At 32.9% G+C, this 144,179-nt stretch overlaps 14 protein-coding genes across 14 annotated transcripts in view; 7 read left to right on the forward strand and 7 right to left on the reverse strand.

The window, feature by feature from the left end:
- Window positions 1-1,221, reverse strand: part of LOTGIDRAFT_122249 (hypothetical protein) — a gene marked incomplete at both ends in the record, with an annotated part of 4,881 nt that extends 3,660 nt beyond the window's left edge. The window contains 2 exons of the mRNA XM_009060087.1: window positions 224-378; window positions 1,110-1,221. Coding sequence (XP_009058335.1) covers window positions 224-378; window positions 1,110-1,221 — 267 coding nt within the window. The remainder of the gene's footprint in view (window positions 1-223; window positions 379-1,109) is intronic.
- Window positions 1,222-1,460: 239 nt separating this feature from the next.
- On the forward strand, window positions 1,461-4,267 carry LOTGIDRAFT_233544 (hypothetical protein). Its single transcript, XM_009060088.1, has 4 exons — window positions 1,461-1,539; window positions 2,379-2,494; window positions 2,708-2,848; window positions 3,072-4,267. The coding sequence occupies exons 2-4, from the start codon at window positions 2,407-2,409 to the stop codon at window positions 3,341-3,343; spliced, it is 501 nt and encodes a 166-aa protein (XP_009058336.1). The 5' UTR covers window positions 1,461-1,539; window positions 2,379-2,406; the 3' UTR covers window positions 3,344-4,267.
- Window positions 4,268-6,013: 1,746 nt separating this feature from the next.
- Window positions 6,014-11,361, reverse strand: LOTGIDRAFT_122446 (hypothetical protein; the record flags this gene model as incomplete). Its single annotated transcript, XM_009060089.1, has 12 exons — window positions 6,014-6,161; window positions 6,351-6,487; window positions 6,706-6,908; window positions 7,288-7,515; window positions 7,795-8,037; window positions 8,240-8,343; window positions 8,509-8,644; window positions 8,824-8,994; window positions 9,181-9,292; window positions 10,082-10,200; window positions 10,593-10,856; window positions 11,184-11,361. Coding segments are annotated over 12 exons (2,043 nt in total), but the record flags the coding sequence as incomplete, so codon positions are not given.
- Window positions 11,362-23,111: 11,750 nt separating this feature from the next.
- On the forward strand, window positions 23,112-25,662 carry LOTGIDRAFT_204139 (hypothetical protein). The gene is made up of 5 exons (XM_009060090.1): window positions 23,112-23,202; window positions 23,924-24,029; window positions 24,404-24,623; window positions 24,867-24,978; window positions 25,211-25,662. Exons 1-5 carry the CDS (start codon window positions 23,172-23,174, stop codon window positions 25,444-25,446), a joined length of 705 nt encoding a protein of 234 aa, XP_009058338.1. The 5' UTR covers window positions 23,112-23,171; the 3' UTR covers window positions 25,447-25,662.
- A 686-nt stretch (window positions 25,663-26,348) lies between these two features.
- Window positions 26,349-29,350, forward strand: LOTGIDRAFT_191561 (hypothetical protein). Its single transcript, XM_009060091.1, has 5 exons — window positions 26,349-26,469; window positions 27,051-27,156; window positions 27,914-28,133; window positions 28,469-28,580; window positions 28,946-29,350. Exons 1-5 carry the CDS (start codon window positions 26,439-26,441, stop codon window positions 29,176-29,178), a joined length of 702 nt encoding a protein of 233 aa, XP_009058339.1. The 5' UTR covers window positions 26,349-26,438; the 3' UTR covers window positions 29,179-29,350.
- A 5,279-nt stretch (window positions 29,351-34,629) lies between these two features.
- On the reverse strand, window positions 34,630-58,645 carry LOTGIDRAFT_163596 (hypothetical protein; the record flags this gene model as incomplete). Its single annotated transcript, XM_009060092.1, has 11 exons — window positions 34,630-34,776; window positions 35,031-35,098; window positions 35,509-35,639; window positions 36,236-36,415; window positions 36,698-36,771; window positions 37,697-37,751; window positions 47,247-47,344; window positions 49,096-49,215; window positions 58,033-58,087; window positions 58,308-58,380; window positions 58,519-58,645. The coding sequence occupies 11 exons, from the start codon at window positions 58,643-58,645 to the stop codon at window positions 34,630-34,632; spliced, it is 1,128 nt and encodes a 375-aa protein (XP_009058340.1).
- A 6,326-nt stretch (window positions 58,646-64,971) lies between these two features.
- LOTGIDRAFT_191563 (hypothetical protein) lies at window positions 64,972-68,854 on the reverse strand. Its single transcript, XM_009060093.1, has 9 exons — window positions 68,459-68,854; window positions 68,099-68,149; window positions 67,731-67,955; window positions 67,488-67,624; window positions 67,158-67,250; window positions 66,762-66,902; window positions 66,517-66,595; window positions 66,141-66,219; window positions 64,972-65,611 (listed from the first exon to the last, which is right to left on the reverse strand). Exons 1-9 carry the CDS (start codon window positions 68,567-68,569, stop codon window positions 65,448-65,450), a joined length of 1,080 nt encoding a protein of 359 aa, XP_009058341.1. The 5' UTR covers window positions 68,570-68,854; the 3' UTR covers window positions 64,972-65,447.
- Window positions 68,855-69,109: 255 nt separating this feature from the next.
- Window positions 69,110-70,657, forward strand: LOTGIDRAFT_217613 (hypothetical protein; the record flags this gene model as incomplete). The annotated part of the gene is made up of 3 exons (XM_009060094.1): window positions 69,110-69,448; window positions 69,602-70,283; window positions 70,539-70,657. Exons 2-3 carry the CDS (start codon window positions 69,641-69,643, stop codon window positions 70,652-70,654), a joined length of 759 nt encoding a protein of 252 aa, XP_009058342.1. The 5' UTR covers window positions 69,110-69,448; window positions 69,602-69,640.
- Window positions 70,658-72,871: 2,214 nt separating this feature from the next.
- Window positions 72,872-73,555, reverse strand: LOTGIDRAFT_122315 (hypothetical protein; the record flags this gene model as incomplete). Its single annotated transcript, XM_009060095.1, has 1 exon — window positions 72,872-73,555. The coding sequence occupies one exon, from the start codon at window positions 73,553-73,555 to the stop codon at window positions 72,872-72,874; it is 684 nt and encodes a 227-aa protein (XP_009058343.1).
- A 2,903-nt stretch (window positions 73,556-76,458) lies between these two features.
- On the forward strand, window positions 76,459-78,583 carry LOTGIDRAFT_191567 (hypothetical protein). The gene is made up of 5 exons (XM_009060096.1): window positions 76,459-76,712; window positions 77,062-77,141; window positions 77,369-77,480; window positions 77,618-77,806; window positions 77,950-78,583. The coding sequence occupies exons 1-5, from the start codon at window positions 76,629-76,631 to the stop codon at window positions 78,070-78,072; spliced, it is 588 nt and encodes a 195-aa protein (XP_009058344.1). The 5' UTR covers window positions 76,459-76,628; the 3' UTR covers window positions 78,073-78,583.
- A 1,585-nt stretch (window positions 78,584-80,168) lies between these two features.
- On the reverse strand, window positions 80,169-83,085 carry LOTGIDRAFT_191571 (hypothetical protein). The gene is made up of 7 exons (XM_009060097.1): window positions 83,034-83,085; window positions 82,554-82,756; window positions 81,988-82,080; window positions 81,679-81,776; window positions 81,347-81,427; window positions 81,023-81,114; window positions 80,169-80,818 (listed from the first exon to the last, which is right to left on the reverse strand). Exons 2-7 carry the CDS (start codon window positions 82,726-82,728, stop codon window positions 80,350-80,352), a joined length of 1,008 nt encoding a protein of 335 aa, XP_009058345.1. The 5' UTR covers window positions 82,729-82,756; window positions 83,034-83,085; the 3' UTR covers window positions 80,169-80,349.
- Window positions 83,086-91,317: 8,232 nt separating this feature from the next.
- On the reverse strand, window positions 91,318-91,815 carry LOTGIDRAFT_67883 (hypothetical protein; the record flags this gene model as incomplete). The annotated part of the gene is made up of 1 exon (XM_009059959.1): window positions 91,318-91,815. A coding segment is annotated over one exon (498 nt), but the record flags the coding sequence as incomplete, so codon positions are not given.
- A 3,779-nt stretch (window positions 91,816-95,594) lies between these two features.
- On the forward strand, window positions 95,595-96,862 carry LOTGIDRAFT_86781 (hypothetical protein; the record flags this gene model as incomplete). The annotated part of the gene is made up of 4 exons (XM_009059962.1): window positions 95,595-95,664; window positions 96,067-96,183; window positions 96,345-96,443; window positions 96,735-96,862. Coding segments are annotated over 4 exons (414 nt in total), but the record flags the coding sequence as incomplete, so codon positions are not given.
- Window positions 96,863-103,189: 6,327 nt separating this feature from the next.
- Window positions 103,190-105,097, forward strand: LOTGIDRAFT_163607 (hypothetical protein; the record flags this gene model as incomplete). The annotated part of the gene is made up of 1 exon (XM_009060098.1): window positions 103,190-105,097. One exon carries the CDS (start codon window positions 103,190-103,192, stop codon window positions 105,095-105,097), a length of 1,908 nt encoding a protein of 635 aa, XP_009058346.1.
- Window positions 105,098-144,179: the final 39,082 nt, after the last annotated feature.

Raw genomic sequence — 144,179 nt, forward strand, 5'->3', positions numbered from 1 at the left:
TAACATTTTTGAAATTTAAGGTGATATCTACATAAGTTTACTGTGCAGCTTAAACGCAACTGTTTAATATTTTGTAGCATGGACATGACACTATAATCATATTTAGTGATAGAGGTTAAAACTGATAGATTCACAGGTTTCAAAGGCACAACACCTTATCATCTATCAGACTTGACCTAAGCTTGGTTAACAATTCAATAGGTGATTGAACAAGAGAACTTACAGATTGAAGACAAACTTGGTGTATATTCCACAGACTATCAACATAATAAACTGTATTTAGATTCCAGGGGTCAGAAAATAAATGATTGTAGTTTCCATATAGTTTGGAATGTAGATAAGAAAACTGTTTTTCTGTCAACTTTGCAAAATCTACATCTAAAATAAAACAAAACACAAAATTAATTAATCAATGACTATGCATTGACACCTTTAAGAAAATTGTCATTTTTTTTCTTCAGAAATGATAACCACTAAAATCCACCATGTAACACAATAAATGAAAGAAGTCAAAGAGCTGCTCAGTTTCAAAATCTGTAATGAGGAACAGTAAAGTGATTGAAGTTACAAGCTCTGCAAAAAAGGTTTTATTTCACTCTTACCATCCACTTTTCCAATATGGTATTCGAACACTGGTAAAGTGTCTAATTCAATCCTATAACCAATGAAGTTGGGCGTTAACAAGTCAGTTCTTGGTTTCAGATAATGGAACATGTCTATTTGAGATATTTTCAACCACACAGCTCACAATTTCTTAATTTTCACATAAATATAAATAATACACAGACTTCAAACAGGGGTGAACCTTTTTTTAGTCAATCAGATGTTATTTTGTAGCCAGACCAACTTGCCGTGGCAGTTTGGACATCAAGAAGAGGGTGACAGTAATAAATTTTGTTGTAGGCCCATTATCATATACGTCAATTGTATTTTAATATATCCAAATCTAGTCAGAAATATAATGCATTAATTATAATCGTGGATTTGGACACGTGTCTCTTTCTTCGTCATATTTGTTTACAAAATAAAATTTGCCAACAAAGGAAAATCTACCTGTCATTTGGCCTAATAGTAGTAAAATCCTGAAAAACTAAACTCAAAAGCCCAACCTTTATCAAGACTTGTTGAATAAACTGGTAATGGATCGAGAGAAAGTTTGTAACCATCGAAGTCTGGATCTAGAAGCTCTCTATCAACTTTCAAGTCAACTTTGGCAGCCATGTCTGTTTTAGTGACTAAATACCATAAGTAACCTAGCACAAACAGATACAACCAAAAAAGATCAAGAAAGGGAAAACAAAATATAAAAAGACCTACTTCCAAGCCTATGATATTGGTGAAAGATTAATACGATCTCATAGTTCATAATCTATCTTGAAGTTGAAATATCAATGAGTTCATGACCTATTACATCTTACTTTACTGTTCGCGGCTATTAGTCGCACCTAAAGAAAACGGAGTGTCAATTGAATTACGTAGATATACATTCTGCCCCACTGTCAGTAATATTGTCAGTTACAACTGTTACAACTGCAAAAGGTAGGGAATACCTTTAAGAAATGTCATGTTCCCTCTAATATCAATCCAATTGTTCAGAAAAATAACCATACGTACCATAATTGTGTGGAATTGCGCGAAAACGTTAGAGGAAAATGAAAATTTCTTATGAAAGTCTTGGTCTTAAAATAGAAATTTTTCTTGGAAATCCCATGTTTTTTTTTACCAACTAATTTGACAACAACAATCAAATCAGAACCTTTAAGTCTTGAACAAAATTATTGGTCTGCTGAGTGAAAGATTTTCTGACTGGTTCTGCTTCTGTCTGGTCAGGAACTTGTTTTAAGGAAGGCCTCTAAGGAAAGCATAACCTACGTCCAACCTTTAATGTGATTCAGAAACTATAGGTACATTTCAGACATAGACTGAAACATCCTGTCTCTCAATTCTGTCGGTGTAGAGTCAGAAGTCCATCTATGAATACATGTATATCTGGAAATAGTGTAACCAAAGTTTATAAAGAAGGCTACATAGTTTGAGTAAAAACACCTGTCTGATGGACATTTATCTAATTTATACATAATGTCAAGTTGTTGTAAGATACATCTTATTCCATAATTATCTAATACCGTACTCTACAAAATTATCTGTTCAAAGGTCTAAATCAAGTAATAAAAAATTGCATAGTGGTCTGTCTCTAAGATACGTAGTTATTTAGAGTCAACTTACTTGTCTGTCTGGTTCAAATAGTAGCCGGGACACATTGTCACCTTGCTGGAACATCCAGTGGGGCAGAAAATGGCGAACCATGGCCTTTAATACAAGTTTAGTTGAACAGACCATGTCATATTTAGGTGAATTTATTTTTATTTCATTTTCAGTGTCAGTCTCAGGCTTAGCTAAGGCTGAATGGAGGAAGATTCTGTACCCCAAAAACCTGCACCTGAGGCAACAGGCCATTCAAAAAATACAAGTAGGCCAAATATTAAATTGATAAGTAAGTACTGCCCAATTGGTACTCATATATATATTATAAAGGTCTCTGTTACACGTCTCATGGACGAAGTGATTTAGATCTACATGAAATCTTTTTTCTGATAGAAGTAAGCTTATTTGAAGGCATTGAAGCTTGGAAAACGTGTTGAAAGCAGGAAGAACCCACCCTCAAAGGCACCAGAAATTGTTTCAAATTTTTTCTTACATTTTTCAGCACCAGATGGATCTCGGTTTGAAATTAGTTCTGAGTGTGGAAATCTGGGTACTAATGTAATGATAGGGGCTTGTAATGTTATGAATGTAGAACATTTTTCAGAAACAAGAAAACGACGGAAAGCAAAGCAACCGTTATCAGGTAAACACTAATATTATATGTGTTGTGCAAGCTGTTGAGATTTATATGCCTATATCAAGACCGAAATAACTTCCTTGTTTCTCATGAGTAGTTAAGAGACTACAGATCCCTTTGATCAGGAACTTAAACGTAAAACTCCATTCATTTCATTTCATTTTTATCAATTTTATCAACTGGGAAAGGAGATGTGCATGTCTCTTTAACTTAACATTGATATTTGTAGAAAACAAAGAAGAACCAGGTCGACATCTGTTACAGAAAATAGCAAGCAAAATTATAATGGAAGAAGCTATAATGCTTGGAAGGGTTTTAAATTTGTCAGATGCAAAAATTGATGAGATTAAAGTAGATAACAGTACTTCTGGTGCAGCAGAGATAAAATACCAGATTCTAGCTGAATGGTGTAAAAAAGATGAAAACCCAACAATTGCTACTTTAGCATTTGCCTTAAATAATATTGAACGTGGAGACATTTCAGACAGATTGCCAAGATAATATTGATAATTTGTATTAGGCTAAGAGTTCACATTAAATAACAGAACACTATATATGATATACTACTCCTCAGTTAGGATGGCAATGTTAATTGTTGAAATGTTATGTACAATTAAACTCAGGAGTAATATACTATATAATTCTGTTATTTGATAATTAAAATTTGACAAAATTTTCGTTCCATTTGTTTGATGACACCGCCAGCCAATCAAATTTATTTCCTCTCAAGCAATGGCAATATATGACTCCAACAAAGGGTGTAACAAAAGGTGTATTCTGGCAAGCATTAGACTAGTTAATCAAATCCATTGAGACTGATGGTGTCGAAAGACGCTTTTGGTTATTTTGAAATAGCCCAGTATAATTCTATTGGTTAAAGTAAAGGTCATCAGGTTATTTATACAAAGAAACCAGAGCAGAGTCTCAAGACCCTTACTGGAGTTGCTAATTAAAAATAAAGACTAACAAAACACCGGAACGAAAGTTTGGTTTTATTTTGATATTTTTTTAATATTTTTTTTATCTGAAACTTGTTGACTTTTAAGGTACAATCTCTTATAGGTGATTTAGGATAAAAAGCATAATTTAATATCATGTTCAGCAACTATAAAAAAGGGAGGTAATTTCAACCTTTACTGCCATAAATTTTGCAATCACAAAGATTGGTATTTTTGTATGTAACTTAGTAGAACCTACATGCAGTTGAATACAGTTGAAGAAATTGATCTGAAATTGAAGATATCCAAGATATCAATGTCAAGTTTTTCTGATAGTGCTGAAAATTAGATTGTATATTCTTTTTGTTTTGTTTTGGGTGGGGAGGGGTCAAATATGCCAAGCATATGACAGTTGAATTTAGAAAATTGACTTTTATTCCATGCATGTATTTTTAAAAAAAAATTAAAGTTATCTTGATGAAATTTTAAGACTGATAGTTGTTTCTGCAGAGATTGTGCATCTGGGCAGTATATCAGTTTAATATCGTCTATAGAGAGGACTTCGATAGTTGGTGATGCATACAGTGTGTTTAATTATTCAGATTTTTGAAGAGAACTAAAACGACAAGATTTTAGTTGATTGAAATGCTAATTATAAGCACTCTGATTTCATACTTTATTTATCCCTTGTTCACAGTATTGCATTTTACTTGCTTACCTCCGAAGTTCACTCAGACAGTGCTCATCTCCATTCAAAAGTTTTGCTCTATATGCAAGATGGAACACTAAAATGAAGAACACACTGTCAAGATCTCATAGGATGTTATTTCCATCTAAGAACCATACATAGATTAGTATGTCAAGATCTATCACAAAAATTTACACCAAGAAAGAACAAATTTAGAGGCGCTGTACACCGTGTAAAGCTTCAAAAAAATTGCACAGGTGCCACTGTACATCAAAGGGCCAATATATGTTGTTTATGATCATAAGTTTGGAGATGAAATAAAACATATTAGAAACGGTTTCAAATATTTATTTTAGCTGTGTATAAATTATGACAATATAAAACATAAAATAGAAAATTAAAATGATAAAAAACAGTAACTTATCAAAATCTAGGTTTTGGCACTTAGTTTTAGGATTAAGCTAAGTAAACATGCTGCAAAATGGAAGACATATTTCATTTGTCAAAGGATATATGAATGAATGAAAATATATATAATTTTCATTGTTTCTTTAAAGTCATACTACCTGTAAGAATGCACTTGAAATTTATATTCTCAAACCTGGCCAATACGAGTATATATTCATCAGTGGACATACCTGGTGTCAAAAATATACAACAGAATCCCTGTCAGATAAATCCATAACATAAGGTAGTTTTAATGATAATTACTTAGTGTTATGGGTTTATCAGATTAAAGAGGGATTCTGTTCTATATTTTTTTGCACTGGGAAGATGCAATGATGAATATACACTCTTATTGGCCAAATTTAAAAAGTCTAAATATCTTGTTTATTTTAAGAGGTAGTATGTCTTTAAAGAGGCTGTGTTCAATAAGAAAATAGCTATAACTTGTAGGTCTTTTAACAAATCTTTTGCCACAATTTAACTGTTAAGATATATGAAAAATTCTTGTGTGTTTGCTTCTACGCTTTTTTGAAATAGATTTGTACTCTTTAAAACAAAACAAAAATTTGTTATTGCTACTCTAGAGTAAAAGCTAGCTGAATAAAGATATAAATTTAATGGTCGGAACTATTTATTATTATGAGTTTTATCCAGATTTATTATGCAATAATGCATTATGTATATTAGAATTATTTGTGTGTTATTTCCCTTCTTTTATTAAATTTTGTATATATATTTACATATGAAATTTCCATGGAAATCTTTTGGTCAGTTACATATTTTCTGTCTGATATCCTGTAATTTCATAAAACAATAACATGACCAAGTGTCACAATTGCCATTCAAAATGCCATTCAAGGCAAAGAGTGTTTTTCTGGCAACACAGGAACCATAGACTGCTGAAGAGAATTGAGATTTTGCACATAATAGCCATAAACACATAAAGGCAAGCTAACCTATATCTCTGTATCTAATCTATTTAAATGGGGATCATCAGTGTTTATTATACTACAATTCATTATTCATTACTATACACATAACATATAGTGACAATGTACATCAGTTTGACAAAATGTAAATAATGCTGTACATTTGAGCTTATTTATTTACAATTTCTATTGAACCCACACCACAAACGTCTGTGATTTGTTTACAATGAAAATTTGCAATAATTTCGGCTCTTCCGACACGTTTTGATGATAACTTCACTGTTTCTCGATACTCTTCTCCAGGGCCAATACTTTTTCTGAAAAAAACAAAATTTTAGTATCGTTCACTGGTTACCATGAAAAGATCTATTAATTTTTCCTGCTACAAGCTGGTCGCAAACAATTATATTTATAATTATGAAGCCAACTTTTATTCTGGTGGGGCATGCCCCTATGTAAAAGCGTCACTGCCCTTCACCCATGAAAACAAAATACACATTACTTACTTGGTTTTAATATCAACCACTCGAGATAATCCAGGACCTTCTATATTGATGATACCATTAGTTAATGGTGCTGATAGGGTATTCACCAACACAACCACAGCTTCAAATGATTCTCCTAATTTAGCATTTCCTTCAGTCTGAAAAAGTAAGAAAAATATGACATACTTAATATGCCATTTAGAACCTGTGGCCCATAAGCAGCGAATTCAAGATTCAGAAATCATACATGCCTTAACAACGAATAAATTTTTAGTTCATACAAATAAGTTTTTCTTTACAAAGTCTTTTCAGAGACAAACCATCAAAAGACTAAACGTCTTTTACTTAAAAAAATGAGTTGCACAGTATTAATTACCTTAACTTCAACTGTTGGTTTTTCTAACCAGAATGAATCTCTAGCAGCAAATCTTTGCCCAGTTTCACGAACTTTAGCAGTAGCATATACATTCACATGAGCATCACCATCTTGACAATTGATGTATTCAGAACATTTTAAAACCATTGTTACATCACTTTCTGGAATAGACATAGTATTTGTTTTGGCCAAAACCATGTTTACTCAGTAGAGTCAATGATGATAGTTGTTCATTAACTGCTAATTATGTTTCGCCAATATGTTGTTTGGATTTCGTTTGCGGTTCAGATTGTTAGTACTTGGGTTATTCACATTGACTGAGATGCTTCACATCCAACAGAGTTCAATTAAATATAGGACTGGCTGTCCAAGTCAATATTGTGATTAAGGTCACCGCATCGTGTCCAAACCACACCCCATTAGTCATACTAACAAAGAGTCAAAACCCGTATTCGTGATACGATGAGGTCACCGAAGCATCTTGAAAAGGTTTTTGTATGAAATATGAAAAGTAATGGCCGATCATCTTACCAGCAGATGCTTCAGTTATAGATGTAGTTGTGGTTTCTTTAAGATCCATACAAGGTACTCCAGTGTAGAAACTCTGGACCATACAGATATAGACATCAGCTACCCGACCTTCACTACTATCATTCTTAATCTTCAATGTTACTTTTATATCGCCAGATTTCTGGCTTTCACCTTGAAATCGGAATTCAACATCTTCTTTACCAATAGGTGTAATTTTAGGATCACATCTAAATGTTGATTTAGAAGCTTTTTCTACTATTTTCTTTGAGTCGGATGAGCCTTAAAACATCAAAATCATCAAGAATTTGTTATGAAGCCATTTAATAAATTGCCAATATACAGATTTAACGTCAAACTTTTTCAACGAGTTTTATCATACAATGCATTTCGTATATTCCATCACCAAAAAAGCAAATTCGTAATTCAGTCATTAGTCAATATCTAATCCATTTCGACTATCGTTTTTAGGAATAACAGTTATTGGAAATTTCAACAGTATATCATTTAGCATAGTTTGTATGTCACCAATTATATTTAAAAATAAATTTTGGTTGTTACCATGTGGATATTTATATGTATTTGTAATGTCTTCTCTTTCATCAGATGATACAGATTTAGTACTGATATTAAGGCCACCAATCTGTTTATCCATTTGAAATGGTACCATATTGCCTTCATTGTCTACTTCCCAATTAATTCTATCAGCATTAACTTCAGCAAATATAAACTTGGATTCGAACCCTAGATACAGTTCACCTTCTTTAATTGCCTTGACGGATGCTGGTCCACAGGTAAACACACCTTGAAAATATAATTTATATGCTAAACCACATCCATGAATACAGTAAAGAGGATTGGTGACCTACAGATTAGTATTGCTGACACGATTTCTTCCGATTTTTTGTGAATATCTGAAAATGTGAATATTCTATTATGTATAGTAAGCCATGATTTCAACTCTGAGAATACTAATATTATACGAGTACAATTCAATAGTACTCACCTTCATTACATTCCTGGGGTGTAGGATCAAACGCTTGCCAACCACCATGGCCGTTTGGTAAATCTGGTCGAGTAAACCAAGCTTCATTCCAAACATGGTAATCCCTGAAATAATAACCCAGGTCAGCATCTTCTTTTTACATGAAAAGGTGTATCAAAAAAGCACGAAGAACTCTGAACAACGTCCATCATTTTGATGTAATTTGATGCATTAATGCTGGCATACACAATGCCAATATACCATGTTACTGAAATATTTTAATATCTTACCATAGGGCATCATCCAAGTTAATTTTAGGTTTATTTGAAGTTGACCAATGTGAGTCTAAGGCACTACTAAAATCACTGTCATGGGCTGCTTTATAACTTGTTACACATCTAGCTGGTATACCCATTGCTCTTAATACTGAAAATATTAATAAACCTATTAATAGCTTATAAAAAGACTACATGTTAGATGATCTACAATAAGAATTTAATGATCAACAATTTTCAAGTAGCTCACTCTTACTGAAATTTTTGTGCATGTTTAGCACATTTTGGCTAAATCGTCCAGAGCTTATGCAAAAGAAAATTGTTTCTTACACGTGGTAGCCACAGCAGCAAAATTCCAACATTGTCCAAATTTCACACCCTTTCGCTTCTTGAGATATTCTTCGAGAATAGCAGCACTACCGTTCCAGGTGAAGGGTGCTACACCATCATCGTATTTACCAGACCAGTTCCCTGTCATAACTCCGGCATCTTGTTCATTGGCTGTTATCTGAAAACCACGGATCATATATATGATCATAGGATGTAGGATAGTTACTTCCTTGTGCTTTAACTTGACGATATCGACAAGGGTATATATCCAGGTACTTTTGTGGAGAACACACGATGTAGGAACCGTAATGGTGTGGCTATCGATATTTTTACTTTGGTAATAACACAAATAAAAACTTACGCTTCTGCCAATAGCTCTAGTTATAAATATTGGATTACGTCTAGCTGCATCTCCTAACTCAGATTTATCTAACAATGCTAAAGCTGCTATAATACATACATCTTCAAACTGAAAATACCAGTAATTCATTCATAAATTAATAACAACATGGCAAATACAAATGGAAACTAAGACTATGTACATGCATTGCATGTTGACGGTTGACAAAAAATGCAAATCATATACTTAAACCAGAGCAATAACTATTGCCTACTGGAATAGATTGGAACTTGAAAGTACGTGAAAATAATTTACACAGTTGTCTGAAGATTTGCTTTACAGACCAACAGAGCCCAATTTCAGCTATCTGTGCAATTTTTCAAAATAAGACTTTGACGCCCGCTTTCGATTTAGAAAAATGTAACGAGAATTTTATCAGCTCATAAAATAAGTAGTAAATTAGTTACATGGGACATTGACTCTGATGTTAATTTGTTAATATTTTGATGGAACACCTGACACGTGTATCAATTTAAGTATAGTTATTCAATACCATTTATAGTTTATTTTCCTCTTTCTTTTTGTTGCGGTTGTATGTCGATTGACTGTTGTTCCTATTACATACAGATCGTTTGGGGGAGGTAAGGGGGGTGTGTGAAGGAATATCTTTAACCATGCGTTTGATTTGCCTACATTTCAAATGACAGTTCTTCAAAACGCAGTCGTATTTACCCTTAGCACCACAAATGAGGAGGGCTTCTAGAATCTCTGGACCAAATTGATAAAAGGACTGATAAATTAACATAGCGAAATATTATTAGATCATATGATTTCAAGAGATTCTATCTTAAAGTGTGGAAGAAACATCGCTAAATGTTAAAAAGTATGAGTCTAAGTGGGTATCTTGAAGATCTGTACCTGATCATAATTCCAAGGTCTGACACAGAATTTATTGGCAGAACCTAACCATATTCTACCAGTTTGATTTAAGACATATTCCTGTCTATTTTCCTCTTTATCAATAAACACCATATCATCTAAAACATAAATCATATTCCTAATTTCATATCTTATGTATAGTGCATTTGGAACTTCGCCCAACTAGAAATTCCTTGTTTATGGCTTACATTCTGGAATCAAAACTTTACCATAATACTGTATAGTCTGCATGCTCAAAATGGTATCAAATTATGGATGTGGGTACAAATCATTAACCATTTTCAAAATACTGTGAAGCTAGGAAGGAACCAACTTACTTAATTTCGCATGTCGGATTATAACAAGACTCTTTTTATAGATCCAACGAGTTGTAAGTAGATAGCGACTCTGTTGCATGCCCTGAAAGATTCACTATACAGGTATAACTATAAGAGATTGTAACCTCCAGTGTGTTCCCGATGAAGTTATTGTCGATTTGACGAATACTTACTCTCACACCAAGGATTAAATAAGAGATAGATATCATCAGGATGTTTATATCGGAACTTCTCTATTTCCTTAGAATTCTGTCCTTTATGAACAGTATCTATAAACAGCTGATATCGTCCGATGATAGCGTTGGCACCAGACTTTACTCGCAAAGTCACCTGCTTCCCAGCATCATCCATTACCTTGTACCACCAATCATTGGCGTCTTTACTCTCTTTATTATACACCGGTATAACTGTACTCTTACTTTGTTGTGGTCTGGACCCTACAAGAATTTGGGAAGAGTTACATCATTAAGAAAATTTATCAGTTGGTCCAAATGAAATAGAGTTTTACGTTGAATATCAATTCTGTTTCTGATGGTTAAGAGAACCACCACAGAGGTAAAATTTGGTAGAATGGCCATTTAAACTTGAAAACTGTTGAAAACCCCCAGAAATACATGTATTACTCAACAAACTACTATTAAAGTTTAGACAGATATCTATTGAGAAAAATGGTTAGAACAAAACGATGTTATGATCAGCCCGGCTTCCTTACAGGGTTTGGCGCAGTTGGTTCAAGACTTATTGGTTTCGAGTGTCTCACCTACCTGTTACAAATTTCAGTATAATTTCATCTTCTATTTTAATATAATTTCTTTCAAAGAGAATAATTATGTCAAATTCTTGGCCACGTCTAATTATCAAATTAGGAAGGTTGAAGGCTTTAGTATGATGACCCTCTCGATTTACTGTTCTTAATAAATCCACGGATTTGGGTTTCAGTTCTCCTTCTGTAAAATAAAAATATAAAGGAATCCGAGAGGGAGATTAGGAATGGAGAAAACATACTCGTAGCGTTGGATAGTTGGCACCTTCTCAATTGCATGTATGATTGTAGTGATAGATTTAAGCATTGTATGGAATCTTACATTGATGATGATGAATGAGTCTGATATAAGGGTTGTTTATTCAAATTGGTGATGATCATGATGGGGATATTGATACTGAAGACGTTTATGACGATATTATATATTATATTATTATGCTGATACTGGATTCAAAATGAAACATTACGCACGAAAATGCTCCCATTATCCTCCAAAACAGACGTTTAACTTGAAATCGCAAGTAGAATCTTGAAGTGACCCGATATGAAATAAAATGCCAGAACTGTCTTCTATGCATCTGTTTTACATAATTCCACAATATACCCTTTATATGAGAAGAGATAGAAATAAAATGCAATTAAAAGCATTACAAAATAACAATAAATATCTTGAATTTATTTATAATAGAAAACTAAATTGGCCATGAGCCATTTGAAATCATCTTGAATCCACAAATTTAAAACATTTAATTTCTTTTTTCAAAATTGATATATAAGTCTGGTTCTGTATCGTTTTTATAGCCTTTTAAATTCATTTCATATGTTGACATGTCTATAACAGATTGCTTTCAAGGAAATAACTAACATTTGTTCAAGGTTTTTTTTTTTGAATCATCAGAAATAGCCTATGTGATCCTGAAAACATCTTGAAATGATGCATTATTTGGAGGCTATCTTGTATAATTACAAAAACAGATGTTTCGTAGAAATAGATAAAGATTAAATTTCTTATATCAAAGCGTCATTACTTTCAGCAACACTAACAAAATTTCTCTTATCCTGTTATATACTCGTCGATGATTGAATAAAAGAAAATTGCATGGGTAATATAGGTGCTGATAGACATTGGTAATATGTACATGGGTGAATATTAACAACGACATGGATATCTTCTAATATTAAATTGTATATACACCAGGAATGGGAACTGTCACTGAATTATTGAAATTCCTACTGGTCTTTTGACCAAACACGTACCTTCTCTTTTTTCTTTAATAGCTACCAACTGAGCATCCTCTGTAAATATATTGTCTTCAGTAACAGCACCACCATGCTTTCTTCCTTTAAGATTGGACCCCAATAGAGCTGATCTTAAACTACCATAAGCCGACGAGAACCTCTCCGACATAGTCGGCCTTAAAAGATAATGAATGAAATAAGCTATTCCGAAAATGACAAAATTGAACGCAGATGATGTCTGTATTTCTGTATTATGTACATCCGTATTTTTAAAATAGCCATTATTTCAGCTGAGATGATTCCGATAATGATGTGGGGTTGATCAACCATGTCAGAAGTTCATGGAGGGCACTCATTATTTGCCTTGCACGATAGCAGCATCAACAGCAGTTACTACTACAGTGGAGAATGTATTCGTATTCGTACAAATAATAGAATATACGAATCTGTATATCAATGCATGTTATGTACGCAAATATCTAGAGACAGTTAGAAATCTGAAAACAGTTGTCCTGTTGTCCTGGCAAAATATCCAGCATTGAACTGTATGGCGTGACCTGTCCTAATTAGCTCAATCACGCCAGAAAAGTTGGACTTACAACTGCATTATGCATTAGAGAACGTAACGTATAGTAACAGCTGTCATTGTGATAATCTCTGTTGACAGTGACAACGTCTGTATCAGCCATACTGATATAATTGATATACTGTTGTGTATTCATTGTATTGTTCTTTTTTTTTCGATATAAATGAGCAGAGAAAGATAAACATTCGGGTATTTCTTATCATTCTTGTAAATGTAACCTTGTAAAACAATTGGCTCGCTGTGCTTCGTGAAATGTATCTTTATTTTTAATTGTTTATTTCATTGAGATAAGATAATACTAAACATTAAACTTTCTGCTTCAGAAAAAAATAACGACTGCACACTTTAAAGCCACTGCAGATCATTTTATTTTTAAAGGAAAAATTTTCGTTAGAAAATTGGTATGACCGAAAACAATGAAGGTTGGCCAAAAACATTTTGACCATCATCTGACTGTTGATGTGTATGTTTGTCTAACATACAACTAGTGTTTTCCAAAAGTCCTTAGCCTCCAAGAACACGATACTCTGGCAACGACATGGTCAGTAATGTAACATAGCAATTTGTTATTTAATAATTCAAATAAACCTTATATCTACTTAGATGCGATGGTATCGTATTCACCATAAATCCGTTTATCGTTTTCCAATAGTTGTTGTACCAAAACATGAAAGTGATAATAGATTTTGTGTAGATTACTAAAAAGATAATGCATTAAGATTTGCTATACAACATCATATTAAACATGAGAGTGTGGATTTAAACATCTCATATATTTGTTAGTGCAACAATCTTTTTTGAAACGTGGAATGCTCTAACGGTATTTGGTACATGCATATGCCAACACGAGTTGTTTGTATACGATTTGTTCATTTGATAAAATGAATAAAACAAATGTAAACAAACTCCATCTGCTGACTGTGCAAGATAATTTATCCACTTTCAAGCATTCTAAATCCTCTTTAACTTTACATATAGAGGGTATAGAACACAAATGTGATATGTCCAAAATTTCAAATTTCAGTTTTTTTTACCAATATGTGCCATTTTAAACACTCTATCTTGGGGCACAACTCTTATATCTCTAACCTGCTTTGTTTGAGTAGAAAAGTACATTTTTCATAGAGAATGGCTTTCGTCAAGGTCTTATGGTTCGGGGATATCCTTGAAGGCTGCTTGAGAGACAGATACAAAGGTTTACAATATTGTCTTATTACATTTCTGGGATGTACACACAACTTTATTACTTAGCCTGTACATATACTACGTATTACTGCGTTTAAATGACCTCAATTTTAAATATTTAAATCTTGTCAAAAGACAATGGATTAAGAAAACAACAAACTAAATATTTATGTTTAAAATATTTACACGTATAGTTCTTGTAGGTGTTAAATGTATGAAATATGTTTAACTTGTTTTTATAGCCTAGAGATGACGTGGTTTTGTCGACAAATGTTTTATATTATTTTAAATCCATTACACATTCCAACCTAAATAGACCTAAGTGTACTTAAAAATATATCATATTTATATCAAATTTACAAAATTGCCTTAGGCTTGTTGATATTGACAAAGATATCCGAAAATTTAACACAAATTCCCATTTATTTCAGTTATTTGTTGAATTAAGGAAATATTATTTGTGCAGCTCTTTTGGTTAGTTTAATGGCATGAAGTTCGTAATAGCCTGACATTGTGAAGATGGGGTTCAAGTTCCTCAGCTTTTGGCGAAAAAGTTCCTATTAATATTCCTGTCCAGTTCCCATCTATATATGTGGATGTCACTCACGTATATGCATGTGAATGTAGTAGTTGGAGGACGTATTTGCGACAGGAAATGGTTTTAAATATTATTGATATCCGCCATCTCAGTACTTTAGGACGTTATTCACAGTTGTACAGGAGGTGAGGGAGTTGTACAGGAGGTGAGGGAGTATTTGTCCGGATTACCCCCACCCCCCTTTAGATAACACCATCATACCCCCACCCATTGTACCCATGATTTATTTTATTTGAAAATATGAGTACCAAATGCACAAGATCAGTTCAATTTTTTGAAAAATGTTTTGGGAGAACCCTTTCAGATGTTCAATGAGAGGCTTGCGACTATGAAACCTTCACAAAGTTGTTGCATCCTGAAATCAGCATGGAGAGTTGTCAAACCAACCACCCTGCCCCCTCCTCCAATTGTGTCTGTCTGCTCCCTATCAGTACCCCAGACTGGAGCCGCCACTGGTTATTCAGGTTAATTAAAGCGAGATCGAATAAGGAAAGCGCATGTCTTTGAAGTCATTGTGTAAAATTTCCATAAGCGCAGTTGGCGTTCACGTGATCACTCCATCTCTCATTTCGCTTCATTATAGTCGATTTTTAACTGAAGTTTCATACTATGCATTGGTTTTTATTAACTGTTACTTAATATTCAATCCAAACTTTTAGTAATTTAGTAATGTTTATTTTTACTATCTATATGTTTGATGAGAAATCGACGGTAGGCGCAGATAAATATCAGTAACTTGTGAAGTTAACATTTTCTTCAGTGTATTATGCTCAGTTTAACTTGACTTTTATAGTACACTTCCTCGTTATATTAATGTTCTTGTTCATTTACCCAGTGGAATGAGTCAGTACATGCAATCCAAGTTAAAATTAGGCAAAGAGTCGTCGCGGATTGGTGGATCTGTACATACTTGATAAAGAGAGACACTTCTAACTATGGTTACCGTTTCTTAAGTGAGGTATTTGTTTAATTAGCCTCCATTACGCCACGGCCTTGCAATCAGCAATGTAGGTTTATGGTTCCGTTCCCTTAATAATGACTTTGTCTTTGGCTTGACTACTGGATTGTCCTGGCTAACCTGAAGGTGTATAGTTCAACCCTGGCAGAGGTAAAGCTATCACCTTCGATTGTAACTCGTCATCCCGAGTGATTTATGTAGGAGGCTCTAGGACTAGTTAAAGAGCCTCCAGGACCGAAGTTTTCGAATTTAACACCTTGATTCCGTCGCAATACATTTTACACTATGTAAAAGCAAATGAGCCACCAACAGTGTTGCAAAAAACTAGACTAGATGACACTGTCTTGATAAAACGCCACTTCACAGTGTTGCCCTCCTTTAATAAATAAAGAAGTTACAGAAAAGGTTGGGCGTTAAACTTCATCTTATCCCACCAGGGAATAAATAAACTTTAAGATAGAAGCCATCTTTAAGAAACATGTATAAATGTTCAAAATCGTTGTATCGTGTCCAAATATTTATATACATGATAAAGAAACATGTATTTGTGAATAACAAGTAACATACTAATAGGTTTGTAGAATAATAGACGTATTGTTGTTGTTAGATTCAATGTCTTAACCTTGGTAGGCTAAGTTTAAAGCAGCAAAAGGCTGATATCTGGAAGATGTCCAGACGTATCGTATTCAGTTGCATGGTTGATTTCTTTTGAATTTCAAAGCCGGTATCCGGCTAGGGATGTATTCTTAATATTGAATGATAAAAACTCTGTGCATTTGGATTTTAGCCTCAGCCATTAACATAACAATCATTAGGTGTTTATAATTACAGTAGTAAATAAGGTGGGTTTGACATTAAGTATTCAATCCAACTGTTATAATGAATAAATATCATAGAATATAACACTATATATACTGAATATATAGACAATGACTGACTGTATTCATAACAATAGTAGGTGGATCTATTATATCTGCCTGGGTGACAAAAATTAGATCATATAACTTAAGTCGTAATGAGCTAAAATTACAGGATAGGATTCAAAAGATTTCTTGCATTTAGTTGTTTTTCCGCATAGAAGATATATTTGAGAAGTCAAGGAACAAGGAAAATATTCTAGAAATTTTGAATTAGTCAGTTTTTAACTTGATTGATGACACTTTATCATAATGTGTCATTAATTGTAATAATGTCCGTAACTCCCAACTTTAGAATACAACCATGACCTTCCTGCTGATATGTTGCAAACAAAACTAACAAGAGCATAATAAAAGAGCATGAATAAGTTGTTTAACTGGTTTTTGCACTACTGTCTTGAATAACTTACCCCGGTTGTAATTTCAAAATGTAAATACTTTGCGTATCGTAGTAATAGTAAACCCTAATAAACCATTAATATTGTGTGACATTTTTTGAGACTTGCAGTTTGTTTATGTATCATACGTTGTTTTAATTTATTCCTGTAAGGTCCAGTTACCTTTTAGCCCTAAACCCACCTTTCTGCTCTAACTCTTTCCTTGACCTAACAGGACTCAGACATCCAAATACATGATTATAAGTTAAAAGTACGCGTCGCGTAAATAAACATCAATGATGGATCATTACAGGAACTTTCCAGAATACAAGAAGTCAAAAAGCAGTAAAGTTACTTACTTCGTCGATACATCGTATCCCGACATGTTTACTATCCTATATCAATAACACCTCTATCAAAGTAATAAATACACAATAATAATCCTATCTAAAATTCAAACCAAACTTTGCAACGGTTGAATAGGAAAGTGTGACACATTAAACTGTATGAAATAAACCGACACACAACTCTTTACCATATGACTCACGGTTTACTCGACGTTATTCACAAGGTTTCCTTTACCGTACAGTATTGACATATGGAAATGAATTGGAGGCCACAGAATGGGTGTGTTCGTAAAAATGTAATAGGTATATAGTCCATCCATTCAACGGAGGCACATTATTACTAATGTACCATTACTCGTAACTAAACGTGAGGTATGAATGAAACAAAATAAATTTAGAAAATCGTGATCTCATGATATCAAACATAGATCACGAAGACTTCCAGATGGAGACCACATGCTGTTTTTTTTTTATTTGTGGAAGCGGAACCTCATGAAGCCAGATTTGTTCCACCGAATCTCAAACGTTTAGGTTTGTTATCGGCCATTGATATATCAGTAAGACGAGGTTTATGCTTTATGATTGAAGTCTATGCTTCTTTTATTTGAAATGATAGTACTTTGTAGGTGATCATGTAAAGTTCAGAAAGCACCACCGACCAATGGATTGTCTTGGGATGTTTTTGTGTCATTTAGCTTCAATAATAATACCGGTTGAAATTTGTCAGTTGTTGTCTGTAGATTGAACAGTAACGTGAGTAACGATATGTTTGAGAATCTGTTTTGATATTTCTCTAGCGCTCTAAAATTGCTGTACACATATTGAGCACTTTTGAAAATGTTTTTTTTTTCAATCAGGAAAGGGAAAAAGATGAGTGAAAGTTAATTGAAAATGCCGGGATCACCTCTGGAATGGTATGTCAGTGTTCAGATAAATACAAGTGAGATTGTGAGTAGCATTATTGCTGCCCTTGGATTTATTGCAGAAAATGTGGCATGCACTACTTAATAGTCGAAAGGTTCAGCATGAGTAACAACTTAAGATAAGTATTATCGAGTAAGTACCATTGATTGATAGAGTTGCTGTTGAATTTTAAATATGTGTGCACATGTTTCTAGCTTTTCTTTTTCTGTATTTTTTTTTTTTTTTTTAGATTTCTAACATTTAACAACTAGGACTGTTTCAACCTTTTTTCCCTTGAATGCAACAAATGTTCGGTTTAGAATGAGTTTAAAGAAAAAAATTGGTGGTAAGTTGAACCAAATAAAATGCAGATGCTGTATTTGGAATGTTGGAGATACTTATTTCGGTAAATTGTTATTTTAAGCTGGTACTTTTTATAATTTGAAATTCCCGACATTATATGTAGTCAGGCACAGATTAAGGGAAATGTATATATTTAATCAAATTATTTCTCTTACATTGATCAGGTTATGCTGTAACCATGGGAACGGAAGTGGCTTCCTAAATTTGATACTTTATATTATCTCTATTAACTTTCTAAATATTTGATGAGATCTAGGTACGTTTGATTTGATGTTAGGTAGGCAGTACTGAAGGATTCACTTATTTCAATATAAAATTCAACTTCAGCACAATTTGCAATATTCGGAAATGCGAAAACCATGAACAAATATTTCTCCAATAATACCATTTACTGACTAGCACAGATATTTTTTTATCTAGTCGAATACAACGATGCAATGACAGAATCAAGATCAATTTCAGTCTTCAACAGTTAATCCTCAAATTGTACTGGGAAATACCCTTATTTCAAGTCGAACTGTAAGTATTTTAGATCGACCCATTGTCAATATTTCGGAAAAGGTCCAGCGCTCTCATAGTCATAGATATAGATGATTTGGCGAAAAGATCGAGAAATACAAGATTCCACTAAGTACAGAATATATGATTGATTGTTTTTGGTAATTTATCGGGCGTCTGGTAATTCGCTTTGATCACTTACATCCTGGCGAATCAGGTGAAAGGACACATCTTGTTGACTGCAACTCCGATATCGTCTTAAGCTAGAAGCAGACGTTAAATTATCCAACTTAACCAACCATCTATAATCATTAGGATTAAAGTAAGACGAGGGGAGTGTCACAGCTCATCCTTAACCACATCGATGAATTTGGGTTGTTAAAGGTAAAAAGGTGGAAAGGTGTTGTTGACTGCAAAAATAAACATCCATTTTTCTGCCAATTTTGAAGTAGTGTGTAGTATCTGTAATTCTTGACTATCACAGACTTGAAAATCACTTTTTAAGCAACTTTTAAAAAATGAAATATAGTTTTATTTCTGGTTTATGGTTATCATTATCTGTTTGAAATCTGTATACCATGTTTCACACAATGAAACTCTGGCAATGTGCTGTAGGCTAGCCTATTTACACTCAGTCGCCAGTTATAAGGCACTAAGGTTACTAGTACCTATACCTATACTTTACGGAAGTAAAATTACAGTAAAACATAATCACTGGCATTATGTTTCTATGAATGAAGGTTGCCGTTGAACGTCAAGTATAACTAATATATTTTTTTTTCTCAAGGGAGATAACTTGACTCAAAAAAAAAAAAATCTAAAGTAGGTCATATTATATGAGCAACACAGACAACATGATGCACTCACTGTTTCAGATATACCCGAAAAAAACTCTAATGTGGCTCACATTTTCATAATTACTTTCAGTACAAAGTCAGATATGCAGATAATTTGTAAAATATTGAATAGGCCTTTAGCACAGCATATTCTAATGAAAATGATAGTACATGCAGGAGTGCAAATTAGTCATGAGTTGATTGAGTTGGTTCTTTTCTACATAATACAAAACCATGACGATGAGATACAGTTTAAAATACACAAATAAAGGGGGAAATGGAAATAAACGCTATTATAAATGTTCGTTTCCAAGGTTTCCGAAAATTAAGAGGAAAATTAATGGTTCCAGTTCTTCGACTACCCTATACCCTACCCCAAATTATATTACATTGTATTGCTTTTTTGAAAGGAACAGGTTCGCCATCCATTGGACCAATCGTACCTTAATCTCAGAAACGTTTTTTCTTAAAGCCAAGCTGGATCAATAATAGTGTTCGCGGCTCACCGTCGAAATTTGTGCCTTCAAATCTATGTGTATCTAGAATTATCCGAGACAGTTAAAGAGATGACGTCTTTTTTTAGACTCTGCTATATATAGAAAAGACATAGAAATAGAAAGAGAAAATGGTGAACCTTTCCATATGTTTTGTTATTGTAACAGAACAAAGGCAGGTATGTATATGTGTAAAAATTACCTTGTTAAATATCTAGTAAAAACAGCTGGTACTTGAGTTATTGGAAGTATTTGTTTATCAAGCATTTGATGAGCTTCTGTAGCAGACTAGTGTAATATGATATATATACATGGTTGAACCTTTCTGAGATAGACCAACAATTTATAATGTTTATGTTTTAATAGAACGTATTGACAGACTCTTACCAGATTTATATTGCCACCTTGGCACCTTAACTTGTTTATAACTGCAGTTATCATTCCATCGTAAGAATATGATTTATCATTCGATGTGTTATGATAAAATATACATCGAAAGCATTTTATTGAAAGCATTTGTATTTGCCAAGACTTAAGGCGAGGTTAATAACAGTAAGGGGACGTCCCATGTAGTTATCCTAAACAATAAAAATGCCATCTTATGCATATCAAGCGCTATGTGAAGTTTTATGACAACATTAATTATTGCAAAGAGTTATGATCATTATATTAATGGTGTGAAGGGCAAGTTTTTTTTACCAACTATACCGTTAGCTCAAATTCCCAACCCACTGAAAATTTATTGCAAGGAACCTTTTCCTTCCGATATTTTAATTGTTTATATTAACATTAACTCATAATTTGACAGACTGAAATTGCATTGAGGCCTGTTTCCGTATGAATAGTTTTCCCTTCAACCTCACGCAAAATAAATACACTCCGTTCCGTTCCATTCTTTGTTATTCGATGTGTTTAAAAGTGTGAGAGATAGGTTAGCTAAGTCCTAAGGAAAGGATACCAGGCTACAGCCCTACATTAGACCAAGGCATAAAGCGCATGGCAAATCGTTCCAACCATAGCTTCACTACTGTCGAAAGTACTTCTCAAATACTGAAGGCTGATAACCCAGGAAATGCTCGATTAATATCTTAACTTTCAGACGTCTTTTAAACAGAGAATTTGTTAATGTTTCTCGTCAGATAGAGATAATAAAAAGTTTTAAACTTTTTAACTTCCACTGTATCATCGAGTTATCTTTACAATATCAATCTACACTCTGTTGTATCATATTTGAAACATTTTGTATACAGTTACATGATTAAGACATTTCATATCCTAAATCTAACCATTCTCATTATGGTGCCAAAACTTCTTCAAAGAAAGGAAACATTAAAACTTACTTTGGACTGGCGTCGGGCTGTACTTCATATTTATCACGATGCATTTTTCATAAGTTTCCTAATTCCTGCTAATTTATGTTCCGAACATCAAGACTAATGAAGCTTAATTTCTGTGTAAAAATACTCTCAACTTTATTTATACAGGCATTTAACAATAAACAACTCTCACTTTATTATTCCATAGTGCCTGCAAATTAATACCATTGCGCATGCTCCAAACAAAATTTGGCACCATGCTGTGAATTAAGAACGCAGAAAATCGTGGATTTATGAGAGGAGATTTCGAGGCCTGAATGTTTTCGACGCGTGGGAGACGGGTGCCTCTGTTGAAGAGAAAGACAGTAATGGTGGTGTGTTTGGTATACGTCAGGAGATATTATGGATGACAGGAATTATACACATCATTTAGAACCGTTTAACATCTATAAAGTAACTTCCTTTCTTAAGATATATTTAGAAGTTCTATTGAAAAGTTCGTTTATACTACTTTATCTGAAAACTAACAGAAAACTTTACATCGATTCCTTTGCAGTAGTAGTTCAAAACGTTCACTTCCAATCTAAAAGAAATCAGATAGCTGATAACAGTATCCTCTTTTCTAAAAATAAAAGAACGATTTTCTATCAAAATATTCCATATATATATTTCTCCTTTGTTTGATATCACTGCCAAATGCTGTAAATTTGGTAATTTGTTGACCAAAGACCTACTATGCTGAGTCCTTCATGCACTAAAAGATTTTATTTCTGACTTTTCTTTCATTATTTCTCACTTGTTCTTACATCAATATAATAATCAATGTAATGCGAGGAACATCTAAAAGCAATTAAATGCGGACGTGCTGGAAATCGGGTAGATCTTTAAACATATAGGCTTCTATTATGCTGCTTGCCAGGAATATCTTAACTAATGATACCTTAGCGATCTGGACACAAATAATTTCTTCAACTTAAGCATTATATACATTGAAAGGGAAGTAAGTCAGTAGTTCTAAGATACCTTTGTGATCTGTGTTAATTTTCTTTTAGTAAAGAGAAAGTAACTGATCTGTGGCATACCCCCATACTATGAACAGAACAGACAACAGTTTAATAAAAGCCGACAAAAAATGTTAAAGCTTTGATGGTTAAGATACCAACAGCCGATTAAATGTGAAATTATGTTGAATACAACTGGCTGAGTCATGCTGAACCGTTGGAATACATTTCTGAGATGACTATATTAATCTCGTCTATTGTTTCATCAAAATGTAACACTGGACAATCGCGTCGCATCCATTTACGGTTGGAAAAACATAATAATCAAAGCCAAACTGAACAACATTATTGTATAAGCAAATCGTTTCAAAATGGCTATGACTAAGAATGCCTTCGAATCGGGTAAGTTGCTGAATTTTGCCCTTAAATTTTCAGTTTACAATTTATAATGTCCGGTTACGAATAATATAGGTCAATATCAATGATATACCGGTGATAATGGCCTACTTTTGGTTTCTTTCACGTATAAAATCAAGCTTAATGATAACAAGCCATTTGAAACAAAGTTTTATTATTAAGCTTATGGATTTATGATGCTACATAATCTTGACATTGTATATTTGTTATCTGATTCGCGATATTTCACTTTCACGCTAAAGATCTGAGATATATAAATAGTACAATGGGTTATCCATTCTATCCTTGCGACCTAATTATATAACTACGCAAAAAAAAAATGCTGCATGCATTGGCATAGATCTTATCTTAAACCACGGGTGATGTCTTGCCTCCAAATATATCCTCTAGTCTAATAACATATAACTCCATTGGGTTAATTATTCAAAAGTGCAAATATGGCACTGTCGCTTATAGATTTGGCTACCATCAACAACTATCAGTTTGGTGAATTCCCACAAACAGATTTCAGAAACTCATTTCAGATGTACATGCCAAGACCAAATAACAATGAAAATTCTTTGAACGATGTTAATGCAAACACTATGATATACATCAACAGACCTGTAGTAGTCCCTTATACGATTATATCGTGTCCAGAATGCTTGAAGATTGGCACACTCACTGGCGTTATTATAATCATTAACACCAAAGTATTGTTTTGCAGGATCCACTTGTCCACCGCTAAAAGACGATATTTTAAGGATTTATAGTATGAGATATTGTCCGTTTGCTCATCGTACAAGACTTGTACTCCACCACAAAAACATACCGTAAGTTTGAATTAGATTTGGCTTCTATCAAATTTCTTGCAAAGGCAAGATTTTAATGCCCAGTATGTGCTTTTATAAACAACACTTATTCCATGTAATGGCTTACGCGGATTATGCTAACCACGGTTTTCAGAAGAATACTGGCACCAAATCAGGGGCACTTGACACACCTGTCAGGTCTGCCAATCATTGAAACATCATGAACACCGTCCTGGGCTAATACATCTTGGTACCCATATCCTTGTATTCGCTTCTTCTATTTTCCTCTGTTTCGATTACTCCGTAACTTGAATACCATTCGCGTACCCCAAAACTCCCAGATCATAGAACTCTGCGCCTATGTCAGTTCAATGATGATGACTTATTTTCTTCAGATTTGAAATCGTCAACATCCATCTTAAAAAGAAGCCCGATTGGTATTTAGAGAAGAATCCTTTCGGCACCGTACCAACTTTAGAGCAAGGAGATAAGATTGTATATGAAAGTAATATCTGTAATGTTTATCTAGATGAAGCTTACCCTGGTGAAAAACTCATTTCAACTGATCCTTATCAAAAAGCTCGTGATCAGATTCTTATAGACACGTTTGGAAGGGTAAGCTATATTGCTTTAGTCAGCCTGTGATCCACGACCAACCATAACTCTCGTCTGCATAGATCGATCAAAATGATCACATCCTTGAAGTTTTTATACTTTTCCATTGAAAGCTTCAGGTAATATTAATTTTTTGCCAATTTTTTTACAACCATCCTAGCCAGATGTGCCAAAATTGTCGACCAATACCAGGGCTTCGTGATGTCCAATCCAAAATAATCATAAAGGTCCTAAATATTACAGATAAGTGGTATATTTTTCAAAGTGGTTGCCTCGGGAGAAAATAAGGAGGACCTGTTTAAAGAATTGAAAAGATACGAACAAGCGTTAAAAGAAAGAGGAAATTATTTTGGAGGTAAAGTGACCTTTCCAGATATTCTAGAAGCAGTTACTTCCCTTGAAAAGTGAAAATTGTTCAAAGAAACTTGTAACTGACCAAACCTTGAGGTTGGAGTGGCAACTCTCTTCTAGCAAATCTCATCATAATCAACGTGACCGTCTGACTAGCAGATGTTAACACGATAGCATTCAACCACCATTTTTCTCGATTTTATTATTTATTTAATTTTTTTTTGTTATATTTGCAGGAAATAAACCAAATATGGTTGACTATACAATCTGGCCACTATTTGAAAGATTTGTTTTACTGGAAAACCGAGGACATAAACTAGACCCAAGTGAATTTCCCTGTCTGACAGCTTATATCAAAAGAATGAAAGAAGTACCAGCTGTTAAAGCTGCCATGATGGATGACCAATCTCATGAAGGATTTATGAAATCTTATTTATCCGATCCAGTACCTAATTATGATTATGGATTGTAAACTTATCTTTACTAACTTCTCAAAATAAATCTCATCTTTGAATTCGTTATCTAGAAGCATTTTTAAGAGTAATTTCACGGGATTTTATGATATGATGCCCAATGCCAATTAATGGAGACTTGCTTTTTATTTCTTACTGTGTTGAGATTAATGTCTAGATTGTTTCAGAATGACTGTTATAGTTGTTGTATCTAATAAATAAAATTCTATATTTCTCTTCTTGTTTACTGAATCAAAATATAGAAGAACTGTGCTTTCTTTATTCACTACATTTACACCAGTGGCTATTTAGGGGGTGGGTCATTGGGCTATGACTTTATCTGGGGCCTTCGAAGGATCTCATTTTGAAGTGATAATTAAGTACTGTAAATACTAAAAAAAATCGTCTCTAGTTTCTGGGGGCCTCGGCCCGAAGAGACACTTCTCCCCTTCCCCCTTTTGCATTTTCTAGATATGTCCCCGATTTACTATATAAAAGCCCTATCACTATGTCACGTAGGTTATATAGCTCTATCACTATGTCGTGTAGGCTATATAGCTCTATCACTATTTTACTTTCTTGCACCTGTACCTCCACAGACATCTCTCTATGTGGGAAAATTATGCCGTGTCGTTTCAATGGGATCCCTCACCTCTCGAAGGAAGCTGGCTTTGTTTCCCCAGTAGGGCCATTGGAAGTATTTCTCCTCTTCCTATCGAGGTTACCCACTGTTTAATTTTTGTTTTCAGTAAATTTATATTTCCTAAATAACATGCAATGTTGATTTTATGCTATATCATGATGACTTAAATATTTCTCTTAAAATTGAAAAAAAAGAAAAGAAATTCTAGAATATGTATGTACGTCTGGATATAATAGTCTATCAATATAAAACCACAACATAAAGACTCCATAATCGAGACACTATCAGTACAAAGATTGATAACAAATATATTTCATATAAAAAGCATCTAGCTTGTGAATTTAGATCAAGCTGGACAAGATTATTAAAATGGCTATGACACAGAAATCTTTTGCAACAGGTAAGATTATGTTGTGTTGTCATCGTATTTCTAGCAGTAGGCCTAATAAGCTACATCTAGGCTACTTGTGCAAAGTCGTATTCATAAAGTTATTATATACGTTACTCTTTGGTCGAAATAAAGTTATCATGACTAAACGAATTTTATACTGAGGAGATAATATCAAGTTGTATATGCTTTCTGTTTAGTCAGGCATGAATGATCTGGTTGTATCTCATGATTTTGACCATAGTAGTAGTGAGTGTCACGCTCGAAGCATCATGCTTACTCTTTTAGAAACACTTGATGGTACTTTCACTTATATAATGCAACAAGAGAATAGAGTTATAGGCGCAAGAAAAAATTCTTTATCAAATCTGTGTATCATTTTCACTTGATTATGGACCTCGTTTCACTATCATCAAAATCAGCGTTGGATTGATTAAACTTATGAACACGATAAATTTATAAATAAATGGTATCTGATATCTGAAATATATTTGTCTTTTTAGTTCAGGGCAAACCTCAGTGCAGATTTTATTTCAGATAACAGCATAATATATTCATAGAATTATTAGTATTTCTTTATCTTTGTACTTTAGGTTCGACTTACCCACCGCTGGCAGATGGAGTCCTCAGAGTATACAGTATGAGATTCTGTCCTTTTGCCCAGAGAACACGACTGGTGCTACAACACAAAAAAATCCCGTAAGTTGAGTTGAACAGAAATTGTGTTGTATGAAGTCAAATAGCATTTCAAGCCGTTAAATTTAAAGTTTGGTGTGATCTGCAGTCAAATGTAATCAGATCAGCAGATGTTACTTTCCATAATATTCTAAATTAAACACTTTCCATAATGTTCTATATCAAAAACTTTCCATAATGTTCTATATCAAACACTTTCCATAATGTTCTATATCAAACGCTTTCCATAATATTCTATATTAAACACTTTCCATAATATTCTATATTAAACACTGTCCATAATGTTCTATATCAAATACTTTCCATAATATTCTATATTAAACACTGTCCATAATGTTCTATATCAAAAACTTTCCATAATGTTCTATATCAAACGCTTTCCATAATATTCTATATTAAACACTGTCCATAATATTCTATATTAAACACTGTCCATAATGTTCTATATCAAATACTTTCCATAATATTCTATATTAAACACTGTCCATAATGTTCTATATCAAATACTTTCCATAATATTCTATATTAAACACTGTCCATAATGTTCTATATCAAATACTTTCCATAATATTCTATATTAAACACTGTCCATAATGTTCTATATCAAAAACTTTCCATAATGTTCTATATCAAACGCTTTCCATAATATTCTATATTAAACACTGTCCATAATATTCTATATTAAACACTGTCCATAATGTTCTATATCAAAAACTTTAAATACTCAAATTCTAAAGGTGGATGATTTTTTACTTTTCAGACATGAAACAGTCAATGTAGATTTAAAAAAGAAACCAGAATGGTTCTTGGAGAGGAATCCTTTTGGTCTGGTACCAACTTTAGAACAAGGAGATAAGATTGTATATGAAAGTAATATCTGTAATGTTTATCTAGATGAAGCTTACCCTGGTGAAAAACTCATTTCAACTGATCCTTATCAAAAAGCTCGTGACCAGATCCTTATTGATACCTTTGGAAAGGTAAATATGAGCTGCATGGCCAATACTCTGTTGATGAAGAACTTGATTTTGTAATGTTTAAAAGATCACCTGATGCGCTGTGTCATGGTTCTCAAATACAGGAGCAGTTTGATATCTGTCTGCTCTCAAAATTACCAAATGTATCATTCATGGTATAAGTACAAACGTTGGTCTCAAGGTATTGTGAACAGTCTCAATTCAGATAAGATAATATCTGATTCGGCAGACACATTGAAATAACATGAAACAATTTAGTCTTGCTTCTTTGCTGCAGATGAGCTACTGAGATGGGTAACGTTACGTTGTTCCAAGTTATTTGACAAATTGAATTGTAGGTAACAGCAGCCCATTTTAAACTCCTGAGGAATATTGATGGTCCAGATGAATTTGTTAAAGAGTTAAAGAGATATGAAGAAGCCTTGAAACAGAGAGGAAATTACTTTGGAGGTATGTAATGTGAAAGAGTAGATACCCCTCAAGCTATATCAACTCTAAGTCAAATGACTATTTCAATTTCAATACAACATGCACAAGTTGAAAGTACTTCTTCAGACATTAATTGATAATTCTTAATACTTTTTATGTGTCCTTTAGAGAGAGCTCTTAGTTGGTATGCGCAGAAACTTTGACTCAGTCTAATAGAAATATTGTGAAAGAATCCAATTGTACTTCTGGAGGAGAGTGCCATTGGTAACCCCTTCTGCCTACATCACCTTTCCATCTTGAAAGACTCAGGTACAATTTTCTCCTGCTGATCAAATAAACGTAAATTGGCTTTTGCTTCACCACCAAAGATAATTTGTATGTTTTAGGTAATAAACCAAATATGGTAGATTTTACTGTATGGCCGTGGTTTGAGAGATTTCAACTGTTAGAGATGGTGGATTTTAAACTTGACGCTGCCAACTTTCCTTTGATATTAGCCTATATCAACAGAATGTATGAACTACCAGCAGTTAAAGCTACCATGTTTGATAAAGAATCACATTTGACTTTTGTCAAATCTTATCAAGCAGGGGAACCTAACTATGACTTTGGCTTATGACTGAAGCATTCCAATCTTTGAGGATACACATCCAAGGAGGGGCCACATTTATTCTATGTTTTGCTAGAGGTCACTAAATGGAATGTTGACTTATCTAACTGGTGATAATTGTTATATTTCTGTATATAATTGTATAATTCAAACAAATTTCGATAATAAATGCTTTAGTTGTACTTTTTTATTTTTTTTATTTTTCCTATATTGTTTTTATCTGATACATAACTATAAGTACAAAAAAATACCTGTTGTATTTAACAGTCAATTACAACTTTGGTCCAAATTAACTTCCCATTCGATATATTTTAACCCAATTGATAGTGTTCTCAGTTGCCATAATGATATCTAATGAAATTGTGATGGAATAATTGAAAGAATGTCTTTGACAATCCAGAACTTTGCAAAGGAGATGAGCCCAATAGTTCAAGAAAAGAAGTTGACCTTAATACATCACAGCATCTGTATAAAATATATTGAAAGCCTCAATATAATTTAAATGGTAAAAAAGATGAGCCTATGAGACCCTTTTCAATTCCCACCAGTAATAAGAAATATAACAAATCTGTCCACATAGCGAAGATGAAAGATCAAATTGCAATCTGGAAATTACCTCCATATCAATCACTAGCTCATGCACCAACACTCCTTGACAATCCAGAACTTTGCAAAATGTAGGCTGAACAGTCCACTTCAGACGTCTGCCGTTATAGCCTCTTTTTAAGTATTGTGATATTATTCATTTACGAAGTGTGAATTATCTCCCTTCCATTGATTGAAGGAGGTAGTTTTCACACCAATCGGTTTTCAAAAGACAAATTCTAAAACGGAAGTGTACAAAAACTTCGCATAGATGCCATTTGCGAAACGTCCATCCAATGAACAGCATTCTGTCCAAGACTAATTGTAGGCCTACTGTATCATGACTTAAGCGGGGTCGTATTTACTTTAGTGTAGTAAAGACAAGAGGCTTCATATTTTAGGACAGCCAATACAAAGTCCAATTTCCTTAACATGTTTTCCAATCATTACCCTTGGACACCATTAAGGTGAACTGACTTCAAAGTCAAAGTTGGGACATCGATATTACATCACTACAAAATCTGTTAATAGTAATTTGGACATGGAAATAATTCTACCTCATAGGAAAGTCAGTCTAAACTATTCCTGAACTGAAGGTAGCCTGTGCAATGACTTTTAGCAAGCCTAGTTTCAGTTGCCACTCTTGGTTATGATGTGAAAAATATCTCTTATGCATTGGTTGTCTCAAAATTATCCCCAAATTATTTTTTCAAGCTCGATTGATGCTTCAATACACAAAAAAGCAATATTTAACAATGTCTTGGGCTTGGGGAATTTTGAAACAGCAGCAGTGCCAATGACAAATGAGTCAAATAAGGGACTCACTAGTCTTGAAATTAAAACAAATTCTGCATCATGATTTTATTAGGAAATTTTCTCTACCATTTCTGTTACAGTGAAGGAGATTTTGACTATAACACAGTAATATTGGTTACATTTTCAAAAAAATACTTAACAATTAACACAGGCAGAAAATAATTAAACATTTGATTGAAAAAAGAAAGATTTCAGTTCTGAAATAGGACTGTTGTATAGAATATTGTGGCTAGAAGTATGAGATTTTATGGTTGAAAGGAGGGACAAGTTTTGAAGAGTTTGATACAACTGTATAAGACACTTAGAAACCTGACTATGCTAGTTTTAACTATTCCTTTTAGAAGTTAGACTTCTTTACATTTCAAAATCTTTCCTATTGCAGAACTGAATAAGGCTTGAAATAATATCACTTCACTTTGTACAATATCTGTACAATCAAAATGACATTTAAAAATCGCTAAAAATCAAATTTAAATTTTGAAACTAAGAATTTACACAATTCTGTTGAAATGAATATGGACAAAAATGTTTTTTTAAAGTAACTTCAAAGAAGCTAAATGCAAACGTTTTATAAAGAAATGAATTAAAGTAGCATGATGATTATATTAATTATAGAAGTTAGGGTCTTTTTTGTCCATATCAGAGTATTGAACTGTTTTATCAGTAGCATAGAGTCTGACTGAACTTGAGGCACCTTCTCACTCAAGAGGTTTTTTGTCTTTTGTAGTGCTTAAACACAAGTATCAGTAGAATCTATGCAGACACTAGATAGCAGGTTTGCAACACATACAAAGATAGATCAGCATGGCTTTGATTTCAACGATCCTGAGGACCATTTAAGCCATGCACCTAAATCTCTTGTAAGTGTTAGCCAAGCCTCGAAAATCAACTGATAAGATATTTTTACAAGGGTAAACATAAGTATGAAAATAATAAAATATAGAATAGAGAATTATTTATTATGTAGTATGAATAACACACTTTTATTATTTCATTTTAAAAAACCTGACAAATAACAACAAATAAAATATATCATTGTTATTAGGTTGAAAAGGGGTATGTTTCACAATATATTAGCAGATTTTCATTTTATACTTATAACTGATTTGTACCAGGTTTAAAGAGCTGTGAGGTTGATTTCTATTCTCTGCTGAATAAGTTTCGAGATTTTTTCCTGATTACTGATACTAAATTGAAGATTTGTCATAAATCCAACACTTTAATTCTTTAAACAAGATGAGGCCAAAGTTGTAAAAATACCAAGTCACTGTGAAACAAACCCCTCGTAAACAAACCACTATTATGATAAATAATATAATTCTCAATTTATAAACATGAGCATAATTTTTTCACAAAAAAAAAGAATTCAATTTGTTCAGAAAATGAAGCAAAGAATATAAAAATGAAGGAATTCATGTAACCTGAAAAGAAATCTGTGTACTTCTGCTAAAGCATTATTCCATCTTAGATGATGCCAAATCTTGGAAGCAGACATTACTTGGTTGTTTTCCTAGAATTTCCAACTTTCACAAGACTGGTTCAATAAAAATTTCTTCATTTTTAACCAGCAGAGTATTGAAAATGACAAAAAAATTCCAATGAAGCAGATATTTTCCAGAAATTTTTAAATTCTGCATCGAACACAAGTTCTTTTACTATGTAAGAATGAATTTAAACAGCACAATAACCACTGAATAACGACAGTTATTATTTAATTTATTGTTTAATTGTTAATCTATATGATGAATGGGATTATTAATGTTTTGAAACCAGAACAGTCTTTTAGGGTGAATATCCAAAATCCCTTACTAATCTAGGTCTTTGTTTTACAATATTTGAACTTTTAACACAAAATTTCAAGATATCAATTTCATTTTTTTTCTGAAGAGATACTCAAATTAGTTGAAACTGAGAAACAGATAGAGTTACAATATTTGGGGTGAAATAATAATTGTACAATCAGATATAAATGAAATCAACCACTATAATAAGAATAACTAATTGAAGAGATGAAATTAATACACATATATTGACCCTGCTTTTTATATGATGAACATGTATATCAATAGAATTGTCAATTAAAAATTAACTAGAGCTATCTCTAACCACTGAGTATCTCCAAGCTGATTTCACAAAGATAATTTTCATTTTTTATCACTTTTGTTTATTACTGGTACCATATATTTGTATGTATAGTGAGCAGTTTTTTTTACCCTGCATTACAACAACAAACTGAATATGTTTCAGAAATCTTGACATTACAAATAATTTAATATATCCAATCCAAACATGGCAATTACATGCATGTCATAATTCAGGATAAATCAAAACAGTCAAAATTATAATCTAATCATTAATATTACCAAAAAGTATGACATCTGTGTTTGCATGTATCAAAACTGACAAAATTCAGTAGCAAATTAGTTCCTGGTTAATAAGAATTTTTTTTTTGCACAGAGGTCAGAGATACTACTTTTTCTGATACTAAGTGGTTAAAGATACAGCATTACAGCAGGAATCCCAATTTGATATAGCAATGAACACAATTCAAGAACAATTAGCCTTATTAATAACAATGATAGTTTAGAAATTCATTTCACTGATCACAAAATAGCAGTAGTAGACAAAACATAGCAAAGAACAAAAAATAGAAAAAGTGTTAAAAATTGAAAATGTAATAAATAATTAAATTTACAGAAGATGAATTGATAGAAAGGAATAAAATTGCCATCAACTATTTCTGAAATCATCCATAGTTTGAGGCCATAGCACAAGATATGTACAATTTGAATTGATTTGAATAATCATAAAAACCAAGATTATATTTTTATCTATAATATGAGCAACATGCCATATTGGCCCAATAATAATTCATTACTATGGCAAAATCACCCAGAATCTTCTTCATTAGACAATTAATAGACATCATATTGAAAGCCTTGAATAGATAACAAATAACAATACTTGTTATTCTATTCATAGTACTATTATTATCATTAAGCTGAGGCATGGAGTTCAATCTTCTCCATTGCAGATAACTTTAGACAACCAAATATTTTTATTGTAATTTTATAATTTGAGACCTCGAATGGCCTTCTAGTGTATAGTTTAAAATATATCACAGAAAATAAAATAGAATTTGGACCCAATAAGAGTTTGTGAAATTTTTAAGTATTAAGTTTTGCCCTGTTGATTAATTGCCCCTGATATTCTATAACCAGTAACCTAGGTAACTATTGTAGGTATTGAAAAAATATATTAAACATTTTGAAATGGTTTTGTGCGTTATCAGCAATGGAGAGAAAATACTAAGCTAAAAAACAAAATTTAGGTTGGAAATAGGTTTTGGGGGTAGGGATAAGGGGGAATTTGACAGCACTGTACAGGTGTAATCAAGAGGGAAAATGCATGAACTAATTACAATTATGTCAATTAATCTGGTCATACATTTACAAATGTTATAAAACAACCTGCACATAGCAAGAAAATTATAACAAATAATTTGTAGTACCATATATCTTAGTACAAATATCATCTTCACATTAGGAGCAACAAAACATTCATTAAACATTGTATTTAACGCATACTTAGTGTCTCAAATACAGCTCCATTGGAAATAAAAAATACTTCACATTGAATTCTAGATGCTCAAACTTTGATTCATCAATTATACAATCCAGAATAACACAGGGATCTGTAATGAGTCCAAATTGATTAGATACACAATCAAGTATGTTAGATCACAGAGCCACCATTTCATTATTACAGTTTTAACTGTAATACAACCGTAATAAATACCTTCTTCTTGACAATGTCTTCAACAATGTGGATTTGTATAAGTACATTAAGATAGTCATTTTGTGTCAGTTACTGATTGAAAACAAGGCTTGGTGCCATCGGCCAGTTGCCATTCCTTCCAATAGTACTGCACTGATTGCTTACTCCTGTTTATTCTTGTTTACGCTGAAGAAATAGTCAGTCATTTTTTTTTAGTAAACAGGTACAATAAGTTTTCACGACGTAAAATAAAAGAGGCCATATTTGGTTGTAGGCCATACATCACAGAAGTTCATATTGTCGAAGATGCATTCTCTGAATGATATCTCGGCAATCGTTGAAAACACGCCGAATATTTTCTGTATCTACAGCACATGTGAAATGAGGGTAGCAATAATGACGACCTTCTCCACTAGCTGTACTTATTCTCTGTAAATAAAACCGACATAAAATGAATTTAACTGAATTGAACAAGCTAAAGCATTAATAAATGGATCTTAGGAATTATAAGAATTGAACAGAATGGGACACAAATATATAAATGCTATTTCTTCAAAACAAGTATAATGATAGCAACCAAGTATCATTCTTAAGAATTCAAGCACAATTTGAGTCAAAATATGGAAAACTATTAACTGAAAAGTAAAGGGTTTGTGAAGTAAAATGTTAACAGTTATCCTTACCAGAAACTCATCTCTAATAAAATACTTGGCACGAACAACTTCAGGGTCATCTCCTACCTCACTGACAGCTACAAAAATAAAACAAAATATTGAGAGATGGAGCTCAAGAAGCAAAAGTGATTTATCTGCTCTGTCACAAGTCAAAAGGCATAATCATTTGATTTTCATAAAGATATATAGTTTGAGAAAAGCTGTTATCATAACCAAATCTTTTTGTTTATATAAAAGGGTATCTGCCAAATGATTTTACATTATCTGCCATTTTTCTAGTATACAATATATCTGTTTTTTCTCTTGGAGAAGAATGATACCTTTCCTTTTTTTCCTTTCACAACGTGCAGATTGATATCTCTGTCCAGGCAAAAACTACTTCTTGAGTGTCAATTTATACTGTATAATTGTGAATACAGTGCATACCCTTTTTACAAGAGAATATTCATCACCTAACTTAACCTATATAATCTAAGGGCCATCTTACCATCAAAGGGCGTTTGATACCGGACATAATCAGGAAAATAATCTTCTATCCTAGATCTACCACCCATAACTTTTTGTGCTAATAAATCTTGCTTATTAAGAAACAATATAACAGAAATAGTACGAAGCCATCTACAATATAAAAATATCATTGGTAAAATAGAAATTTGTCAAACATATCAAAGTTTCTAAGTAGTATGGTTACAAAAGACAACTTTTATCTTACAAATGTTACTGGACAATAGAGATGAATTGCAAGTGCTGTATTCGTGATCTCTTGGAAAAATGCTAAGTGCGAAGTTTTCCAGTAGGAAATTGCATTTAACACCAATAAAATTAGTGGGAAGCCGCATTTCCCACATCGTGAGCAACTGAGTTGTGACGCAACACTGTTGTCCAGCCAGTCTGAATCATAGATAGACACATGTGACATTATATGTACCTCATAGAAATCATGTGGTAATTACCACTTAGAAACTTCCAACTTCCTAGAGTTATAAGATCACTCAGATGTTAAAATGGATGATTCAAGCATTTTCAAGTTCTAATTCAAGAAACCTTTGCAAAGAATAGAACTGGTTATCTTATATCATACTTAGCAGGAGAAATTCTTTATTTAGAAGAAATAATCAAGATTCATCAGTAAGAAATTAGATTGGGACAATCTGTGAAGACAGGAAATTACTTATCTTAACATAAGCTGCTTTCTTCAAGGGAGATAATTTTACCTGTTATTCCAGATACTTCGAAATAGATCTAAAGATTCACGAAGTCGGTTTTGGCTAGGGTCTTCTCGTAACACTAAATTATAGCCACTACATGCAGTAACAAAGATAATGGCTGTCACATCATTAAAACATTGGATCCATTTTCTACGTTCATCTCTCTGTCCTCCAACATCAAACATACTGGAAAAACAATACAAATATGACATCCAGTTTCAAGATTCTCTTTTCTAAAACTTTTTGATTTAGTTTTTAAAAACAGAAGTCTCTTTAAATTTATAATAGATTGGTATAAGAATATACATGAAAGGATCCCTCTCCTTTTTTTGAGAACTTCACATCACTTGACAACTAGCATTTACCTTTGTTTGAAAGAGGTATGTTTTTTAAGACAACCTGCTAAGGTTTACTTTTTAACAATTTGGGGATCATGATCAAAATTGCAGAATAAACGAATCAACTTACTGAAAATTAACTTTATCCACTGTAAACCTTGTTTCAAATATACCTGATGTTAACACACGACATCGCAAAATATCCTAGAAAAACAAATTTCAATTTCAAATGTTTAAGTTGATAGCTTAGTCCCATATTTATCTTGAGTTTCAAAACTGCCGAACTAATGGATTATTATATGGAAATAAATGCACCTTTATGAGGTGACAAACCTGCAAAGTAGATATGAAAAGTTTGTCATACGATAAATCAACGTTTATTTCCCCATACTGGTAGCAAGATAAACATTCAATCCTTAGTTTAAAATTGCTTCTTTTCAAAACTGTTATTGAAAACTTCAAAAATCAAACTATAAAAATAACTTGAACTGTCATCACTTTAAATTTGTGTGCACTTCTCAATCTCAATTGTGGTAATTATACGCTCTATACTTAACACTATTGTAGTATCAAAAGGGTGTGCCATAAATTTGATAGCCTCTAGAGGGTTATGTTTCAGTAATTGTTGGATATATTGGACAATAATCAATTTGTTAATATTTGGCTATTATCAGCATGGAAAGCACAGAAAAAGACCTACTATTGGCTAAATTTTGAAAAAACTATTTCAAAAACTCAAACTCTAGGATGCTGATATTGCAGTATTTTTTCAAGTATAAAAGTTGAGCAATTGTATGACTACTGTTACACTATAAATCATTTAACAATACTTTTATAACTATAATCATAAACCATGCATAAGTTCAACCTTAAAGAGATTTAGTAGGAGTGAATATAGTCAAAACTTCATAGAACTAAATTTAAACTATTTGTAGCATAAATCAGAAAATTTGGCATTTCTTACAGTCTTGAAATGAGCAGAAGTTTATTTGTTCATTTGGAAATCTCTTTTGGAAGCCAGTAGCTGTCAGCAAGTAGAAAATTTAGCTGACAATATCCCTTGAAGTGAATAAATGCCATCCTTTGAAAAATACACTTGAAAATTTATGCAAATAGTGAATGTTTTTACCTGTTCTGTTGGCGTGTAATCTGACTCTTTTACTATATGTACTCGGTCTAAGAAACTGAAAATATAAAATAATTTTTCATATCAGCAAAACTGAACACAAGGGAAGAATTGAAATAAACTTTAATGAATTCTAACAATCTTCTTTCTTCACCTTAAGGGTGGTGATAGACACCAGGCATTCTGGTGTATTCTTGCAACGCCTTAGCTCTAGGATATTCTAGGAACTTCTAACACTGGTTTAGGACATCCTAGCGCCAAGATTGTTTCGAGAATGTGTAGCTGGGTTCCTGTTTCACAAAAAAAATCTTATGATCAATTTTGATGTAATTGTGGTATTTCTCATTGATAATTCCAGACTTATGACAAATGCTTGGTGTAAGATTTATTGGAGAGACAAGGCCCTGGAACAGTACAATAACATATTTTATGTTTTTTTATTTCCATTTATCTAAGGATAGTTTAATTGCAGAGTTCCTATCTCATGTTAAGATCTGATTATTCTGAGTTTAGTTTTCTGGTAGAGCATTGGGCTCTAGGATGTTTATATAATATTAATATGTATAATGAAATAAATAAATGTGTGTAGGATACAGTTATTATGTCAGGGGACAGGGTTAACACTATGTTACTATTATATGACCTTCTAAGAATACCTTACTTATGATACTCATACTTATAATATGACGCAAATCATGGCCAATGGCATTCTAAATATTGTGTGTGGGTGACAGTTATACATCCTGGTATCAGTCAACAACTTGTTGAAAATATTTACAAATTTGTACAACAATCAATAGTGTTTAAATCTATATTCAAATATGCTAAACAATAGTTCTTTTCTTTAAACAGAAATAATAAATTTATTATGTGCTATGGGTGTTTCTTTCACCATTATGATGTTTTAAACCTTTACTTATTATCAATAAAATATTTTGTTAAGTTAATCAGAATATGATAATAATCACAATTGTTTTAAATATATATATAGGTCTACTGGCCAAGTTGAGGATATAAATGTACAAGGGTCAGATGACCAGATACCAATTCTGTCACTGTAAGCCTGTACTGAGTATGTTTATAGGGATTGTAAAGAGGTTTTCTAAAATTAAAGGACTCTGAGAGCATCAATTTTCATCATTCCAATCAAGGTTTAAAGGTAAAAAGTTATCTTAGTCTTATCTTGTATGCTTTGATTCAAATACGGTTTAAGTACATGGCATCATTAGATAAATTGGATTTCAAACAATATTTTTTCATTTGGAACCCTTCCCATAACCTCATGTTTGAAACAATGACTGACCACCCATTACAAGAACTGGACAATACAGTACATTAAGTTTTAATAGAACATGATAACAATCACGGCCATTACCCTAACTCATCAATATCATCATATAAAATATACTTGAATAATAAAATATTAGTTAAAATATAATAGAAAATAAATAGATAGTAAACAGTAACTAATAGTTACTAGTTGTGTTTGGTGATGTTGGTTACCTAGCATACAACTGGTTTAACATTTACTTCGCTCTCATTAAATGCCCGAACAAATCATCAATATTATTGGAAAACTATCCTTCTTTGCTCTCCTCCTCTACAAACTGCCATTTTAATCCTTTCATAGTTTTCAATCAATAATTTGCATATAATTACTTAATAAATTAGCATATTTACAGAAAAATATGCCAATTAATAAGAAAACAATAGGTCCAAGGGAATCGATAAAAACAAACATCTACACATAGCATTTCAGCCTTTGCTATGATCAAAATAAGACAGGAAGTGTCTTGAAATACCAAATCAATGTAGGCCTACATTGGACTAGATCATTTTGTTAGTATTGAGGATTGTAATTATTTGATGTAACATGATTATTATTAATGATTTATTGACCTCTTTCCTGACATAATTTCCATCCAAGCATACACCCATTGAGTTAAATTCTCGCAATCTTAGGTGTCAAAATAGGAGAAGACTTTTAAAAGATCCCCTTGCAGTAGGAAATGGAATAAAGATGAGGCTAATGCCACTGTCCTAGCAAAATTTCTCTAATTGTACAATGCTAGACATTGGCCTCTTTCTTCCCTCAATCAGGATACCAAAAATAGGTTATAGACTTGTTCACAGTATTTGAAATGTTAACAGTATCTGAAATGTTAACAGTATCTGAAATGTTAACAGTATCTGAAATGTTAACAGTATTTGAAATGTTAACAGTATCTGAAATGTTAACAGTATCTGAAATGCAATTTTCCAGACAAATACCAATCTTGGTATTAAATTGTATAAAAATCAATAATAAATATAATATCAGTGTATGTGAACTAGGCCTACATCAAATTACACGTTTAAAACATACATACATTATGACTAATCTACAGGACAAGTAATATTGAGAAATATATTTCAAGTTGAATACAAGGCCTAATGGTGATGTTGAAATCATTTGTTCAGTGTGTGTGACCAATAACTAACTAACTGTCATACACTGAGTAACGAACACTAGGTCACATGATGTAGCCAGCTACGAGGACTTCAATTATCTTTTCCAATCAATATAAGCAGGGATAAAATGTCGCTAAAAGCATCTTGTTATTTTTCTAATTGTCAGGGAGATTTTGTTGAGTTGTGTTCTATTTACTTGACTATATTTGATTACACAAGAGATGGCTATATATTATTTTCACCTAGATTTACACAATAAAATCCTATTGTTTTCAAATACTTATTTATCTATGATAATTTATCTAGATTATAAATCAAAAATCATACTATGATTTAAAGCCCCCTTTCCTAAACATGTGATACATGCCCCATGCTTTGATCTATAGTTATGAATTGTTTGCCCATTCGAAATATCGATCTAATTGCATATACAAGTTGTCATGCTCTATACATCCTTCATAGCTTCCTTAAATTTTTGTTAAGTATAGCATTGAAAAGGTTAATTCAGAAACAGGTATATATCAATATACAAGGATTCAAAGAAAGGAATCCATATTTAACAATAACATGAGGATTCTGCCAACCAGGTTAACGTCTCAGCAAGAAGCTTTATTTGATCATTATTACATATTCACAGCTTAGTCAACTAGAATAATGAGACAATACCTGCATTACTAGTTCAATATCACCTGATTTTTACACAGTGAGATAACAACTGAGTTATTCTTCACAAGACTGGTGTGCATGAGAACTTAACTGAGTTATTCTTCACAAGACTGATGTGCATGAGAACTTAACTGAGTTATTCTTCACGAGACTGATGTGCATGAGAATTCTTACTGAGCTATTCTTCACAAGACTGATGTGCATGAGAATTCTTACTGAGCTATTCTTCACAAGACTGATGTGCATGAGAATTCTTACTGAGCTATTCTTCACAAGACTGATGTGCATGAGAATTCTTACTGAGCTATTCTTCACAAGACTGATGTGCATGAGAATTCTTACTGAGCTATTCTTCACAAGACTGATGTGCATGAGAATTCTTACTGAGCTATTCTTCACAAGACTGATGTGCATGAGAATTCTTACTGAGCTATTCTTCACAAGACTGATGTGCATGAAAATTCTTACTGAGCTATTCTTCACAAGACTGATGTGCATGAGAATTCTTACTGATCTATTCTTCACAAGACTGATGTGCATGAGAATTCTTACTGAGCTATTCTTCACAAGACTGATGTGCATGAGAATTCTTACTGAGCTATTCTTCACAAGACTGATGTGCATGAGAATTCTTACTGAGCTATTCTTCACAAGACTGATGTGCATGAGAATTCTTACTGAGCTATTCTTCACAAGACTGATGTGCATGAGAATTCTTACTGAGCTATTCTTCAAAAGACTGATGTGCATGAGAACTCTTACTGAGCTATTCTTCACAAGACTGATGTGCATGAGAATTCTTACTGAGCTATTCTTCACAAGACTGATGTGCATGAGAACTCTTACTGAGCTATTCTTCACAAGACTGATGTGCATGAGAACTCTTACTGAGCTATTCTTCACAAGACTGATGTGCATGAGAACTCTTACTGAGCTATTATTAAAAAGACTGATGTGCATGAGAACTCTTACTGAGCTATTCTTCACAAGACTGATGTGCATGAGAACTCTTACTGAGCTATTCTTCACAAGACTGATGTGCATGAGAATTCTTACTGAGCTATTCTTCACAAGACTGATGTGCATGAGAATTCTTACTGAGCTATTCTTCACAAGACTGATGTGCATGAGAACTCTTACTGAGCTATTCTTCACAAGACTGATGTGCATGAGAACTCTTACTGAGCTATTCTTCAGAAGACTTATGTGCTACTGAGCTATTCTGACATGCAGCATTCTATATTTCAGTACAATCACCTTTTCATTAGCCAGCTTTAATGAGTTTGACAAATAGAATTTGGACCATTGTGAAATCCACATGAGCCCCATTGCCCATCCTACACCTATTGAATAATAATGATAAAGATAATTACTCAGCGTTAGAGTCAAGAAAACTATATGTAAGAATATCAGAGAAAAATACCTAATTAAAACAAATTATTTAACACAATTGTCTGTTGCTAGGCAATATTGCTATGTGACAACACAAGCCTTAGTAGTCAACAAAGCTCTGTTCACATCTGATCAACTATTCAATATAAGATAAGAAGACTTGATAAATGACTCTATTATACAATCACATCCAAAAACATTATCAGGTGAAATTTGTGTTGCAATTTACAAAACCCCATTACTTTAAAGGCATTGTACATGGTTTTTATAAACTATTAGATGTATTGGGGACATTGATAGCATCACTTTGCACTAAGCTAATTGGCTATTCACATCTATGGCAGTTTGCATTCGTAATCTCATGAAATGCGTAGTTTTATTATAATTGCAAAAGCAACAGACGTTTGACTGAAAATTGGCACAGTGCATATTGATGCTATCCATGATACACATAAAAAGCTTAAAAAACAAGCATGAATGAAGAGTTGCATCAGCATATTGTGTGCAATCAGAGAAAATTTACATGATAAAGAGACTCACACATCTCCAGAAACTGGGCCGAGAAATCTGATTAATAAAAAGGTATCAAGTAACTGATATGAGTGTAAAAGATTTTTTAAAATTCCTTGATTACAGAGATTTATTTAAAGAAATAGGAAGTGAAACACTAACACCTTACTACCTAAATATAATATAAGTAAGCCTTGCAATACAAAAGAAAGAAGCGTTCATTTTTTACAGACATGATAACGAACTTTTAAGGAACTTGCAGACCTGTGTCATCGGGATATAATTTTTAGTTTAGGCATAAAAAGCAACAGCTGATAACATTTCAGTATCATGTATATGCAATGCCACTTGTACATTCTGATTGGTTTAGAAAAACATGCTATGCATAAACCTAGGTAATATATCAAGGGCATTAACTCAGTCTAAGTCCTCACTAAATACTGTAAGATAATCTCTCCATGAATAAAAAAGAGTGTAGTAATTTAATGAAGGGGTATTTAACAATAGGACTAGAATACTGGTAAGCTATGTATAAAAACCACAGTATTAATTATAAAACTCTTACAATATATGACTGTAGAGCAGCCATGACCCATTACCCTGCCACCATCTATTTATAGACTGTATTATTATGTTAAGTTGGGTTATGTTTCTATAAATAACTTGGTGTAATTGTGACAGGCAGTACAAGAGTGAGTGTACTATAATAATTTATATCACATGGTTAGTCAGCATATTGAATTTTTCCCCTCTTGTATTTTATTCACAATTCAACCTAATTTCATTGCATATATTATAGACATCTGACATGGGCTGCTATCTGATAATGTAGTAGGGTCTTACTGGTGGAGTATCAGACATCCAAGAACAAGTATCAGCTTCTGGGTATCATAAGCTTTTTTCTGCTCTTGTGTCAGCCAATGAAGAGAGGAAATGTAATGCAGTGTACATAAAACGAAATTTTGCCAAGAGAGTGACATTCACCTAAATTTCCAACTGTAGAAGGATCTTTAACCGTAAGAGATCTTGCTTGGGTTATGGGCCACTTTGTAATCTAAGAGATCTAACTTCAGATACTGGTCTAAGAGATCTTGCTTGAGTTACTGATCACTTTGAAGCTAAAATAGATCTTGCCCAAGTTATAGATCACTTTGTTGCCAAGAGATCTTGCTTGGCTTACAGATCACTTAGTACCTGAAGAAATCTTGCTTTGGTTACGAACCACTTTGTAGCTCTTAGAGATCTTGCTTGAGTAACGGATCACTTTGTAGCTAAAATAGATCTTATTCAGGTTACTGCTACTGGTAAGAGATCTTGCTTGGGTTAAGGGTCCTTACATTATTGTACAGATCAAAAGCACAACATGGAGAGTCGGAGACTAATATTATTAGAGTGAATAAGGGAGATCACATGAAAGAATCTATTCTCTGTTTATTTATATACTATAAAGGAATGTCTTGGTAATGTGTTAATATGTTTACAGTAACATGCTTTATGTATGAATATAACAAAAACCCTCCTGTTTTCTGCAACAAATATCAAGTATTCCAAAGTCTTTGGAATTTGGCTTGTCAATAATGCTTATTTACAGGTATTATCAATTGTATATCATTTCTGTATATCTAGCTCCTTTTGTTTTTCTATGTTCAGTTTAATTGAAAAAGGAGCATCACATTCTTCGTATACTCCTACCAGATATCAGATCAAATGAAAATTGCTTTACCCTGACCCCCTTTTTTAACTATACTTCCTAATTCAGGGTTATATCCTTAAGGCTACACCTGTGCTTTTGTAACATTGAATAATCGCTATGTTGCAACACATATACCTTAACTCCAAAAATTCAATTTTCATGAATCTTAAACTTTCAAGTAAGCATTAGTTATATTAATACATTAAATTCTATTTCTTATTATCTTGAATTCTTCCCTTGAATTGAGCTGCAGCGAGTCTGATCTCAACAGCCTTGTAACTCAATCAAAGTTTATTTTTAGAGCATCATGGAGTTGACTGTTACTAAATTAGTCTAGAATGAGTGTGAAATAGTGAAGTATCATGGCCTGCTCTTAACACTATATCCTACTGCCTTTCTACCAGTTGTCAATACTTATAGACTCTTATCTTAGTAGCAACGTCACTGGTAGATACCACTGTGAGATGGCACAATTAGAAGCCATTTGTATGGGGGTGGATTGCAGATTACTTGCCAAGTAGTGTGGAACTACATTAAGAAAAGATCAACACACACATCAAACTATTTTATTCTAGTCTTTGCTTTGTGACCTAGGTCAGTGCTTCTATGGAGATTGTGATCTCATCACCATCTTGCACTCATTGCCAGAGTGTAAAAGAAACTTTAATACGAATTAATTCCGACCATGGCAGCCTCAATATAAAATCTGAAGTTAAGAAGATGCATCAAGAGGGAACCTACTCTAAACTCCTTGTGCACCAAACTCTTGCTATATTGACCATAAACACTATTACACCATATCTTATGAAACTTCTCTACAAAAGCTGCAAATCAATGGACAAATCTATCTAATCTGACAATTCCTTTCTGCAGAAACCCTACAAGACTTCAAGAAGGCAGTCTAACCTTTGCTAAGGTACTGACAGGTACAAAGCCAGTGAATTACAAACATGTTTAGGTCATCCACAAAGAAAATGTCAAAATGCATGGAGAATCAAATCAGAGACGGCAATGTTGATTACTGTATTGATAGCAGATCAGAAGATTTCACAACTTTCAATGTTTCAATATATACTTAAATTGGGTCCATGCCAACAATTAGTACACCATATCACAGTCGACAAGAAATCTTACTAGAATATATGGAAATAGATTATTTTAACACACTACAGGCAAATTGTTTTACACACATTCCAATATAGAGGACAGTGAACTACTCACAAGTGACAAGTTCAAACATTAAGATTCAATCTAAAGAAAAATCAAATTGTTTTCGAGTGGGGTCAAAAGAGGACACTAAATTGAGTTTTAGGCTGTGGAGCACCATTTTAAACTAAGACAAAACTAAAAAAAACAAGTATGCATGGAGGGAATCCTGAACCAATGTTTCCTAAGTTAAATACCGTCATAAAAAAAAAAGTTTTGCTCCAAAAAATGAAAACAAAGCCATAAAGTTTCACTTTGTGATGCATATTTGCATTTTTGCAGTTTTGGGCATTTCACAATGCATTTCAACATAATGATTCTGAAATAGTTAACAACCAAGTTACATACCTGCAAATTAAAACCTTTTCCTGATTTTCAAATGTTTGAACTAAAGGTCTATGACATAACAACATAATTCAGGGGCATACAATCAGTCAGACAATCAGAATTGTTACAAGTAAAAATTCAATGTCTGGTGATATGTCTATACATACAACAAAACATTACTCAAAAACATGTATTTATATTAATTACAATGCCAGGAAAATTCTGTTGTTTTTGTATTTTTGTATATCATGAGAATTTCAAAGTAATTTTGTATTTGTATATCATGAGGACTTTAAGATGTTTCTGTATATTTGTATATCATGAGGACTTCAAGATGTTTTTATATTGGTATGTCATGAAGACTTCAAGATGTGTATCATGAGACTTCTTCAAGATGTTTTTGTATTTGTATATCATGAGGCTTCTTCAAGATGTTTTTGTATTTGTATATCATGAGGCTTCTTCAAGATGTTTTTGTATTTGTGTATCATGATGCCTTCAAGATGTTTTTGTATTTGTATATCATGATGCCGTCAAGATATTTTTGTATTTGTATTATATGGACCAAGGTAATTTCTTCATTGTTGTCATCACTAAAACAATTTTAGTGTAGTATAAGCTCCATAAAAATAAGTATGTACCGGTTGCCAATGGCATGCTCACCCTTGTACATCACTTGATACATCTTTGCAGTTAGATTTTTCACCCTTTCGCCCACATATCTCTCGGATTGTTTATTTGGTACATTTGTTATACATCAATTCAATATACAATATATGTGACAATTGTGAGTGGGAGGTGTAAATATGATTATTTTGTTAGCAGGATGATCTCTCATAACACGTCTTGATTAATCTAGCCCGGAGAAATAATAATAATGGGTATATGATCTGCTTTAGATTTATAGTCTTGGTCATCAAGCCAAACAGTCATTGAGAGTCAAGAGCCTAAAGGTTGACACTGGATATACTAACTAACTAAATAAAAATGCAGATCTTGATGTGTTTACACCACAATGCTTTACTAAAGTCTTTGACCAATAAAATTTCTGATCAATCAAAAAATATGCAAGGAATTGTTTTTGATCATTGATGATGTCCTTTTGTCAAAATTTGACTGAACACGACTTAAAGAAGAATTTGTTAAGATCATTGATGTCGAGTGAAGTCACCACTAGCACAAAACAAAAGAAAAAAATCCAGATCAACAGATTGAATTGTTTGGGGTAAGGAGGACATCAAAAGGTAAATGTGGAAGGTTGACAAGTACCTGAAGTTATCTGACTAATTTGTATAAAATAATACTTACTACTGTGCACAATCAATAAGTTGATATTCATTAGATCGTTCAAAACATCCCTGCACACCTTTATCTTTCCATAATATTTCTGTATGTTCATAGAATTCCTGCAAATAGACAATTTGAACGTTTTCTATATTGCATTTCGTTAATTCCCTACACTCAGTAATTTTTTAAATCCAAAACGCCTCAGAAGCAATGGTTGCCAGGTGACATCACATGACATTTTATGCTTCAGCTTTCATGTGGTAAAATATTTGTATCGTGGCCAATATGGACTAGTTTTGGCTCTGCGAGTTGTTTCTTACTAACATTTGAACTAAATTTTGAAACCAGAATAGATTGAGATAGTGTCAATGATGCAGGTCATAGGAGCTATTTTGGAACAATATTCCATTCCTCATGCCACAGATAATCTCTAAACAGATGACAATGGTGTGAGAGTAGGCTAACTACTCTCATTGCACACTGCATGACATTGCTCATAACTGTTTTGCCCTATTTGGGGCACAACAGTAGGATGTAAAACTCCACTTGACTTGCTAGCTAGTGTTAACTGGTTGTCATGTAAATTATGAGTCATGATGATGTGAATGACCTGAACAGTAAGCTTATTCTAATTAATAATAGAGATCTACACACTTTCAATTTACTTCCATTGATAAATACTGGACACTGCTATATCTAATGTCTTTAATTCAAATATGTCTAGTATGCATTAAATACCTTTGTAATATAATGCAATAAAAGTGCATGAAATTCTAGAATGAAAGATATCACCTAGTTTCAATCTATAAATAGCATGCATGTCAATGAGAAAGCCGGCCGGTTGGGTCGGCAGGGAGAATGTAAATAACTTGAATATTGATTATAGTATATGGTATGCTAAATTTAGTAACAAGTAGTCAAGGTAAATGAGAGTATAGTAAGTAAATCAATAGAAAATATAAACTCAATCTTTTATCTTTACTGCTAGTTTTTGTCATCCTGGCTTTTTTCAATGTGGTATTAAATACAGTTTTATTAATAAGTATTTGACTATCTATTTTTGTATAATAGAATAACTTCAGTTCTGATAAGTATTTGACTATCTATTTTTGTATAATACAATAACTTCAGTTCTGATAAGTATTTGACTATCTATCTTTATATAATACAATGACTTCACAACAATCATTTATTTATACAAAATTACTAACAAAATATAGAGATAGATGCATGTACTAATGCTAACTAACCAACTTGAAATTTCAAAGGTGAGAGTGTTTCAACATGATACCCTGCATATATAAAAAAAAATTACTCCCAGATTCCCAATGATAGGGAATCAAAAAAAATTCAAAATTTACAGACTTATCAGCCCTATTTGTGATCCTGGTTTACACCCTTCTTATTTTTAATATTTACAGTTTTACTTCATCACTTTTTAGGAATTTGAAGCATACCATTGTCTTTCATTGCAGTTATATAGGATATACAGAATGGTTAATTCAGAGTACATATAATTCTGATGAGATGTTGTATTATAAGCCTAGTTATCTCTAATGATATACACAATATTGATCACTCTTCTACTATAGACACTAATTGCACAATTACAAGTAATAACAAGATACAGGTTCTACCATTATAAACAATCAAATATCTAGTATTGTATAGTACCGTAGTTCCAGATAGTATACCATGGATACTACAAACACAACAGCACAAGCATCACAACATCCCAAGAATAACAGATATTCAACGAGAAAGCATTGCTTCAACACAAAAATCAGAAGTGAGCATTTGAAAAAAAAAGTGACCACTAATCAATTTATAAAGTTTAATAAGCAGCAGATTAAATAGTAAAAGTACTTACTGGGGGATAGTCAAAATCTGGTTGACTGGCTACATCTTGTATGTAATCCACTCTAAATTGGTTATCAGGATTCTCTAATGTAGCTGGTGGGTTTAATGTGCTCATAGCACCTGTAATTGTCTATAATATAAAATAAATTCATAATTAATCATTCAGAAAATAATGTATATAACAAATATAGCAGGAAAAAGGTTAAAATGAAATGGATTTACGTCCCCATTTTTTGAACGCACCTGTGGCAGGATCGAAGGATACAAATTTTAAGATACACAGAAAGTTCAATCAAGACAAAAAGGAAAAGCAAAATTTTATGAGGATAATCACTTAAGTTCTCAAGCTCTTAGGGTCTACTAGCTGGTTCTTGGCCAAAAGTCTAAGCATTGAGATTAACTGGAACCATTTACAGAGAATAGAACCCAAAATTCATGTATTTAACATTACAAGATTCCAGTGCTCAAATCAACTAATCTGTCTGTTCTCAAAAAATGCATAGCTACATGAAATACTACATTGAATAAAACCATAAAAGGGACAAAAGGATAAATGATGTAATCTATCTTTTGAGATGGGACACCTGACGAATAATAAAATATTTGACCTTGACAAGTTGAGGATTGTGTACTACAATTTGAAGATTTTAAACTGTTCTGTCGGTAAGATATATAGAGATGTAAATAATGTAAATGTGAATGAACTAGATAACGACCAACTCTCAGTTATTTTCATCACAAAATACACTTAGTAAGAAACAAACCAGTTTAAATTATGTGTAATTTATTCTAAATATAGTACTGAAATGTGATGTATGTTAAAATGGTCTGACCTATATACACTATCATATATTTAGGCCATGTAAAAAAAAAAATATATATTTCCTATTCACTTTTTGTTTTCAGAATAGAGAATGTTTAGTTGCACAGAACAATAATTATTCTTATGGTTGATCATGTCTGACAATTTGAGGCTTTATAAAAAAAACATCTAATATCATTTGCAGTTTTGTCTAGCACTTCTGTTACTGTCGAGGACAACTCAGCTAAATTATGCTACAGTACCATTCAGTACAGATAATTTATGACACAGTACCGTACAGTTTAGGAAATACCGTACAGCCGAGGTAAATATGGTACAGTAGTGTACATCCCAGGTAAATAACAGTACAGTACTTTACATTTCAGAAAAATTATGGTACAAAACCTTATAGCCAAGGTAAATTATACATTTTAGATAAAAGTACCTTTTAGGTAAATAATGGTAGAGTACTGTACAGTTCTTGTAAATTATGGTACACAATAGGTAAATTACGGTATGATACCATACCTTACCCAGGAAAGTAATAGTAGGGTACCGTATGGCCCAGGTAAATTATGGTAAGATCAGTACAGCCCTGGTAAATTATGGTACAGAACTGTACAGCCAAGGTAAATTATGGTACAGTACTGTACAGCCAAGGTCAATTATGGTACAATACTGTAGAGCCAAGATAAAATATAGTACAGATCAGTGCAGCCTTGGTAAATTATGGTACAGTACCATACAGCCAAGGTAAATTATGGTACAGAACAGGTTAATTATGAAACAACTTATAAATTTTGTGCAGCCTTACTAAAGTATTTTATATGTCATTCTTATAGTTATGTTTATGTAAAAACATTGTAACATAACAGGGTTATTTTCAGATTTCTTTGCTTTATAACATGGACTTAATTTCATCTGTTTCTTAAGCCCATAACTCTCCCTTTTAAGTGATGATGACACTATGTATCCCTTTCAGAGAGACTTTCTATAATTAATAGCCGACTAGTTTTTTTGGGGTTTTTTTGACAACCATTATTGGGAATCTATTGTACAGACAAGGAATTAATCAGGCATTCAAAATCCCAAAGATTAGTGCTAGAGCACTGGAACGACTTCCAACCCTAAACTGTCAAAACACAATATAAATATTATAAATATCATTCTTCACTCAAACTTAAACCTTTAAGAGCACAATAAATACTTTATATAGACACGATTTATAATGCGTACATAATATGAGGCCTGTATATTGCACTCAATTCATTGACGAAATTCATTGCGATAAAAAAACATACATCAAAAATTTAGGTGTTAGTAATTTCTATAAATAGCTGCAATAAGTAAGTAGGCCTAGTGTTTCAATATACCATATAAACATGCATTTTTAATGACAAGAACAGGCTCTATAAATACAAGAAATTATTCTAAAAATAGATTTCATTTCTATTAATACACCTCATTATGCATTGCACTGGCTGGAAATTCTAAACTTTAACTGTCCTAAAAACATTGTAAATGAATGCACACAATCTTGTTAGATTTTAACTACCATAGTTTTACTCAGCATACAAAATGTTTCCACCAAACTTCATTAACACAAGATATACAAAGAAAGCAAAAAATAGATACTAGTAATTAAACTGTGCCAATAAAAATGCACAGAACTTGGTAAAATGCACATCTGCATTTATTTCAGTGATTTAGATGTTTACCTTAGTTTAAGTTCCGTAAATTGAAATAGTAAATTTTTATCGTAACATCACTAGATTCAAATATATAGTGAATCACAAATTTGGTAAATGAACAAAACTAACATCATCAATTTGCACCCTTCTAATTTTCAGCCAGAGCTCTTGCAATTTTACTAAAAGTAAGCGTTTTACAACATTATTAATACTACTGCACAAGCTGCTATTGATATATAAAGACCTATTGATGTCATAAAACAAAAGTTTATGTGGAATTAATTGCAAAAACCGCAACCACCTGCAAATCTATGCTATCAGTGTCCCTTCTACACATATTTCGGGAACATTTCTTCACAATTCCTTTAATTTTGACATTAAAACTCCTAGTAAGATAATGTTTGTCCATTTCCCAGAAAATGATGTCATGATCTATTTTAAACCAAGTGTCAAACCAGTTGAGGGTGTAGATTCTTAGTAAAACTTTCAAGATAAATTGCCTGACAAACTGTCTTATTTTTGCATCAGTTATTTTAGTGAGAGTAGTATTCCTATTTTAGAAACAAGAAGAAGTAAAAATAAAGTAAGAAAAGAAGATATAGCCCCAGGGTAAAAAGCCTATAATAAACCAGATAAAATAGAATAAAGTATAACAAATTTGGTTAAAAGAGACAAAATAAATTTCTATGGACAAAATCCTTAAAGTAATTGTAACATTTCAATTAAATTGCTAGAAAAGGTAACATACACAAACATAACTTTATATATTGTTTACTTGGAATTGGCACCAACCAATCAGCCCTGTTTTAGGGATCAACGGTTTGTCAGTTGAGTTTTTTCACCAGCTCTATCTGGAGATTTAATAATGATGAATATGCCTTTGACAATATTTTTTGTACTTTTTTGTAACCCTGGCATTACAATTTCCACTAAAATCAACCCTTAAAACTCTTTATGATTATAGTGACTAAAGCCTGGTTCCAATTCTCAGATATATATATATTGGTGTATATTGGTCGTTTGGTTTATAATCATAGAAATAGTTGCTTTCAAAATAGATTTTAACTTCTGTTACTGTGTCACTTTTCAAGTTGAAAATCAATGTGCTATTTGTCATTTCTTCAAATTGTCCACCCTTCGACAACTGAAACAGGGTTTCATCAGCTGAGAAATACTTTGATAATATTGCTTGAAATCTTGATCATGTATTTGCCCATGCTTAACATCTCTATATTGCATGATAATATGTCCCTGAATGATCAATTCTATGACAGAATGCCGGTCTTTCAGTTCAGTCTATGACATCACAGAAGTATATATCTGAAATGCCTGTGAGGACATTTTGTACATGCATTGAAATTAGTATTTTTATTCTTAACATTTGCCTAAATTAGAAATTGATGATTTTGCTGAACACAAATTCAGCAACCTACATTTCATCCTACTATAAAATTCTGACCTTTTCATTGATATAAAAGTAATCATTTACAATATTAGCCTAAAGTTGTATCCTTTTATAGACGTTTATCTGGAATTATCTGAGCTATTTTCTCATTCATGTCACAAAGAATTCAGAACTTACAAGGAGAACAGTATAATACTGCATAGTATGTCTCCCCTTGTTTTGGAATATTGCCGGTTATAGTCCAGTAAAGAAGTTATTCCTATCCAGAGTCAGATTAAAAACATAAATACATTCAGTCTGATTCATTTTTAGGTAGTTCTACATGTAATTAACACAATGTTAGTAATCAAAACAAAAATAATTGTCAAAAACCTTGTATTTTGTCCACGAAAATCAGAAAATAATTAACTAATCTTTGAAGACAGGAAGAAGAAATAATATATTTATGCCAATAAGAGATCATTGTCATCTATAGCAAAACTATGACTAAATAATAAAACCTTTTTTGTTACCTAACAGAAGCAAATATAAATATTTCTAGCAATATTTTTTAATTATGGTGGCAACAACACAACACTTGTTCTATGTGGGTTTTCTAGTACCCTGGAAGATTGGGAAACAAATGTGACAAAAAATAAATAAATTGTTCACATCATCTCAGACATATCTACTTGAACTTGCATGCAATTTAAGTGAGTTAGCATTTAAATATGTATATTGACTTGTCAATTTTGAGTGTGTCAAATAGAAAATTAGACTGGTATTACGACATTAAGGGATTATGAAAAAATTTGAAAAATCCACATATAACTGATGCTTTGTATAAATAATTTCGAAATCAGGACTTAAATTCTCAAGTCTCTGTTGAACTGAGATTTACCTTAAAAGTTGTTTGAAATTTCTATTTAATTTTGACAAGGAAATGAGGGCTCTCATCAGGCTCCTAAGAGTTTTTTTTGGGTAATATCAGACAAAATCTTGTTTCAGCCATTATATTTATGCATCGTGTGCAAATCATGCCACCATTTCTTGAAATTTCCTCAAGTTCGTTATGAACAAAGAGCTTTCAATTTCCTTTTCATATAGTACCCCGCTTTCGCCAGCTTTTGAACCGATCAATCAGGAATATCATGTACAGGTCTGAAAGTTTTTCCAATCCATAAGAACATTTTTCGAGAACAAAATTAACATTTGACGCTTTGCAATAATTGTTTTGTTTATCATAACTTAAAATGGCAGCATGCAAAACTTCATTATTGAAAAGGACGTAAATTATGTGCAAAAATATTTTTAAAAAATATGCTTTATACTACTGTGTATCTACTTGATCAAAGGGTTAAAAAAAAACCTAAACATTTTAGATATTTTTTTGGTGTTAAAAAATTAACGAAGAATTTATTTACTTGGAACTTTCAGATTGTAAGGGACATGCATCTCTGGACTTTAGTCGATAGTTTTGTTAAATTAAGCACCTCAATTTTCCGTTCTTGTGAAAAATTCAAAATGGCCCTTTAAACTATATTTCATACAATTTTAAAACAAAAACAATCTGATGGGAAATTTCATCCCTGAACTGACCTTCCCTGACACTTTATCTAATAATAATTTTTAAATAGCCTGGGGTACTACAATAAAACCACTTATGAATACCAAAATATTAGTCAAGAACAAATGCTGCCAAAATAATTTTACACCCAATTCAATTAAAATATTTCAGGGATGATTTGCAACCTGCAAAATAAATATACAATATCAAATCATTGATTGCAATAGCATTCAGATCTTGATGTCAAAACTGATTTGGCCTTTATTGATGATTTGCATAGAATATGTAAGCTTATATCTAAATAGCTGCTACCAATGTTTGGCCATTTTGTTGTTTTAGTTTTCGTTTTTCGTTTTGCAATTCGGATCCTTATTGGTTTATTCATTCATATTAATGCAGGCTGAAATTTTGAAATAGCATATCTCTTTGCAAAATTAAGAGATAAGAGATGATAGATCATAAAACAAACATCAAATATATTTCCAGTATATATTTGCTTTGATCTTGTTTTTTGACTTAAGATTTATTTTTTATAATATTTTCATCTGATACTTTCCTTTCATTCACATAAGGGTGCTTTTTTTTCGATTACAATCTAACTATTTTTAATTTCAATATTTTCAAACATATGCTAAACATTAACATTTTTAATACAGCAGATAAAGATATTTTGAGAAATTTGTATTGATCTTGAGAAAAAATTCGCAAGAAAAATACATCTCAATATTCTTCAAAATTTTATGTGAAAATAAGGTTGCAAAATAAAGAGTTTTCAAAAATCAGATTATACTTTGACTGAAAATAAGGAGCGCTTTACTTATTGCATCATATTCTAATATTTTTTGCAAATTCAAATATAAATCAGACAGGTAATGGAAAAATAGTTTAAGAAAATATCTGATAATAGCCTACTTTGAATAAAAATAAGGGGCGCTTGCTTTACTTATTGCCTTATTATAATATATATCAAATTTTTACTTAAGTGCTCTCTTTAATTTTTCTTGAAAATTTGTATAAATTGCACAGGTAATTAGGGCTGGGTATCGATTACCAAATTGAGATTGATTATTGACCGCAGACTAACGATCGATAATCGATTAATAATCGAAATAATTCAATTTAGAAATCCTGTAAATACTAAATTAAAAACATGCCAAAATTCTTAATTTCATGGGTAATTGCGTCATAGAAGTCTATTTTCGCTTTGATCGGTTAATATTGTGTATTGTGGGTAGGTAATGTGCTGAAGGGAACCTAAGTGGAAGAGATTACTAGTTGTAAACGGGTACAGAGAAGAAAATGTAACTTTGACATAATCGATTATGAAATTTGATAATCGGTAATATATTATTATAAATTACTAGTAACGATAATTGATTATTTTGATAATTTTACCCAGTCCTACAGGTAATGGAAAAACAGATTAAGGTAATAGAAAGACTTTGTTAAAATCATAGTAACATTTGCCAAAAATGTAGTGTAACAGAGTTAATATGTACATAGGTATAATGGTAACGTTTTAGATCAATCATATCAAAAATAATATCCTTATGAAATATGTATATATTTACTAAGTATTTGGAGGTTATTATCATATAACATTGTTATAACCTTATTATTGTTTAATCAACCTCTCATAATTATCAACAGTGATCAGCCAACTATAGCATGAAAACTTCAATAAAATCACAGACCATGCAAATGGCACAGGCATTTCAGTTTTTAGCTTGAGAAAACATCAACATTCATATTTTTTGTTCATGTGAAATCCAATATGGACACTTTCCTACAGATTGGAAATCAATTGATAAAATGGCAAATTTTTATAACATTTTCAGGAGATTATTCCATATTCATTCCATGATCTGATTGAATGGTCATGCAAACCACAATCTCAGTAAACAAAATATTCAGCCAATATAACCTATCAGGAATCAATGTGAAGATTTCTGGGATTATACCCACTCCAAACGACTAAACATTTCCCATTTCAACCTCTACCTTAAGGACCGCATTAGTCATAGTTTTCATTCCACTAATGTACCAGTAACAAAAATAATATTCAAATCCTATTTTGCTGAATTGTTCTTTAGATGTTAACCCTTTGCAAGGATCTTTAACTAGATTTTTTGCTTTATAATATAAAACCTGCATGTAATGAAATCTGATTAGTTAAATACACTATTGATAAACACTATTAACTTATCTTCTATTCAAAATTTCAAATTTCATAACTTTTAGAGTATCATTTTATATCAGCTTATCTTAACTATATCTGTTGAAAAAACAGTATTCAATTGTATATTAGTCTACCACTGAATAAATGAATTCATCATCTTTATCCATGAAGGCCTACAATGTCATGTTTAGTTTTAAACTCAATTGGTTCAACTGTTCATTGACACAGGTTAAAGTGTTGATGTTTTGAGTATATTGATGGGAGTCAAAACTGTGCTTTTTATCAAAATTCATCTGACAGTGATTTACAAGTATTGTAGACTGCTCAAATTGTCTCAAAACATAGAAATTTCATTGGCAAAATTAGTCTAAATTGAAAAGAAAGAAATATGGCACATGCGGGGCACATGGAAACTTGTGGAGTTTTTATTTACACTTTGTAGGTGTTTATCATATCTTAAAGCCTGAAAACAGTAAAAGAGTTCCAAGACTTTAAACATTTAATGTTAAATTGTATGTACCCAGAACTTGAATACTTTCTTGGGTAAAAAGTGCCTCTTGCTAGTGAAATTATTTTATAATATCTCCCTTTTGTCAACATAGTATTAAATAAACACCAACACAGATCCATATTGTTCCAATAATGCTCTTATTATTATTATTATATAACATCTTAATATATAATATACAGCTTAATTAATCCACTCCTTAAAACAATGTATGACTGCAACTAGGATATAATGGTACTGTAATGCCCTAGTACAAATCAACCATTTAACACACGTTTTAAAGCCAAACCCTAAATACCTTCTATCACTCAAAAATTTTAAAAATGCCATATTCAAAACCCAAGGATTATTTCTCAAGTCCATGAGATAAAAATTATGAACATTGGTTGATCTAGAGAAAAAGTATTTTTAATGCAATCATATGATAGTGAGTCAAAAGACTATTATATTTCTCTACAGGCCTTTCAGTAATGAAATGTGTTATTTCAATAAGTCTCTAGTTTCTATAATAAACCTAGATTCCCCTGTAGCCGGGATGTCAAAAATCTTTTCCATCGATTTACAGCATGTTTCTCCAACAAAACCGGAATTCCTCACTCATTACATAGACATAAGCTTACAATAACAATTGGACAACCACAATTAATCAATACATAAGACTCTTAATGCCCAATTGTGTGATTTTATTGAGTAAAAATATTGTTATTTTGTGGGAAAAAATCTGTATAATAATTGTATTGTGTAAAGATATAGCACGATGGCCGCCATCTTAGTGGTTCAGTTCATTTATGGGGGAGACAGGATAGACATACTTACCAAAATTGCATCTTTTATATTCCGTTTGATGTCTTCTATTTTCTGTTTTCTCTCACTATAATAAATGACAGTGTTAGTAATTTAATAAAACCCCCAAATACCAATAACTGACTATTTTTCGAGCGTATAATAGGGTATCTAACTCGTCCTATACCCCTATCTACCAATATTGGAAACAGTCATGCATGCATAATACGGCCGTCTATTTTCCCCGTCGTTGGTCATAGCGACAGATATAAACTAATATGTTTTACTAAATTTTTACGTTTACTTACTCAGGACCGAATCCATTAACATGTAAAATCCTCATTTGTTTGACTATAGTCGATTTGCCCGATTCTCCAGCACCTACAAAAAACAAACATCCAGCTCATTATTATCGGTTATTAAAATAAACGTTCCGAGTTATAATGGCCGTACATAACACAACTCAGATCCCATTTTCCATGAAACACAATCACTGATTTATAAAAACACTATACACACCTAATAATAAAAGACGGTGCGTTGCTCGGTATAACTGTTTATCCTTTTGTAATTGTTTTTCTATCCTTTTATTCGCTTCTTTTCGCACCTTTTCGTCCTCATCTTCTTTCCGCCGAAAGCACCCCATACTGCTGAGCAATGTGTCTGCTATTTTGGCCAGTTTGATACACGTATATCCTTCACATTGACATCCAATTACTCACAAACGGTAATCCGTGGGGTCTCCAAGCCGGACGCCGGGCTAAACAGCCAAATTTGCCGGCTCCGTCATGGAGAGGGTTACACTGATAGACATACAAACACTACTCTCACCGCCAGCACACGTCACTTGACAGCAGTACTGGGTGGGGTTTATTAGCAATGCAATTGGCCGGTGGTGGCGCTGCGAAACGTGGATCGTGAAAATGGCCGAATGGCAATCTCAAAATGCACGGTCGTATTATAAAACTATGTTCTTGGTGGCCTTAAAACGACTTACTAGAGCACTTAGTTTCGAGACTCTAAGAAGAAAATGTAGAATATACCCTTGTTTGCAATAAATCCGATTGACTGTCGACATTTTCAATTTTGTAATTTTTGAAACCTATTTTGATAAGTAAATTGAGATTGGCATAAATGGAGTGTTCTCAATTAGTTTTTCTGTTTCTTGTATTTAAATTTATTCAATTGTCTAGAGGATCATTGCGACTATGGCCTGAGTGTTTAATGACGGACTCTTACGGGTACGCACGGCAGATTTTCTCAAGCCTCGTTGTCATTTCTTGTAGTAAACATGTCAATCAGGTGAAATGGAAGTTTTTTGTTGCAAAACTATTCATCAAAATTGAACCAAATTGAAAATATGACATCGCATGAAACGTTATTAAATATTATATTCCATCTATGATGACGCAATTGGCATATTTATAGGGTTAGTTTTATTTTCATATCACCCTATAATTTGGGTTTAAAAACTTCGTCTTGGTGAAGTAGGCCTACCAACTTTTCCATATAGGTATAACATTTGCGGCCATTTTGGTATACCCTCGAAGTGCAAAAAGAGCGAAAATAATCAAAGTAATCGTAAAAATAAATCATTTTTTGATTTATATTCAGCCCAAATAATCCAAGTTATTGAACTGTTCTTTTATTGCAACTGGCTAATGCCTTTTTACCCATAAATACATTTAAGTTCATGTATGCTTATTACTTTAATCATATTTGTTAATCATTTTTATGCGAATTGAAATATCAACTGAAACCGTATCAGAGTATTGGATTGTATTTACAGGAAGTTTAAAATGTAAACCAATTTTAAAAAATAAAATATATTTGTATCTGATTTACAGTTAAATAATTATAATTTAAAATTCACAACCCCGAAAAAAGCGGTAAACGAAAACCGCCATTTGAACTCACTAAGATATTTTAATTACTAAATTCATCTCTTTAGATTGCATATGTTAAGAATTAGTGTCGAAGTTATAATATATTCCCCAAAACGCGACATTTTACATCTGTACAGGCCTACGAAAGTTTTGACAACTTTAAAATTAGCATAGCGCCTTGTAATAATTTCGGTATGTTTTGTGTAAAAAATTAACAAGAAAAAGTATTATATTTCAATGATATGAGGGCTACTTTTGCCTTTCGCGCTGTAAGATATATACTCAAAGCATCATGGGAAGATCTCATCTAATTCTAATGTGACGTCACATGCACCGCACCGACTGAGTTGTCTATGTGACGTATAGGTTTAATTATTTCACTTTTATACACCCAACATATTATAATTTATTAATCACTTTATAATATATTCATAATTAAATAAAACAATATAGATATACCGGCCTTGACATTAACTGCGCGTGATTCCAGTTTTGGCACACGGCCGACTGTAAATCTATTTTTAATTTTCAGTTCGAGAAAAATCAATGCAATAATTTTACTCCAATTGCAATCATACATGAAGACGTGGAACTACGGAAAAGTGAATCATATTCATTTGCGTTGTTATATTTTGTCCATATGATATGAGTTTTTATTAAAAAAGTCGGTTAAAATGATTAAGAAGTAAATTTTAATGAAAAAGATCTTAAAAGGGAAGAAATCAAATACATGTATGTACACGAGCAATTGCGAAAGAATGACTCAAATTTTATAAGTCTGAATATCTAACTAATTTTTAATTCACTGTTAAACTCTGCCATATAAATAAATAAATACGAAATAAACAATATTAACTATGTGGACTCTCTGAAAGTGAAGTCTAAAAAAAAATCCAATCGCAGTGAGAAAAATGTCTTTTAATCTCTACAACTGACTTATAAAGGTTGTGTAACAAATTGATACAATGTATAAATCCTGATTTTTCCAAATATATAATTTATTTTTGTTAGTAATACAATGTTGAATAGACCCGTAGTCGATATTTTACTACTTTAGGTACTTTTCGTCTGGTTACCAGTTTGATTCAAAAATATGAACCCGTTCTTTCCAATCCGATTATGTGATATTTACACATCGCACATATATATATATATATATAATTATATAATATATAATGTCATTAACCCTTTATAAAAGGATACAAATTTTTTTTTAATTAATCACAGGTCCAACATTTTACATGCAAATTTGCACACTAGAATATATTTTTTTGATAGAGACTAAAGGTTTGTCACAAATTGGGCACATAAGTTCCATAACTAAACAAAATTTGTTATTCTAAGGCATTACTAAGGAATATATATAATGCATCTAAAAATTGTCTGATAAAAATGAAAAATAAAATTTGCAATTGATAAAATATTTCCTGAATAATGTCATTATATATATATTGATCAATTTATCGTATTTTTCTCTGAATTGCGCATATGCATTAACAAATGGATACAGAGTACACAATTATGAGCTAAACGGCTCTGCAATTAGGTTCAGCTTTACGGAAACTGCCGATGATTGCCGAATCGAATGTCATCATTCTGCCTTGAAATTTATATTCTTATAAAACAGATCAACCTCTGAGAGTATTGCATAGAGTTAAAAAATGCTTTGCAATAACTACCTTATTCCAAGAGTTATATGATTTTTTTTATATATACATAGATATTGTCCATTTTACAGCAAATTGTATTGAAACAATATTGAAGTAAAGTTTTTTATTAGTGAATTTGAACGTGAAAGCTTATAATCTATTACAATTTTTTTTTAATTTATTTGTAACTGCCTTTTCAATTCATTTTAATGACGTAGAAAATTGCACAAGGAAAGGACCTCGAGGTAAGCAATGACGAGTCAAACGATTGTTAGTTTCTGGCATTTAGAAAACCCATTCCACGAAATAAGCATATAAATATGAAATACACACTGAAGCACCCTCGAGGATGTGCGAATCAACTGCTCTTCGATGGAAATTTCTCAAATAAACACGTAGTTTCGGTGATAAAAGGATTTTTTTTTTTTTTTTTTTTTTTTTTGTGGTTCATTCAAGTTAGTTGTGGTCTTTTACACTTTTGTGATATTGAGTTATCTCCCATATTGATACCAATCCATCAACTCCAATCGGTCACCTGATAATCAGAAAATACGAACACAACATTCCTTTCAATAAAACATGAAATTAACATAATATTAATCTCTTTTATTTCAAAATATAATTTTTGAATACAAAGTTTTTAAGAGACCAAACTTCTGCAGCCCAAAAATATCAGTTACCTTATTTTACATAATAACAGGAATGTATCAATAAAACATGGTATGAAAACGGATGGTTATTACATGATCAGCAGTTAACAGTTCTATCAACAGAAATCTTATACGTGAAATATATATATGAAAGAGGATGTTCACAGAGAGGTTGAATTTAGATTGCAGAATCACCAAACTACCAATTTACCGACAAAACCTTTTGCCAGGTTTCGATTTAACCCATTATAAAAGGATACCAAATTTTTTAATTAATCACAGGTCCATTTTACATGCAAATTTGCACACTAGAATGTATTTTTTTGATAGAGACTAAAGGTTTGTCACAAATTGGGCACATAAGTTCCATAAGTAAACATTTTTTTATTCTAAGGCATTACTAAGGAATATATATAATGCATCTAAAAATTGTCTGATAAAAATGAAAAATAAAATTTGCAATTGATAAAATATTTCCTGAATATTATCATTATGTTGACAAATAAAGAACTAACAAGGAGGGTAAAATGAATGAAATATTAAAGTATGTAACATATGAATATGAATATTATATTATATGTTAGATAAATTATCAAAACATTTCAAAATTTAAAAAAAAGCCTTGGTTATTCATTGTTAGATGATCATACAAGATTCTTCATTTTAGCCATCAATATCACTTTTCAAAATGAATATCTGATGCCATGTTTGTTTGACACAATCATCAGTTTTTGATTTACCAGTCCTGTTTTGTTATATTAACAATTAAATGAGAGGTCTACTAGTTGTTCAAGAAAATAATAATACTGTTGACAAATAAGATACAATTCAACTGGTCTTGGCTCATAAAAGACAAAATATTGTTATTGATATAAACTAATAACTAGTATTGCATGGTGAATTGTTATATAATTCTCATTTAAATAAGAAAATTTTTGTTGCTCAAAATGGCTTCAAATTAAACTGTGGTTTTGTATGGTTGTAATTTAATAAATAAAAAAACCAGCAAATTAATTGATTGTACAAAGATGTGGCAAGATTGGGGGATAGAAAAATATATATGGATTTGTGTGGTTCATTTTTTATAAAACATGTAAATATGTTCTTTGATCCATTAAAATGTGCATAAAATTGTTTCTTATAGTTACAATAAAAAATATATTGCATTATCCCACTATGAAAGATGAATGAAGTAATGTTGAACAAGTAAACCTAACATAACATTTCATATAATGAAATAAGTGATCACAGTAATTTTTTAAATTTTTATCAGTGTGGTTTTAAAATCTTGGAATAGCACCAGCTATTAGAACATTTAGCTTGGCATTACTTTACAAAGTTAGTCCCATATATAAAATCAACAATAATAATTAACAGTTTCAAGTCCAACAAAAAAAGATCTGAAATATGCAATTTTGAAAGTTAATCTCATATTTTAAGAGGGCAGATATTTTTACATTTTGTGGACATGTTGCCAAACAGCTCAAGTTTGTTATTACTTTATTATTTGACTTCATGTTTTAAACCCACATCATATTGCTTTAGGAGTATCAATATTTCATTAGGATAACGATATGGTTTTAATGGTTTTGTTCAATCATTCCCGTCTGTTTTGTATTCCATAATTTATTTGATGGAAGACATTGTAGCTAACTCAGTAATCAGTAATATAATTTTCCTTTATCAGCATTGGTAGCAAACAATGGCCACCCAGAATTCCTCTTGATATTCATCACCCCAGGTGGTGGGGGTGGGGTTACTGGTAACCTACAACAAAACAAAACTTATGGTGTAAAATTCTTCAAATTAGATTTTATATACTTTCTTGTAGATAGCCTTTGTGATTATCAGTGATATCTGAGTTGGTGCTATTTGGTGATGTTACTTATTAAACAGACTTGGCACTAGGTGGCAGAAGGTCAAATATGGCAGAATAGATTTTTTCTGTTTTGAGAAGAATTCAAACATAGCGCACCTAATCGGAAAACAGTGGACCAGTACATCTTTGATAAAGTGTTTCCAAATATTAAGAACAACTGCCTACTGCTTTCATTTTAGGGCTATAGTGGATATTAGGAGTTTATTTGAGATGTTGACAAATTCACATTTATTGCTGATGCAAAAAAATAACTAAATTCTATTTCCAAATTATTTTATTATCAAATTAACAGTTGTACTTATAACAGTTTGACTAATTAACATCACAGTGATACAATAATTTAGGATAATTTTCAACTCTCATATATACATATAGAATTACAGTAAAAAATTTGCATCAGCAAAAAATCATAGAAATTGTAATTTGCCCCATTCAACAAAAAAGGGAGGATGTTGAATAAAGGAAATGTAAGGAATAAACTTTTTATGTGTATCAGGGACACTGATAGCATCAATTTGCACCATTTCAATTTTCAGTCTGATGTCTGGATCTTGCAATTCCAATAAAACCAATGTTTTTATGAAGAAAGTGACGTCATAAATCATTTAGTTTCAGTGAAATTGCAAGATCCACAGAAGATTTCCCAAATATTGGAAATTCATGATATCTCCAATGTCTCTAATACACATACAGTCTGAGAACTTCCTTTCAGAAAAACTCATAGAAAACTGCCTACATACTTACATATTTAATGAATATTGTTTTGTCTGTTAAGTAGGGGGCAAATTACATTCAACAAATGAAACAACAATAAAAGTTGAAAATAAAGATATTTGAGGAGAAATAATCATTTTAAGATTTAAAAGTCCAATATTTGACTTAAAATGGATCAAATAACTCACAAGTGCTCACAAAATGAACCTTCTTGATGCAAAAAAAATATCTTAATCCGAGGCCTTTTTTTTCAAATTGTAGATCAACCATGAATGATTTACTTACACAGATGTCACAAAAATTTAAAAATGACCAGAATTATTCAGAAGAGGTGTGCTACTCAAACTGTTAAAATATATCTTTCTATCTATCTAAGTATCTATATATATATATATATATTAATATATCTTGCAAATCAATGTTATACATTAGTCCTTTCACACATAGAAAATAATAGTACTGCTTAGCAGTAATCTCTCTTGCAAGCTACCCACAAAAATGTGAATGTCTATGTTTTTGTCTCAAGAAGAGTATGCTTTCCCTTCTCCAACATCTAATACTACTAAATTGAACTTCCAGAGATTTGTGTATTTAATTTCACTGACTTAGTCTTTTCTCAAAAGACAAGATCAACATTTTGTCACAAAAAAAGACATTTTCAGGAACCTAGTTAGTGCCAAATAGCCTGACTGGCATTAGCTACTGGTTTAATATGATAGTACCTGACACTATTATTGGATGTAACTGGAACTGTTTTCGTTTCATATGATGCTACCGCCTTTCTACTGCCATCCTCCAAGACTTGTACACACTTCCAAATACCCATATAATTAGCTGAAAATAGATTAAATATTCTATCTTTGTAGAGTTAAACAGGGTGGGGTCCTTGGGAGCTGGGCCCCAGCAAGTGAGATTTTAGCCCCAGCAAAACCTTCTTCAGTTCAGCATAGATTGATTAATTTGCAGTGTTTTCGTACAAAATAGAGAGGATGAACATTTTGATAGGATTTTGGCACATTTAAATCGTCACAAATGAGTTCTCTTGGCTTCTAATTTTTCAAACTTCCAAAGTTATATCCAGACCACCAGATCCTAGAAATTGTAACACTTGTGTAGATTAGCCCTACTTGCAACAGCTAAGCATAAAAACCGAGCCCAAGGATGACAGGGCCTATATTAACAGCTGTGTATTACTTTCCATAAGCACATCCACCTGCATCAATGACATGTTGAATCTTGACATATGGAAAGATTGAATTCTGGACCCTCAGGTCAACTAGCAAGTTAGCTCACTGAGACACTATAGCCCCCTAAAACTGTTAGTGATAGTTTATAGCATAAATAACACATCAGAGATACAAACCTTTCCATAATCTAACACAACCATCATCCCCTGATGAAGTTAATACAGTACCAAATACATTCCAACTTATTCTCCATACCTTTAATATAATATATGTAGTATTTTCAACAAATTTCTAATGAGCCTTTATACTTCTGTACAATGGAGGCCTGTTAGAACATTGACTTAGGGTAAAGATCACTGCAAAACAGAATTGATACAACTCAATATATTTTATAGAAATTATAACAAAATATTGTGTTGTTGATAAACCACTAGAACATAGCAATCAACTGTATGGTAGGGAAGTTGTTGCAATGTTATATTGTATCACAATATATTGATGTATCACAACAGTTAAATGTATCATATATAAGGACTAAATATAAAGAAGTACCTGTGATTTATGTTCTGTGAATTCGCCTAAACGTTGTATATCAAACTTACTGATATTTGCTGAATCTTTTAAACTGGAACTAAAACACAACATCAGTCATTAGGCACATTTTCAATTGAGATAGGTACCAATGTTATATCACTGCTCTCATTTGTTTCAAGTACATCCTATTTTATCAGTTGAACCATTAGTCAATTACAATAAATTTGATCAATCAGGAATAAATGAACCAGTAGAATTCTTACCTCAATGGTTTTATACTGAATAAATTTAAGTCTTTAGAAGCTACTGCTAATAAATGATATGATCGTCCTAAATTAGGAGCGAATTCTAAATCATGTACTGGATCGGTTACTATTGAAATTATTTCTAATTTCCTCCATTTTCTACAGATGAAAAAAAAAAGTTCTTAAAATGAAATAGGTAGGGGCTATCTATTGAGCAAGTTTATAATGATTGGGTCAAAGATCAGCTGTCTTAAACAAGCTGATTAGCTCAACTTTCAGACAATACCACATATATCCATATATATGCTGGTATGAAAGTACTAAAGTAACAACCTTATATTTTATTTTATTTGATTGATTATACATGTACGGTGAAAAAGAGATGCACAAATGCATATTTAAATATAATGTTACCTATTAGAATCACTGTATTCATATATCTGTACTTTACCACCAGCTGTTGTGCTTGGATTATCACTTCCAACACATATCATAGGAGGATGGGATCTATAAGAGAATTTAAGCATAATGTCTTTGATGGGATTACAAATCAAGGAATAAAATCATATCTAGCAAAAAATATTAGTCAAATTAGGCCCGGTTTCTCAAACCTCTACACAATAAGAGGTAATAACTCGTATTATTGTAGATATAATTTCCATGGTTGCATCATTTGAATGGTTTCAAATTGTTTGTTCCTGATTTTCTTTGGATTAGTTACAATGAAAAAGGAAAAAGGTTTACCTAGATAAAGATGGATTCCATGCCAAACAACTACAACTCAAACTACATTGTATTTCATGTTGTAAAGACCACTGACTTAAATTCATCACATCATGTGCTTCATAGATTCTCACTACACAATCAGCAGAACATGTTGCCTAAAAAGCATGAGTTTCCCTTTAGGTTTTTCTTCAAAAATGGCTTATTTAGTCTAACTCTAATTTCTACACTGTAAATAACATAATCTGCGTATAATGAACTCACCAATTGTAAGCCTAAATGTCTTGGGGCAAACTTGACATCTGTAACTGATGTTCTACTGTCAACTAAACTGGTTCTTTTAACCCAGTGTGATTGTTTATTTTGTCTTGCATGTTCTCCAATCAATTCTTCCCATACAGCTGCTGTTCTATCAAATGAACACGTAGCAATAACTTGTCCGTATTCCGGATGACACCATGTCACTCTCCAAACAGATCCACTGTGAGCCTAAAATAGAAGTTATTAGTCCATAATTTTTCTCACTCAATATACTTTGTACTTTGATGAAACTAAACTGAAAAAATGCATTTAGATAAACAAACTTTTGGTGTTAAGTTAAATTGTATTATTGTGATTAATAGAAAATATACCTTCCAATTAGCTGAGCAGTGCCACTGTCCCTTTTCATCACAATCCCATATCTACAAAATGATATAACAACATAAATAAAATATTCATTCCATGAGTAAGCTATTCATTCATCTTGCTGGGGCAATTTTTATACCTCATTTTTAAAGGGCTTTCAACATTTTATCTCAACAATAGCAAGAGCACAAGGTCAATACTAAGGTTGATATACTTGCTTTGTTAACTCTACTAAATCAGTGAGTTCAGACTTAAATTTTTCTGTCATAAATACTACAAAGATCGGCAAGAGCCAAAATGCAATTCTTATATATATAATAATAATGCTGACTTGACAGTAGTAGGAGGGACTATAGGTAACTCACCTTTACACTGTGGTCACTTGAACAAGTAGCTTTTCTTTTACCATGGAAATCATACTTTACATCATGAATCAAATCTTCATGTGAAGCTGGAAATGGGTTTGTTTCAAACATTCTTCGCTAGTTGCTGCCAATAGACTGCACTATAACCCTGTGGCAAAGCCCATTTTGTGTTTATTTATTTATTGACCCAACACATTCACTGTGTCAAAGAGACAAAGAATAATGGGGAAGATTGGATATGACGGATTTCTATATTTCTTCCTGAAGCTGCCTGCTTTACCACTAGAAATCTGTTTGTGTATAGAAGAAACTGTTATGCTTTCACTGTGCATATAAGTCATATTAAGTTAGGATTACAGCTACTTTTGTGAGATTGTGTCCACCATCTTGAGAAATTCAAGGGCTACTGACACCTTTCATCCGTTAAAATAGAAGAAAGAAAACTCCCAAAACTTAGAATATTTGATATAAAGAAGTGTCTCTCGAGAACAAAAATGCGAAAGAATAAAACTTTACATAGCAACGAAAAAAATTGTTTGTTTTTATGTCAAGCTATACGAGAAGAGAAAGTTATGCGTACGTAAAGTTTGTGTAGATAAATGAAACGGAAGCGGAAGTGATTGTCTGAATGTTGTTTTTTGTGAAATAGTGAAGAGATGTAGACTGTGGTACAATTTCTGCTGAAAATATAGACCTAACCTATTTGCCTATCGTAGTGTCAATATATTTGAATCGATCAAAACAAACGTAACCAACTTATAATTATAATTATGAGATTTTTGCATGGACGGGACCATCTATTATGTTGAATTAATGACACTCGAATTGAGAAATTGGCCAGGTCCAGTCCCCTCCCCATTCAGCCATTCACTGGGCACTGCCTTTATTTAAATAGACTAGGCCGATTGGCCTAACTTCTGATTTATAAAATACCAGGTTTGCATGTATATGTGAGGAAAGAGTAGACCTATAATCACTATCTTTAACTTTGTGAGTTATTTTCACTTTCATAATGTATAAATATAATATTTTGATTGTACAAGAGTAGCCTCATTCCTGTACAAACTATTCACATGTTAAAACCGATGATAATACATTGTTTATTATAATTACAACTAATAACAAATATAACTTATTTTTCAGAATTTTCATTAATGGTTGTTTGTTTTTAAGATTACTAAAATGCCAGTGACACGTTTTCATCCCTATCACGGTCAAAATATAGGATTATCACAGGACAGTATGGTGGCATCCAGAAATTCCAGTTTTGCTCATGCATTAACATTTAGTGAACACCCTTTAACTCCAGGGGAAATATTTTTAGTGGAAATTGAGAAAAACGAGAGAGGATGGAGTGGACATTTAAGAGTTGGTTTAACACAACTTAATCCAAGTAATCAGTTTGAATTACCGCAATATGCCTTACCAGATTTAGCCAACATTGGAAAATCATGGATATTTGCTGTGACAAAGACACATAATAGAGTTGTACCTGAAGACCAGGAACCTTATAAATCAGTCTTAAAAAACAGTGAGATTATTCATACACCCCGCGGTTCATTTAGTCGGAATATGTTACTACCTGTCAGTAGAAATGGAGAACCATGTAATAACTGTGAAAGTACAATACTACCTACTGATATTGGTAGTCGAATAGGTATTATGTATAAAGTAGTAGGAAATGAGGCTGAAATGCATTTTATAATCAATGGTGAAGATCAAGGGCCATCATCTAATACAATACCATTACAAGATGGTCCTTTATATGCTGTTGTTGATGTTTATGGTACAACCAAACAAGTTAGAATAATACAATTATATGGAGGTAAATCTCTAAAATGCACACAAATATTTTTAGCTATGGACATTCTCAACCTTGGGTACTGGTAATTCTATAAATGGTTAGATTGGCAGTCATACTTTACTGTGTGTGACCTGGGACAGTGATGTCAGGAGTACAATGTTCTCATCACCATCTAACACCATCACCTAGGCCAGTGCTTCTATAAGAGAGTTTCTCTTATAAAACCTTATACAATTTAAGACATTTTTATTACATATATCTTTTTATCTATTTCAGTAACTTCCCTACAGAATGCTTGTAGAGATTTATTGTTACAGTTAATGAAAAAGACAGACATTAGTCGATTGCCATTACCGAAAAAAATTATTCAATTTCTGAAATACGAACTCTGATACAAACTAGCACAGTGTGACTAATAATGTGATCTATTATTTGATATTATGATGAAATCAGTTTGGTTCCTGTTGGTATTTTAATGGACTGTTCCAGATTTTATTTATAAAAAGACTTAACCTTATTTCACAATATAGTATTAAAAGCAATACATCCTGATAACCATTTGAAACCGGCTTCTAAAATGTAATTGGTGGAACAGATTTGCATATTCCAATGAAAGCCTCGGAGGATTCAATCATTTTGAATCCATTGAGATGACCAATACGACTGGTTCTAGTCAAGGACATCTAGCTTTGTACAGACAAACAAGACATTTAGTTGACGAGTTGATTGGAGTTTATTTTAAGCCTACATCCACTGAAGTATAATACTTATTTGTCAACAAAATTGGGAAAAGGACTTATTAAACCCAAGCAAAATAAAATGATTTAATTGTCTGTTTTTGGCACATACATGTATAGATATTACACACTGTTCTTTGATGTATGTTAAAAGTTGTGATGAATATTATCTATTATTACTAAACAGTCAATTACTTAACTGTTTTTGTGAAAATTAATTACTGAAGATGGAGAGTAAGGTACTGGTAATGCAAGCTTCTTCAACTGTTTTTTTTTTAATACGGTAGTACAAAATTAATAGGCCTAGATTTATATCTTAAATCATCTTCACAATGTCAAGCTTTACAGACTTTGTCTTAAACCTTGACTGCAATAGGAACCTTTCTTGTATCACAGAATTTTGTAATTGATTGTACGCTAGCAGATAAAGCCAATCAGAGGGCTTGACAATATGTAAACACTGAGCCATAATGTTGACAGCCTTTCTGTCAAGGGCTCTGATTGGCTATTTTCGCTGGCTCAGAATCAAATTAATTTGCTGAATTCTGTAATACAAGAAAGGTGGCTATTATAGTCAAGGTATAAGACGAAGTTTGTAATATCATTGTGAAGATGATCTAATATTGGTTTCATGTAATGATGCTACTATGTAGTTATGTGCTTTGCGTGTCAAAAATAAATCTTTGTTAATTTTATCATAAAATATGTCCGTTTCATACTAATCTATATTAATACAATAATCCAGTGTCGACTTGATTGTATTAATTGTAATCTCAATCATTATCTTATTTCACAAAATCTAGTTTATGTGAAAGCCGTCACTGAACCCACTCCTGGAAGCACTGGCTGTAGCATTAGAATGTACCTTACCTTGAACTCACAGAACCTAATCGGTTTATCAGTAGAGTATTGTGGTGTGTAGATCACAGGTTTAATTTGATTTTTATTAAATTTTGCATAAAGAATACTGTTGATGTTCTTAGCATTGGAAATGTCAGATGTTTTTAAAAATTGATATGAAGGCTTGTGTTAAATTTGCCTAGCAATTTATCTTTTGGTTAGAGGATTTTGCTTCATATAGCCTAGAAAAAAGACATATCACATTTTATTTGAAATATATATTATATTCAAAGTATACAATAAACATTTCTACATTTATCAACATCTTAATCCAAATCATTGTACATATTCAACCAATAAATGTCCATCTCTGAGAGGGATTGTAAAGAGATTTTTCTGAGTGTCTTTGTATGGGTATGTTGTACACTTATAGTTTCTATTTGCATTAAACCAATGGCCTGTCCAACTTCTGTGGTTCCAGCAATTAGAAAAATCCATAACTTGATTGTGAACAAAGTTTTTGCAAATGTGAAATAATATTTTGTTTAGTTTTTCTAGAATTACAGTACCAAGAGTCATCAAACTGAATTAAGCAATTGTGCAAATGGAAGCTATTAGCTATTATCTGATACTTATAAAAAAGACTAAAAAACCTCTTTACAACCCCTTTAACTATATAGGAAAACTGCTTATAAGCAATCATCTGACTTATGACCCATATATTTATAAATAATATCTGCAGCAACACCAACTTCTTTCTCTTTATCTTTACAAGCTTCTTCATAAACACTTCAATAGAAAACATTCCACCATATCAAAGTTATCAAGTTTCGGAAATTGCAGTTTTTTTGTGCATAGCATTGAATTGCTTATACTATACACTAAGCTACAATATTTTCTGTTATTCAAACATTATGTTTTCCATATTCCATGTATTGCACATACAACAATTCAAGTGATGCTTACAGTATTTCAAAATGCTTAAGCATTCAGTAATTGATGGAGGCTTGAGCTATAGTGAAATTGCTTAAATTAATGTTTATAATTGCTCAAGCACTGAGTTAGATTGGTCAAGTACAGTAATGTGTTAGATTGGTCAAGTAATGTGTTAGATTTTCTAATCAATGTGTAAGATTGTTCAAGCAATGTTTTAGATTGATCAAGTAATGTGTTAGATTGTCTAATCAATATGTAAGATTGTTCAAGCAATGTTTTAGATTGATCAAGTAATGTGCTGGATTGTCTAATCAATATGTAAGATTGTTCAAGCAATGTTTTAGATTGATCAAGTAATGTGCTAGATTGTCTAATCAATATGTAAGATTGTTCAAGCAATGTTTTAGATTGATCAAGTAATGTGTTAGATTGTCTAATCAATATGTAAGATTGTTCAAGCAATGTTTTAGATTGATCAAGTAATGTGCTGGATTGTCTAATCAATATGTAAGATTGTTCAAGCAATGTTTTAGATTGATCAAGTAATGTGCTAGATTGTCTAATCAATATGTAAGATTGTTCAAGCAATGTTTTAGATTGATCAAGTAATGTGTTAGATTGTCTAATCAATAGGTAAGATTGTTCAAGCAATGTTTTAGATTGATCAAGTAATGTGTTAGATTGTTCAAGCAATATGGAAGATTGTCTAAACAATTTGTAAGATTGTTCAAGCAATGTCTTAGATTGATCAAGTAATGTCTTAGATTGTCTAATCAACATGTAAGATTGTTCAAGCAATGTTTTAGATTGATCAAGTAATGTGTTAGATTGTTCAAGCAATATGGAAGATTGTCTAAACAATTTGTAAGATTGTTCAAGCAATGTCTTAGATTGATCAAGTAATGTCTTAGATTGTCTAATCAACATGTAAGATTGTTCAAGCAATGTGTAAGATTGATCAAGCAATGTGTAAGATATTGATTAAGCAATGTGTAAGATTGATCAAGCAGGATTGCTCCATCAGTATGTTTGATTGCTCAAACAATAAGGTAGATAACCTGCGCATTTAACTTAACATTGGCAGCAAGTGCCTTTCAATCAACATCTGCAAATAAAATGCTACTTTTTACCTCTTGAGATCTGTCAAAACTTCGGAAATAGCCAAATGTTGTTTGTAATGAGAAAACGCGGAATTTCTAGATTCTTCCTGAATTGATTTCAAACTCTCCATCAAAGGGCTGTCTTTAGCATAAGAAATCGCAGTTCTATTCTTTTTCTCTGGTTTGAGACCAATTAATGGTAGAATAACACTGTCAGAAATCTGTGTTGTTTCGTTAAGTGAGCCTAGAGACGGGAGGAAAAAACAGAATATCAATCATGTGCACTTAAAGTTGACTTTAGATAGGCATACTCGCTCGCAACAATGCCAATGGAACTACAGAGAGTACGGAGGTTTGTCTAGATTTAACTGTGGACCCCAAGATAAACCAGTAGGCCTAACTCTCTGAGCAACTGCATTTTGAGAGGTTGGACAAAACACGTATTACAAATTATTATTCAAGAACAACAAATAACGCTGTTTCCAAAGGCGTATGAGACCGGAACTTATCTTAAAATTATACCTGTTATGGAGTTGGACAATGCATGGCTTATAAAATATGCCTATTAGGCTACTTGTAAGCAATGTTTTTAGTTTAAACATTATCTGTTGGAAGTCGACAAGGGAAATGTTTATAAACCATGATATACACGAAAACTTGGAATCTGTCAATCAATCTGTCAACTGTGCAGAATCGTTAAGCCTACCTTGGGCATCTTTAATTCTTTGATCCCAAACGTTACAAAACTGTATCATCTTATTTGCCCTTTGTTTTTCAAGTTGCATACGTGATTCTAAGAACTGGATAATCAGTCTTAGCTCTCTGGAAAAGTTTAAGAAGGCTATAAGAGTAGGCCTAACAATCAAAAGCTTCCCATTCCTTGGTTGTTTCTAGTTTTCACTCCAGATCCTAAGGAAGGTTATATTTGGACAACTGCCTGGACCTGCTTCTGACCATAGGTCCGTAGCTCAAGCCGTAGGCTCCAGCACATGTTATTACTGACTTTCCAAAGATCTTGGTTCCAAATCTGTACTAGATAGCTATATAAGGCTCTGTAATTCTTGGTGAAAATAATGGATTTTCTTAATGCCCCCAATTGATATGATAATGTTATAACAAAGTGGTAACAAAAATAAATTTTTTGATCATATCAAAAACTTACTTTCTTTCCTTCTTATTTTTCTGTGCCGTCTCTTTACCTGGCTTGACAGAAGGTGTTAAGGTATTCATTGTTTTATTTGAAAATCTGGTGGTTAAAGTTCATTCGTGAAAAACAATCTTTCTGATTATGTAGGCATGGCACTATTATTGCATTGTCACTGTGGAATTGGAAACAATAGGTCTAGTATCTCGGGATATCAGAATTTTAATTATGACGTTTTCCCATTATTAATTATTGATGTCATAATGAAAGAAGGAAAATATGTCTTATATTTTTGGAGTAAGACAATTAACCTCATTCTAGTAAGTTTACAAAGTCTTAAAAATTCAGTATCTTAGCAAAATGATAGCCTCGATCGACTATATTTGTAAATCAGCTTCACGTGTATTTTTAAACTTGACCTTATAGATCTCCTTATTCTTTAGTGTGAACTGGGACATGTTTTATATTATTTTTAAGAGCGTTGGAATTCCATAATTTTTCTTTTTGCATTAGTCGGTGACAAGGAAGTTTTTATAGTCTTTTAATGCTACAGTAGGTGGCCCTACGTGTCAATTCATTTTCCTATGAGGACCATGGTGTATCATGTACAATTTATAAAGGTTTCTTTTTCTTAAGATGAGAAATACGGAAATAATCTAGTTATGTGTAGTAGTAGTACCCGAGTCTAACTACTGACTTAAAAGTTAAAACAAACATCACAAACGACTTTGTTTCATTATCCAGACAAAACTGATTATTCTGCAGTTCTGTGCCTGTAGTATAATAGGCTACAGTTTTTGTGCAGCTAGGCCTAGATGGTGAAAAACTCACGACCCCTGTTATGTTATGCAGCTGTAGATGCCGCTAAAAACCCTTTTTTTTGGTAGCCCATATGTCCAGCAGCTGATGGTGCAAAAACCTTACCCACGTGGTAAAATAACAGTAACGCACCCTAGCCCTAGGCTAATTGTTTCCCTTCGTAAAAAGCGACGATTTTGATTGATCAGGGTAATCAGGCGAAATGAATGAAAGGCTTAATCGGTTGTCTGATCACCTCATAGATTATCGTCACTGTTAAAACAACAAATTCACTGAACAGAAACCAATGCATGTAATCAATGAACAAGCTAAAATACGATAAAAAAAAAAAAGTGGGCGTGACATCGCCGGAGTAACGGGATTTCTGGGGTAGCCCCACAACAAAACGTTGCGTGGTCACCAAACCGGATGTACGCTTTACCTAGCGCATTGATTTCCTGTGAAAGTAGATCCTTTTTTAAATATTTCTGACATTTATTATATAAAATAACAGTTAAATAAAACTACATAAAATAGTTCAAAGATAATTTTTAAACATTTTTACTACCTTCAATTTTTTGAGTATATTTTCCTAAATGAAAATTTTATGACATTTACTTTCGGTTGCAGGTGAAGTAGTTCTGTGGCAACCCATATCACTACGCACACCTTGACAACAGTGTTAAGTCAATCTACACACAACGGTATCTTCACTTGACAACTTGTTCATTTGGTTGGAGTAATAAAAGGCTCGAAACATCTTACTGTTTCATTATTACTCTTGGTTCCATCTTCACAACAACATAGCAAAATGTTCAAGAATACTTTCCAAAGCGGATTTTTATCCATTCTCTACAGTATCGGAAGTAAACCTTTACAAATTTGGGACAAAAAGGTAAGTTAAATTTTTAGTCTCAGTGACTTCATAGAGTTTATGACTTTCTATGCACTGTTGTGATGTTGCCATGTTTATTCTATTTGGTCTTCTGATGTTCTATATCCTTGTTGGTTTGCATAATTGTTAGCTAGTATACTTTGTCATACTCACCTTCGTTCTTGGTTTTAGATTTCGCAAGTCACCAACCCAACATTGCTACAAGTACAAAAGAGCCAATATGCAACATCTCAATTTAATATAACTTTTGAATAAGCAATTACTGAATAATTATTCATAAAATCATAGGCAGACTAGACCCAGTAAGTTTGATTATTGATTGCTGATCTAATTTTTACATTCCTTTCAGGTACGAAATGGTCACATCAAACGTATTACTGATAACGATATCCAGTCTTTAGTTTTGGAAATAGTTGGTACAAATGTCAGGTGAGCTTACGTTTTACTTAGAATACCCTTTCTATATAACAAGATAGCAACAGAATTGGTAGCACTTCAATGCTTTAATGAACAAAATGATAGATAGATATTGAAGACTGAAACTATTTGTTGTCTTTCAAGAAAAAAGTACTGAATTTAGTTATGCAATTGGTACCTAAAATAAATTTAATTTGTTTGTGATGTATTTTAACCTTGAAAAATTTTTTCTATTGCAGCACAACATTCATACAATGTCCAACAGAACCAAAGAAAACATTAGGAATCAAATTACCTTTCCTTGTCATGATCATTAAAAATTTGAAGAAATATTTTACATTTGAAGTTACGGTGAGTAAATACCTTGTTCTTGTGGTTTACTTTTTAGAAATATTATGAACGAAAGTATTGATTAATTGAAAAATAGAAGTAAAAGTCAGAAAGAATTATCCAAGGAGCAAATTTTTATATTTATTCTCCTTTTCCAGGTACTTGATGATAAAAATGTTAAAAGGCGATTCCGTGCCAGTAATTACCAGAGCACCACCAGAGTCAAACCATTTATTTGTACTATGCCAATGAGGTTAGATGATGGCTGGAATCAAATTCAGTTCAATTTATCAGACTTTACACGAAGAGCCTATGGTACCAACTACATTGAAACCCTCCGAGTACAAGTAAGTAAAGGGCTTCTTTCTATATTATCTAAGCCATTACTTTATGATCAATAGCAGCAAACTGATAAACTGATCAAATGTCAATTTACAAAGTAAGAAGATGTGTTTTCAAAACTTTTATTGTTTTCATTATCCTTTTTCAGATCCATGCCAATTGCCGAATCCGAAGAGTCTACTTTTCGGATAGATTATACTCCGAAGATGAATTACCTGCAGAATTTAAATTATATTTACCAGTTCAAAACAAGGTCCCCAACAAGGTTTAACAAGTGAATAATGAAAACCATTACAGACTTTGTTTATAAACTTTACAATGTTCCTATGGAATGACAATAATTTTTAACAAATTGCGGAAAATTTTGGGTAAATGTGTACACAGGAAATTAATATAAGCACAAACATTACTGTGACAAACGATTCATTAGCAGGATGTGGAAGGATCTGGGATGTACAGAAAGCAAAATAAAAATATTTCTATCATCGTGAACTAAATTTGGCATGGCTTGACAGGGAAATATTTGGCATAGTCTTGCAATATCTGCATTCTTATATATATATATATATCCGATACTGGTTATTTCTTTGTTATGTTACTAATATTATTTTAAAAATGCCAGGTATTTCTCTGTTTATCGCATGATGTATATTAAGACATTACCTACATACATTTAAGTCAACATTAAAGTAATATATATTGTTATATATGCATTTTAACAATGTATATAAAAATTTTGTAAATATGCATTCTGTAGAATAAATGAGAATCATAGTATTTAATTCATGGATTTTTCTGTTGTTGAAAGAAACAGTAGTTTACAGCTTAATTGATCTTAAGTCTTGGGACGCTCAAGGAAACTTTGACACTGGCAAACATCACTGCAGTCATTCAAACATGATGTCCTAATCTTTTTGACAAGAACTTGTTGCTTCAGAGTTGAATTTCTATCTATTTGGTCTGACATGGTCCCAACCAAAGTTTCCTACCATTTGTGGTCAAGTTTTAGTTTAAAACACCCTTCTATTCCATACTGAAATGAAACATCTCACAAGCAGCTACAATTTGTAATCAAGGAGAGGTTCAGGAGTTATCTGCTCCTCATGGTGAAATTACCCATTCAAAAAGTGTACAAGATATAATAGCATCATGATACACTTAGCAATAAAGGAAACAGATAGCAAATATCTTTGTTAAAGAGTTGGTAGATGTCTGCCTATGCCATAAATATTTCCCAAGCTCATGAGCTTCATTGAAAATGGCTACAAAATTTAAAATAAGAAAATTTGTCCAGATTAGTCGAAATGGATATAAGATGTCTTGCTTTTTAGTGCCATGGTAACAATATAAAGCCATATTAATTAATTATAGAAATGTTGATTAACAAGCAGATCAATGACTATTTATCAGTCTATTATATTCTCTTATTAACAGATAGGCTGTGTGCATCAACAATAAAGATGTTATGACAACCATTGATTTTTTCCCACCTGATAATGAATTGTTTCTTCAGTAATAGTTATTACTGTTAGTTTTAGTCAATATTAATTACTTATGCATTCATTATACTGGCTCAATTTCTTCACATACTTTCGTTCTATCGTTTTAATTTTCAAGACTTTTTCACTGTAGCATGTAGACAGAATTTCTTTAATTGCACACTTTAGGTAGTTAGTGATCATAAAAATCCAGATATATTAATGGGATATTCCTCTTGATTTTGCAGCTAAGAGAACTTAATCAACTAAGAAAGTATTTTAATTCCAAAGGATAATTTTGCATTTCTGACTAAGTCTTTATCTACAAAGATTTCCACATGATGTTGGATATAGAGAAACAACATTGGATTGTAGGCCAGTATATTTCCATGTAAACCATGTGGACTTTGCACTAATAGCAAACAATGACTGTTTGGCAAGGCAAACATGGTACAAACCCAATTTGACAACCTTTACTGACCAATGGGCAAGAAGATCAAGAATACAAAAAGACTAAGCATGCTGAGAAATTTAGACCAGTCACTCGGGGTTAATGCATAATTTTTAAGGAAAAAAGACACCTAAGGCCAAAGAAAGAAAAGAAACAACTATATTTTATAGGAAAAAACCTTAGGTTCACCGTTGAGGATCCTTTCTACCAGCTGGTCCTTGTCCAAACCTCTTGTCATTTATCTTTCCCGGATTATCCATACCCATTTACAGCTGGGTTGACTGGAATTATGAGTGGAGATGACTTATTCCAGGTCATTGAACAATCACACGCCAGTCGAGAATTGAACCCACAGCCGCCATTTGCTTGACGTAACCAAGCAAATAACGTCCTGTTAAGTACCAATGCTCTAACCGACTGTGCACAAATAACTAAGTCTAGTTTAGAAATGTTTATGTTTCAGACTTAAAAGTTTGGAGCTTGGGGTATCTGAGTTCAAAGAAGAACAATATTATTTGAGTGGTATAAATACAAATGAATTCAACCATGAATTGTTTAACAATATATAATGATAAATTTACAGAAGGAACTATTAGACAGAACAATTCTAATTCAAATTTTATTTCTTCTTAGTACTGGTTTCTTTCTTCTCGTCTTTTGTTTTCTCGTCCTTTGTTTTGTCATCTTTACCATCCTTTTTCTCATCCTTCTTGTCTTTGTCATCTTTTTTATCCTTCTTTGGATCCTTAAATTCATTTTTCTCTGCATCACGATTTTGAATTTTATTGTTTATGAGATTGTGTAAGGCAATAATGGAACGAATCAATGATGCGATGTACACAACTAACATTTGATCATTTGTTTTCACATACATAGCTTTCACAAAATCTTGTAAATTGACGTCTGGCAGTAAATTAAAGACATCTTGTAAATGATAAATAATTTGATGATTAATAGGAAGTTGACCAGTTGATATTTTATTTAAATATGAACTAATATCTTTAATATGTCCATGTAAACCCTTTAATCCCATCAATTGATTGGTAATTCTCTGTGATAATGTTCCTACTGTAGTATCTTTAATATCTCTGAAATTATAACAGAATTAACAGAACTATTAGTGGGATGCTACACTGTTTCTTAGAGCTTGTCATGTAAGCTATAGTCTCTATTTCATATGGCCAGATGAGTCAAGCTATTCCTACATAGGACATCTGTAAGTAAAATCTTCTGTTTTTTTTATATTTCTGTTTTGAAATGTAAGTATGGTTCAAGAGAATATACAATAATACCTCAAGAGATGTTCTACACCAACTTCTTCTGCTTCTTCAGCACCGATATCACTAGGTACATGTTCAAACGTCTTACTGGTTGGTGTTCCATCCTACATAAAATATATCACATAAAATAATAAAAATCAGTTCTTTCTTTCTTTTGATTGAGGAATGTTTGGCTAATGTATTCACTGCCAAGAAATTTGGCAATCACCAAGCGACAAAGACAGACCTATAGAACCTTTATTGTTTTTATATTTATTGGGAATGTTTCCCTTGATTCCAGGCCTCCATGAGAACAAAAAGAAACAATATAAGTCATAAAATAAATGTGTAACTTACATCATGAACCTCTTCCACAGCAATATATGCTTCGGTTGGTAATCCTAAATCTTTAGGTTTAGCATCTATGACAACTAAGATCTATAATAAACAACATTATTCAACTAGTCACATGTATTTTGAGTATTTTAGTATCTAAATTGAAGGGTCAAGTGTAATAAGTGAAAAGTTAAAACCTTATAGGTAAAGAAGACAAGTGCAAAATTAGCAGCCTGAAAGGATTGACACAAAAAATCATGAAAGCTATGCTTTAAGTTACACCATGTTTGCTCATTCATCAGAAGAATTGAGTTACAACAGAAACTGGTTAAATTTTACTACAGAACACCTACAGAGTTTGGACAGTATCTTCTCATCATTTCATTAATAGTTATATCATTAGGATGAAGTTTGGGTCCTGTATGATACCATCCAACTATCTTTTCTTTTGCTAAAAAATACATTTTTAAAAAAAGTTATAAATATAGAGATAATCTAAGATTCAAGAAGTATAATCTTTTGATGTGCCATATAAGTTTATCATTGTGATAGTTTGACATCTTTACGATTACTTTAGAATACAGATGTTAACATAATTAAAAGAGTCATTGGCTTTTGACTAATCTTCTTTTCTTTTAATATAATTGAAGAATAAAACCTACCATTTACTTTCTTAAACATGCCGTACATACACTCTAAATAATCATGATCTAAAAACCATACTTTCTTATCTCTTTCATCTTCATCAAATGGAACTGAAATGGGAAAAAATAATGGGGTGATTATTGTAAAATTTCATTGTAAAAACACTCAATAACTTTGTAGGTTTTCATTCATATCTTTGAGTTTTTTGAGTGTACTCAGTTGCGTGGTTATCTTCTGTTCACCATAAATTTAATAAACATACAACAATTTAACAAGCTTCCCTAAAAATCAGTTCTTTTGTTGTTTTGATAGTCATCAGTGTTTAGCCTAATCTTAATCTGTTAAATTCATATCATGTAATCGAGTACAAAGTAATGAATTATTAGTTAATAACTGGTTTGGTCCAAGCGGTTTTAAATATTGGTACAATCTTGCTGTTCCAAGTTGTTCTGTTATCAGAGTGACTGAATCTGATGAATGTTATGATGGCTTATGGCAAATCTACAAGTTATGCTGCTATGCTGTTATGCCTTAGGGATACAGTATATTATATATGTTCTTCCTAATCAAAACAATAAAGTACCTGCAAAACTGTTTGAAACATCTAAGATACCAGCACGATTTGAACCCAGTAGGCAACCAACTACTCTTTTCATATTTCCAACTTTGCCCATTCTGTTGAAATGGTCAACCACGCTCAATAAAACCAGGGGATGGACAACCACCTTCTGTATTTTTGAGGGATCTGTTACCGGCATTTTGTTTCTCTTAGTGACTCAGAGAAAACTACAAAAAGACAACTATAAGAGTTTGTCTTTACAAAGAAATAAATAACTCGTTTTTAAAGAATGATTTCACAAAATAGAATACTGTTCATCCGGTAGTCCATATCCGGTACACAGCGGAAATGATTGAGGCATGAATACAGAATAGACAGTTTACTTTTGCTTTGGATTCAGCGAAAATATGAGTTTAACGATATAATTTATTTGCATATCACATCTCGACCTTCACAAAATTGATAACGAGTTCGTAAATAATAATCAGTAAATCTCTATCTTACTTTTCCCCGAACTATTTCATATGCGGATGAATATCCGCCATTATAAGTGAACCACCTAGCACTTGTTTACATCTCCAAGCAATGGCCGCCGATATTTAAGTTATGCACATATTTTGGTTCAAAATTGTAAACAGTCCTTTGCTTTTGTTAAAAATGTAACGATACACGTATTTTTTTTAAAATGGACAAACAGAGTAATTCATCCAGAATCCCAAGGGAGCTTCTTCATGCTCAAAATGAGAGATTGTCTTCAAAACATATCCAAACACTCTCATTTTTACAAGAAATGGCTGATGAGAATAAAGACTTGAAATTTAGAATAAAACAACTCGAGGTCAGCTTTAGCAAATACCTTATCTAGTTATCTTCCCTTTATAAGGAAAAAAGAACTTTGGAAATGAAACTTTCTTTATGTTTCTTCTTTGAAACAGGTTCTGACTCGAATCACAAGTTTGAATAACTAGGAATAAGGGAACTTGTTACTTATGCCTAAGATTTATAAAGCTAAAACTAATTTGATATGCCTATATGACCTGGAAATGAATGGCAAGTCAAATGTAATGTGATATCTGTATTAGCAATTTGATAGACTAAAAAAAAGTGTAACCAAGAAACTTTTGAAGATGTGCTGGTCTTAACCCTTTGAACCCTGAGTGTAAATGAATTATAAGAACATATACCCTGAACTCCAAGTAATAAATGTAGAAGCGTATGATGTTAACATTGAATGACGTCACTTAGCAATGGCCGGTATACCAACTGCTCGGGTATATATTGCGTTAGTGTTTGGTCGCTAGAGTTGAAAGGTTAAGGCCATGGTTCGGCATTTTCGGGGTTGATTTGATTATTGAATATATTGCATAACATCTACTTAAAATTTCTTTCAGGCTGAACAAATAAAATGTGAAGAGTTCCATTCATTAGCTGATGAAAGTAAAGAAAGAATGAGAATTTTGCAGGAAGAATATTTGAGAAAACAAGATGAATTTAATGCTGAACTTGCTGAAAAACACAAGGCAGAGGTAAGTGTGGCTTGACCAAAAATGTTTCATATTCTTCAATTTTTCTCTTTTTAGGATTGTAGAAAAAAACATGGCCAATTTATTGACCCTATGTCCATCCGTTTAACAAAAAAATTATCAGAAATATTATTAGACTACAAATTTCCGTTTTCTTAAACTATTGTTGTTATAAATTTCAGTTGATGAAAGTTGTTGGTGAGAAGTTAGATCAAGAAAAATATTACTTAGAAGAAATTGTTAAAGTAAATAAGTGTAGAGTTAAATTATTATTTGATGCTCATCGTTTTGCTTAATAATTCTGAGGAATTGAAATGTTTTTTAACTAAACAATGATCATCTCGGGTTTCGAAATATTTTGTCCAGAAAACAATTATTTCAGAAATTATAATAAAATTTTTGAGGTTGCATTACACTTTAATGTCTTTTTTTAGATGAGAGATGAAATAGATGACTTAGAGAGAATAAATGAATCATTAATTATTAGTAATAAAGAATTAAACCAAGCTGATGATCAATTACCAGTAAGTTATTTTTATTTTCTGTTTCATCATAGCTATAAATAATATCTGAAAACGTATAGGGATGAGGCCTTGAAATAGGTGCTTTTTCAGCTGATAAAGCTCAATTTTAGCTATCTGCTTCTCTCTTCTAATTCAATGTCAAGGTTTGGTTCTCCTGCAAGCTAGCAGACATCAGTGCAAATGGTAATGAAAAAGCAATGTAACTATTATGTCTTCAGATAATTTTGAAGTATGTTTTGTAATGTTTAATATACAAGAAAATAATGTCATATTTTTGAAACCACTTGTATTGTGTGAGATGTTCAAAGTAAATCAAAATAGGTAATAATTAATTCAATTATTTATTTCAGTTGGCTTTGGCGAAAGTGAAAAATTTAGAAAGTGAACTTGAAGAGTGTACTTTGGAGAAAAATGAACTTAGAGAAGAAGTGAGTGATAGAATCAAACAATTACAAGATTTATTGAGTTTAAAAGACAATCACGAGAGACTTCTACAAGATTTGCAGGAAGCCAAACAAAAGAATTCTGAATTGCAATATAAAATCATTAAATTAGAAAAAGATTTGAAACAAGCTGAAGTTGATAAAGAACAGCAAGAAATGGCAGATCAACTCAGATCAAAGTTAGAAAAAGTTGTAAAGGAACGCGACGTGAAGAGTGAAATGGTTCGTGAACAAAGTAGTTTAATAGACAGTTTAAAAGATAAACTAGAACAATACAGAAATTCTTTCATTCGATGCCAGAATGAAAAAGAAAATTTAATATTGGAATATAATGAACTTTTAACAGAATTAAATCAGGTGCGAAAACAACTAGCCAAGAAAGATGGGTCCTCATTTAAAGATTTTGTTGGTTTGAAACGTGAGATTAAAACATTACGATACCAAAATGAAGATCTTAAAGAATTACTTACTACTCCATCCAATACCAATTTACCAAATATAACAACCAAAGATAATATGCCAAGAAGAAAATCCTCTACCGCGTCATTGAAGAATATTAAAAGCATAACCTACCAATAAACATTAGCCTCCTTTAATTTATTCTAATTTATGCATTTAATTTACATTATAAATAAGGAATAGAATCGTTTGATAAAATTTTATGCTAAATGCTTATTGTTAGAATTGTATGTAGCCTATATTTTATTTCCTTAAATTGTTATAAGAATAATTCTTATTAGTTACGTTTTAAAAGGGATCCAGCTGTCTAAACATTTGCTCTACTAGTTGAATTAATTTCAGCTATTCCATGTCATTTTTGTCATATTGTACAGTAGAAAATAGCTTGCCAGGAAGGTAATATACGCCCACCGGCAGCTTTGATTATGAATAACAATATTTGGCAGTACAGTAATAATTACCAGTATAAAATATTCAACCTTAAGTCATACACTTCTTTTCCACTTTTTGAGGTGATACAGAATAATATTACCAAGTTTCGAAAAAATCTGTTTACAGGTTGTTTACAGGCTAAAACTGAATGCGTTTTTAAGAACATGGGCAATAGCTTATACATAATACTTTTAAATTCTTCTGATTTCCAATAGGGTTCATCCTTAGGTGATAACTAACACTCACACCAAGTTTCATGAAAATCTGTCAAGAATTGCGCCTTGTAGAGCGTTCACAAGCATTTCAAGAAACGGGGCAATGACCCATACTAATTATTTTTCGATTTGTCTGATTTTCAATAGGTTACATCCTCATAACAAGTTTTGTCGAAATGAGTCAAGAATTGTGCCTTCTAGAGTTTTTACGAGCAATTGTGAATCGACTGACGAAAATGACGCAATACACCCCCCCCCCCATTTCCTTAGGGTGTTGACACTCTGATGTTATAAGGACAAGAATGGCACTTTCATGAATCTTCTTAATGACGAGTTTTGCCCGCAAATAAAATTCTAAAGCAATAGGACAAAGAGCTTATCCAATAGCTGCATCAAGGATATTATGGGCTAATAAAAAAAAATTCAGAATTGGAAATTTATTTAGCAAAATAAAGATAGGTAACTGATAAAGCAGTTATAAGAACAAGAATGACATAATAAAGAAAATCTACTGAAACAATATAATTTGATCAAAGCATCACATATTTATATAAGTTTAAACATAGCAGCACGTTTACATAAGTTTAAACATAGCATCACATGTTAATATAAGTTTAAACATAGCATCACATGTTAATATAAGTTTAAACATAGCATCACATGTTAATATAAGTTTAAACATAGCATCAAATGTTTATATAAGTTTAAACATAGCATCACATGTTAATATAAGTTTAAACATAGCATCACATGTTAATATAAGTTTAAACATAGCATCACATGTTTATATAAGTTTAAACATAGCATCACATGTTAATATAAGTTTAAACATAGCATCACATGTTTATATAAGTTTAAACATAGCATCACATGTTTATATAAGTTTAAACATAGCATCACATGTTTATATAAGTTTAAACTTAGCATCACATGTTAATATAAGTTTATATATCTGCTTGATTTTAGCATCAAATTCTACTGACATACATATAAATTTTTGTATCAGTTTGATCATGGCATCACATTTATATAAGTATGTATATCTGTTTGATCATAGCATCACATTTATTTAAATTTATATCTGTTTGATCATAGCATCACATTTATTTAAATTTATATCTATTTGATCATAGCATCACATTTACAGAAATTGACATATCAGTTTGATCATAGCATTACATTTATTTAAATTTATATCTGTTTGATCATAGCATCACATTTATTTAAATTTATATCTGTTTGATCATAGCATCACATTTATTTAAATTTATATCTGTTTGATCATAGCATTACATTTATTTAAATTTATATCTATTTGATCATAGAATCACATTTATATAAATTGATATATTAGTTTGATCATATCATCACATTAATTTAAATTTCTATGTCAGTTTGATCATAGCACCACATATTATCTTATTGAAGTATTTATATCGCTTTGATTATGGCATCACAAATTTATATCAATTCCTATAATAATAATCATTGGGTATCAAAACAATAAGTACGGATAAACAAACAAATAAATTGGGATAAGTTACCTCCTAAATGTGGTGTACATTTCTATTGGAAAAATATGCTTATTTCTGAAGACATATCATTAAAATTTGGTGTCATTTCATTAACAATGCATCATAATAAACTCAATGTAGACAATGAACCATCACAGTCTTCGATTATAAAGTAAAAATAATATAAGTACTATTTGCACATTAGTACATCTTAACAGTTATAAGAGATAATTCTAGCAACAAAAAAACAGAAGAGTAGTGCCAAGTTATCATTTAATTACAATATATATCAAAATAATATATCATTCATGAGTTTCAGTGAACTTTGCCATTAATTCATATGTCTAGTAAAGGAGAATAGGTATCACTTTCCTTATATGGCACGACCTACAAAGTATGTCTATTATTATGGACTAAAAATTGTAATTCTATGGAACTAAGGAACACAGTGGGTATATGATCTTTAGATATTGTTGTATTTGAAATATTCGCTGCAACCCAACAAAGCTTATTATAGGTAGAGAATAAATGTCTCAAAATCTCACCTAACAATTTTGAAAAAAAAAAACCCAAAAAAAAAACAACCTGCCAGTGCTGTATATTATCAAATTCTAACAAGTGCTTTAAGTATACATAAACAAAATATAACATGGCAACAAGGTAAGGCACACAATAATGAAAATAACAGATCTTTAAGCAAATTTTTAAAACACTTATCACAAATAATGTGGAATGGCAACACAACAAAATTGTTTGAATTGTAGATTGACAATGCATTTGTTCAAAAAAATTCTACTCTAATTTGCCAATCTTTATACAAAACCTGTACACATAAACAGATCTATTTGGTTTTTGCTTAACAAAGTGAACATTAAATTTCACCACTCATTCTGGAACAGACTGCCATAGACCTTATTCACACCTCGATTTTGAAACACTAAAAGCGAGGTTCATAACTCATATTAGGTCATCCATTGAGAAGATGGAGACGTCATATAAATGAATAGCCTATGTGACGTTACTGAGCACCCAAACCGAGAAAATAGGCTTAAAACTGCCCTTGCTCAATAATGTGTGAAGGTAAACTCCATCTGTAAGTATCATTACATAGCTTAATAAAGATGGGGATTTTACTGCAGTGACACGCGTTACCTTTGTTTGTTTATGAACTCCGTTCTGGCTGATGAGCCTCATTCTGGCTGATGCGTGAATAAGGTCTATTATTAATTGAATGGACCAAAAGGATCTTGTAGTCAACTCAAAGCCTGAAGTGTGCACAGCATAATATTCCTTTGATTTTAATGATCTCTAATTTAAGTACAGTATGGGTGAAATTGAGAATATGGCAAGACAATTGAGTATCTCTTCACAAATATAAATTTTACCTTTGACTTTTCTGTCTTTCAAGTGAGAAAATACAAAAAACAGCCACAGAATATAGTGCAACAGATCTTCCAAAATGTGACTGTAAATTTACAGTTAAATGTGAACAACAGAAAAATAATATCATTATCTTGAATTTTTAATAGATTGGTTTGTTTGAATTTAGAATTAAGTCTATACTATTTATCAGTATTTTGATATATTTAGTGGATTTTGTCACTTTTACACCATGAGATAACTGCCAATAATATATCAATTTTAAGCAATATATGAATAATATCAAAGCATAATGGGAAGAATATAGAGGTAGCTTTCTACCAGCCTACTGGCCAAGAAATTTCTTTGTATATATTGCTAGCTTCAATTTTTTCCTGAAATCATCCAAAGAATAAATATTGTTTATTTCAAAAAATTTTGTAGTCTTCATCTAATCTCTTCCTAGTTACTTCATTCAATGGTTAATGTATTCATTAAGGATACACCTAACTCCATTTTAACAGAAAACAGATCTGTATCTTATTGACAAATTCTATGGCCTGATGAAAATAATAATAAATGTATTCAAGTATCATCTATAGGTTTAAATACACCATTTTGCACTAGACAACTATAATGAGTATAATTATATTTATATAGGTAATCTACCAATTTCCCTGCTATCACTTTACCACTTGATAAACCTGAAAAGTAATAATGAATACATTTAATTTCTGTCAAATTTTAATGTAATAATGATTCAGTTTCATCAATAAAAAAAACCTCTGCCAATATGAAATTTTTGCTTTAATTTTGAGAACACTGGCAATCGGACCACAAAAAGAAAAATAACATTTAGTATGCTTTAAGGAAAAGATTCTTAAATAATAAAATGTGTTATACTACAGTAACAAATCATTGAAAACTGTTTAGTTCGCTAACTGGGAAAGCCCGGATTAGTTTTGATTACAAGTCAAGATGCAGGTATAGAATATACTAAATACACACAACTTATCATGCATTAATAGATATTGATAAACATGTTAATAATATTAGAATGATGGTGATAACTAGATACAGAAGAGCAGAGGAATACATACACAACAATAGATGCATTAAAAATGTTGATAAACTTGATCAGATCTGTTAATAATTCAAACATAAAAAAACCATTTAAACTGGTATTTTTTGTGATTGAAACACTATTCCAGATATATCAATTTTATAATTCACTCTTATTCATTACTATCATTGATAGATGATAGTCAAAAGTAAAAATTGGTATAAATATCCTAATCTCTTTAAAACATAATGCGATAAAAAAAAAAGAGTTTCTAGATATCAACTTGTTTCCCTTACAGTGAGTCATAACAAAGAGACCCTATTTTAACAACTAAATACTAAATTGAACAATAACATGTCATATCAAACAACTAAAGGTTATTTCAGATATAAATAATGACATATATTCCACACTAAATGTTAAAACTACACTAATAATCTAATACAATTAAATATACAATGTTACCAAGTATAATTAGCTAACATTATACATGAAAAGCTGGCATGCATGCATTCATGTTATTTCAATCACACAGCACAGACTAAAATATAGAATCATGCAGTGAAAATATGAATAAGCTAAATTGATTTTAATTATAATGTTATGAAAACATGCTGCTTTCCTTCTGATCTCTGAAAACCATTTTTTGACAGAATCTGATTCCAATTAATACATTTCTAATATTTTTTATGATCTTTAAGTCCATCAATTCCACATTTATATTTCTATGTATGTCTCTTCTATGTATTGTGGAGTCTCAAGACGAGTCCATCTTCAACTGTGAGCTGTGACTACTATTACTGATTACCTTAGCTAAAAAATTCCTATTCTGAGAATAAGATATGATTGTTCAAACGGAGAGCAACTAGGTCCCATCAGAAATGTTCCATTAAATATTACTGCATGCATATATGTTAATGATGCACATCTAATAAGCTTATATGTTAAAAAATAGCTATCAGTAGGTAGAAAAAATATTTAAGAGCATAAGTTAATAGTAAGTAGTAAAAGAGCTAAAAATTGAAAACAAGACAAAATACCTTCTAGGAAACAAGTTGTAGAGTTCTCCAACCTGAGTAATAACAAAAATGAATCAGACTTGAATTCAAGGCCAGGATATTAATGAAATTAATGTAAGCTTATTCCTACTGAATGATATCATTTAACTTCACACTTGGACAGAATGTTTCAATCAAATTTATGGAAATGTGTGAGTGATATTTAATGCAAACAAAATGTTAAATCTTTCAAGACTTACCTAATTTGACACTCATGTTTTCTATTGTTCTCAAAGCTTCAGAGATCTGTGAAGGAGATTCAGCCATGACCTCTATTTCTCCAACTTGAAAACCATGATCAGTCATGTCCAGATCTATTTCACAACCATTCAAGCTATATGTTTTTCTTGTTGTTGTAATCTTAGCAAATTCTATCACTTTAGCTGTTTGTATCAAACCAGACAGTTGATTAGAAGACACCCCCAATTTCTTCTTCAAGAATTGCAGGATATCAGTATTATTGGTAAGTTCCTGGTATTTAGTAGAATGATCAAATATGGGACTATTTGGCACCGGTATTTTCATCTGATAGTCATTATTTCTTTTTCTCAACCAACAATCAGATAAAGTTAAGGAATAATCATCATCATCAAAATATATATCAGTAAATGTTTTTGTGCTCTTCGCTTTGGCTCCTAACTTCACCAATAAGGGTTCTGTTTCTGAATTGATTGTGAATTTTCTTTCCACTTCAACCGGAACAGAAGGAATAAGTGGGACCTTGGCAGACAAAACTTCAGATGTTTTAGACTGGACTGTTGATGATTCAGTGGGAACATAAGAGGAAGATGTTTGAGTATTAAGTGTTGATTGTTCTTCAATAACAACCCATTCATTACTAATATCTTCAGTTTCTGTTGGTTTGGTCTTCAGACTCTTTGATGCAGTCTGTGAAAAGTTTTGTTCTAAAGTGGAAGTATGAGTTGAACTTTTTGTTTCTGCTTCAGTAAAAAGTTCCTTAGAGATGACATCTTCTGTGTTGTTGTTATATTTACCTATATCAAAGGAAAGATGTGAGAATTCTTTCTTTTGTGGAGATCTATCTTCCAGATCATAATCTAATGGTTTATTCAATGTGACTTCTACGGTGTTTGTCTCTCTCTTGGGTGATTTTCCAATATTCATAGACAAAGATGATACTTCAGTCATATTCTCTAATTGAAAATCTTTATGTTTGTTAACAGTAAGAGTTGATGTTACGCTAGTCTTTCGTTCTTTCTGTTCAACATGTTTGATAGTACTAGATCCATGATCTTTATGTTTGACATCTTCCAATGCCCAGGCTCTAATTGCAAAACCTGGAGTGAAATATGGTCTGACCTCTTCATCAGTCTTGATTGGTGATGATGCTTTTATACTTATCTCATCTTCTACTGGTGAATTTCCAGAAAAGACATCTGAGTCGGAATGTTGTGGACTGGTGATGTCAATTGAAACTTTATTTTCCATGTGGATACTGGTTGTACTAAATACAGCCTGATCAATATCCTCTTCAGTTAAAAATGTTGGTGATCTACTCGATGCCATACTGGAAGCAGCAATTTCCGTGTCTATTCTTAACTCATCTCTAACAGATCCATTCAAAGCACCACCAGATTTTTTCATTTGATCTCTTTGGGGAGATTTTAGTTTTCTCTCTGATCTATCAACAAAACTCTCCATTTTCATGTAGGTCTTTCAATTATTTAATGTGATCTCTGAAAGTTAGATGAAAAGTTGATGATTAATATTGTATGATGTATATTTTGATCAACAAGTAGCCCTAGATGACAAAGCATTGTGAGCTCTTCTCTGCAACTCATACCTAATTCATAAGCACAGCCACTACCTTCAACTTCAAGTCTTATCCTACAGTCTACACCAGTGCCAAGGTCTAACCATCTATTTTCATGCAGTTGCACATGGACATAGATCAAGGGGCAACTTTATTACGAGAAAACTTTCCCACTGCTGAGATAAACAAACACAAAAACTATGGGGTACCGTACCCCACCCCTCTCACTTTCATTTAACATAGGAAAAGAATTGTGAACCCCTATGGCAATTCTGCGGCCCCAACTAGAACCACATTCCCACCCTCACCTAATGATTCATAGGATCACCAATGACCGTCTTGAACTAATTAACTTATGTAAAAATTCGTCTGCAAACTTCATTTCCGGTTAAAAACCTGTCACGTTTTTTCTATGGTTCAGTTCAAAAAGCTTTATTCTGGGATGGATCTTTATCAAATGACATCATAAAATAGAGTGCATTAAACCGATTCGATGAATATATAATGGAGCACTTTCAACTTACGCTCAATTGTGTTGAATTTAAAAATACTCTAAATTTTCCACCGGGAACTTGTTTACACAAACCGCCATCTTGTGAAGATATCCCAGAAGCCATGATTAATGAAAAAAAATTAATAAATGGGATAATATTTAAGTTTAATCAGCATTATATTGGGTTTACAAAATCATAATTTTTTTTAAAATGTCGTTGGATAATGCCATTATTAGATTTTTTGTCTTTTTAAAGAACATTGAATTAAGAAAACAAGAGTTATTTCCCTTAGATCATATACATTTTTAGGAAAAAATATCTCTAAAATCAATTCTTTAAAACAAAATCAATTAATGAATATAATGCAGTTATAGAAAATGTATAAAAAAAGAAAACATAAGTAATGGTAATGTGAAAAACAAGTGGATTTTGATTGGCCTATATCGCGGAGTGATACCAGTATATGCTTCCGCGGAATAATTTCAGGGTTATTTGACAATTTGGAAGAAAATTATCCGCGAAGGAATTTCATGAATCCGCGAAGTAACCATTCTCTTTGAATCCGCGAAGTAGGTACATTTCATTATCCGCGAAGCATCTGTCAAAATCTGTCAGTTCAGACTGCAAATCATGATGTACAGTAACAGATTTTGGCAGCGAAACTCGTCTTTTCGCTGTTATTTCTAACCTACTTTATAGACTGTCTATTTTTAGCTGGTAATATATGCAGGCCCTAAGTACTGAACATTATTTGTAAATGTTCGAGTACAAGACGCACCTGTCTATGAACGCAGCAGTTTGTTTGATGGGAGAGCTAAAAGAGACACATGCCGTGGTAAATTAAGTAACTATATTTTCGAATTTTTTTTATCTTATCTTAGGTTACTTGGAAAATGGAGAGAAAAGGCTTAAATAATGATGGAAGCTCAGAAACCCAATCTAATATTCATCTTGGAACTGCTAGTCCAGACATTACCAGAATGATGACACCAACTTTATCAGACGACAAAACAGAGGACATCAGTCTTGATTTCTCTAAATTTGAAACAGACACCATGCTTCACTCTACATATCATCACGACCGGGACATTGACCGAAGTCCAGATCCTACATGTCTTCAACTTCAATCACCTTTAGATCTGTCTATAACCACATCTTTTGAAAATTCACTTTCAGACTGTGGAGTAGGATCTTGCTTTGATTCAGCTAAGACTGCTTATTCTTTTAGCAGCACTGTTAATTCAACAGAATCGGACTCCTTTGTTCATATAGATGAGGCATTGCCAATAGACACTTTATCCAAGCCACAAGTAAATACATTGATGAGCAAGTCTGTTCCTCTGAATGTGACCAGTCCACCAGTAATATTGGGTAATATTGGAGCTGCAAACTTTGTGACAGCTGTTTTAAATAAGAACTTGAATCAACAACAAGTTTTGAATAACATGATCCTGCCCTCAACATCCATTGCAATGAATACACCAAGTATATTTGTATTAAACCCTTGTGGTTTGGTTAACCTCATTCCACCAGCAACTCAACCAGATGCAGAAGCCACTACTTCTTCCATCATCAGCATGTGTCCTCCTCCAATTAAATCAATTTTATCATTACTGACTTCCAAACCACAAAATATAGCTAGAGATAATCTTAATTTGACAACTATGGAGTCTCAAATCATCTCTTTTCCACAACACGACACTACTGTGTCTGATGGAACAACTCAGACTGTAACTACAGATCAGCCTGATGTCAACCAACCAGAAGTTATTCCCCTTGATGCTTCAGCAGTCCAGCAACCACCAGAACAACTTTCTCCAGTCAACCTCTCCTGTTCTGCTGCTGCTACTGTAGTTGATATCTCAGATATTCCAGATAACCAGGACAATGAGGCGGAAGAATATGACATGCCTGTCGAAAACCAAGCGGATGAGGTTGATGGAGATGAAGATGTGAATCACACTCCAGGACCTGATCAACTTGATGAGATTGATTGTGATGTGTCTGCAAATGATATGCAGTCTGAAAAAGCACAAGAGGAGATGCAGAATACTGAAAGAGACACAATTGTAGATGAAGAAACCATGCCAATACCAGAGACAGATTTGGCAGAGCCTAATCAAGATAGCTTAGCAGAGGGACCACCTGCTAAGAAGAAAAGACCTTCTTATGGAAACAGACAGAAAAAGGAAAAGGTCCATTTGAAATGTGATTTATGCAGTGCTACATTTACTAAAGCAGGGAATTATTACAGACATAGAAAAATACACAGCATTTGTACTGAGGTGAGTCCAGAGCTTGTTTCTGAAAAAACTATTACAATAAAAATGAATCTACAAATCTTTTGACAAGTCAGATAATCCTAGCCATCCTAGATACAGGAATGTAGCTGTTTCCTCTGAGGAGATCTTTCCTGGTTTTACATTTCTTTAATATCAATATTTTGGCAGTTAAAGTCTCATTATTGTATGTGGTTGTATTTAAGTTTAAATTTAAACAGCTTTATAGCTTTTCTGACATTGAATTGAATTGTCTCATTTACACTCTTACTGATCAAATCAATCTGAAACCAATAAAATAGAATATGGTGTCAAATGTTTATTGTTATTTTGTGGTTTCCTGTGCTCAGTTTCTGTTTTATTGAAGGCAATATTTGTTTTGACATGTTTCAGTCAGAAGATACACGCTATACCTGTAATCAATGTGATAGAAAATTTCTCCAGAAATGTGATTTAAAACGTCACACCTTGATACATATGAAGCAGGAACCATTTCGATGTGATGTCTGCCAGAAAGGTGAGACAACTTCAAATTACTTGAAAATTGTAACTTATGTTATGTCACGATAACATAATTTCATGGGATATGCCAAATTTTTCAATTTTCTCTTCAAGCTTCATCATTCTAAATCTCTTATTCTCTAGTATCTTTTTAGTCTCTCTGTGTTTCTTCTTCAGGTTATATTCGAAATTCTGATTTAAAAGTTCACATGAGGTTTCACACCAGAGAAAGATCCCATCCTTGTGATAAATGTGATAAAAAATTCTTCCAGTCAGGTCTGTATGATATATGACAAACAGTTAATCAGTAAATATCAATCTATGTCCATTATATTGAAGCAGAAGATTTAATTAATCTCCTTCGTCATCGAAGAGTTTCAAAAATAAAAATTAGATCAAACTGGATTTGCAAAAGTTTCATATTTTCATATTCAGTACAATTTTTTTTTCTCAGTTTTTTTGGTTTTTTTAATGTTACAATCTTGCTCATTTAATCCCCGTGGCTGGGGCATTCATCAAGATTTTATCCATGCTTGTACTTTAATGGCTGGCATTCATTCCTTTCAGGTGATTTGAATCGACATAAAAGACATGTTCATAAAGAGAAGTCACCTTTAACTTGTGGTCACTGTAAGAAGGGGTATGCCTCCGAAGCTACATTGATAAGACACATGCAAGCTAATCATAGAGAGTTGATATTGCGTTCATTGAATGAAAAAATTCAAACTCAGACTTAAGGTTACCGTATAATTGAGTTTCAGTCTGGTAATTGTAACAAATCTAAGTTTAGTATGTGGGCATAATAATGGATTCAGGGGTTCAGTTTTTAAAATTCTCTTGGACTATTTACAATATAGTCACCCATGTGGGATGGGACGGAATTAAAAGATTTACACACCTTAATATATTTATACATTGTGTATGTATTATGTTGCATTGATACAAGAAATTTGGCTAACCAGACGTTAGTTCTTGAATGCATGGTATTATTGGCCCCACTCTACAATTATGTGACCCCACTCGGCCCTCTACCTGCTTTATGGAATCGCCACTAGACGTAAAATATTGTCTAAACTATTCATCAAAGGCTTGAAGTTTTTAACAACTTTAATGCAATGAAAGATCAAGAACCTCATAATGAATAATCGATGTTAAAAACTGAAAATGTTGAAGGTTTGTAGTAGACTATAATAATTTGGTGTAAATTTTAGAAATAACTTAGGCAAGGTTGTACTAGACTTTTTTCCTATTATAAGTCGTTTTGTCATCTGTGATATTTAATTGTTCTGTTGTAATTAATAAAACGTTAATTGAAATTAAAAAAAATTGAATAATTGCATTCCCACTCATAATTTGTAACAAATTGTTAAATGACGTCTAGGTTGTACCATTCGATGGTAGGAACAACCGGGCGTCTTTGTGAAATGCATTTGGAGTAAACGGCTAGTGGCAGCGTGAATAGGGAGTGGATATGCTGAAAGGTTACAGAATGGCTACATCAGGTAATTATAAAGCACAACTAAGATAATTGATCACGTTCAGGACCAATTTCATAAATGAGGCATATTGTCAACAAATGGGCATTATTTTGCTAAAATCCGTACATTGGTTCTCTTACACCTTCCAAACAGAGTAAGGAATCTTACAAGCTTACGTAACCTTTGTAAAAAGTTTTGTCGCAAAAGAATTAACGGCTGGATATATTTAGTTAAAACTTTCAGGTATGTTAAAGGACACATTTCACACAATTTGGTGTATAGTTTTCACAAATTTGAATAAAAAGCCCAGGTGTGTATTAGCCAGTTGAAACTTTTACGTGGGGCGTAAAATATCAAAACTGAAAATGTGAGTTTGTGATCTGTGCGTTCTTATAGTCATACCAGTCTACAATCTGGTAAGAATCAAAATGTGCGGCCCATAATATACTGAATATTGGATTTATTTTCTCGATTTTCAAATTACAACATTACAAGCATTCCTTGTCGTATTTAAGTTGAGCTCTAGTCATCTAGGACAATCAGTATCATGTACCTAACATCACTCATTATCATATCAAAATATGTCATCAGATCATCATCATATTTGAACAATGTTTTCTCATCATAGACTGAATGTAACACCTTGATTGTTGTATTTCAGATTGGGCCTTAAGACAAATATTATTCATTTCGCTTTCTATTTTATAACTGATAAAATTAATTGATAACTGTCTTACTTTAAACTATCCCTTTCTTTATAAATTTAATATCGTTTTCCTTTCACATTCATCTTTCAATTCTCATTTCAAGTTGGATTGGATTTTCTTCGTCTTCAGGTTTGTTACATTACATTTTTTAGTATTATATTTGATTTTAAATTTTGAACTGTCTGTTATATCTCAATGGAGTAAATTTTGTAACATTATATTTAAGTATAGAATTTGTTACTTATAAATAATAAATGTTATACAATTGAATATTTTTGTCTTTGATAATATTTGTTACGTTTCAGTTTATCATTACTTCGTTTTCACACTAATCTCACTAAAATCCAAAACAAATTTGATAATTTGCTTTTAGCATTACCATTGTTTTTCCTTTTCGTTTTACAATCTTCGTTAATAAATACAAAATCAAACAATGATATTTTTGTGGAAGGGTTGTAAAAATCAACAACCAGAATTTACATAAGAGACAACAAATTACACAAAATGAAATGGAATGAATTTTACGTCCTACTTTTCTGCACCACGTGAGCTAGACGAAGACGGGCAACGCCAAGCAGGGTGCAATGGGGGAAATTTTGCCAGGACAGAGGCATTAGCTTTCTCTTTTTCAATTTCCACCTGTCGAGAGATCTTTAACGTGCACAGCATATATTAAACTATGTGATGCCTCAATTGGTTAGTTGTTATTTAATTGGACACAACAATTATTTTAAAACTAATTGGGAATAGCGTGATCGACTATATGATGTGATATCGGACCAGTTTCATTGATAAATAACTCTATTGTCACTTTCTCGCCCATTTTATATATAAATCATTCTAAAATTAGTAACAGTTATACACAAAAATGGGATTGGGTTAGCAGGTTATGGCGAATGTAAAATATATTTATTAAAGGGATTGTAAAAAGGGTTTTTCTAAAATTTTGCATGTGTATCTAGGACACTGATAGCATCAATCTCCACCATTCTGATTTTAGTCAGACGTCTGTGGTTCCTGCAATTCCACTAAAACTAAGTGTTTTGTGACTTCACAATATATATAGGGCTTTGAAAGGGCCTAGTGATATATCAGAAGATTTTGCTATAGTGACGTCATCAAACATATAGTTTTAATAGATTTACAGGCACCACAGATTCTGAAGTCTGACCGAAAATTGGAATAGCACAAATTGGTGGTATAATTTGACTGATACACAAACTTTTTTTTTTTTTTAGAAAACCTCTTTACAATCCCTCTAAGATACGTGTACTCACCCTTGTACCTTACAATCCTCCAGAGACCTTACTTTGAAATATGAGTAATCTAAACAAAACACTCTATGAGGTTGCATTTTCATTGTCGTAGATCTAATAAGGAATTTTTCATCTCATGCTCGTTTTTACCTAATAAGTTTCCCCCTTGACCCTTTTTCTAAAAGGATTTGACGTGGATATAATACAGAAAATATTTCTAGCAGGAATTCGTAGAAATATAATATAAAGCCCACGAATAGAAAAATGTTTAAATTTCTATGTTTCAGTTTTTAACCCTCAAAACCAGATGTTAATTTATCTTTTAAGAAAAAATTATACTCATGCTAGCAAGTCAAAAATAAAATCCATAAATTGCCCTTATTAAAGAGATACTAAATTACTTGTTTGATTTGCTTCGTTTGTTACCAGATCATAATAAGGTCTCATTGGCGATCTAAATTTAAAACAATATATTTGATTAGTTCAAATGTCGACCTACCAAAGTAAATATTTTTGTCGTTTTGACCATCGAAGGATGGTGAGTGCGGGTGCCCGCTGATCGGTATTCCAGACTGATTTTTATCAGATGATGATGACACAAGTATTGTGAATCAGAAGCAAACAATCGCCTTGATGAAGATAATCTAGGATTAACCCTTAAACATGTTTAATCCCTTTGTCTATTTACCCTTTCAATCAGTGTCTAGTATTTCAGTTTTCATCTATAATAGTAATTTGTACTTAAAAAGTTTCAGGAACATAGAATGTCTATAAATGGAATATTTTATGTGCTGATGAGACTATCAATATCCTGTTGTCAATATTTCGATTGTTAATATTTATTCCATTGTAGTAATAATACCAGACTTTCTATGACTCACTACCCAGCTTTTGCTAAGAACGTTTCAGAAATGAGTTGAGGATATCTGACTTGAGAAAGTAGAAAGTATTGCCGATACTTGGCGTGTGAAATATAGGTTATGATTCGACATGACACCATGCATAACATCATTACAATGTCAAGCTATTACGATCATCGTCTTATACCTTGACTGCAATATCCACCTGACACAGAAGTTTCTAAAAGAAGCGAATTGATTAGCTTTGTAATAGCTGTAAATTGTGAAGATGCATGCATAATATATTGACATTGGATCAAATTTCAAATCGTGAAATATGATTGATTTAAAGAATGAGTTATTCATTTGTCAAATGGGACCACTGATGTTGGTTTATTTCTATTTTGCCTGTATTTTACTCTTGTTGAAATACACATGAACTTTATACCCGTATATTTGACCGAATTGTGTATTTTAAGATGGAGTGAAATTATTTATATTTTATGGTGATGGATGGTGATGAGAACGTAGTCTTATAAAGGCACTGACCTAGGTCAAAAAGAAAAGATTCGTGATAAAACAAGTTTAACTATATGGATTTTCATTTGCGGTTAGGGATATGCAAGAAGCAGAATTTAATCAGACGGTAACATTGAACATCAATCAAAATGCATCGGTAAAACTTGATAGTCATATCGACAGGGCATGTCAGTAATGCACACCCTGCAATCTGCACTTTAAATGAATAATATCGAAACTATTGAAATAACGCCTTTCTTTTTAAGGGAAAAGGTAATGAAGTTTGAATGGCCTCAAGCATTCAGCGATCTATGATCATGGATTTATCATTGAAATGCATTCTTTTTAAACCTCATTGTAAATAACTAATACTTTTACTGCACAGTATGATGTCATAACTTCTTTTGAATTAAACAACATTTACATACTGACAAAACATATCATTCCCTTTCTAAACAATATTATTTATAAGTTAGTCTCAGAGGGCGTTTAAGAGTTCTTTAGTAATTTTCAATATACGGAAACGCTTGAGCAATTTGTAAGTATTAAGGCGAGTCAAAAATTTATTTATTTTTTCCAAAACTTTAGAAAGTTTAACAATCCTTTAATTAAAATTTATTGTCCTCAAGAAAGAATAAGATGACCAATTCATTTCCGGACATAATTAATTCAGACATTATAGGTCGGTTACTAAAATGCTAAAAAATAGATTAAAACAGAAAATATATAAATCAAATCTTTTACAACAAAATGATAATTAGGAGTAATGAAAACATGAGAAATAGGCAGTTGATTTATCCAAGCTCACTACAATACATAATATTCCAATATATTTGAAAAATTTAAAATGCCACAAAGCGCACACTTTGGTCCCTGTCCGTTCTTGTAAATAATCAATGACATATTATATTATTGAAACCTGAGGAATTTAAGCAGTTGATTTATCTAAACTCACTATAATACATAATATCAATGGCCACAAGGCGCACACTTTCGTCCCTGTCTTTTCTCATAAAGAATCAATGACATAGACAAAAGTAAACAGACAGCAATATCCTCGGGTGCATATCATTGCGACATAGTTAACATAATACAGACATAAAACAAGGCGTGTATGCATAATATCTATAGTCTTATTTCATAAACCATGTTTAATATGGAAGTATGTTTGGATAGCGTTATGAGAACTTTTCACACGGATTTTTCTTAGAAAATCTATATTAAATGGATCACCACATCACGATATCACAGTTTGTAATCTAATATTAGAATTTGGGTTAAGGAAAGGGTCATATAATCCAATGTTTCACGTTTCTGTAGATCACGATTATAAATATTGAAAATCATAAGATTTTTTTGTCCTTTCAGATAGCATGGAAGGTAAACAATGATCGCGTCACCAATACTCAATTTATTCGATCTGTGATTGGACAGAAAGGAAGAAATGGGCGCGTCGTTATACAATAGAGAGACATCATTTACCACACGAAGAATGAATCGTCTGGGTCAGAGGTCTTTATGAAAGTCGGAATTCCGGGGATTGCCCAATGATGTCATTTATCTCCGAGTTTTGACGTAATTATATGAAAACAGGTGAAGCATTTTAACAATACAACACAACTGTAACTTAGTGGGAGAATAACTCGAAATGCAAACAAGACAAATAGTAACTTTTAAATACAGACCTCGCCCCATATTGCATTGTAAATCACGGTATATAAAATAAAACTTATCACAATTTAGATTATATCGAACATCACCTTACACAATACGGACCACTAATTACCAAGCTTCATCAATTACTGGTACTGCAAGTAACAAACCAATCGGACCTGACACAGTAACATTGAAATATACTTTTTGGTTTACGTGAGATGAAATTAATTTAATTTAAATTAGTAACAGTTTGTTTTCGTTGCATTTAAAACTTACTATTTTTACGAGTAATTAATGCAAGATGCACTCTGCTGACATTTTTCGGATTCTGTGGTAAACTTTAAGAAAATAGTAATTTTTATTCCGTGGCTTTTGGAAATAACATAAATTACTATGAACAAAAATAGGCGAGTGTTTTTATATTTTTCAACATGGATTTTTTTAGCGTTGTGTTTCGTAATTTTAAACATTATGAACTTGGATTGGTCGGAAACAAACATATTTCAAGGAATACTAGTGGTAATAGTGCTAGGGATATTACAAGGCAGTGTTTTGGAATTCCCCGTTATGACCGTAGTGACGTTGATAGTCGGAGGCAATCAGAGACAAAGTAAACGAAGTCGGAGTGATCATTTAACCTTATGTCTAAATTACAACCTCTTAGCTCTCAGTAAAGATGACATTGACGAATGTCTGCAAACCATGTATGAAGCTTATATATTCAACATTTCGGCGAATACTTGTGCCGTGTTAGTGTCAGCTACAGGAGATGAGGATTTGAAACAATATGAACTAGAAGTTCGCGATAATTATCGTTGTGCCATTTACGACCAATTATTCCGAGAAGGTCTGAATTACGCCTCCAGAGACTTTAGTTCTGTGGAACCTCTTCGTTATGAACATGTCTGGAAAAAATTTGACGACGTTGAACCTAATATTTTCGTAAGACAATATTTAGATCAAATTTGTGATAATTTTGCTAAAGATTTCATGGTGATTCATCGAACCAGTCGTGTGTTAAGAAAGTGCGGACAATACCAAGATCTTATGTTGCTCTCGGATGGTGATGACGAAGCTTATTCTTATTGTGATCCTGAATATTATGGAAAAATGGCTCGACCGTACGGGCAAACTTTATTTCACGACTCCGTTGATGTTGAAAGAATTTATAAACGAAAACTCGATTACACCCTAGTGTTGGATGGGGATACAGGAGTTCCTAAAGGGGGAACCTTTGATCTCATGGAAATTGCTGCAGCTCACCCAGAGCGTGGTATCATCCAACCTTCCATTAAACTACATTGTACCAGTAGAGACACTATGTTCATGCATCTTGAATCAATGCGACAATCTTTATTCGAACCTTTAACAAATGCCACCATGGCATATTTCTCTCAGTCATCTTTTTTCGGTAAAGGTCTTATAAAGAATTCCGTCTACATTGAAAATGTTATTGGAAGAAGAAATAATCTTATTGAACGTGTCCCGATTGATGTTTTAAGTCATGACACTTTCGAGGCATCGCTTCTACGGCCACTGTATGCTGGTTCCGTATATTTATTAGAAGCACCATCTTATAACTACGTTACATGGAACATTCGTGAAAGACGATGGAATCGTGGTGAAGTGTTACTAGCTTTTTACTTTTGGGAGAATTTGGTAGGAGTTCCAATGCGATGGCTACAATCCAAACTTCAAGGTGACAAATTTGTAAAAACGACTTTGAGAACTAAGTCAAAGCTAGATTTTGTGACTTCCTACGTGGCCCATTCAGCTCTACGTCAAATGTTTATGAAACCTATTTTATTATTATATATTCTCTTACATTATCAGACTAGTTTAAGGTACCGATATGCCTCGATTATAATTGTGATGTTTTTAGTACTGATATTTCCAAAATTCGCAACAACAACGCGTAAGAACTATAAATTTGTAATCATAGAAACGGTTGCGTCCATCTTACAGTTTACACCAGAAGCCTTTGTTGGCTGTGTTCGGATAGTACGCGCGATCCAAGCGAATGTAAGCACCTCTGTAAAATGGGTACCACAGAGAGCTGTAGAGGAGGATTTTAAGAAGTCTAATCCATTTTTGTCTAGTTTGAAACATTTGTGGGGGTATACCCTATTTTCTTCTTTTTTTACTGTCCTGGTGATATTGTTTATGCCCGATTCTGTTTTAATACTCGTTATGTTCGGTACATGTATACTTTTACCATTTTATACAGGCTTCACGTCTCTTACTCTTGACCTCAAAAGTTCGCGTAGTTTGGAGAATCAGAGGAACAATTTAGAAATTGGAGTTAGTACCATTGCTCAACCTGACGTAAAAGTAGGAAACATAAGACCTCTCACGTATACTAACATTGCAGTACCCACAGCACCTCACCCAGAACACGTATATCAACCTTACGATCCATTCAAATTAAAACAACCACAACAACTATTCGAACGCACTCCGATAGCCGTGTATTGAAGCATCTAATGATGTCGAAAATCGAATGCATCAGATAGTGCACAGACGGATTGGAGAGGTCAGAATCGGACAGGCCAACGTCTGTGTAATGTGTCCAGACGTAATGAGTGACCACTGGAACGATTCACTGGAATGAGATCAAAACGCGTCGTGGAATTCCGTTTAATGATGAAATGGTTTCCTTGTTTTTGAAACTGCCATCAAAGTGAGAGTAATGTTATGAATGGAATATCAGCACTGAAGTATGATGATTAAAGAGGGATAAATTAACCAGAGAACAGCACTGATAGCTACTGTTAAAAAGGAGGACAGTGATGATGAGATGAAAGAAACCTTTATTCCATCTATCAATATCAAGCTATTTCGAACTTCGTCTTATGCCCTGAATGTAATAGCCGCCTTTTTGGTTAAGACAATGTATAGGACGCAGAACGTAATAGCTTGACATTATGAAGATGCCTTTATACATGTATTTAATTTTTGCATGTTTTCTTTCTTTTACAAATTTTGTTTAATTGACAAACTTATTAAATTCAAATTATAAATTATAGATTGAATAATTCCTTTTTTTTAAATTATAAACTGCATCTGTAAACCTATGTAAGCCTAATTATTGATTTTTATCCAAAAAAAATCTCATGTACTAGGTGTATCGCCGTTATCTAATATGGCAATCTTTATTGGATAACTAAACATCCCTTAGAGGCAATTCAACCAAAAATATTTCACTTCTGAGTTACGCCTTAATATCATTTTATTTTTCGGAAATAAATCACAACAAAAAAATCCCAAGATCAATGAACAAATTTTTTCTTTGATGTGAATTAAGTTTGACTTGAAAATTGCCTCGAAGCAGTCTGTGCCAATTTCAGTCCCACCTATGCTAGAAACCAACTGCAACCAATTATTGGTTTGATTTACAAGTCAAATTCAATGTGCTATTGCATTTTGTGCACATTTTAAAATAAATAATAGCTGAATAAGATTCAATATTTTATTACTGCATATAAAATTGCATACCACACAGTGTCAAATATATTGCAATATTACGTTACTGGAAGTCCAAGCTCATTGGACTATGAGCTCCCGGGATTGGTAGGGATATGATCATATTGATATCTTTAATGAAATTGTTATTTGATGATCTGAATAAAAAAACCTGTTTATATTCGTGTTTGTATATCTATTGCTTGCATGATAAATTATCAAAGAGGGAATATGGGACTCCAGAGAAAATTTTCAAATCAGTGGATTTCAATGCATCACAACTTTCATGAGTGAATATAAAAGTCAATATTTTGATTGATCTTTTGTTCTATATTATGTTAAAGAGATTGTTAAAAGGAATAGGGGAACACTTCTGTATACACTCAAATTTTTTCCGAGTGACAATGTAGTTCAAACTTGTAGAATTTTTCTCTGTTGAAGATGAAGTGAATGGTCTAGTTATAATCCACTGTGGGTATCATCATAATCCATTATCATCTTCACGATGTCAAGCTATTACAAACTTTGTCTAATACCTTGACAGCAATAGTCACCTTTCGTGTATGACAGAAGTTTGTAAACGCAGCGATTTGATTGGATTGTACGCTAGTGAATATAGCCAATCAAGAGACCCTGACAGACAGCATGTAAAAAATAAGTCATTAGATATAAGAACAAGTTCAGAATAGCTTGACATTGTGGATATGGGTCCACGTGAACATGCCATCAAAATTTTTTATTAGGAACGATACGGTATGATCGGAATAATTGCTGATTCCTTCTAATTAAAAAGATGTCGAAGAATCATGTTCTGTATAGTGATTACCATATTTAGAGAAAAATACGCCGTGTGCGTCTTCCTATCATGTTTGGTCATTCCATGTGCTGCTTGTTCTTCTTGTGTGAAAGACTGTAAGTAATATCTGCGAGCACCTCCGGGCGTACACAGTGAGGCTGCGGTACAAGTCTTTAAAATGAATTGTATGATTGGTAATTGAAACCAAGAAACTGTAGATGTTCCAAAATATTATTGGTCAATGGTTGGTGGAAATGCCCTAATGCCCCCCCCCCCCCCCGCCCCTCCCCCCTTCCCTCTCTCTCTCTCCCAAAAATATACCAAAGTATGCCTAAGTATTTAGGTATTTATGGTGGGACCCTACCAAGGGCATTACGTATTGGATAATGACCGAGGACCCGGACGTCTGATTGAAACTTCGAATGGTGCTAAACGATCAGTGTCCCCAGTGTTCACCAAAAATTAAACTCTGTACAACCCCTTTAAAACAAAATATTACTTGTATACGTTTCTCTTTGTTTGATTATTTTGAGACAGTATTTTTGTATTGTAATATTTTAGTTCACTTTTAAAAATGGCCCATTCGATGTGGGTGTTGTTGACATGTTTATGAGATCACCCACGTCATATTTAAGGGCATAAGTGTTCAAATGTTTTAAATCAAGGACAGGTTTAAATTGCCCTGATTTCTACACCACAGTCAACACTGTCTAGCACACCCACGTGTTCCTGTGAACACAAAATCTAGTTTTTCTTAACACCAAGGATAATGTTCTAGTAAATCTGATATTTTCGAAACTGGTGTAACGCAAATGCGAGCAAACTGTCCATATATTTTGTAAGCTTTAAAATAGTGGTCAACTTTCCATGTCTGTGAATAGTAATCTTGGAAATAGGGATCAATTGTCCATACCAGTGCTTGGAAATAGAGCCAAATGTCTGTGCACAATAAGCTCAAGATTGCCCATCTGCCCATGTATGTGCACAGTAAGCTTGGAAATATCGGCCAACTGCCCTTACGTATGTGTATTGTAAGCATGGAAATAGTGGCCAACTGTCCATGTAAGCCTATGTGTATTTTATCTAACTGTCCATGTCTGTGCATAGTAAGCCCGAGATTGAGGAACAAATGTCCATGTGAGTATGGATAGTAAGCCTGAAAAAGTGGAACAAGCTGTCCATGTATGTACATCGCAAGTCTGGGGCCAATTGTCCATGAACACTAAGCTTAGAAACGGGGTTCAACCATCCGAAAACTTGTCCAAGGTTTTGTTTTTTGCTGCATATACGCAAGCCAAGCCAAGGGAAATAACTGCAATTTATCGAGGTTTTATATTTTAATAATTGGTTTTAATATTCTCAAAGCAAGAATATGTGATTCCAAATTTTCCTTTTCCTCATTTGTAGTTTCATCCTATTTAAGTTCTTCTTTAAAATCCTTCCAATTCTATAGTTTAAACTATTATTTTTAATAGTCCACAATATCAAAATATCCAGAATACACTATCAGATGGACCGATGGAGATGTTATACATAACCTCTAATAGCAGTTAATGCTTGAATATTATTATCTTAGTAGGCCTATCCACGATTTTATCCATATTTTTGAGAGAGTTACTTCCCTTGAACTATAAACTTTTAAATGCAGGAAATGAAAACGTTACTATGGTTGGCTGAAAAGTTCTAAGCTTAAGTGGCAAATCTAAATCGGATTGAAAAATCTTTGTCGCTGACAAGTAAGTACCATCATTTAACGAATGATAGACATTGCAACTGTAGTTCTGTACCAGACCATCTTGTTAACTACCCTTTGAAATCACACGGACGAAACTGGCCATAGGACAGTCATAAAATACCTACAACTGAAAGGGCTACGTACTCATCATAAGAGAGAGAGCCTTGACGATAACCCGCATTCAGGAAGGCATTCACAGCCGAAATTACCCGGTCATTTACAATGGTAAAAACTGATTGATGATTGACGACTCGACATTATTAGGCTAAATAAGCACACTGTGAATATTTTTATAAAATGTATTAATATAATATAATATATTATCATTTACCGGTATCTTTTATCATTTTTGTTGATGTTAATATTTACATTTTTATTTTATCATCCATAATTCCTTCCGAGATAGCCGTACTTTGCTAGATCCGACAACCCCCCCCCCCCCCCACCCCCACCCCCACCCCCTTTCGTATTAAGCAAGTGGCTTTGTCGAAGAAAATTGCATGTACATAAAGATTAACTATCAGTATTATATCATCTGAATAAAGAGGGTATATCAGTTTATGTCATTAAACTAACACAGATTACACGTGGTCATAATATTATTTACATATTAGTTCATGTTATAGTGGACACGTCAAAATATATCAGATAACAAGAGGTCAAAAGGTTCGATTAAAAGCTCCAGATTGGCTTCCAACGTGTAAGTAGATTCATTGTATTGCTCATTTGATTCACATCTTTCAATAGGAACCATCATGTAAGTAGAAACTTAACTATGTAAGTGGCGTTCTCAGTGTATAAATAATATATATGTTTCTAATTAATCAGTACCGCCAATCGACCGCATACTTTCAGAGATTTTTTTTAACGAAATTTTTCATAAACATTTGTGCAGTGTATTTTACTACAGGATTGATTTGAAATTTAAAGAACTGAATAGAGTTTTACGTCTTACTGCACGAGCAACTCGTTGCACTGTGCTATGAGGCACATTTTGCCAGGACGGCGGCATTAGCCTACTTTATTTCGATTTCCAACTGTCGAGGGGCCATAGTTTTTTGTCCCATCCAAACGACTAGAAACTTTTTACATGTCAGCCCCTCCGACCAGGTTAAATTTAAACAGCCATTATTGCTGGAAATTTGCTAAAACCAATATTTTAGTGATGATGATGGAAAACGATAAGTCACATATAAAAACATTCTTTGTTTAATGAAGAAATATTTTATTCATAAAGGATATAGATTGGGAAACAGGTTTTCGTCTATGACACATTCCTTCCTATAACGGCATATTAGGGCACGGCCGAAAAAATCGACGACAGATTCAACAAAATCTTGGACCTTTCTATGAGAAAAATTTCACAAGGACATAAGCTATGGGTATTTATTTTGTTTTTGGTGAGAAGTAAATTAATAAGTGAAATATCTGCCTCATAACACGTAATAAAATATTACAATAAATAATTTTAAAAAATATCACAAAGGCAATCTCATATGATAATCTGATTAGCTGATCGACCCAGTTGACTCAGTTGTAAATGGATACGGGTAATCTGGGCAAGATCATTACCTGGAGGTTTGGTCAAGGACCAGCTGGTAGACCGAATGCGTGAGAACCTACGTTGTTATCCTTGTAAGATATGTTTGAGTTGGGTCTTTAAACTTGATATAGTCAGGAAGAAAATTTGGATAACAGTTGAATTAAGAAGACCAGAACCTCTCTAGAGTGTACACGCGAGCAAAGAGCAATATTTAGTCGCGGACATCAACAGGGTGATTTGATCACCTGGGGAATGTGCGAGAGCCATACCTCACGTTTTCTCTGGTATAGGTTGGACCAATTATTCAACTTCCTTCAACACATCGAATTTTGAACCACACTGATCAGCCATTAATTCTCGACGTTTTCCATGTCTTTAGATCCAATTTACTCCCTGTCTGTGTTGTGTAATAGCTATCTGTGATAGGTTGAATGCAAATTCACGTCTCAAAATTTCAACATAGTTGATTTCTGAAAAATGTTACGTCGAGTTGCGCCGGAATACGCCTAGTACTTACTGACGTGAATAGTATAAACCAATGCGCTGACGAACGCTGCAACCGCCGGCTGCGAGCGTAGTCTGGCGTATTCCGGCGGTCGAAGGCGTCAGAAGTATAAATCCAGCTTTACCCCAGTAGGACGCGACTGTAACTGAATATTAATAAACAATATTAGCCAATATGATGCATTCGTTGCATATTAATTGTTAGATGTTCTCAAGTACTTAGAAAATTTATTGTTAATCTAGATTGAATGATGGTGAAAATAATAATGCGTTCAATGGTCGGTATGATAAATATGATGTACTTTAATGTTCACATCACAAGATAAGGTTGGTTGCCCTTGTTTCTATTCAAGATATGTCACTCGGTTAAGCTTGCCAGGCAAGGTAATAAATATGACCGTAATATAGCAGCTTTGATTGTGAAAACGGCAGTTAAATCACTATCACCAGTATGAAATATTCAGCCTTTAGTCACACAGGTCATCATTGTGTTTACTCTAAATTGAACATGAAGGGCAATAATTTATATAAATATTTTTGGGTTTGTTTTTCTTTTCGACAAGGTTTATCCTCACGAAGTTACGTCTAAATCTAGTAAGAATTTTGTCTTCTAGAGTGTTTACTGGCAATTGTGGACGAACCGACGAACATGTCATGTGGGCATATAAAAAACGCCCTTGGCATGAGCATCGATATATGCACGTACCGAAAGCTTGGCGCCGTAACGTGACCTTAAAATTTGTCGGTCAAGATTTGTAGTTAGTCATGAATAAAGGATCAACTGATAACAGAACTATCATACAAAGATATGTGCTCAAACCGAGACGACTAAAAATTTTACAAGATCAATCAATGTGGAAATAGTAAACTGTAGAAAGACATGTCTAGCTTCATGTCCCCTCCTCGCAACCCTCCCTATACAATGCGCTCAAATACACAGGAGAAATCTTCGTCCGTCTTGTTGAGGAAATGTTGTATTATTTAAAGTATTGTAACAACTGACCGCTCTATAGATTAATGAAGCCCGAGACACAAGACGTCTGGACAATATAAAATTATATAAAATTTCTTCCTTCTTACATGAAATTGACGTATAGGCTATGCTTTTCAATTAAATTATGTGACAATATTCCATATTAATTAAACCCTATTGATTAAACCATACAAGTACTTGAAAATATCTTAAAGACTTTCTACCATACTTGTAGTTTCGCGTCGTCTGCTAGTTCATTCATACTTTTCTTTTCTCGTGCCAAGCGAGTGAAACAATTTTGAATAATATTATTCAAAATGGCTGCGCCCATCTTCATCAGCATTCTTTAACATAATAGTCAGTTAACGAGGAAGTAGAGAGACGACGTGTTCAAGTGGATTTATTCAGTAAGTATTTGGATATCAGTCTTTATTTGGTGGCCTATTAGTACTACAATGAGTTTGACTTTACTATATGTAGCAGACATTAGTTATATTTCCACTCTCCACTATTGACCCAGGACATAACATGGACAAAATGGACGCTGATCGGAAATCATGGAATTCTGTTCGACCACAATGTTTATACAGGATCACATTATGTCAGTCATTTTTATATGAACTGAAATATCAACTCAAACAGAATCGTAACGCCATGTAGTTTTATACACCAGGGAAAAGGGCGGAAATGATGTATTTTTTCAAATACGTCTTCGTCGTCAGGGATTTTTTTCTTTATATTGCCATGCATTGTATTTCAAGTTGTTTTATGTCAGAATTTTTATAATACTTATGTGTCATGTCACGGTATTATATCATAAAAATCTTTCCGACCATAATGTTTACATTTTACAAAATAGTGGACAAACCATCAAATCACCTACAACACATACACCTTAATTCACCTACACCTCACATCGCCTACACCACATACATGGCACACACATCAATTCGCCTACACCACATACATGGCCTACACATCAATTCGCCTACACCTCACATGGCTTACACATCAATTCGCCTACACCTCACATGGCTTACACATCAATTCGCCTACACCACATACATGGCCTACACATCAATTCGCCTACACCTCACATGGCCTACACATCAATTCGCCTACACCTCACATGGCTTACACATCAATTCGCCTACACCTCACATGGCCTACACATCAATTCGCCTACACCTCACGTGGCCTACACATCAATTCGCCTACACCTCACATGGCCTACACATCAATTCACCTACACCTCACATGGCCTACACATCAATTCGCCTACACTCACATGGCCTATACATGAAAAGACTTACTTATATGTACATGTACACAAATCATTTGTTTTAAAAGCAGTGATTAAAAACCCCGCGTACAGATTAAGCAGTTTAAGTTCTGGTGTTTTGGTGGTTTTCTAACACTTACAAACATCATAACGAATTTAAAAAGTTTATGTAAACTTTTTAAATAGTTTTGGCGTTAAAAAATTTATTGCAGAATTTTTTTTAGAAATGTTAAGGGACACATTTCTCTATGTTTTGGTGTATAGTTTTCATAAATTTGAGCAAAAACTTTTTCAACCTACGAAGAAAAACACACTGCCCCCTTTAAATGTTTACGTAAACCTTTTAACATTTTGACTCGCTAAAATTAACGGCAAGATACTTTAGTTTAAACTTTCAGATAAGTTAAGGGTCATATTTCTCTAGATTTCAGTGTATAGATTTGAGCAAAACAACTTTCCAAAAAATCAGGCAGCCCCTTTAAGCTTGTTAGCTTGACAGTTTATTCCCATGATTATTAATGAATATGTAACCTACTCATGTTCTCTCGTGATTTGAATTATAATGTATGTGAAGGTAGTGATATATCATCGTGTCAATTATATGCCCACATGAAAATGTGGAAGTATATTGCCGTCGCGTCGATCTGATATTTATTGTGAACACAATAGAAACTATAGTTTTTATCTGATTTGAATGAAACTTGGTGTGATCATTTGTATTATTGAGATCTTGAACAAGTTTGAATTGGAAGATTTTTCAATACTTATATTGTCAAATCAATGTGTAAAATGAAAAATGGGAAAGTGTCGACGTGGCGAAATGAGAATGGTTTATATAAAAATAAACCCCTTAAAGTATTGTAAACAATATTTTGAGAATTATTGTGGCGTTTTTAGAAAAGACATAATACTTGTAAAGTCAAGAAAGTACAGAAAGGGATTGTATCGAGTTCAACAAATAAATGGGAAATATATAGACACAGCTTTATGGAACAACAATCACTGGTTAAAGTATTATGCAACGTTTCGACGTGTTTCCCCCGTCGTCCTCAGGCACATAATGAGAAGAAGTGATGGGCAAACTATATATACATTAATTCTTATTATTTAGAACACACAAGAGATAAATGGTTTATTGATACATTACATTAAATTTTAACAGGTACAATAAGAGGTATATAATTCTTAAAATAACATACAGGCTGATTAAGTAAAATAATTGAAATAAAGTAAATGAATTAAAAAGATTAATTGAAGATTAAATAAACAACTATTGCTAGTATTTGAGTCTTTTATTGATAGAAATTACATTGTTTTAAATAACTAACTATGGTTAAAGTTGAAATATATTAATAAATTTAATACATTTATTAATATGAATAATTACAAGTTAATAAGTCATATGCATGCGATAAACGAACACCTTCATCTCTGTTAAGGTCAGGCTGATATCTTCTGATGTTGATAGCTTCATGAAGTCTCCTGGTTTTATCTATGTCTGATTGTCAGTATGTTGGTGTTGTCAAAGTTGACTTTATGACATAGCAAGATGTTCAGCCACAGCAGATGTTCCTTCATTGCCGGGCTTGTCTTGATGGTCAAACACGAAGACCTAGTTTTATGTTGAAAGATCCTAAATAACAAAGTTGCCATATGTTACCATGGTTGACCAACCTCACGTGCTCCTTCATACAACATAACGTACTCAAATTACCGCGTGATTTTGATAGAATATACAGATATGCCAGAATATAATGTGCATTCTGGTGCAGAAAAGCATGACGAAAAGCTCCATTCATTTCATTTCATTTCCCATGTGCCTTCATTTTCGATAACGCCATAATTATAGGCCTAGCATGTCCAACAAAAGATTTCAATGTATTTATCTTCAGGGGAATAATAAAGCTTATATGCTCAGGATCAATCAAATGGTTTCAGCATTGACTTTTGTTATCTACGTTCAGGATATGTAATTATGCCTCTTTATCGCCCATGTTTATGAAACGGTAGTAAATAGCCACTGCCTTATGAAACTGCTTTGAGCTAAGAGGTCACTTCAGTCAAGGCACACCTATATCGCTTATGTAGAAGGGAATGATTTCAACAAAAATGGCCGCTCTTTATCACCCATGTTCATATAAATTATTTTAGCAAAGAGGCCACTTTGTTTATGTTCAAGGACCTAACTTCAGCTAAGGTGCTCCTAAATCGCCCATGCCCACAGAAATGTCTTCGTTAAATGACGGCATATATTTAAACCGTGCTCAGCCCATGCTTGTATTAGGTATTCTTTTAGAGACAAAATTATTATATAGTGAGTGAAAACTTGTTTCTCTTCAGTCGCATGTTTTACTTAGTCTTCATTACACAATATACAGATGTAGTATATACCTGCTAAAACAGCTGTTCTTACTCCTGTAGATAAATACAATTATGTGCTTCCTGTTCTTCTATCACCTGCTCTTTAAATTGAGTTTGTTTTACATCTATATAAATATATAATAATTACTTGGAATATTCAAATTGTCACTATGGAAATTGTGGGGGTCGTCACTTTGTCTCAAGTGGGGAAGTGGTTCAATAGGTTGAGAAGCACTGGTAAGGTAATCTTGTGAATATGATTACTCGTGGTCAAAGTATTTCAACAAACGTGTTAATTATAAACTCAATAAAACACGAGTGTTGTGTTGACACCTGGCTTATTTTAATAATAGGAATCGTTACCTTGCTCATTTGATAATGAACAACAAATAAAGACACATGCCACCAGGGCCTAAAGTCCGAATCACTTTACTTTTCATCATATATCAAATAACATCCCATACCACGAGTGGACTGCATATTTAATATCGAACACTCAAAGGAATTAGAAAGAGGTTTTCTCAATTTTTTATGTGTATCGGGGACACTGATAGCATCAATTTACAATCGGATGTCTGTGGTTCCCGCAGTTCCTCAAAAAATAAGTGATTGACACTACGTCATTAATCGTGAAATATGCTTGATCACATAAGGCCCTTCGCTGTTAGTGACATCATCAAAACGTAGTTTTAGTGGAATTGCAGGAACAACAGACCTCTGATTGAAGTTGCAATGGTGCAAATTGATGCTATCAGTGTGCCCATGTCAGCCCATCCGACCAGCATCAATGAGAGACTGAAACCGGGTGGAAAATCCGAAGATATTATCTCGACAAATGCGTGGATTGTACCCATGGACTGCTAGTGAGCCTTTGCATGATTTAAGACCGATAGTCAAGACAAACTTACGATATATCAAGATCAACTTGTGTGGCGTTATCCATGCCCTTGACCTAGTGGGAAGGTTTGATCTTGGTCAGCCAATGTGACGAAGAAAAGATTGTGATATTTGATTTAATTGTAGATACAGATATTTGAAGATTTACATAAACTGTGACTTGGGAGAGGTCACTGTATGAATTAAAATCAAGATAACATGTTAAAGGGATTTTAAAGAGGATTTCTAAAACATTTATGTGCATCGGAGACATTGATAGCATCAATTTGCACCATTCCAATATCCAGTCAGACGTCTGTGGTTCCTGCAATTCCAGAAAATCTAAGTGTTTGGTAACGTAAAATATGCTTTATCACAAAAGGCCCTTCGCAATTAGTGACGTCATCAAACACTTAGTTTTAGTGGAATTATTGTAGGAACCACGGACGTCTGACTTTAAATTTGAAATGTTGCAAATTGATGCCACCATCGTCATCAATAGAAAACCTCTTTACAAGCCTTTCAAAGGACACGCAAGTTTATCGATTAAACACTTATATTATCTAAGATAAAAATCAAAATTAATATGGTTGATCAATGCAGAACGATTCGATTCTTTTGTACTTGTAAATATTCTGTAAAAATCTGATAAATCAATGGTTCAAAGAAATTAAGAATTGAATTGATCGATTTACCAATCAAGTCATCTAAAGATTTGATGAATATGCTGGCTTCACGGTAGAAATAATGTTCGGAGAAATGACAAATACAGATCACATGCTTGTACATGTCGTGGATCAAATACAATATATGCTCTTTTGGTGATACAAAGATAGTTCTGCCCTCAATATCTTTCATAAATGTTTTCGTGAATACCCTCTAACTAGTGAAGCCAGTTTATTTCGGATAGATATTTCCAAGTGTTATTATTATTTAGAAAACCTTAGATTAAATCATAATGCCGGGTATTTATACGCCCAAATGAATATGTGGTCGTATATTGTCGTCGCCCCTGTCCGTTGGTCCGTCGGTGAACATTTCTTGTAGAGACTACAGTTTTCATCTGATTTTGATAAAACTTGGTGTGATGCTTTAGATTGATTAGATCTCAGGTCAAGTTCGAATTTGACATATTTTCGATGAACGGTTTTTGAGATATTTCCCTTGACTTTGTTAAAACACGTCGAAATTTGTTAAAAATAGTTCGTGAACAGGATTGAAGCTGCAGTTTTCAACCGATTCTGATGAAACTTGTTGTGATCATTGGAATTGATAAGATCTCGGAAAATTTCTAACTTGACGCATTTTCGATAAACGGTTTTTGAGTTATTGCCCTTGACTTTGTAAAAACGCGTCAAAATTTGTTCGTGAGCACAATAGAAGCTACAGTTTTCAACCGATTATGATGAAACTTGGTGTGATCATTGGAATTTATAAGATCTCTGACAAGTTTTGACTTGACGTATTGTTGATGAACGATTTTTTAGTTATTGCCTTTGACTTTGTAGAAATGCGTCAAAAGTTGTTTTTTTGCCCTTGATTAGAGCTGTGTGATTTGATTATTTGTTGTATTTGGGTTATTGATATTGATTTTAAAAATTTTTGTGGAATTACTCAGCATAAATAACTGACATATATATATATCATTGAATTCAAACTAATAAAATTTCTGAGAAAATTCGTACTTTAGTCACTAAAGACTGTTTTATTATTTCTGACTGCTTCCAGTGGGCGTATGCAAGCTATCTTAAATTGTGATTATGATCAATTGTTTCATTTCCTTTGCAATTCTTAACACATTAATTGATTTAGATTATATTATAATATTGTAATCAGATCAACTGCACGTTGCTATGCAACTGGTTTATACTGAAATCCGGACCAGACTCTGTCGGTTGTTTTGGACTATAAAAGGCTATCTATTGAATAGGACTTAATCGATTATTTGAGGCTTGTCCGCTATATAAGTAAGTCCACACACATTTGTTTAACAGTTTGTTGTTTTTTTCTAGGGCTTCGAGGAATACATCAATCATGGCAGAAGACAAATTGAAGGAGTTCGTCACTTCCAATGAAAACGATGATGCAGCCAGATCGTATAATCAGAATTATGGAGCTCATAAAGTTGGAATCTCGAGGAAGGAATCTGCTGAATATTATACAAACTGGGCCAGAAAGGGAACATATGACGAGGTAGGAATAAATGATATATTTTTGATGGATATGCTGTTCAGTGAACAAATTTTCATCCCCTTATTGAATTTTCTGTTGGATACTTTTGATGACGTGGCTATTTAGTGAAGTTTTTAAAACTATATCCTGCTGGTTTTGGAAATGTGGACGTTTATTGCCGTCGCCCCTGTCCGTCGGTCCGTTGGTCCGTCAATATTTCTTGTGAAAACAATAGAGACTACAGTTTTTATCTGATTTTAATGAAACTAGATGTGATATTGATGAGATCTTGGTCAAGTTTCAATTTGACGATTTTTCGATGAACGGTTTTATTGCACTTTACTCAGGAAAAAGTGTAAAAATTTGTTAGTGAACACAATAGGGACTACAGTTTTCAACTGATTTTTTATGAAATTTGGTGTGATCATTTATATTGATATGATGCTGATCAAGTTTTAACTTGACGATTTTTCGATGAACATTTTTTGAGTTATTGCCCTTGACTTAGGAAAAATGCGTCAAAATATGTTTGACCACAATAGAAACTACCGTTTTCAAATGATTTTAACTTGATGTATATTGATGAGATCTTGGTCAAGTTTGAATTTTCAACGATTTCACTCTTAACAATTTTTTGCCCTTGATATTAGAGCTGTGTGATTTAATATTTTGATGTATTTGGTTTATGGATTTTAAAAAAAATGTGGAATTACTCACCATAAATAACTGGCAGTAAATATATATATATCATTGAATTCAAACTAATAAATTTCTTTAATATGAGAAAATTTGTACTTTAGTCACTGAAGACTGTTGCCAGCTGCCAGTGGGCGTATGTTAACTTGCGTGGCAAGATATCTTTCTTAAATTTGGTGTCGCTACTATTTATGACATGGCTATTTAGTGAAGTTCTTCATAACTATATCCTGCTTTTTTTTTTTGTTAAATTTGGTGTAGCTACTTTATGAAATAGTACAGCGTCAAGATTACCATCACATTCACTTTTTAACCATTCTAGTCTCATGTTACTCTATATTATATTATAGCGGTCATGTTTCTTAATTCGTCTCAAGGGAGCCGCGGTGGCTCAGTGAGTTAGACGCTTGCTCGCTAAGCTGAAGGTCCAGGGTTCAATCCCGGCATAGGTCGAGATAATACCTTCGGGTTTTTCAACCCGGTTTCCCCCTGTCAGTGATGCAGGTAAGAGGGGCTGACATGGAAAAAGCGTCTAGTCGTTCGGATGGGACAATAAACCGAGGCCTTGTGTGCTACAGGCTGTGCACGTTAAAGATCCCTCGACAGTTGGAAATCGAAAAAGTGCAGGCTAATGCCGATGTCCTGGCAAAATTTCCCTCATGGCACCTTGCATGGCGTTGCCTGTCTTCATTAGCCCACAAGGTGCAGAAGAGTAGGACGTAAAACTCCATTCATTTCATTTCATTTCATTTTAATTCGTCTCAAACAATAGCACATACATACTGCATAGTATTATAATACAAAATGCAGGCCACATTTACATACATGAACCAAACATAACAATAGAAGTTATCGGATACAAGTGTTTCCATGCTTGTAAGGCTCCATTCCAGCTATTGGATTGACTTTTAAGAATCACAATCCGACACTTGGTCAGTCTGCAATTTAAAAGATACCAAAGCAAGTGATATAACGTACTTAAATGGAGATAATGTCGACTTTCGTTAATTTCAGAGATATTAATCGTCTGGCGACCATATCTCTATTTAAGATCCGCATTGATTAGATACCGTACATTAAAAGATAATGAAACTCATATTTCAGGATTTAAAGAAGGGAAAAATTTACAACGGTCCCATCATCGCTGGAACTACATTAGCTAATTATTATCCCACTAATAGAGATAAGATAGAGATTATTGATATAGCTGCTGGTACGGGTTATGTTGGTGAAGAGGTAAATATCTGCAAAAGCGTCCGGTTGTATGTTCTAAAATCTGATCCCAGTGGCAAAGATTTTGCTCTGTTATTCGAGGTCTTACCACTTAGGGGTTCCAATATCAAGGACACACTCACACTATTAAGTGGTAGTGTTTGAAGTAAAAATAAAATAAAATATAAACAACAACATGTACTAACGATCTGAACGGCAAAACAAACATCGAAATCCAGTTTCGTCTGTTGAATTTGATCTATAATACTGTGAAAAGATATTTTACAACTTCACACAAAGGTTACTGAATACCCATGGCTGTACATTTTGACAACTCCTGTCTCCCTAGTTTACCTTCCAATAGCATCATTACATTGGTATACAAGTGTCAATACAAGAGTACATGTATGCATGGACATCCTAATAATCATCACCCACAAACTCTTGATGTTTCAAGGGAAAACAGATACTTGAAATTAAAAGAATGTTGTGAACAGAAGGGAACATGCTCTATTATGATGCCCATTTTGAATTTTCTGGAAAAGATAGAACAGCTTCCTACGGAGCAAAAAGATTGCAGTTACAATGACCTGCTAACTGACGCCCAAAACAGACAATCTGGAAAGTCATCATACTCATCTGCTTCTCATTATTGCTATATATATATCATTACAAGATAGGTGCTATTCATTTCAGCTAGTTAAACATGGTTTTAAGATGATTGATGCATTAGATCCATCAGAGGGCATGCTGGAGGTTGCCAAGGAAAAGGGTATTTACAGAAAACATATTTGTGAATTTCTAAACGGTGATGACGTTTCTCTTCAAGAGAGTAAGTATTTATTTTAAGTGTTTGGAATATTTTCAGATTTTGGACCCAATGGTTCAACTACCGTAGGGACTGATTGAACCAAGTCAACGGTCCTCCGTTCCCAGGTAAAATATGTTAAAAAGAAATCCCCTGGGAAGGGGCCTCAACCTACTTTTGCCCACGGATCCCCACTTATCTTGTTGAGCCACTGTTTGTATCGACCCCTTCTAGCAAGTAGTGTGGTGAAGATCAAAGCAAATAAAGTTTTTGGACTCGGACCGTATCTGGTTTGATTTATTAGATCGGCCCTAAATACTATATGTTGTCGAGTAAATTTGCAAATCATCGTTGCTCCTTTAATCAATGACATGAATTTGCAAATTCCACGAGTGTAGTTTCCCACAGGACTAAATTTTGATTTTACTTTATTATAAAGGTGTCTTAAGACTGGCTCAGTGAGTTATAAGCTTGTTTGCTTACCAGATGTGCAGGGTTCAGTAGATGACATAGATGGGTCGAGATAATAATTTCAAATCAAATGTAACCCCGTTCCCCATTGTCAGTTATGCAATAAACCTAGGCTCCATGTGCTAACTGGCTGTGCAAGTCAACATTTATTTCATTTATTTCATTTCCGTTGTCATTAGCTCAATCTGAAAAAGCCAGTAAAAACATATTAATGTTAAATAGAAATCGGTGAGTAATTTGTGACGTAGGTTACATGTTTTAATTTTGAAATTTTATTTCAGATTCATATGATTGTTCAGTTGTGTCTGGTGGTATGGGAGAAGGTCACATTCCATGTTCTGGTATACATGAAATGATTCGAATAGTTAAACCCGGTGCGTACTTTTTTTTTTTTTTAGGTCTACCGTAAAAACTTTGATATTTAGGGAAACGGAGATTTACGTTTTTTGTTTTTGGCTTGTCTCGTCGCCAGATAACCATTAACAAGCCACAGGCTGCAATATAGCGACTTGTCCAATAGAAGCGAACTGTTTTAAGGCTTTGGTACGTTTTGATCAGCTACCCTTACTTTCAGCATTTTCTTGCAAACCAAAATCTAAGCTCCCCCTGTAACATTATGTGTGTGTTTTGTAGGTGGTCTAGTGTGTATAGTTATGAGAGAAGAGTATCTAGATTATGTAGAAGAATATAAAGATAATCTAGAACCACTCATGGCTAAATTAGAAAATGAGGGGAAATGGAAGAGAATATCACGAGACGTGGTGCCGAATTACTCCTTCCAAAAGAATGGGATTGTCTTTAAGTATCAAGTTTTGTGATGATAATAGAATTTAGTTGTTATGTATGTTTTGTGCAAGTTTTGCGACTCTTAATCAGACCTGTGGCACTAAATATTTGAAAGATGTCTACTGGTTAAAAAAAAAATTAAATTCCTAACATTTTCAACGATTTTTTGGAAGCAAATCCATAATCTAATCATTTTGTCTGAGCGATATCTGTGCACAAAACAAAATATGAGTAAAACAAATTTCGAACTAATATTTATCAGGCACGAAATTACACGGGACCATTTTTACCACATATATACTTTTGTATTTAGATTGAATATTCCACCCTTCCATTGTCTGGTGTAGATGTATGTGAGGAGTATACTTCAAATATGGCGGTTATGGAAATAGGCATACAGTTGAATGACTAGTCAAGGGACGGCATATACTTCAATGACAGTCAAGCGACGGCATAGATAAGCCAAGTGACGGCATATACTTCAATGACAGTCAAGCGACGGCATAGATAAGCCAAATGACGGCATATACTTCAATGACAGTCAAGCGACGGCATAGATAAGCCAAGTGACGGCATATACTTCAATGACAGTCAAGCGACGGCATAGATAAGTCAAGTGACGGCATATACTTCAATGACAGTCAAGCGACGGCATATACTTTAATAACTAGTCAAGCGGCGGCATATACTTTAATAACTAGTCAATCCAATCAAGGACATATACTTCTATGGCATGTAAAGTGACGGAATATACTTCTATGACAAGTCAAGCATATAGATAAAAGACGTGACAAACAGCGTGTCAAACTTTCACAAAATTATGAGCGTTATCTTTCCAGTTACTTCTCACATACATTCTCTATTTACCTAATCTATATCAGAGCATGAATTTTCTAACATTAATTGATGATATTATATTGCAAATTTTGAGTTATATTATTGCTGAGTCCACTTCTTGTCGATCCCGGGATCATTTAAGCATTTTCTGACTTGCCTCGTATTTTCCTATATTTGCTGCATTTACTATAAAGTGTATGGAAATCATACTCACAGGTGCCTTCATTTGACCTTTTCTAAAATTCTGAATTATATGAAAATGACGTATTTTTTGTTAGTTGTTATTGATTGGGTAAGGTTATTTTACTTTGTACAACATTCTTTTTACGTATGATTAATTTTGTTTGGTTAGTCGTCTTACTATTTGCTTTCTCAGTTGATATATCTTAGGCTGAGCTTATTTTAAGCTTTCCGTGACACTCTGTAAAGGAAAACGTGCCCGAGGAAATGACGTTGGTCTAAATATCGAGATCGTTATTATATTATATAAAACTGACTATAACTATATACATATGTATCTACAACCATGGATTACACCAATGACACACGTGTAACTTTCTTTAATTTTACACGAATTAGTCGTCTGATTTTCTTCATTATCAGCCTGGAAAGCAAATATACTCAAGGTGATTAATTCTGCATAGGGCATTTTACAACGACGCAAGTTTCATCTAGGCATTCCAATGTGTTCAATATCAAGATCAAAAACATTTTACCTCATTTGAGCTGTGTTAAACGCTGATGAATCCTAAGGTGGGTTGAATCTTGGAGACTTGAGATGGAAGCCCGAATAGGTTAATCTTAGTCCCAATGTATTACTATTAGTATTATTCCATCAAAACCGGTTATTGTTGTTTTATTATTGCACAAATTCAATTTATTTACTCGTGTATTTTTGTGTTTGAAAAAAAGATTTTAAGTTAAAAATCTTAATAAATGGGATATATTGGTATTGGTTGTTTTTATTTGCTAGAAGAATCACTAGAGGAACATGTGCTACAGTTTCAATATGGATGACATTTTTATAATATGGTCTCTCATTGTTTTATAGAGGTATATTTAATGGTATAGACACTTGCTCAGTACACCATTATTTGAACAAAGAATCCGAAACAGTTTCTATGAAGCAGTTATTCTATCCGATCAGTAAGTCCATAAATACTTGATCTTCACCATACTATATTGGAGTTATATCCCTTGAAATGTGCATCTGATCACACCCATCATTGTCGACATAAGCGAAACGCTCATATCGACATATTATCCGACTACTTACCACCTAGGACACTGTTCAGATCAAACTTTTGCAAGAACTTAGAAGAAAGGCAGATAGTTTTTGTTTAAATTGGCTGCTCCAGATTCTGTCGGTTGCAGTGTCGACCTACTATCCGATGTTTGTTAAAAGAGTATCTGCAAGAGCAAAAATTTTAAGGCAAGTTGGCAGGGATTGATGCAGTTAGCTTTCAAAGGTTGATAAATGATATCAAAGTTAAAATAAAAACAATTTAGCTATTTTTGTCGAACGTGGCTCGTGTTGAATTTCGTGTGAAATCAGAGAAAACCACAAAATCTATTGCTAAATCAATAAACCAATCTGTAAACTCATCAACTTTCCACACTTCATAAAAAAAATCAACCTGCAGTAAGCTTGTTAGATTTGATTGATTTTCTTTGGTGTTAAAATTGTCTACTGAAAGTTCTAGGAATTAGCTAAGGGATGAGTTTAGACTATTGAATAATAATTATGATCAAATCTATGTGATACTTATAGGAAAAGATTTGTAAAGAGAATATTCTGAGGTTTAGTCGGTGCAAAATAACTAAGCAGACGCCATGTTCTTTTGTTAATTTCCAGATCTGGACGATCTCATGGGCTAGATAAAAGCCAGCCAGTTTCAGATTAGGTATAGTAATTTGGGAAAAGTGTTACCTAATGCAATCTCCCCGACCTTCGTATATTAGGAACAACATATTATACAGAATACAAATCTGACAGAAAATTTGATCCGTCATTAACAAGCTATACCCATACTTCATTACCACCAGAGTTAACTGAAAACATCATACATTACAGAATTTGTATAGCGTCTTGCAAATGCGGGGTCTTTTTCATTTCCAACCTTATAGCACACACTGCGGGTTCCACTTTTTCCATCCAAACAAATAAACGTTTTTAACTATGTCAGAAAAGAAGGTAACAAGTGCTTTAGAGCTACCTTCGCCAAAGTACTACTAGAAATTGGATGGTGTTTTTCGAAGGATTACCCAGCATTATGAGATTTATTCTAGTCTTTTTCTCGCTATGTCTTGATTTATTTCTCCATTAGAACACATTAATAACCAGTACCAATAGATTCCCGGACTTTTACATGATTACTATCCTTTTACTGTCTTATATTACTTTAAAGAAAGTTTTAACAGTTATATAGCTTACTGAACTGATACTAATGGTAAACTGGTCCAAATCAACAACATTACAAAGGTTAGTGTTAAATTGTACCCTCTTTGGCTACTTTCAGACAAGTCAAGGGCAGTAACTTTCAATTCTCTTTTCTTTTCATATAGAAATTTCAAAGAAAATCGGCACATTAACATTCCCACAATTCAGGTAGTCATTACAACTAACCCTCCATTCTTATATGAAGGTGACCTCAGACATTAGCGATTACCAGTTGCGTATAATGAAAATGACCATAAGTTCCGGAGGTAAGATCCGGAGGTAACTCACATCTCAGTTGCATGAGTGTTGCGTTCGAAACTTATGACCGATATTCTTATTCGCAACCATACCAATTGGTACCAATTGCTATGATGTGAGGTCCATCTAAGAATTGTGCGAATTGCTGAAACAAAACTGAGCTACTAAAGGAAATATTTAGACGGCCCTATTCCTTTAATACCGATTTATGGCCATTATAAAGTCCACTTGAAAATATTATCAGAATAAATAAATCCTAACCTAAAACAAATTCAGAACAAATATTTAAAAATCTCTGTTAAGAATAAGTAGACTGTAGTCAATAAAATATAGATAATGACAAAGTCGAGCTAGACTGACTTAAGGGAATATATTTTATCATCTTATTTTATTCACTTTGCATATCAACTGGTTTTTGTCTGGACTCATCAACCATAAATGGAACATTAATCAGTTTTCTTTTTTAAGATTTAACAATTGGATTTTTTTAGACCACATATAGATGTAAAAACATGGCGTATGGAGGTTTGGCTAATGGCGACTGGCAACGTCAGGGTTTTGGCAATGAGGATGTTTTTCACCTGGTCAACGACATTGCTAGTTTTTTTATGAATCGACATTTTTGAGTGTAATGTTTCCTTATTTTTTCCTTATAAGTTTTCTTCGAATTTTGACAACAAAACGACTCAAAGAAAACAAGGTCCGTAACGTATATCCAACTCCGGAGTATATCGTCACTCATAGAAGCTAATTTCATTGACTTAACTGAAAGTGCCTTTGACTCTAAAGTACTTATATAATTATGATAAAACCTTGAAATGAGCATGACGGGTTATCTCCAAGCAACCACTTCTACTTGAATGATCCTTAAGTTGCTCATCAAGATGACCTGTCAAACAACCTTCCAGATCTGTGTGGTCGACAATGTTTGCTGCCTTAACCACTTACAAAGAACCACAACAATAACACTATATTCCATGCTATGTTTTCATCAAAAACACATTCCGCAACTGGTGATTGTTGGTTTTAATCTTCAGTCTGTAGCTTCTTTCACAAACGAGGTGTATCGATTTGACTTCCGGTAAAATTTATCATTGCTAACCAATTCGATACTGCTAAGAACAAATTCTGGAAATTTGATGTATCGATTGGCCCATAACATAAATCGGAATTTGAAGAACAATTTTAGTTCATAAAAATCCGGACAAGCAAGACAATTCCGTTAATCAAAATCTTGTCCAAAGTATGGCAAAATCGATCGTAAAAGTTGTTCACTAAAGAGAAATACCACAAGGTGTTTCGAAATGAAAAACCATAGTCTGCTCCGTGTGCGACAACGGCAACTACGATATAGATCAACATCATGAGAGACAACCAGATCAATCCGTCTAAACAAATCAGTACAAACTGTTTATGGTATCGTGATGGTAAGAGCAACGTATTAGGTAGTGCTGGTAGCGTCAATATAAACTTTTTCCAGTGTCATGGAATATACCTGCAATATCTCAGACCTACATTTCAACACTATAAACGTTATAAAGAGTAACAATCGATAAAATGTTCCGACATCATAGGTTAAGGTGACATCTGCAGGGCCTTGGGGGTTTTGTGGCATCAACAAAACCGGAATAAGCCTGCAAGACAACCTGTGATTCTCTTGTAAATCTAATTAAAGCCTTCGTCTTTTTTGTGTCGTTCTTTTACCAGTGGTGTTTCTTTAAACAAAAGTCCATGGAGATGACGTATTAATACACAGTTAGCAGTTAAACCAGCAAATATACCGACTCGAAAATAAATACGTTAGCAGTAAATTTTCTAGCGATAAAATATATTCTGAGATTGAATCCCTAAGTGATTTCAATATGCTAGTGACTTTATTAATTCCTCTCTAAACTCATCGATCTTATCTGTCTAAGTGTTCCAGTAATTCCATTCCATATTAAAACTTTACACTGGAATTTATTTCTACAGTCCGTAATCATGTCATGATAGTGGTGAATGAGTTATTAGCATCATTCGTAAAATATAATTTTTATGTTAAGGCACAGTTAAGGTAACCTGAATCATATAAGACGTCGACACAATAATTTGTCCTATGATTTCCATCCTAAATACGGCGAAGACTTCTTGTTACTCATGAATAATGCGTTGACCCAATGAGGTGCAGTTTAAATAGCCTTTTTCATGGAAAATAACTGAGTGGAATATATGTGATAATCATGCATCTAATGAGTATTCTAAGACGCCACGTTCTGCGAACAAGTATATATTTATTGTATATATATACTTATCATTAATAACTAATTATGACTCATGTCTGGCCAACGTGGTTTCTCTTTGCGGGTGCGATGCTAATTATGGTCATATATGACATTTATGTTACCTAAAACCGAAAAAAACGCATCGCCAAAGCCTTGGCATGGGACATCACGGTTTGTTTGTCCATCTCTCGTCCAACCCACTCTCCTTCTCTCGTATTGGGTATTAAATAGTCACTTTTGAACATTGTCCATGGTAAAATCAATATTAGTTTGATTCTGTGATTGTGGGCTATAAATGTACTTCCCGATGGACTCTCTTAGTTTCACCTCCATGTCATTCTATCCGCCGTGATCTGAAGATTTCGCAGCTACCAAAACAACAGTACCAAACTATCTAATCAACCAACTAATACGACTACCGTGTCGGCGATACCAGTTGCCTGGTAGCGGACATTAACTTATCTGTCATATCAGTCAGATTGAAGCAAACGCTAACCAACCAACCATCGATAGTAACGTAGTACGTGATATCAGGTAGCTGAGAGCAGACGCGAACTTGTCATCTACCAACCAACCAACCAATCTACCATAGTAATATACAATGTAGTCTCGGATATCAGTTAGCTAGAAGCTAACTAACCAACCAACCAGCCAACGTTCCTAACATAGCATGTGATATCAGTTAGCTGAGAGCAGACGCGAACTTGTCATCTACCAACCAACCAACCAATCTACCATAGTAATATACAATGTAGTCTGGGATATCAGTTAGCTAGAAGCTAACTAACCAACCAACCAGCCAACGTTCCTAACATAGCATGTGATATCAGTTAGCTGAGAGCAGACGCGAACTTGTCATCTACCAACCAACCAACCAATCTACCATAGTAATATACAATGTAGTCTGGGATATCAGTTAGCTAGAAGCTAACTAACCAACCAACCAGCCAACGTTCCTAACATAGCATGTGATATCAGTTAGCTGAAAGCGGACGTGAACTTGCTATTTACCAACCGTCTTTGTTTACCTAGTATTCAGTAGAAGTATTACGTTTCGGACTACATCATAAAGTTATTAGTGTAAGAATGGTGGTATTAAGAGGTAGCAATCTACTGTTATTCTTCTACCAAACATACAAATACTTTCATCTCCAGCCATACAAATATAGTGCATTGAAAACCTATCAAAGTGTAGCTACATATAGCTCTGGGTTTTAAAGACGCCAATCCATTGATTTTATACTCTCTACATTTAGTCACGCTTGTTGCTGTAATTTCCGTTCAAATTCTCAATATCGCTTATTCAGAAAGCCTAAAAACTTAAAGAAACTATTATCAGGTTTTAGTTTGACAAGACTGTGGTTCAATAAGGTACAGTTTTTGCATAAACTTACTTGTCACGAAGTTTTCCCATGGTATGAATTTGTTAATTACAGACACAGTAATCCTCATCCAATTAGGCGCTTGTATCTAATGATTTTTTAATGGAAATACATACACTTATTAAAAATGAATATTGAGTCAAGCCCAGTGTTCTATGGGTTGTGAACGTGAAGTAGCTCAAAGTCCCACAACCATGGAAATGCCCAGAGGCCATAGCCGCAGTTTGGACAAAATGTCATCGGAACGCACCCATGTATTCTGTACAGTACAGAGGCGTAAAAATGACTTTAAAATCACTCACAGGGGGCCTTATGCAAATTTATCAACATCATCTTTGCTAGTACTCAACGTGTACAGTACAAGTCATTTCAATATTGTTAACATATTATACAGTTACTGTATGGTACCAATCGTAGCTGATACCACCATACATGTATATGGACCGTAAAACCACGCCTTCCACTGATCTGGTAATGATCAAGTTGAATTAGTTGTAAGGAGAAATATTTTTATTCTATTGATTTATATAGAGATTTTGTGGTAGATAATGATTAGATACTGACCCGGTAATTAGTATCATTAAAAACTTGCTTTCTATTGATGGAATAAATCGTGTCTCTCTCTGGAGATTGCTTTGCGCAATAAAAACGCGCTATCAGTCCGAAAATGAATGTTTGATTCCCTCTGAGCATTTAAGCAAGCGGAAAACTAAAATTGGCATACAAGTGTGCCAATGCTTTCTTTAATTATTATTTAGATGTCGTTAAAGATTGCCATTTGGATCAGAACCAATGGTAAAATTCACATTGCAAGACTTCTACATCCATATCACCTACACAACGCCGATCGTAATTATTCGGTATAACTGATTTGTATTTTTTTTGGTTCATATATCATCAGATTGTAACTTTCTAATCCAATTAGCTAACAAAGCTATATTAACCATTCCCATTTGGGATTTAACGTAACTTCCAGGTATAAAAAACAAGATAAAGTAACTTCTATTCCTATTTCCCACATAGAAAACAAGAAAAGTAAATTTCAGATCTATCTTCCACACCCAGAGAAAATGTAATTTCCAGTCCTAATTCCCACATAAAAAACAAGACAAAGTAACTTCCAGCCCTATTCCCACATAAAAAAAACAAGACAAAGTAACTTCCAGCCCTATTCCCACATAAAAAAAAAACAAGACAAAGTAACTCCCAGCTCTATTTCCACATGAAATAAACAAGACAAAGTAACTTCCAGCCCTATTCCCACGTAAAAAAGGTTCTAGCGTTAAATCCCACACAAAAAAAATAAAGCAGTTTTAAAGTACTGCAGGTACTAATTAAAAGTTGTGGAGTATTTAACTAGTGAAAAAAACAACTGTAGGCTTACTAATATCATTGATATTATCTCTGGTATTCTCTCACTATTATTTCTGGTATTTTATGCTCAGACAAATGTTGGCACCGCGTCAGAGGCAGTGCGTTCTATTTTTTTTTTTAAATTGTCAGCATACATCGTGTTTTACAATGTTGTAAACTTGAGATATTTCATCACAGTGACATGTCTAATTGCAACACGCACTGATGTTCCAACTGGTAGACATCAGAACAACTGGATTTTCATCGACTACTGTGTCAAACTAGCAAGCAATTTGCGACACACCATTGTAATATAACGGTCGAATATGTCCCAGAAATTTTTGTACAAAATAGGTCTGTTATGTTGAAATTACATGCACTATATTTCCTATATATCTTATTAAGTTTTTTCATACAAATGAAATCGTATTGAATTTGGCGAATCTCTGTATCAGAAAAGACATTATAAAAAAATGTAACTTATGCTTTTGTGATGTTGGGAGCTTTAGAAATATTATATTATGATTGTAATCTTTGCAAGATTTATCACAATATCTATCTATCATTCCATTTATTACCATTATGTTAATCTATAAACCAAACAACCAATCGATTCCCTAGTAATTCCAGTAATTGATCATGCTGCGATTTCATTTTTTTTTTTATCTTTATTTTATCTTTCATCCCGATTACTTGGAACTATCTAGGAATCGATTGCAGCCAACTCGTATCTCAGATCAAAGAGAGTGGGATTGCTCTGTTGAGATTGATTATATGTAGGGATATGTTGAATATTTCCCGACAAGACACGGAAGATTCAAAAGCCTGAGACAAGGTCTTCGTTGTGTTATGGAATTATATATTAGATTATACTATACTTACGACGAAATCGTAATATTTTTGCGATATAAAAACAAGGGCTTTGGAAGTCAAATTGGTTCTCATGCCGACTATCATCCCGATAACAAGCATGAAAGTCTTCACCATTGAAAAGTACCCATCTGTTTTCAATATTTAATTGCAGGTGCATCGATTTCTACTAATAGCAAATGCATATGTTTGGATGGTAATTTGGCACTAATAGTCAGCAAAATACAGTATGTTTCATTAAAACCAATTTTATTCAACGTTCCCCACCTGTGAAACAGTCTTGAAATTTACATACAGTTTCTATCGCTTCCGATTTACGGCTGCAACATACAATAGGAGACATAAATGTAGTTTCCACAACGAAATTCTATATACAATTTCGAATTAGTCCTATAATAAGTACCTTTACTCTGGACCAGCTGATGTCCATTCCAACCAATTCCACAAGAACAAGAAAGAATTCAAGAAATCGGACAGCAAGTCTACATGTGGTCGGTGTCTAGATAATACATAGACGCTTCTATCCAAGAATATTTTTCACGTGCTTTTAAGTTTAACTGCATGTACCTGTAACGATTTTCAGAATCTTTTTATCGCATATGCACCAATATAATACCCACTGACTCCACCGATTGGATTGGAAATTGATTTAAATAGTGTTAACAATAGCTTACATTTGCAAATTGTTTCAAGATTTCAGCACATCTGATGTTGGTTCAATTTTTTTTCCTTCAAAGGTAGCTTACACCGTCGTAAACGAGCTAACGGCTCGACAAGATGAGTTGGGGCCCGTGAACTTTAGTAAAGTGGGACCCCACCCCTCCCCCGGTAGTCTTTTTTCAATATATGCTCACCAGCATATTTTCTGATCATGGGGGCTCCCTCAAGGAACGACTTAGTGGAACGAGTTTCTGTGGTAGTAGAGTCACTGAATTCAGCTAATAACTTATGAATCAGCAAGTTGTATCCTTGGATCTTCGTGTATGCAAGCTTGAAAATTTATAATGACATAACTCTTCAAACCTTTTTAGCTGTAGGCTGTATTTACATAGTTTCCGCTATTTTATTGCATAATTGTATTTCATAGTAATCAGATTGATTAAATCATTTCAACATGTTAAATATCTTATAACCCACTTTCATTTCCATGATTCTATTTCAAGATAACCTGCTCTATGTAAATGCATAATTGGAATTGTACTAAATTGAAAGTGTGTTGAGGATTTTGCCAGTTTATCGTATCGATCTGGAATCTGGTTGTAACAGACTACTTACTTGATTCTCTCTTTAAATAACATTTCACTCTCTTTCTCTAGACCTGCAATACGAGACTAATGTGCTATCTTTATACAGTCAACTACAATCCAATCTACTCTGGCATTCATGTATTCATTCAGCGTAAGGGGGTGTTCTCGTACAGGTGCCCGTGGTGACACTTTTTGAGAAGCAGACGTGTGATTGGAACTCTATTCTAGTTATTGAAGTCGGGTTATCACAGACATTTGACCTTGTCGTTCGTTTCAGTGAAGCATGCGCTGTGTTATTCTACCTGATTGTTGAAGCTACGGTATAATGTTGGAATTTAGGCGATTTCTTTAGAAGTAAGTTAGTAATTAAAACTGATGCCTTGCATGCCTGGAGGTTTTAGCCTGTACAATTTGTGCGCCAATTTTCGGTGTATCATTTCAGTGGGGAACTCAATACGTCGATTAAGAGAGAAGAAGAGGATATTTAAAAGATCTTTATCCCGGAGGCCACTCCAACCCTCAACATCGTATGGTTCAGGAGGTAGGTACAAGCTTCCCTTTAATTAGATTATGTAAATAATCGTGATCAATATTATACGATCGTTAGTAACTCACTGTTAAACTTGTTTTACAGTAATAGCATATCACTTATTAATTCATACATTATTTGAATATACATGTAGTCAGTATTCTGGCTTTAATGTAATTGAAAATACTAGTTTTAATTGAGTAAGAAGTCATAGTCCGTATTCAGCCAACAGTGGAAATCAATAGAATAAAAAACCAAGTTAGTCGATTGAGATAAAAAATAAAACCGTATGCTAGCAATATAGATTTTTGTTTTGTGATATTGTAATAGCAGTCAGGTAATAATAATGAGATTGCTCGTTCTATCAGTCCAATTCCAAATGTTCTTGCAGGTTTTAAAATGAACCGTCTGCCCACGTGAGGTTGTCGTATGAATGAGAAATGGCGGGAGAAAGTGTGATGAATGGAAGAGTGTAAGATGAGATCAGGGTGATTTTATATCAAAGTTAATTTGGTTGTGTGATCAACTGTATAAATAATTAATCAAGTTGAAGTTGATTATGTTATTTTCATTGTCTATGAGATAATTAGCTTTCCTTATCTCCCTGTACTTTATTGTCTTGTAGTTCTTGTGGTTTACGGTTGGTATAGGTCAAACCCAAGGTCATCATGCATATTCCTTGTCAAATATGCATCTTTCAACTATACCTCAGCAATTTGGAGGGAGGGGCGGTAGCCTGGGGGCAAATAAATGTCTAGTCATGCAGGATATATGGACCATATACTCTTTGCAATGTTCTTGGTGCAAATCCCATGCCCTATCCAGGTCCATCCTCTGTTGGTAGCCCATATCTATATGCACAGGGTAAATTAGAACCTTGTCATTTTTGTTTCTAAAATACAATCTTAGAGCACAAATGGAATAGGTTACTGCTCAGGAAATGTTCAGTATCTAATTGCTGTTTCAACTAATCTTCTTGTTACATGTAGAATTGTTACCTCCATACAACTAATGAAGAGTTCTATACAGACACTAGTAGCTCCATGGAATTTTGGGAATTAAAAAACAATACTAGTGACAGAATCTTTTATAGATATAAATATCAAAATCTATTTTAAAATCACTTAGTAAAAATAGTACAGAATGATATTAAATGGATTGTAAAGAGGTTTTCTAAATTTTTTATATTTATAGGGAAACTAATAGGATCAATTTGCACCATTCCAATTTTCTAACAAACGACTGCAGTTCCAGCAATTCCACTAAAATTAAGTGATGATGATGTCACTAATCGTGAAAGGCCTTTTGTCTTAAAGCAAATTTTTATAGTAGAATTTCAGGAACCACAGACATCAGATTGAAAAATAAAATGGGTGCAAATTGATACTATCAGTGTTCCTGATACACATAAAAAATTAGAAAACCTCTTTACAATCCCTTCAAGTGATGTGATTCACATAGAAAATAAAGGAAGCACAAGAATATTAAGTAAGTGCAATATAGTAGTGTTAAATTAATGGTATAATGGTATATAATTGTATCACTATGTCATATAAATATTTTATAATGGTGTCAATACGATATATATAAATAAGATATAAATATAATCAATAGATACACATAGAGATAAATATAATAACTGTAATTAACTAATAATAATCAATACATTCCTTGATTTGTTCCTGGTTCTATGGATTGATTTGGCAGTATATTGTTTGGATACCCACAAGCATTCCTGATGGCATTAGAAATTTTCAGGGAATTCCAACACTTAGACTGGCCTTACAAAAACAACATGAGCCAACCAACATGATGTTATATAAAACAGGGGCTTTATTCTTAAAAACTTAACTTTAAGATGATGTTAGTGTTCCAGTCATATGATTGGTTAATCACTTAAACTGATTTTGAATTTAGTTTTGTTCCAATCAGATAACTGTACTATCTAAATCTGGATTTTTAAAATTAAAGTTTTGGAGAATAAGGCCCCTGGAGAGTAGATTGAGTCAGTCAGTGTGCAGTTGTATGCCAATGAATTACCCAAGAAACAATTTACCAATGCCATAGTCATTTCTTCAAGAGCTTAGCTGCTCATTCAATAGGCTACATTTATTACTAAAAAAAACTTCCTAGCAGGATGTTGAAAGCTATCTGTAGATATATAGTTCAACACACATCTGAACCTAATCAGATACTTTATATTAAGTTTGTCTTTACTTCAACTTTCCCCAAGGACCAAGAAAGCTAGTGAGATCAACAAAAATCTGAAATTCAAATTGGACACATTGCACCTACCTTGAACATCCCTTAAGGATGATTCACAGGATAATTGGAAAATTTTTTATTACAATAGGTTTGAATTTTGTTGCCAACTTAACTTTTGTTTCTATGGCCATGCCATTTTAAAAAAAAAAAATTATAGTAAAAAGTTGGTTCTCAGATCTTTTAACCTTTTTTAGAAAGATAGAAAATGTATATACTAAATAAATAATATTGGCTAAGGCAACTCCAATGGCATATTGGCATGAGGTGTTCCACAAAAGTTCCATAAGCTATATCTCACTTTGATAACAACACTTGTCTTAATACTTATCATAGTGTTATCCAAGCCTGGCCCTCCCTCCAACCAGTGATCTGTCTCACAAATATTTAAAATAACAGTTTCGACTGAAAGCTCTCAATAAAAATTGATATTACAAGTAATACAAAGATGATCAGCAAAGTGTGTTTCTATAAAAATTGTAGCCGGATAGTAGCTCTGTTTCTAACCTGATGCCAGCATTCAAATTCTTAGATGATTCTTTATGTGTTATATAATAAGTAGTGTTGATTCTATATAATTTATAACAACTGGAGTTTATTTTTTTATCATTTTAAGTTGTTGTTCTACCAGAAAAAATAACAACTTAAAACAGATGGAATATCTATAGTATATGTGCATGTCTGAGGTTCTATCAAGAAGATTCACTTAGTCAATCATGCATCCAAGCTATCATGGTTATATACAGATGCTCTATCAATGGTGGTTTGAGGCTTCCCCAACCCTTGCTCCAATAAGCTTACACCTTGACAACTAATAGATATTAACATTATCTAATATCATCTATAGAGAGCTTACAGGAATGAAGAAGGCACAAAATGCAGAGAGTTAACTCAAAGGTTGGTGGATAACATCTTCATGAAGTTCTCTCTTCTGAATTTTTTAGTATTTTAATGCTCAATAAAACAAATCCTTTTTACCAATGCTGAGACAGGAGGTATATTTTGTGAGCCAAATTCAATTAATTACTGCAGCTTCTAATGTGAAAATGTTCTGGACAAAATTGCAATTGGTATTTTTTTCAAATGGTGAAAAATGGGAAAGAAACTTCTAGAAGGATAATAACTGATGTTGACAATTAAGAATCCTGTCTTTTCACCAAGGATCAGCTGGTAGAAAGAATGCTAGAAATCCAATGTGTCTAACCCTATCAAAATATTGTAGTGCATTTCTGCCTTTATATCAACAGAATGAATTGCAAGCCAGACGGAAAAAATTTAAATTTATCAAGAAAACTAGAAAAGAGGCTGTCTATTTCCAGAGTTTTCTCTGATTTCTTTCGTGTTAATTAAATTTCATGAGAAAAGACGATAATGAAGCCGTCAAGAAGTTTTCTAGAAAAGGGAAATATTTAAGGAAACAAATGGTATGGATACAAAAGGTCACAGACTTTGACTGTTATTTTAATTAAAACTTTCTAAGTAATGATTTGTTTTCATCCTTTATCTTCCCATATGGGATTTCTTCATTCATTCTGTATCTATACATTTAGATTAAAGAGAATATACAAGGATTTTTTTGTAAATGATAATATATTGCTAAAGTAGTATAGGCATCGGTAAGCTTATGTTCTATTAGTTAATGGCATAATGCCAGAGGTCCCCTGAATTTGTGTAAATTGAGATCTGTTTCCAAATTGACTGCATTTTGTTTTCATATTACAAGCTGGTGCTTCTCAAAAAATTCCAACACTTTTTGTGGCATATCATCTGCCATGCATTTTAACTTTTATATATATTTGATTAGATTACTTAAAAAGAAGTAAAATACTATGCATTTCATCTATGCTTTAATTCATGTCCTTGCAATGTTTTTGTTAACATGTGTTATGATATGACTGGTGATATGAAAAAGTTTACGTCTTTGACACTTTCTGTTAGGTTATCATTGTAGTTTACTTTAGCCAAGAGCAAAAACCAGCAGTCTTTCATTAGAAACATTCAATATTAAATACTTCTTGTATTCCTTCTTAATCTTACTTTAAATTAACTTTCTTTTTTTTTTCGGCCGGTAAATACCAGTTGCCATTGAACTAAATGTCACATTTTCATTTAACCAATTGCTTATCAGTTTGTCAGTGCCATTTGAGAAGATTCCACTGTCATCTTCATGTAATATTCCAAGAGACAATTGTACATTCCTGATAATTTACTGCTCTCAACTTGTCACATTCTCTATAATTAGTGGTAGGTTTAATCATGGAAATAAAAGATATCTTTAAAATTCAAGGTAAGATTTTGATTATTTTTGCTATGCATTGTTTTTGAGACATACAAATTGGGTGATTTTGGTACTTTGTGAATGATTTAGTATTCAACTTTCTTAGTTCAAAAAGTGCATTTCCCTTAAAGGAACTCAAAGCTCTAAGTCTTATAAATCTGTTAATTTAAGGGAAGATTCAATCCACATTGTGTATAGCTTGAAAGTTTAAGAAAACCAAAACAAGGATTGGAATTTGTCCATCTCAATTTCTCAAGAACCCTGATGGCGCAAAGGACAATAGGATATTTATAAATCTTATTGACCTTCAGGAATGAGGTATCCAATGGTTGAAACAGGTGAGCAGAAAAAGACAAATTGGGAAAGCTTTTAGTCTTTTAAAGGAACAGGTTTGCCATTTTTTTGACTGATCGTACCTTATTCTCAGAAAACCACGGATGTCCAGAATTATTCGTGTTTGAAAGTAGAAAATACAAAAGAAATTCCTACAAATATCTTTGAAGGAATTATGCGACTTTTCGTACATTTCTAGTACTTCTGAAGGCTATTTACATATATTCAAGACACAAATTAATCCCCTAAAATGGTGAATCTGTCACTTTAACTGATTTAACAAATATAACTTAATAGATTGTACATTTTAATATAACAGAACAGAAGGATATTTAATAAAATACAAAGAAAACTGCACCTGTGTAATTGGAAGTGCATAACGAGACCAATTTATTGTATATAATTGAGAATAATAAGTAGGTTATTCAGATGTAACTAATAAAATAAATTACTTTTCTGCTCTTGACTGGGCTAATGATGAATGTTACACAATCGGCAATGTGAAAGATTTTGCCATGATTGCAGTATAAATCTATATTTGAAACTGTCTAGGGATTCTATGCATCACATCACAAATGTTTCACAATTTTTTCAATAGGTGTACAAGAGAAATGGATAGCTTACATCTACACTATTCGAAGCAGAGGCATGTTTAGGGCAATTGGTTCTCCCCTCAGTCCTGTGAAAGTTCTTATGTTGAAGTGAAAGGTGAATTTTGAAGTAGAAATTTGACCCTCTAAATGCTCAAAATTCATCCTGCCATCTGAAATCTGATCTCTGTAATGACGTCCCAGAATAAGGAACAAATGGGAACGCACATTTGGCCCAAGGGTCACATTGAACTAACTCTATATGTGGTGTATGACTTTATGTTTAAAATACATTTTTCGAGTGAAAATCGTTTCATAACTCTTCATGGGTGGAGTGATCTCACTGAGGTCGAGAAGCACTAAGCTAGTGTATCTTTAAAACTCTCAGTAAGCTTCTAGTCTTTGATTTTAAGATATTAGATTGTAGATCTGTAGACCAAGAGGATAAACCATTTGTCAAATTTTACCATCAGTTTTAAGATGGTGTAGACTGATAAATGTGTTGTGAAAGTATTAGTGATTAATATTGTCTATTAACTATATTTTATAACATAATGTATATTATTAGTTTGAATAACAGAAGGAAATGACTTGAAGGTTAAAGTCCTAATGCTTCTTGTAATTTAGGACATGCTGTTTACAATGATAACTATATTTTACAAGGATAACAACTAAAGTTTGCAAGAATCTTGTCTGCCAGCTGGTTGTTGGCCAAACCTCTCAAAATTGCTCTCTCCTAGATTGACCATACCCATTTACAGTTGGATTGATTGGATGACTTATTAACATTGACTGAGATTAGAACCCAAAACTGCCATTTTTGGCGTAACCATTCAAAGGACATCATAGGGAAAATGTCAAACACTGTAACTGATTTCAGCACAACCTGAACTAAAAAACTAAACTAGCTTCCAACAACAATAAAATATTAAGAAAATTGACAGCAGTTCCCTTTACACAGGAAAAGGTGATACCTGTTATCAGAGGCTATATAATATCAGTAGCCTAGGTTCCGGACTAGCCTGGCATAAGTCCATCAAGCTCAGACTTAACCTACTGTATGTCTGGTAGGAGACAAGGAAAGTGAATTATTATAAGAGAGAATGTCTATTATGAATTCAGTAAATGATGATAAATAGGATCATAAGATAGTATAAACAGTATTATAATAGTTATCAGAAATGCCATATATAGCAATTATAAGCACTTATACCAATATGCAACTTACATGCAATTTCAGGATCAATGACATCATTAATCCTATAAAGGATTATTATGGAGAATTGTGAAGATTTTAAGAACAAACCTGCTAAATATATATAGTAATGTCCTTGGCATTTCGTTTGATATTACCTCATTATTTATTTATAAGAAATCATTATTATTAAAGATAGGTTCACCTTTGAACATAAACTTATCAACTTGCATTGGTTTTTACTTACCCATAAATTTTCTGTGCCATTTTCAACAACATAAATAAGCAGAGTTGAAGAAAAGTTTTGTGATTATCAAGACTTCAGAGTAGTTTATAATGGTTTTGTTTTTCAAATATTGTCTTGGAGGTTTTCCCAGTACCAACGATTTCTAGTCTGAGCTTGCACCTTCAACACTAATCAGACTAATGATTAGACTAATGAAGGCAACACCATGGAGTGTGGAATGAGGGACATAAGCCAGAACAGGTCTCTTTAGCTATTTAAGTTGTGTATATATATATATATAGTGTTTATTACATAAATAAGTAAATAAAGAATGTTAATATATCAGCATGTTTTGTTTTTTTTCATTAAAGATGGATATCGTAAGTACGGAAACTGAATATTTTATATATAGTAAATAAATGATAATAATTTTTGATAGGATTCCTCTGTGTTTATAAATGGTATGATTTATACATTAAGTGGTAAATAAAGATAGCTAATATAACACTATGATAAAGTAACTCATTATTATTAAAGATGGATTTCCCCTGGTGTAAAACTGAATGAATTATTAAATATAGCTCAATTATATTGTATCTCATCATTATTAAAGGAGGGACCCATTACTATCAAAGATGAATTGTCTTTTCTTTGTGAAATTCCTAGCGTGAGATATTTTTGAAGGAATTATGCAAATTTGAGTCATGTCTAGTATTTCTGAAGACTTTTGTCTTATGTTCAAGACCAAAACCAACCCAGAAAATGGAAATCTGTCCCTTTAAGCTATCAGAAACATCCATATCATATAGTAATCTACGTAATATAAGAATGAATCTTTACTCACAATGTTTCGAGCAACAAACAATCCCCTTACAGTTTTTAATTAAGTTGTGATAATGATACTGATAAAAGTGAAAGGTACTTGATAATATAAGGCAAGTCAACATTGTGTAAGAAAGGATGTTACTATTGTCAATAATCTGATCAATGTTTAGTAGTAGACATCTTGTAAACTACCAGTCTCTTCAGATTGTTACAATGAGTACCACTTCTCTTGAAGAATTAATATAGACCCATTCTACTAGGGTATTTCATCTATTTACTTCAATATGTTCCATTCCTCTCAAACATTACAAGACGGAAGTTGCGAAAGCTATCTTGATTTCGACATTTTTCTATAGTTCATCATCTAAATATATGCTTCATCAGCTGCTAAGTTCAACTTTTGCTATCTGTATAACTTTTCAGAATTAGAATTTTGCACATGGTTGTCACTCAACTTAAGAATGTATCATCGGCAATGAAACTGTTATTGCATCAAGCACCAGCATCATTACATCCTCAGTCCTAATTAGCCCTAAAATTGATTTGAACTATGCTTAATTCATATATCCTTGGAATCTTAGCAATGTTTTCTAAACTAACAAATTCATTTCATGGTCCATAGAAATCATGAATTTTTCCAGTCTGATGCAAAAGAAATTAATGTCAACAAGTGATAAAAATAATATTAGATAACCAAGAAGATATGTTAGAATATTTTAAAGGAACATTAAATTGAGGGACTGTATTCTGAATTTTAACTTCACTAGTTGATAATTTCGCCTAAAGGGTTGTTAGTTACTAACTTGAACCATAATGACGCTTTTGAACTCGAATTTAAATTGAGCATATTTTAAAATAAAAAAAAAGATGTGACTTCAGGAGTTTTTGGAGCCAACATTCTGACCTATATCAGAGACTACATGTGCAATTTTTATGTTAAAAGTCTGTAGACTTTCTTTAAAATAGTTGATTGGTGAGGCATACGTCAACAATAGACAACACCATGAGATTTCATGACATCATTTCACAAACATTAAACAAAAAATTTCACAAAGATTTATCTTTCGGCTGAAACAGAAAGGTATAATTTTATGAGAGTAATCTTAGTCATTATCAGGTTTGACTCCAAAATGATAATTTGAATTGATTTTCTATAGAGTTTCTTTTACATCCGTGTAACTGTAAGAGATGAATAGAACTGCATAAATTCTTATATCTAATTGGTTGCTTTTACAGAACCAGTCAGAATGGCTGATATCATTAATATGTGCTCAGTTTTGCTCATAAATTGAGACATACAATTAGATGAATTGATATAGAGTCTTAAGGCCTTTCATTGAGCTATACAATGTAGTCTGCCTGAAATTTATGCAGGATATTAACGGTCAAATTTGTCTTTTTAACTGTCTGAAATCAATAAGACCCCAAAAACAAGTTGTCAGTTGACTCCATTTTAGTTAATTATATCAATAAATCTAGGATGACGAAAACTCGCCCAGAACCAGGTTTGCCACCATATTTGTATGAAATATGACCAAAAATATTTATTTTATCACCAGATTAGGTTATTCTCTTAAACTTTATAAATTTGATCATAATTATGCTAAATGTGGTAATTACTTGCTACTGTTTTCATCAGGATATTAAAAAATGTACAAATATCATGGACACATGTTTTACAGTAATCAATTACTGGCCCTGTAAATGATCTTAGCGCTAGGATGTCCTAGAATCAATGTTAGGAGATAAAGAGCTAACATCGTTTCGAGAATACGGGGCCTGAACTGTCATCCCTTAAAGGAATTTTATCTCTTAGAATGGTCTTTAAATTTTAAGTCTCAAACTTGGTCAATAAGTGTATATATTCATTAGTTGGACATACCAGGTGCCATGACTAACATATAGAACCTCTGTATAACACAGTAAATCCATTAAACTAAATTGAAAAATGCTTCTAAGCATGCTTCTCTTGACATCGGATAAATCCACTGATGAACAAAGACTCATTTTGGTTGAAGTTTAAAAATTTAAATTTTTTGATCATCCTAAGAGGTAGTATACCTTTAATATGGTAATTTACATCAGATGTAAACACCTTTTTAAAGTATGTGTTAAGAATAATAGTATTTTCTAGTTGTTTTGTAATAAATGAAGTACTAAATAGATGAAAGCAGTGATTGGCAACTTGTTAAAAACATTATGCCAAAATCGTTGCACACATTTCTGGTTGTATTTTTATGATTGAAATGTTGGCAGAAGTGATGTTGTTTGTGAATAGAAAGTGAATATTGTTTTGGATTAATAGGTAAGTCTGTTGTTTTCTTACCTTCCTTTCACTACATACATTTTACTATATGTACTTTCTATTTACATTCATTGTCTAACATCAGGGCTCTTCTACCTGGGGATATATATACCACCAAGGGGGTTATCTTGGCATGAAAAGATTGCAAGGAAATCGTGAGAGAAAAAATCACAAATATAAGGGATTTATAAGAGGGAGGGGATAATGCACTAGATTAGAGATCCTGAAAGGTCTGGTCTAACATTCTCAAAGTTCATTCTGGAATAAACGTTTTAATTTGGTTTTGTCTCCTGAATGAACCCCTTTGGTGTTACAGTATAAATCTTGGTATGGAAAAAATAGGTGCCTCTCAAATTGATGAAACAAGTTTAATATGTGTTTTTAGACAATTAATATTGAAAATACCACAACTCTATTTGAATTCTTTTAATTTAAAAAATATTCTTCAAATCTTGCTAGAAAAATCTTATGCCTGTGGCAGTGCTTCCGAGATTCGGCCCTGTGTCAGCTTTCAGTCCCTGACAACTTAGAAAATATGATAATGAATGGTGAGTAAGTGTGAAGTCATTAACTACCATAATATGTTGGGTATTAACAGATCAGTTAAGATATGATAGAGGTTTATTCACTTACATAGACGTCTGTCTTAGAAAATAACGTGGCCTTCAGATAATCTATCTCTGTACGGA

The sequence above is a fragment of the Lottia gigantea genome, assembly GCF_000327385.1.
Source record: "Lottia gigantea unplaced genomic scaffold LOTGIsca_40, whole genome shotgun sequence".
NCBI classification, from domain to species: Eukaryota; Metazoa; Mollusca; class Gastropoda; family Lottiidae; genus Lottia; species Lottia gigantea.

Excerpts from the sequence above, each read along its gene's own strand:
- LOTGIDRAFT_233544 (XM_009060088.1), top strand. The coding sequence starts at position 2,407 with ATGGAGGAAGATTCTGTACCCCAAAAACCTGCACCTGAGGCAACAGGC. Across the intron at positions 2,495-2,707 it reads GCCAAATATTAAATTGATAA|CACCAGATGGATCTCGGTTT; the intron begins GTAAGTACTGCC and ends TACATTTTTCAG. Across the intron at positions 2,849-3,071 it reads AGCAAAGCAACCGTTATCAG|AAAACAAAGAAGAACCAGGT; the intron begins GTAAACACTAAT and ends TGATATTTGTAG.
- LOTGIDRAFT_204139 (XM_009060090.1), top strand. The coding sequence starts at position 23,172 with ATGGCTATGACTAAGAATGCCTTCGAATCGG. Across the intron at positions 24,624-24,866 it reads TTATAGACACGTTTGGAAGG|ATAAGTGGTATATTTTTCAA; the intron begins GTAAGCTATATT and ends TAAATATTACAG. Across the intron at positions 24,979-25,210 it reads AAGAGGAAATTATTTTGGAG|GAAATAAACCAAATATGGTT; the intron begins GTAAAGTGACCT and ends TTATATTTGCAG.
- LOTGIDRAFT_191561 (XM_009060091.1), top strand. The coding sequence starts at position 26,439 with ATGGCTATGACACAGAAATCTTTTGCAACAG. Across the intron at positions 26,470-27,050 it reads ACAGAAATCTTTTGCAACAG|GTTCGACTTACCCACCGCTG; the intron begins GTAAGATTATGT and ends TTTGTACTTTAG. Across the intron at positions 28,581-28,945 it reads GAGAGGAAATTACTTTGGAG|GTAATAAACCAAATATGGTA; the intron begins GTATGTAATGTG and ends TGTATGTTTTAG.
- LOTGIDRAFT_191563 (XM_009060093.1), bottom strand. The coding sequence starts at position 68,569 with ATGTTTGAAACAAACCCATTTCCAGCTTCACATGAAGATTTGATTCAT. Across the intron at positions 67,251-67,487 it reads TGGAATCCATCTTTATCTAG|ATCCCATCCTCCTATGATAT; the intron begins GTAAACCTTTTT and ends ATTCTCTTATAG. Across the intron at positions 66,596-66,761 it reads TTCAGTATAAAACCATTGAG|TTCCAGTTTAAAAGATTCAG; the intron begins GTAAGAATTCTA and ends GTTGTGTTTTAG.
- LOTGIDRAFT_191567 (XM_009060096.1), top strand. The coding sequence starts at position 76,629 with ATGTTCAAGAATACTTTCCAAAGCGGATTTTTATCCATTCTCTACAGT. Across the intron at positions 76,713-77,061 it reads TACAAATTTGGGACAAAAAG|GTACGAAATGGTCACATCAA; the intron begins GTAAGTTAAATT and ends CATTCCTTTCAG. Across the intron at positions 77,807-77,949 it reads TTGAAACCCTCCGAGTACAA|ATCCATGCCAATTGCCGAAT; the intron begins GTAAGTAAAGGG and ends ATCCTTTTTCAG.
- LOTGIDRAFT_191571 (XM_009060097.1), bottom strand. The coding sequence starts at position 82,728 with ATGCCGGTAACAGATCCCTCAAAAATACAGAAGGTGGTTGTCCATCCC. Across the intron at positions 82,081-82,553 it reads TGTTTCAAACAGTTTTGCAG|TTCCATTTGATGAAGATGAA; the intron begins GTACTTTATTGT and ends TTCCCATTTCAG. Across the intron at positions 81,777-81,987 it reads CATGTTTAAGAAAGTAAATG|CAAAAGAAAAGATAGTTGGA; the intron begins GTAGGTTTTATT and ends TGTATTTTTTAG.